Below are 121,896 nucleotides of genomic sequence, written 5' to 3'. Positions count from 1 at the left end.
ATAACAAGGTTTGCTAATGACCCCAAGTGTTACATACATCTTTCCCTCTCCTTTTAGGATGTTATTTCTCTATTAACACTACATGGGACAGCAAAATACAAACATGGAAGCGAGAAAAGATGCACAAAGTAGATCTTGGCCAACCTATCATCTTTTCTGCTTGCTGGAAATACCCAAGATATGATACAAGGTAACTTGTCAGCTCACAGATGCATCATCAGTCACATCTTATCATTCCAGCAGCATACACACCATTCCAGTAATTCAAAGTGCGTAGACATACAACTGATCACATATCTAAGTTTTAGAAATCATCTGAAAAGGAAGAAGTAGCACCAAGGGAATTGATCATCTTTATTATGCAACAAAAAGACAAATAGAAAAAACACTTTAATAGGAAAAAAACCAGAAGGTACAATTCAAACATGACATACTGAAACCATACATAATGCAATGTGAACATGAAAACATTAAGAAGCAATCTTCTAGTAAAGATTTCATGTTTTGAGCATTACCCATCACAAATACACCCGGTTTTGTGCATGTCTGAGTTTCAGTGAGAAAGATCATGACCAGCAGCAACATATTTAAATAGTTTAATCTTCATTAAACGCTTACCTAGTCAATGTATTGGATGCAATCTCTTCATATTAAAAGTACAAAATCTTAAGCAAGGCAGCACCTGCCAATACAGATTTTAAATAAAGAGAATAAACATTTTGAAAGGGTTTTTTGTATTGCATTAATACACATTTGTTGCTTTAAAAATGTGTATTAAAGTCTCTCAACATTTAAACATGACTAAAATACTCAGCAACTATGCATCAAGTGACAACTAATTATTGCTATAGAAAAAATTGTTTCCCAGAGTTTTAAAACAGATGTCATTTCACTTGCAATTCCCAAGATATATTCAAGTAATAGAAATAACTAGTTCCAGTGTCCATGAGGCATTCAGAATCTGTATTGGCTGTAGGCATTTATTGCCAGATCATATAAACATTTCATTGAATCTAGAAAAGTTAACTAAACTTACACGTAACTGTTAAACTCCTTAGGAAATGATGTATGCAGTAATAAATCACCATAATGTGTCTTTGTTTTATAAGGTAAAACTTCAGCATCAGGTACCTTGAAGTTCCTTTTTGTATGACAGCACTGTTTCATAGTTGGTTTTACAGAGCAAAAGTAGAAATCTGATTGTTTTTTCTGTTGTCTCAGTGAACCACTCCAAATCAGTATGTGGTCACATAAGCACTAGAGCAGACAAACAAGTGAGAATACACAGACAAGAGTACTGGGGCAAACAGGGTTGGAATACAAGTTCCAAGCGTGATCTGCTGTCAAAATACTGTAGTGAGACTGCAACAAAATTCAAGAAATGTTGTTATAAAAAGGACATACCCTTCTGGCAAGGTTTTTGAAATAGACAACTGTTTCTGAAATAGACAACTTTCTCTGTATTTTAGTCAGCAATGCCTTCAGTAATGTTTTGCACTCATTAAAAAAAAATAAGATAGAAAAGTCAAGTTACAATGTACAGTGGTTTAGTTCCAACACTCAATAAATTAGAACTTTCAGTTCTGAAACACATTACATTGTAAAATGAGGCATTTCATCCTTACCAGTTTTGGAATATGAAATATCCCAGCATTTAAAGAATAATAAAAACCTCTGTTTGGACAGGAACAGGGAGGCAGGGCACAAGAAGCAGATTGTACTTTGGCTGCACAACTGATATTACTACACATAAAACACCATCTAGACTAACAAAACTACTGGGGATGTTTTTCACCACATATGCAATGCTAATTAATAACAACAGCTTGACAATGGGTGACGGAAACACAGGATGTAGAGTCAGTCCTAACAAGTGTTATGTTCAGAACACTATTTAAAACTCCAAAACTTATGCTGTGCAGCCATCTTCCCCCTTCTCCCTTTTAGTATTGTATAAAAGATCTTAAAGTTTTTACAAACAGATTTTCCATTTAAATTCAAAATTGCATTATTACCATTTTCTCCAATTTTAACAGTGTTCTTGCTGGGAAGGTGGAAATCTAGAATAGGAACTCTTAAAATATGTTGGTAACTATTTTAGAGTATTTTTTTTCTTCTCAACTGTTTTTTGAAGCCTTTGGATGCAGGAGATGTACAAGTTTTAAAAAGCTTTACCAAAATAAAAGTGTTTTGGTAGGTGTGAAGCCAGTTTAGTTATTTAGCTACAGAGCCTTCCATGAAACAGGACAGACCAAAACTTCAATTCCAAATGCAAAACCAGAAGTTCTCAAAAAGCTTCAACAAAATCTGGTCACAGTCATAAGCCAAAAAAGTGCACCTTTTGCATGTCATCTTGAATTGCTCAGAAAATGTGTAATCTTCCTTAGGAGTTGGGAGTACAGTGAATACTCCTCATTCATCATATTAGTAAGCAAGCATCCTATTTTAGTTATGCTCCCAAAGAGGAAAAAATAGATGTAATTATTCCTAGGCAATGGCATCATTCTTTCTCAATGAAAGGTGAAAAAAGCCCTGCTCTGCATTGTTGAGCTATAGAAAAGAAATATTTTAATGTTTTAAGCTGTTGTTATTTTCAGTCACATAGCAACAGTAAAAAACAAATCACAACATCAAAATAAAATTAGTTCTTGGCAGGACAAATGCCTGTCCTTGGTGGGAAGAGGGAAAAAAAATAATTTATCATCTCATAAGATACCTTAGAAGATAGCTGAACTTGAAGAAACCCAACAGTGCAATAGAGCATCAGTGCATATCTTTCTAAAGATACTTTCAAAGTTGGTTTTGGTGAATTAGAACATCCTACGTTAATCATATGAACATGTAATTAACAGAGTAGTCAAAGTTAGAGAAAATCAGACAGGAGTGAGAAGTTCCAAAAATGTCGCTAATTCCACAGGGGCAGATCTCAGTAAATATGTCAAACTTGAGTTTCAGCAAAATCATTTATCAGAAGTCCTTATGAGTGTGAAAAGAAGCTTAGCCCAAAAAGTGGTTACTGAACGACATTTTTATTAATATACCCATCAGATTGCCAACAGAATAAAGTCATTTTTCTCTCAGATAATCAGTATGAAGATGAAAGGGGCTCTACTTTAAAAGTTCACATGACAGGATTCTTGAACTGCATTTTGGTATTGGGCCTCTTCATCAAGCTGAAGATTCTAAACAAAATGAAAACATCATCAAAATGGACAAATACTCAAGATGTAGCATAGTCATTAGTTTAATCATTCATCTGCTATGTTTTTACATAGGAAATGGCACCTAACTGAAGACTCTTTATGCTACTACATGATTGTTTATATTGCACAGAATCTTTTATTGAACCAAGTACCAAGAGACACATGAGACAGGAGAAGAATCAGTTGAGTGGGACATGGCTCATTAAGCAGAAGGGTCCATCTTCTCTCCCTGGCTCAATTACATTATGGAACAGCCAGCTCAGGAAAGCTGACTGTGTCATGCAATTCTTTTAACAGGGCTTCTAACCAGCCATAACATCCTCCATTAATAAAACCAAAATGGGATCCCCAGACAACAGTAATCATAAGATTGTTGAGAATATACTGCTTAAAATGAGAAAGCAAATACAGAACACAAAAAATCTGCTACTTTTGCAGAAATATTTTCCAGGTTGTTAACATGCCAGAGTAATGCATCTTTTAAGAGCAATTCTGGCAGTTTCCCCAAATCAGAATTTCTGTCACCAGTTTTATGTCATCAAACATGCACTCATGGTGAAGAGGCCAATCCCCTGTATCAAACCCTAGCTCTTCAGGCCCTTATCACAGCTCACTCAACTCAAAGGACAATATACATCATCTTTGCCATCCTGAACCAGGGAGGCTGCCTGTGATTCAAATACTATCCCTGTCCCACACAAAGCTCATGCAGCACACCCCAAACCCTGTTGAATTCTGTAGAAACTACCATAAACTCTCCAGCTCTCTGATCCCACATGCAGAACCCAAATGGTTGGCTTGACTTAGGAATCAGCCACTGTCTACATCTGTGTATGTAGTTCTGCATGTGCTTCAAGGTCATTTACTCAAAAGAAAGCCTGAAAAGAGGCAACCTGAACATTGATTAAATGACATCTCTTTTTCAGTCTCTCTCACGACACACAAGAAGAGAGGCTGCAGCAGCAATACCAGCTAGTCATGTTGCAGTTTGAGTCCTAAGAACATAATTAAGCAATTTCTGCATTAAAAGGTCAATGTCAACAAAACAGAGTAGCATCTATTTTATTCCCCCCAGAAACAGCAGTAATAAACTGTTCTATTAAACAGAGTAAAAGTAATAAATAGTTCAAATTTAGAACACTAAGTCAAAGACTTAATTCATCAGCTTGGAGCAGTGCAACTATTGACAACACCTATTACCAGTAGCACTTCATGTTGATGAAGAACAGACAGGTCTGCTTCTGAGTTCCACGCAAAACAGGAATACAGCACGTCCAGAGCACAAGTTTGGGACAAAATTTTATCTGGCATTTTGATTTTTAGAAAGAAGTTACCATTTATTTCTCCACACATCAAAGAAGAAAAAGCTTACCACGAATTCTCCGTAGTCAAACCGGTGCCTTAGATTTAGATGGCTAACAAGATTTCTAGTAACCTGGTTAGTATCTGCCCAAGGAAGAGATACACAAATAGGACAGATCTGAATTTGGAGGGGAAAGGGAAGAGACAGAATGAAAAAAAAAAAGTTATTGGCAATACAGAATGCATTAAAGACATGTTCTACAGGAATAACTAGTCTATTACTCATCCACTACCAAAATACAGTAAGACATTAACATCAAATCATACTTTTAAGTGTGCTTTTCCTCAACTGTGTAACATTCAAAAACTACATTTCAACTTGGTAGATTTCTAAAGTGTTTCTCTTAGGAGTGGAAGATAATCGTATCTGAGTCAATTTAGAAAAGAAAGTGATTATTGTATCCTACTTATTGTTTGGGAGAATTTTCATACAATTGAGATGATCAAGTAAGACAAAAGAAGTAGTAACACACCCAATACATATGAAAATACAGAAAATCAAACGGATTTTTCTCCTTCAGACCCTTTGGTTACCTAGATTACTTTTCAAGTAACTGTAGGTTTCACATGAAACAATAGTTACATTACAAATGGGATTCTTTAGGAACAGACCTGACCTACTAAATAAAGAAGCGTAAAGCGTCAGGCTCAAAAACTGAGCCTGTTTCACATCAAGATAAATGAGACAGCTAAGTCAGAAATGCCTTAGAACCAGCAGGCTGGACATGAAATGTTTTCACATCAAAGTCACTCCTCAATTTAAATGCACTGCATGAAGTATATTGTCTTTCTCAAACCACAGTGATTGTTAAAGATAGAGAGCAGCAACTGCACATTTAAAATTGTCCACATAATTATAATGAAAGTAGCTTAAGAAACATACATAAGCAACTCTACTTACCACAGGAACGATCTGATAAAGATGTCTATTATTACAGTGATCCAGCAAGCGCTGTCTGGTAAAATTGGCTTCCTGACACAGGGGGCATTTGAAGGTTGGGTGTCCACTGTAAACAAAAATACAGTATTAAACAGAAAAGAGAGTTTCAGAAGTAGTGTTAAGAAAGCATATGTTTTCCCTTGCTTTGATAACAACAAGAAATCCCCCAAAAAACCCCACACTCCCACTGACATACTAGCAGATCTAAAGGAGCCCCAGTGCTACTACCAAATTGCAATTCTGAAGTACATTTACAATTGGTATGCCTAAATGCACTCTTCTGAGACTTGGGCTTCTTTTGTTCCCACTGCAGCTACACCGTGGTTTTGCCGTCTTGTAACACCTTTTAGTGCAAATCCTTCAGGAAAGTACTAAAAAACCCAAATTCTAACATCTCTATACAAATGTACAAGAAACTACAGGATTCTATAAATACAGCTCCTAGTGTTTTTGTGTGGGTTGTGTTTTGTTTTTTGCATTAAAAAAGTTTGCACTGTGACTATTGGAATCTATTTTAATAACAACTACAGACAAGGAAGCAACCTACCTTGTTTCTCCTTGAAGTATTTGATTATTAGCCATCTCACCAGTATCAGATATTGCATCACTTCTGCTACTTTAAATGAAGAAAAAAAAAAAACAACCAAAAATTGAGATTATTTCACTCCACTATCAACATTTTTAAAAGTTTAACAGTAACGGACGTGGGGGGCAAATGTATTAAGTCCCATGAATTTCAAGGCAACATACACTGGCACATATCCTAATCCTCACAGCTTTTCCTTTGGATCAAGTTATGGTTCAGTATTTACAGAATCACCAAGGTTGAAAGAAACCTTCAAGATCATCTGTCCAACTGTCAACCCAGCACCATCATAATCACCCCTACTCCATATCCCCAAGTGCCACATCCAGACACTTCCTGAACACCTCCAGAACCAGTGACTCCACCGTCACCCTGGGCAATTTATTCCAATGCCTAACCACTCTCTCAGTAAAAAAAAAAAAATTCTACTATCTAATCTGAACTTCCCCTGGTGCAACTTAAGGCCATTCCACCTCGTTCTTTCACTTCAAGACATGGCAGAAAAGACTGACCCTCACCTCACTACAACCTCCTCTCAGGTAACTAGCAATGAGGTCTTCCCTGAGAAGACCTTCTTTTTCTCCAGGATAAACAACCCCAGCTCTCTCAGCCACTCTTCACAGGACTTGTGTTCCAGACCCTTCACCAGCTCCACTTCCCTTCTCTGAACTCACTCAAGGACTTCAATGTCCTTCTTGGACTGAGGGGCCCAGAACTGAACACAGGATTCGAGGTGTGGCCTCACCAGTGCTGAGTACAGGGGGACAATCCCTGCCCTGGTCCTGCTACCCCCACTAATTCTGATGCAGGCCAGGATGCCACTGGTCTTCTCAGCCACCTGGGCACACTGCGGGATCATGGCACAACCACAGTCAACCAACACCGCCAGGTCCTTTGTCATTATGCAGCTTTTCAGCCACTCTTCCCCCAGCCTGTGGCACTGCCTGGGGTTGTTGTGACCCCAGTGCAGGACCCAGCACTTCACCTTGTTGAACCTCGTATCACTGGCCTCAGCCCACTGATCCAGCCTGTCCAGATCCCTCTGCAGAGCCTTCCTGCACTCCAGCAGATCATCACTTCCACACAGCTTGGTGTTATCTGCAAACTCACTGAGGGAGCACTCAATCCCCTCATCCAAATCATCAATATAGGTGTTAAACAGGAGTGGCCCCAAACCGAACCCTGAGGAATACCACTGGTGACCAGGTGCTAACTGGATGCAATTCCATTCACCACCTCTCTCTGGGCCTGGCCATCCAGACAGTTTTTTCACCCAGTGAAGAGCACACCTGTCCAAGCCTTAGCTTCTCCAGAAGAATACAGTGGGAGATGGTGTCAAATGCTTTCCTGAAGTCTAGACAGACAACATCCATAGTCTTTCCCTCATCTACTAAGCAGGTCACTTTGTCATAGAAGATCAGTTTGGTCAACCAGGACCTGACTTTTGTACACCCCTGCCAGCTGGGCTTGATGCCCTAGTAGTCCTGCACATGCCACGGGATGGCACTCAGGATGATCTGCTCCATGACCTTCCCTGATACACTAAGGTCAGTCCAACAGGTCTGTAGTTCCCTGGATCATCGTTCTGATCCTTCTTGTAGATGGGCATTACATTTGTTAATTTCCAGTCAGGTGGGACCTCTCTGGATAATTTAATTACCATGGTGGCATACTACACAACTTTACAGGAAAGTGACATATAATACAACAAACATTTAGTCAACAAGAATGGTAATGCAGGTGACAGCCAAGTAATTCAAAAAACATTATGAACTATATGAATGTAAGACAGGTAGCACTTCCTAAGTTTTTTGACTAGGAAGGTGTAAATAGGCTTTTAACTGCCATGTATTCACACAAATAATTTGCAACTTTCAACTACGGCAAGGTAAGTTTTCTTTTGCTGAGCACAAAATAAGCTTTTTTCCTAAAGAAAGAGTGAAGCAGAACATTTTAGAAAGTAAATTTGACCATATATGCACCTCTAGCTAAGCCAGAAGAAACTGCACAGATGTGCTAAGAACATGAATATTTACAGTCACAAATATGGTAATGGTAAGTTTTTTATACTTCAGTGATATTATAATCACAGGTATTCTACTGTGGCATACTGCATAAATAGTGATATCAGAATATCCAGACACTTTGGTGAAACATTGCTGCAGCTAATTCCAGTAACAGCTTCAACTTTCAATAGACTGATGAGTTGAAAACCAGAGTAGTTCAGACTGCTAAAAATAGAAAATCAATGGCAAAATAAAATAAATAAAAGACGGAATACATATAATAGAGCTCTGTGAAATGAGCACATAAAAAGCTCTTCAAAAATAACCAAAAATCCCCAACCCCTACCATGAGTGAGAATATATGAAAAAAAAGGTTAACTTTACTAGCTGAAAACAAATGGCAAGTGTAATTTGATTTTATGGTGTGTAACATACTGGAGTTCCTTATATATTTTGTAAGAGAGCTGTTCAAAATAAATTCAATCAGAAAGCAAAAGCTTGCACAGTAATGTTTTGAAACAGGATACCCACTAAAACAAACTTAGGAAAGGGGAGGGGCAATAAAAATACACAGGAACTTCTCAAGAGGTAAACATTATGAAATATGTCACAAAGAAGGCTGCTCAAATGCTGTCAAGGCAAGGAAAGCAAGCTACAAATATTAAATACTTTTTAGGAGAGTCTCTAGAAGACATTTCAAAGCCATCATGCAGAAAGGTATTCTTCTGTCTGCTAAGAGTAAAGAAAAAGACCTGGAAAAACTCATATTTTGAAGCACAAAAATATGGACAATAATTATTGCACAAAGAAGGAATGCCCTGGAAAAAAACACTTCCCATGGGGTGAGGGGCAGGGGAAGGATGCACGGTTACACACAGAACACCCTGATTACCTGTTCCCTGTTGCATCTTGGGAAATCTGTAAGTTTGGAATAATTGAAGAGACACCATATTCATCCTGATACTTCTTACACGTTTTATAATGCTGTCTCATCCATGAAAATCTAACCTGAAAATAAAATGCCAAATTACTGAAATCATACTAAACAATCCAGGGACAGAAGGAAGAGAGAATTCTGCCAACAGAAAGCAATGCATGCAGAAATTACACAGACATCATATGCAGCAGAAACCAGAACTTGTGTCTCCCTTCTGAGCATGAACACTTTGTTCACCAACAGGACATCTCCGATTCCTCTCTCCTCAGAGCCAGTGTCACTCTGTGAGACTGAAGAACACTGCCACTCAAACTGCTGGACATCTGAGAGCTCTCTCAGGGATGAAAGATGCAAGTAAACACCGTTTAACTGAAACAAAGTCACTGGAACTACACCTCCCAGATCCAGGATCACTAGCTGATGAGCTATAACAGAGAGTGGCCATGAGGATGGGATAAGCACCACTGCTCCTTCAGTCTTCTCTGGCCTGCTGTTACCTCATGCAGAGAAACATTTTCTTTTTGCATTAGGTGTGTTCCTTTTCTCATTGAGAGGGGAGGGGAAAAAAAAAAAAGGTGAATGATCACCAACTTAAGGCTGCCTATTCACCTTTAATTCAAATTAAGAGAACGAGTTGCTTAGATTTGTCAGAAGACAGCTGTGTTGGACATGCCCTAAATCTGAATTTCAGGCCCGACAGCACTGTCAAGAAGGTGTTTGCAGGTCTAGAGGCTGAACAAAATCACATCTCACATGCCTGTGCCTAAATCCCATTATTCTGTTTGGTTCTTCCTTCCAGTTTACCAATTGCTATCAGTTTGTTTCTCCCCACTTTTCATCCTAATTAATCATGTGGAACAAAGCAAGCAGCTGAGGATTCTATTAGTGCTGATCTTCACACTGCCAGAAGTCCCAAGTGGAATGAAACCATCATAAAGACTACCTGGATTTTATGCACTTTGTTATAAACAAAAAGTGTGGCTGAAATCCTGCATCTGTTTATATCAAAAGAGGCATTACTCTTCGTTTCAGTGAGGCTCAAGATTTCACTCAGTGTTCCAAAAATAATGATCCCTTTAGAAAGGAAATGAAGGGAATGTAAAAAGACTGATGGGCAAGGAGGAAATTACATATGATTGATCATGCGGGCACTGCAAGTAATCATCTCACATTTTTTTGGTTTTAAATTAAATTTTATGGCAACTTGAAGCAGTTTCATTTCCACACTGAAAGTTTCTGAGGTTTTCCATATATCTGCAATTTTCATGTTCAGCTCCTTAACTTTCCTTTTGCCAGTTTTATAGCTATATCCAGTTTTTTTCCATCTTTTTGGGGAAAAGCTGGCACTCCACTTAAAATGCCTTTATTGACAATTCAAGATGCTCTTTCAGTCTACACCTGTTAGGTACAGTTAGCAGGCACTGCATGCCCAGTATATGCACAAGCCATACAAAGCTAACTGCTATAGGCTCTTCAGCTCCAAGATGAGAATGACACACAGTAAAGGCGTGTCTGGACAAAACCACGAGAAATTTATTCAACTTTTTTTTAAAGTTTTACTCTACCTGCTTCTCACAGCATCTACAGCCCCCAGAAGCTTTCTTCATACTGTTTTCAACATCTAGAGCCCTTTTGGGATACGTTCTTTCTTTTTTAGTCACGCTCCCCCGGCAGAGAGGACAGTGTGTTCCACTTTCTCTTATAGCTGTCAAGAAGCACTTCCTGCAAAACCTAAATTGAAAAGTTACCACAAACACATGTTAGGAAAACATACAGGGTTTCGTACTTTGTCCTTGAAGAGAGCTGGATGATTCTTAGGCAAAAAAAAAAAAAAAAAAAGAGATATCAGAGTAACAGTTTACCAAATACAAAGTTTCCTATTAAAAAGAAATATGAAATAATGGTGCTTACGATGAAGTATATGGAAATCAGGGGAGCTTGGCAATGCACTCTAGGTAAAACTCTTATTATTTATTGACTAGTATTACCTAGCTGCACACCAGATTGATCACTAATGAGATATTAAATGGTGCAGCAAGCACGTGATTTCGGACAGTCTTATCAGAGTAACTCCTTATTGTCCTTAATAGAGCCAAAACCACTAAAGCTTCATTCAGCACGCGTTTCCAGAGACCTCATTTCACCAGCTTTTGCAGCTCTCTTTCCTTACGCACCAGCTGCCAAAGCTATCTTGCTTTTCTACAAAGTAGCACGTTGTAATTAAACATCCCCCTGGAAAAAAAATGCTGAATAGATGAACTGAAAAGAGAGAACAACTCACACTACCGTCCTTGTTCGAAAAGGAACGGGGAAAACCATGAAGTTAAAAACCGCGAGTTAGGTCAGACAACACAGCCAAACTCCCCCACCGCCGCCCAGACACCCGGGGGTGGGGAGGGCTTCTCCTAAATGACCGGTCCTCGTCGGCTACAAAAGAGAGAGGCGAGGGCAGGCTGGGGCAGCAATGGGCTCGCACCCTCGCCGCCAGCGGCTCCAGGCCGAGGGTCCGGGCACCGGGAGCAGGGGGAGCAGAGGAGCGCAAGGCGGAGAGCCGGAGAAGGCGAGGAAAAGGCTTGGGAAGGGGCGGGGGGTCGGGATACCCACACGTGCTGGCAGTTGGCGGTCCTCACGGGCGTTTTGAACACCTCCTGGCACACCGGGCAGTAAAAATCATCCTCGCTGAAGCACGCCGGGGCCGCCGCGGCCCCCTCGGCCATGGCAACACGTAAGGGCCTCTCCGTCAGGATCGGGGACGACGAACAAGCCCCGCCCTGGCGGACTGAGGAGAGCCCGGCCCCGCTCCGCTCCCGGGGGGCGCCGCCGGGGGTCCGGGAGCGGATCGCTGGGGGCACCGGCGCCGGGTGGGATCCGGGGCGGGCTGCGGCGGGGCAGCGGAACGAGCCCGGCCTGCGCTCCGCCAGCCGCCCCTCGCGGCTCCTCCCGCCCGGCCCGGGGCGGCCCCCGTCCCGCGCTCTACCTGGCGCTGCCCGGGGAGGAGGGACCCGGCAGCTCCGGCCGCGCTCCCGGCGGCACCCGGGGGGGCAGGGGCGGGGCCGGGGTTTCCATGGCGATCGCCTCCCGGCCCGGCGAGGCTGCTACGACACGGCCCCCGCTCCGCCCTGTCCGTGAGGCTTCCCCGCTCCGCCCACCGCGCTGCGTCCTCCCCGCCGCCCGCGGCCCTTCGGGGGAACAACAGCGCTCACAAACCTGCACGGTGACAACAGCGCTCATGCTCCGGGTTATTTCTAGAGCGAACAGTGCAGTCCCCCTGTACGCGGCACCAGTCAGGCCGCACCTCCAATCCTGTGTTCAGTTCTGGGCCCCTCAGTCCGGGAAGGACACTGGGGTGCTGGAGCGAGTCCAGAGAAGGGCAGCAGAGCTGGTGAAGGGTCTGGAGCACAAGTCCTGTGAGGAGCGGCTGAGGGAGCTGGGGCTGTTTATCCTGGAGAAAAGGACGCTCAGGGGAGACCTTATCGCTGAGAAAAGGAGGCTCAGGGGTAACCTTATCTGAAAGGAGGGTGTGGCCAGGTGGGGATCGGCCTCTTCTCCCAGGTAACAAGTGACAGGACAAGAGGAATTAAACCTCAAACTGTGCAAGAGGAGGTTTAGGTCGGACATCAGAAGGAATTTCTTCAGGGTGATTAAACATTGGACTAGGCTTCCCAGGGAGGTAGTGGCATCAGCATTCCTGGGGGCATTTAAGGAAAGATGGGAGATGGCACTTAGTTCCATGGTCTAGATGACATGGTGGTTGGTCATAGGTTGGATTTGATGATCTCAGAGGTCTTCTCCAACCTAACTGATGCTGGAGTTCTGGGACTAGCACTAGTGGTGATTTTATGGAGTAGTTTTAGTGGTATTGCTGAGAGTTGGGGCAGGTTTTCAGCCTCCTGAATAATTCTGACCAAAAAAAAATCTTAATTCAGTGGTATGAGTGTGCACTTTTCTTCCAGAATAAGGACTTTCAAGAATATCAGTCTAGTGGTATAGTGATGCCAACAGATTTCTCCTGGTAGAGAAGACTTTAGACTTGTTAAGCAAATCTAGCACTGACCTCATCTGAACATGACTCTTGGCATATAAACAAAAACCAAAATAATGAAAATGCTTTAAAAAGAAACAGATTTGTGGAGAGTCTATCAATTATATTAATCTGTGAAGGTTGTAATCGTGATAAATCTAAGATTCAGACTAGGCCTGGTCTTTTTTGCTCAGAGATTATACAATGGTTTGGGTTGGAAGGGACCTTAAAGATCATCTAGTTCCACCCACCCTGCCCTGGGCAGGGACACCTTTCACTAGTCGAGGTTGCTCAGAACTCCATCCAAACCTGGCCTTGAACATTTCCAGGGATGGAGCATCTGCAACTTCTCTGGGCAACCTGTTCCAGTACCAGGACTGAGGGAAAATGGATCCTTCATCTTGTTTTCCCCTGTCTCCTTAACTGTAGCTGTCTGTACCATAGCTAGATGTTCAGAGGAGATCACTAGGAGGGGAGATTCCCCCTCTCTCTCTAGCCTGGGGTTAGACTTTTAGGAAAGAGAGAGTGCAAAACATTAAGAGCTGTGGTTCACATATGCTTTCAGATTCCAGCATTTCAAAACCAAATGAAAACCTAAATGCTTGAGACATCCATCAGAGCTGCTTCTTGTTGCTGCTAGTGATCAGCAGCAAGAGGCAATGCCCACAACACCATCTGGCCCCATGGTTTGGAGGGGAGAGGGAACTGCAGGGAGTGAAGCTGAAGCTAAGGTCTCCAGGTGAAGATGAGAGATGAACCATCCTGTGATTCTGTGAAGGATGCTGGCTGTGCTCTTGTTCAGTATCTGTCACAATTACTGTTACCTATTAATGTTAGTATCTTCCTAAGCTAAAGCAGAGACAGGAGAATAAAAGCCAATGACTGCCCTAAATACCTTCTTTTTAGACCACATGGAGACAAAATTTTCATGCCTAAGTACCAAGCTTTCTGAAACTCTAAAGAGAAGCACTTGCATAGCCTTGGGCCCAAAGTGAATTAAGTTGCCTGGGCTGGGATATTTGCTGCCCATGCTTCAGGTTGGGAGAAAATCCAGTGGAAAAGGCAGAACTCCCTGGGCAGGGATCTCCCAGGGGAAGACAGGCCTAGGATTTGAGGTGGTGTGGTAAGATGTGGCTGTACTAGCTCAGGAGGTTACTGCTGTCCTGCTCTCATCACTGGTGTTAAGGGTTATCTGAGCTGTTCAGAGGCTGGCAAAACCCCCAGCTATTTAAAGTGATTGATTATCTTCCATGAAATGAAGCAGGAAGCCAGACCAGTCAATCTGAGTAGGCATGATGGGTGATCAGCAGCAGCTGGTGGCAGGAACCTCATCAGTGCCGCAGGGACAGCCAGAAGAAGACACAGAACTTAAGTGGTAAATAGCCTGCAGAGGGCTTCTTGTATGTGTTTGTGTCAATGAGGCTGACACCACAGCTGTATATCAGCTTCAGGTGCCTAGCCGGGCCGTGGCAGTACATGAAAAGGAAGAACTACAGAAGCCTCGGTTCAGATGCTACACAACCACCATTGGGGTACAAGCAGCATGGCCTTCAGCCTCAGCACACGGGAAGCTGGTAGAGATGGGCTTCCAAGTCTTTTACTCTTCTTGTATGACTTCAGCAAAGTATGCCCTTACACCTCAGTTTCTCAATCTTTAAAAAGGGAGCAGGTTTTAATCACCAAATAAGGCTGTTAGGAAGTTTAATTACTGCAGGTAAAGAAGGTTATGTCTTTTGAAGGCAGGTGTTAAACAGAAGCAAAGATTTATTACTAAAGCAACATAGATCCATTTGAACTTTGTTCAGGAGACCGCAGTATTTATTGATTAGCAGCTTTGGCAGGGGGAGAAATTGTGCTGGTGACTTCAGGGAAGTAAACTACAGGAAGGTGTCTGTGAAGGCATTCATGCTCTTGTTAACGTTATTGTAAATCTTGATCTTTTAATAAAGCTGTGACCTTGGAGCTGACAACTGGTGCACCATGCAGCAATATAGAGCATGGCACCAGCCCTGTAAATCTTACGTGGTTTTTGCCATTCACATAAACAACATGTAAAGAGAAATCAGGCACCTGAAGTTTATGAAACACATTTGTTTGAAGGAGAGCATTTTAAATCAGACTTTTTAGATGAAATGAAACCAATGGCCCTTCCAAATTTTATTCCTTGTGATAAAATGTGTTTGTGAAATGAAATCTCAACAGTGAAAACTTTTAGAACTGCTCATAAACTTCTACTGTTCACAGAGGTAAACTGCCACTCAAAAGGCACATTTTAAATCACCTTTGCACGACTATTGTGCAACTTTGTACAAATACTTTTTGCATTACTATTATTCTGGTTGCTTTCTTGACAATGCTGGTGCAAGAACAGCACACCTACTTGCCAATATGAAAAATGCAGAGATTTGTTCTGTGGGAGCAGTCAAAGATGGATGTGAGCAGAAGGGGAAAGAGGCAAAGCTGTGTAACTGCAGAGGGGTCAGAAGGTGCCGTCTGTGAGGGGAAGGACATCTTTTTTGCTCTTTCCAAGTGTATCTCTGCAAACACTGGCAGCCACAGACAAAACTTAGGACAACAGTCCTACAGCTTATTTCATACATGTTAAAAGTTTCGTAGATGTCCAGGAAGCCATAAATCAAATAACTTTTTTACACTACTTTGCTCTGGCAGACTAGATGTTTTTTTACTTACTCAAATATTCCCACCATATCATGCCCTTTGGAGCAACACTGTCCATCTTTCTGACTGAGGAGTTTTCTTTCCTGAGGGCAGTTCTCAAAGAAAAGGAAAGCAGCTTTCCAGGGGTGTGACACATTGAACCTTTCTCTTCCCAAGAAGGAGACTTTCTGATTCCAAAATCTTAAGTCTAGAGGGCAGTTTCCTGGTTAACATGTTATTATGTGAGTACAGCTGCTTTAATCACTTTATATTCTTCAATGCATGAACATGAATTTTAATTTCTTACAGATCAAGTGCATCTTTGAAAGATAGTGTGTTACACCGTATGTGTAAAAAAATGGACATGCTTTTTTAAACTTACACAGTAAGAATAGAGGTTAGTTAAAAGATTCCATTCTCTTGAACAGGGTTCAATTTTTCTTATTATAAACAGAATATTCACTTTGTGCTGTCCTTTCAAAACAGCTTTCATTTAACCAACCTTGCTTATTTTAAGTCTCATCTTGTACTGTAAATGGAAACTTATGTGCAGCCCTTGGCAGTAGGTAGTACACCCAATACTGTTTTGAGGGGGGATTTGTTCCAATTTGTTTGGTCCCATTGCATCGGAAATGCTGTTGTTTGTCATCCACCTCCAGCATGGCACTGTCATCATCAATATACACAAGAATGGCCTGCTTCTGGAGCTGCAAACAAATAGGAGAGGCTGCTGTAAAAGCCAGTATATCTATATACTGTATACATTAAAGCATTAACACATATAAAGGTGCAAACTGTATATGCTCTGCATGAATGTTTCCTTTAATTTACTTGGGGTTCTGTCTCTTATATGATCGTGGTTAAAGTGGTGAAAACTAACCTGCAGTGTAAAAGGGAACAGAGTGTGTTTCCCCCATGCCACCCACTGCAGGAAATGGGAGCGCTGGGTGATTTGTCTACAGATCCTTGAGTCTGTAACCTCTCTAAAACACCTCTTCTGTGAGATGTGAGAGTCAGTCTAAAATGCCATGGCAAATAATGATCAGAGAAGTAAATTACATTTGTTGAGATCCAAGTTTACACCCTGTTGACCTCAAACCTACAGAGTCACAGTTAGACCTTGCAGCCTCCATGGACCTTCAGAATGAAGCCATTTATGTGAAGTTATCAAAACTCAGGAAAAAAAAATTAACCCTCCTGCTATGACAAATTCCTTTATAAGACCACATAAGCAGTTTTCAAATTATAACTTCAAAACCCAGACAAGAATACACTGGAAATGCTACACAAATCTGAATTAGGGCAATAGAAATAGCACATGCTGGATTTAAAATCGGGCAAGTCACTGAACCTAATAATGCTCTTTGACTTGGCTGTAAGTAACTGTTTTTTGTATCCATCATAAGACTTACTAGACATTTTCAGTGGTCCAACCAGCACTCACAATGATAGGAATGCTAAAATTTTAAATATTGTGTGCATACATGCTTGTCTGTGAGAGATGGGGAGGGGGGACAAATATAGGTACATTTGTCCTCTGCTGTCAAAAGCAATTAAACAATTAATATATTTTCTCTTTGTTTATTAATTCCTATCAGCAATGGTTGCTAGAATTAATCAGTTTAATGTGCAAATTCAGTAAAGTAATATGCTTATGTACATTACTGGTGCTGTCCCTTCTGATCTGTGGTGCATGAGACATGGCCCATTAGCTCACCCTCATCGACTTTGCACTGGCAGTAAGGAAAAGAGGATCTGGGAATAAGAGGTAGTATGTTTTTAGTGGATGCTGAGTAATTGATACATTTTTGGTACTACAAACCATAAAAGATGTATTGAGATTTCCTTGGCCAGACATCATAAGGATCTTTTTTTGCCATGCCAGACTGCAGCATGGGTGTGTAACAGGCACTCGATTTATGCTATTCTGGCAAGAGGTCAGCCTTGCTAATGGATACTGCACAGAACTGTGCCAGCATGTCAGGGTATCGATCCAGAAAAGCACTCAACTTATGTTATGGTTATCCATGACCTTAGAGAAGAACAGATGAAAATACTGAACACTACCACTGCAGGCATTTTCTAAAAGCATCATTTAATTGCTGTGATACTCTTGAAGCAGGCGTGACCAAACTACCAATTCTCAGGAGTGCTCACTGAGTATCGACACCTCTTAGCACAGGATTCCTACTCATTTTTCAGTGCAGAAAATGGTATTGTTGCATGGTGGAGAAAATTTTTCAGGTCAGTGCAATTTTCAAATGAGTGTGGACAAATGTTCAAGTTTTTCTGAGTATCAGAACAGTAACTGAAAAGGAGATAGGTCTGTCTTCAGCAGCCTGCATAATGTCTCACTTAGGAATTTACACAGCAAAGAGTATAGGGACTTTCAATTCATAAATAAAAACATTTCAGTAATGATATCAAAATTGCTTCTTATCATTAATGGACAAAACTAAAGGCCGTTGAACTTCAAGACCTGAGTAATTTTAGAATGGCTACACACTTAATTGAATTCTCTAACAGGTCCTGGTCTGAAAGAAAATGAAAGGAACAGAGAATTTCAAGTTTTGACAATAAACACACACATATTTTTTAAATATATATAGTCTTCCTATATACTATAAATATATTAATAAGAAGAGCTGCCAATCTTCATAATTCAAAATTATTTCAGAAGAACAAATTCTTAGGAGAGGGTCAATTACATTTAGATTATGATCAGTCTTATTCAACATTTTCAAGGAGTTTTATTTGAAAGTAAACATAATTCTCCCCCGAGATAAACAGCAAAAACTTTTCAAAATATGGCTGTTTATAGAAAACATGTGGAGCTAAATTCTATCAAAATACTAAATGCCAGTAAAATGTATTCTTTTGTAGTCATACACAAAAAATAGCATCCATCTTCAGTGCTATTTGAGTATTATAATTTAAAATGTTAGTAAAGGATTCATGTTGAATTACATGAAACAGAAACAAGTCCAATTAAAACAAAACAGAACAAAATGAACAAGGAATTCTTCTACCAAATTGAATTTACTATGCTGACATAATGAATTTTAAAATGCTTTTACAATGTCTTCAACACTGAGGTCCACCTTGTTACAGCATCTCCAAGCTTCTGTTTACATCCATATTTTTCTACGTATTTTTCCTAAGTTCTTAGATGAGGTCTCATTTTACTCAGACATACCTAAGCAGTGAGAAGCAGCAGCTTGTTATGTTTTATACCATAACTGCTTAATGCTAAATCATCACTCAATATTTTCTAGTTCAAACCTTATTACAACATTGTGGCTATACCTAGGGAAGCCACATATACCTAGTCCTTCAACTACTGGCTCAGTCCCTCAAGCATTTTACTACTGTCTCAGTATTGCACTAATCTGTTATATAATAAATAACATTCAACTTATAAAAGTGAAGTCCATTTGGGTGAAATATTTATTATTATATTGTGGTGAATTTATTTGTCCATTATATTGGCTCTTAATATTTTTTTAATTAAATCTGGAAGGCAAAAGGGAAAAAAATTTGTTTGGGGAGGGGGACCCTCCCAGATCACATCTGGCTTGGTTTTCATTATGAAAATCTAGATCAACTGTGCTAAAACCAAAAAATATTCCAATGTGATGGCCTGATTCTGACCTCAGTGAAGTCTTGAGCAAAACTTTCTTGTAGTTTCATTAAGGAAAAAATTTGGATTTGATATTGCTGCTGCTACTGGCTGTCTGATTTCCATGAACTCAGAACCTCCATATAACAGTGAAGTACTGTAATTCTGATGAAGCACAGTCATCATAGTATTTTCTATGTCCTTTATCCAGTCAAAGCCAATGTAGGGGGTCAAGAAGATTCAGGTTCCATAGGTTTAGATCTGAGCTTAATATTTGCAACGGCACTGACAGAGTGTTGTAGAGCTCTTTTAGATATGAGCTTGATGAATTACAAAAAATTATTCTTCCATCATTATGCTGGTGGAATTTCTGTTTATACTTGTCATTAAAAAGGGATCTTAGTAGTGTTAGTTCTCATGCATGGATACATCTCTGGAATTATTTAGCAGTTAGTTTTCAAGGCTGCAAACCCATGTGTTGCATTCTGTTCACTTTCAGTGTGTACTTTCTGTCTTGGCAATATCAGTGGCTGGAATTCCTTCAGAAGGAAGATAAGTGCAGCAGTAAGGACACATCCATGCCATATTCTTTAAACCTGCAGAAATACAGAAATGACAGAATCTACCCATAGAAAGAAACAAAACCAAATGCTTCAAAATAGGCTTTCAGTAAGGCAGGGTATATAAAAAAGAATAAACATTTTGCTCCACATGACATCCCTGGTGTAACATGCAGGATATTTGTTCTTAGAATATGTTGTTAAGATTGCACATATTGGTCCTGCATCCCTGCTTGCATCAAGCAGAACACTGAAAACAGACAAGCTGAGCCTCCTGGTAGCCCCAAAACGCATGTGTGTGTGAGGATTCACTGAGAGCAGAAGTGAGGAACTCATCCCCCATGGGCCAGGCAAAGCCTGCAGTCAATTATTTCAAAGCCTGACATCACAGCAAAGATTATTTCATTTTTGTAGTGTTGCTGCTACAATGTCACAAGTATGCACACAAACAGATTACTGAAAGTCTTCCTGAGCCCAGAAACTGAAGAATACTTCATGCTGCTCCTATAAGGGACAACCATTTGGGGGTTGTCCTGTGCAGGGCCAGGAGCTGGACTTCATGAGCCTTGTGGGTCCCTTCCAACTCAGGATATTCTGTGATTCTATAAACCATCCAGGTTGTTGAGACAAGGCAATTTCTCCAACAGGTGATGAAGTCAGGAGCTGGAAAGTTACATTCAGAGGTTTTAGGCAGCAGTTGCAGGGAAAGGGTCAGGCTGTTGTGTGGCAAGTTGTTCCTTGATTTAGCCATCTGGGGTCTGGCTTGGGTACAGGCATACCTACCTTTGGGAGTATTTTAGCCACTTCTCTGGTTTTAGGAATAACCACAGATTGAATTAGTGGTCACTGCAGTTGCTTTTGAAAGCTTTTTGTCAGCTTTTGTCAAATTTGTAAGAATCAACGGATGAATTTGGTGAATTTTCTTGCAGAGATATAGAAAAAACATTGCTGCCCTTTAACTGTCTGAGCACCATTGAAAATTCCTGATGCTAATGGGAGAGGAAAGAGCCTCTCATCACATTTGCTTACTGCTTTCCTCGTGTCGAGATAGGGATCTGAAACTCAAAATGACAGCCTGGGGGGCTGCATGGAAGGACAAAAGAAAGGATACACACTGACTGACTCACTGACAGCCCCTTTGGCTTTGGAAGAGCTAGAAGAAGCTGTTGTACCAGACTGCAACCTGCAGTTTATCACAGGCTTTTCCTCAGATACTTCTACTCAGTTGGCCATTTTAGAACAAATCCACCTGTTTTCCCCGTTGCTAAAATGCTAATCTTTGCACCAGAACTGCTAAGGCAGGAGTTCACATTGCCCCCACCAGCTCTGCTAAGTAGAAGGCAGCTCCGGCAGAGAGTGGGGTTGGATCCTGAGGCAAAACCTCAAACCACTGTAAAACAACCTGCCAAGCTTGCCAGAACACACTGCAACAGCATTTCTAACATACTTAACAGTCTGTGATCGATCTATAGGAGGATTTCAGATATAATCTCTTCTTTGGAAGCCATCATCATCTATTGCTCCACGGAGCCCTATAAAATACAATCAAAGCCTTAGTCAGACAAAAGGTGGTATTTTGCAGTTATTTCACAGAGGTATAAATGATTGCACAAGGTGCAAAGAGAGTACAGCAGAGACCCAACATGCTCCCCGTCCAAGGATAAACTCTGAATTGTTACACGCTGTTTGCCCTCAGGCAGGTTTTAACTTAGATCATTCCTGTACTTTAGACAGGGTTGAAAAGGTTTCTTTGTTTCCCTGAGGAACAGATGAGTCTTCTATAAATAACCCTGTACAAGGTTCACAAATGCTGTCTGAGAGCTTTCCCCTTTTAATGTAACAGAATATAAAATCAGATTACCTTTTGCCAGTTTGGTCACCCTCCCTCTAAAACTGTCAGTAGCAGGAAAAAGGATAAAGGATACAAGGATTGGTGAAGAAGGACTGCACTCATGCATTACATGCAAATTGTCTTTTGATGTTAGCCAGTGATTTCTTCACTTGACTATAAGAACATTTTGCAAAAATTTCAGGTTCAACCACAAAAACCCCTCCACCCTTAACCCAATTTATCACTTTGTTTGCTCAGACCAAACCTAAACCCATAAAACAAATAAACAAGCAAAACTTAACACAGTGCAGCTAGATTAAATAAAACCTAAGCATCACAGGATATTGACTCTGAACACTGCTAAAGCCCTACAATTTTTTCCCTTCCTGTCTAGCCTCCAAACAATTGCCACGAGTCTCTAGCCAGGGGCTGCCTAACACTTTCCAAATCCAACAAAAGCTAATACATTAGTCCATCTAGGAGATACTGAAGCTGCTCTAAACAGTTGCATTTTTAGACATGCAGGCATATATATGTGTGTCTCAGCTCAGGAGCACCTAATTTTCCATAATCTGTGACCTGGCATAAATAGTGAAAACAAGCCCCGCCAGATGAATAGTGGAAAAGACACAACTGCTTAGCCAGATCACTATTGGGATGGAACACTGCAAAGCTGACTAAGCTTCTGAGGCCAACGAATGATCCTGGAGAGAAAGGAGCTCAGAAACATGCAAGGGAACCTTTCATTGTTTTTCCTCATTTTTCTCCCCCTCTCTCCCAGTTATTCCTGAACACTGGCTTAAGTGACGCTTCTGCCTGCCATTATCAGCAGGAGGAGGCCTGTGCCAAGTGCCAGGCTTGGAGAGGGAGTAACTGTGGAGCACAGATGTAACTGACAAGGCATTTAAAATATTGGTAGGCAGAGGCAGAGTAGGTTATCTCAAAGCTGATGATTCAGTCATCGATTACTTTTAAAAACACATTTTCATTAGCACTGGATGATGCCTCTTCCTGGTCTTAAAATCAAGAGTCAAACATGGTTAGAAGGGAAAAAGGGATTTTACCTTGGTATTTATTTTAAGGATCCTTAGGTGCACCATGTCCAGGTCAAATGTACCCAAATGCACACCGCAATGCCCACCCCCAAAAGATCTGGTATAACATTATAGGTCTTACTAATTAGCATACCTATCAAAGATTCCCCAGTGAGAGGCTCGAGTGAGCCCCCTCCCTAAGGAGACTTCACCTGGAGGGTTCTATCTTAGTTTACAGAATGTGTTCTGGAGAGGACCTTGGGACCTGGGGCACACTGATCTCCTAACTACAAAGCTTCTAAAATGTTTCATCTCCTAGCTTGACAAACAAGTCCAAGAATGTAGGCAAATAGCACAAAGAATACAGAAGTTGTAAAAAGGTATAAAAGGGGTATAAAAGAAAAGGCAAAAAATCATAATGGCATCAGGAGATGGCATTTTCTCAGCTGTGGGCAGCTGTGGCCCACATTCCTTGTGCCAGCATGATGGACCATCACCTACTGCTGTCAGAGGAAATAGGGAAAGAATTAATGGCTAAAAATTATGAACAATGACAATAAATATTTCAGAGAAATTTATTTTGCTCTATTTGTAAAGGTTATGAAGGACTCTAATTTTTATCTGTTTTCAGCCTGTTTTTTCTTTACCCAGATGATAGCTGTGATGGGGATGTCTGTGGCAAATGACAAGACAGGGCAACAGAAGACATGAGACATGTCCTTGTGTTGACAAACAGGCACAAATGTAGGTTAATTTTAGTGGAAGTTAAGGTGCCCAAGGAGTGCTGAGCCGTGGAAACAAAGCTGTGATTTTTCTTGTCATATTCTCTCACATCATGCATCCCTGTGCATGGAGCTTCTCTGCCCACAGTGGAAATGAGTGCTGAAGCCAAGTGAAAATCATGGAAGGAGTTGAACATTTACAAACATCACACGGTGATCTTAATGCATCTGTCAAAGCAATCTACCAAAGCAACTGTTGGGTTGGTTTTGCCTGTGATGAAGAAAAAGAAAGGCAGATTCTTCTAGGTGTCCTCAGGCATGTGAACACTCGAAGAACAAAGATAGTGTTCCTGCTTATTTCTGCAAGTACTGAAAAATATATGATACATTCAGTAGTGCACATTAGTGATTTGGGATCTATCTACGTTCTTCTCATTTGGCTAAAAGTTGCATCTGCTCCATTAAACACAGTTGCAATAGGTTTCAATATCTTTTGGGCAGTGTATTTTTTATCATGACAGAATATTATTCTTTATTATTGAGAAAATTTGAATATAGAATCATAAAAAAACAAATATCTGGTGATTTATTAATATATTTTCCAGTATCCAATGTATTTTCTGCAGCTTGATATTTTTACAGAAGCAAAGTCAAGTATGACCCACTTTTGAGTAAGAAATAAAATGGGAAATGCAGTAGACTTGGCACCTCCAAGATGAAAGCATCAACACATTCAGTTATCTTTCAGTTTGCATCTGGCCTGCAGTAAAACTAGTAATCTCCAGTCAAAGTGATTTTCTTGGAAATTTCCATCACAGATTTGCTTTTGGAGAAGTTATCAGCATTTTCTGGGCCCAAACGCTGCCGTGATTATTATCTCATATAAACAGCCTTTACAGTCATGTTATTAACTTGCTAAATCAAACATGTAATGACAGCAGAAGGATAGCAATATTTCCTGTGCTTGCTATTTACTCCTATGCTACCCCACTGATGAATAATAAAAGCAGACCTAAGAAGAATTGTATGTCATCTTAGGTAAAACCCGAAAAAATCAGGATAACAGCATGCATTGTTATAGAAACTGCAACAAAGTATGTTCCAGCAGATGTGAAGTCTTGTCAGTCAGAATCAAATCAATGAATTTCCTCTGACAGCTACTGGTTTTCTTTAGTATCCAATAAATCATGAGGAAAATACTAATACCATGCCACTGGTTGAATTCTAATTTTGTCTATTAGTGCATTACATTTGGTGTCACTTGGTTAAGATTTAGATCTGAATTACACCCAAATTCAATTTCTTTGCATATGATTGCATTAATAATAAAATGTGATAAAAGGTCATTAGCCACTCTAAAATAATTAAGTGCAAAGATTATTAAAAAATCAATCAGGGACTAAATCTGTAGAGTTTTTCTTCTGGTAAATCACACACGCATTTAAAATCTGACTTGTAAGAATGAATAATAGATGGAAAACATTAAATCAGGAAGGTAAAAAGTAAAGAGTTTAAAAAAAAATACAAAAAACCCCATTAAGATGCCCAGCAAATAAGCTCTTGAGTGCCTGTCAGTAATATGTGAAAGTAGAAGTGGCATTGTTATTGTTGATGTGGAGAATGGAAGTCTCATGAAGACAGTGGTAAAACTGCGTTAGGGATTTCAGGGTTTACTGATGATGTTTTTCCAGTACTCAATAGATGGCACACACGGAAACCTGATTGTGCTGGGAATGGCTGGAATGCTCACACAGCTGGAAGACTCTGGTGGCCTGAAGACACAATGCTCACAACCAATTACACCAAATGAGGTCACACAGAGAACAGGCTCAGCCAAGCTCTGTTACATGTGCACGTGTTTATGGCTGAGTAGGCATTTACAGGAGTGTTTGCAGTTACTGAGATACACACATACAAAATAAATTGTCTACATATGCCTGATTTTAAGTTTCCTGTAAAAAAATAGCTAAGAAGTAAGAAAAACTGAGACTATATTAAAAGGAGAAAATTAACAATATTAATGAAAATTAGGGTGTGTATCAGAAGACTTCATTACATGGTGTTAAGCAATATTTTACATATTAAAATGAACAATTTTATTTAAAACTTTTTCTGGAAAAGGAAGGAAAGACAATAGTTAAAAATAGATAGCAAACATAAATATGCCAATAAAAATTATCACACAAATCCAAAGAAAATTCAAGCCTTTTAAAATGAGGGACAACAGAAGGAAATCTAAAATAAAAACAAAAGAAGGTAAAACTGCAGGTAAGATTTGGTGCTAGATTGATAGGAGAGTGCTAATGTTAGCTACAGTATTTGGTAAGGAGCAAAAGGATGTATTTACATCTGATCAGGGTACTGAATAATTTGCCAGGCCAACATGGAAATGTAAGTTTTAAACTGCATTAATAAAAACTCTAAAAATAAATAAATATTCTAAATGGAAGGAAGAGAGGACTGTCATGCAATAACCCCAGATGAACTGGCTGAAGAGTTTTCTGTCTTGCTGTTAATCATTGTTGATAATTCTGAGCATGCAATGGAAAGTCCTCCAATGCTGGACTCAAACAACATGGTTGACCCCATCAGTTATAAAATGTAAAAGATGAAGTACCATCAATAGAAGTATATTGGTACTCACTAATTTGGTTTTAGAAACAGGACTTGGCAAGCTGAATTCAGGTTGTACTCTGATGAGCTTCAATTATAATTGGGTTTTGTAACTGCTGATGTAATACACTTCTGTATGGTATTTAACTTAGTCTTTCATGGCCTTCAAACTAAGATAAATTAACATTATATAATAGAAATAAGATACTCGGGAAATAATGAATGCTGTATGACAGATCTTACAAAGTAGCATCAGAAACATACATACCTGACCTTACTGTAGGTAATAGTTTAATGAACATTCTGGAAACAAATATACAACCACCAAGCGACTGCATTTGCAGATGCTGAAAGCAGAGATGAAGGGATAAATCACGATGGCAACGGACATTGCACAGCGCAATCTGGATTCCACGATAAATTGGACCCATTCAGAGAAAGCGGATCCTAAAATGTCAAGTGCAATCTCATATATCCAGGGGAAAAAAATGTGTGCTATATTCTGGAAGATTAACTAGTGGCTGAACACAACCTGGCAGCAGGGTGGAGAAGCAGCGTGCACTTCCCGGGTAGCACTGCTATCAACGAAGGCAAATGACTTCTGATGGGAATAACAACAGGAAAGGCTGAAAAATAGGATATTTGTTGCATTAGATTCACTGATCTTAAATGCAGAGCAAGTGAAAGAAATTCTGCTAGTGCAACTTGAGTGATTTTTTTTTATTCAAGGCATAGCATATATCAGATAACCTGTGCCCACTGATAATCTGCACAAGGACAAGGGGTTACTCGAAGGGGATGAGAAACAGGGCAATGGTTCCCAAGCAGAGGATCTGGGATACATTCTTCTGGTGTAACCTGAGCATGCATATAATGAACACTGCTGTTAAACCACAGGGCATTTTCCCACCCACGCAGAAGCTGTGGTTTTACAGTTGAGGATACATGTTGAAGCACAACAAGGGATGTTTGTTGATCGACCTAAAAAGAGCACACCAAGTTGCCTTTCCTCTTTGTTCCCTTGTCCTAGTTGAAAATGCTAATATTGTAGAGGATTTCCTTGTATGAGTTTCCTGTCATTTATGCAAGTCAGAAAGAGGCAAGGATTTCCTACTCCCAGAAAGGAGACATTACAGCATGCACATATGTCAGGCAGCAGTGCTGTTGCCTTGAAACATGAATTTTAATTTCAGTGAGCTTATTTGCATCATGACCCTTCATCTATTTAACTGATTTTAATGACACTATTATATGAGAAAGTAATCTCTGACAATTATATTGTTTGGTGTAACTTTCTAAAACCTTAATGTCTTAACCTTCGTTAGAGTGAGTCATAAAATTAAGTAATTGGGTAAGGTCAATTGAAGTAGACACATGGTGCCTGGTGAAAGCATGTGTTGGCATGAAGCTGGTTTTATAAAATCATGGTGTAATTTCTAACTTCTGCTTGTACCTTGAGACAAGAAACTATAGTTCCCCCAGGGAAAACCCTTGTGAATAAGAAAAGATGGCTGAAAAGATAAGCCACGTAAATGCCGATATCTTCAATGGCTAGGATTTTAAGAGAAGGTTTAAAATCCTTTTGTTAATTTATAAAATCACTTCTTTCATGGCCAAGTGGCAGTACAGTGCCCAAAATTTACTTTTTGGTATCGACATATAGGAAAACTTTTGAAACTTCCTTTGGTATTTTGATTTCCCCATTCCTCAAATTTGCCTGCAGCTCTGATCCTATCTGTAGCTGTGGCTTCCATAAAGATTCATTGACCATCCCACTGCAGTCACAAGAACCTTCCCTCCTGCCTGTCCTTCACATATCCCCAGAGTATTGCTCTGTCATCCTCCTCTAACTGAGATTTGAGTCCAATGCTTTTTCCTTGCAGTATTGTCCTTCCAAGTCCAGCTCTGTTCATCCGTGTGTATTCTTCCCCCACCCATGCTTCTTTGCAAGTCAGCAACCCATGTCTGCTGGCTTAGCTTTCTAGATTTGTCTATTGTTTTGTCATGTAATATTGCCTGCCCAGTAGCACTCACTGCTTTCCTGATCAATCTGAAGTAGAAGTTATTTGCAATGAATAAATTATTTTTCTCCATATGAGAATGCATGTTTGTATGAACGTTAACTTTTTTTCTTTACCTACTCTGAAATTTTCTCTGAAGAAACTTCTCCTGGGAAGGAACCAGCAGGACTGAGTTGTTGCCCAGCTGAGGGATCCAGACAGTTTGATTGATCCACCAGGGTGAGCTTTTGGAAAGTGAACCAGAGTGAAAAGAGGCCCCGGGGAATCATGAATAGGAGGGGAAGGGGAAGCAAGCTATCACAAAAACTTTAAATTGCCTTACAAGGGCATAGCCACAGGGATCACACTCAGATTGGTGGCATTACACGTCTTTGCCAGTCTCAGCTCAGGAGCATATGATGACTTTGATGAAGTACAGTAGGTATAGAACTAACAGTTAATTTCTCTTTCTCAAGAAATGACCTAATTAATTTTTTTCCCCTTAAACTGGAACAGGAATTGAAATTTTGAAATCTCCTACCAGCTGGCATTTTGGGGATAGAAAAAGTCAGCTGAAATGCGAAATACCTTTCTGAATTAAATGGAATTACTAAATGCAAGTATTTAAGCAGGCTTTTTAGAAGTGGTTTGGACTTTACCTTGCCATGTCTGGTACAGGACACAAGACAGAAGAAAAAGAGATTATGTCCTCTGGTCAGGGCTTTCTAATTTGGAAGTCAGTATTGTCATGCTGAATCTATCACACTCCTTTCCTTCCTCCATTTCCTTTCTTCCCCAAACAGCAAAAATATAATTATCCATTCAATGCTAGCTCTTAGTAGGCAGGATGGTTCTCTCATGTGTTTGCACTGTGGTATCTGGAAGCTGCTGGAGTGGAGTGCTCTGATTTTTTATTCTCTTTCACCCCCATCTCCTCCCAAGCTGAGGTCTCTAGCTCTACAAAAAATACAGGAGCAATCATGTCCTGCACACTAAATCCAGTGACTCCTGGTATAATTCAGATCAGAATTAATTTCTTTGTGCTTCAAATTATAATGCAGCAATTGAGATGTTGAATAATATCATAAACTGAAATACAAATGATGGCTCCTAAGATAAACAGAAATGCCCAGTAGTGATTTTTAATGCTGATTTTATTCAGCAAGCACTATGGTTGAAAGATATATTAAAATAAGTAAAACTTATAGATTTTACATGCTGTTTGGGCAGTTTCATATTTCCCTAAACTTTCCAGGCACAGAGAATAAAAGCAATATGTAACTTTAACCTTTCCCAAGAGCATTTTTGATAATGCCATTAGTAAAAAAAGAATAAATCTCTTGAGTAGCATTTCTCATTTGCTTTTCTGCTCCTCTTCAATGACTTTTATTTTTTTTTTTGCCAAAAGTATTAATTTACAGTGACAGAGAGTCTAAACCAGGCACTTTCTAGGAATACAGTGAATTCTATTAATTAGAAGCCAAATAACAAAATATTTGTTTGGAAACACTACTTCTCACACCTTAAAGCATACAGTAAAAACAGTTTTAAAAATTTCTGTCTCTTCTGTGGTGTGATAGATTAATTGCATCTACTTGACTATTGCAACTAGTAAACTCTGGCAAGCTCAAAATGGCCTTACTATGCCTACCTATTGTTTCTAATGCATTGAAATACATTTTGCAGTGATGCTGATTCGAAGACAAATTTTCTTTAAATGACAAGGAAAAGTTTATTTAGACTTTTTTATTTGTTTGGTCTCTTAAATGTGGTAAAAGGAGTATGTTTGTGGAAAGACAGAGAGGTGATTCTAAATATAGGAAAGACAGGAAATCTCAAATTGATTTTATTCCCTGGAGTAATATCTGGTGAACAATGGAAAACTGATATTATCAACTCACAGCATTTTGTTATTATTATTATTGTATGACTTTGCACTATGTAGCACTTTATTTACATAACTAAAAACCTCAGAAAAAAATACTCTTTGTGAACCCGGAAAATACTGATTTCTGAGTGAGAATCTACTGTTTGGTTCATTTTCATCTTCTGTCTCCAAGAGGAATTACTTCAATATGTTGAAAACCAGAAGAGACAATTCAGTTGAATACAATGTGCCACAACTGTGTTTAAGGAAGAAGATGAAAAAAATGCAGTATTAAGATGTTTTGGCAAATTCTTTTGCATAAAGCACATTGTCATTTGACTTAAAATATACATAATTGAATAGCAATTTAATTTAGGGACTTTTTGTGTTGATTCACCTCAGGTGAACAGATGTAGTACGTTCATGACTACCTCATGAAAAGTTCTTAAATCACATATCCATTTCACAATGCATTTTCACGTCCCCGGCTGTCATTTCTCTAGTTATTGCTCCAGTGATGTTTTTTTCCCTTTATATTGCTTAAATTTAACATCACTGATAGCTAAACTCAGTGAAAGCAGAGTGGAATCTGAGGAACCAGATTTAATTAATCAGTTTTAATTAATACTTTCAGTTATTAGTCTACATTTTTGTGTATGTATACTGTAACCAGTGCTTGCCTTCCATCCACTGAAATGTACCTGCTTGCTTTGGATCCCAACCAAATCAAAGCTGCACACTATACACACATACTAAGTTGTAAATACTGCAGTATACACCTTGTAATAGGGAGACATTACGTGTAGGGCTTTGGCATGTGCAAAGATGAAACTGCTTTGGGGAAATCGGTGCAAATGTTGTCAACAAATGAAGGACCAGTCCGTTAGTCCTTTGTTAGTGTAGTGACTCAGTTTCAGCAAGTGGGGGGCAACAACCCCAGGAATTTCCCTGACAAAGGGACCCCCAGAATCAGGAAGATTATCTGTTTTAAAAAAAAATCAGCAGCAAGGAGGACTGATTTAAGGTAGAAACTCTGAGATAATTAGGAAGAAGGAAGTATGAGGGTGTGTGAGAAAGTGAGCACGAGAACTTCATTTTTTCTTACAAGGAGAGTGAGAATATCTGTATGTGTCCAAAGTTTTGTGGTGAATGGATCCAAGGGCTTTGTTGCTGAGTTTTCATCCACTTGTTTTACTTAATTTCTTCTTTTTTTCTACTTGTCTCTCTCTTTCGTTACAGCCAGGCCCTATATTCATATGAAAAACTTACATTGAGCTTTCTTAGATTTATATCTCTTCATAAAAAGAGGCTGGTAATTTCAAAGCCTTGGGGCAATACCGGCAAAGAATAGAGGATTGCTGCTAATCCTGGGCTAAGTCAGGGGAGTGGTAGACAGCTATGGGGAACAAACGAGAGGTTATAGAGAATTATTACCTTGGAATTCCCAGCCAGAGCAGGATCATCAGGAGCTACCAGCTCTTCCTAGCTCACTCTAAATACCAGGAGCTGTTCGCTGGAAGAGCTGTCTTACCATTCCTGGAAGGAGAATTGCATGACAACCCATTCCCATCCCATGCCATCAAGGGCATTGGGATCCTGAGTTGTCAGGGAGACTGTACCATTGATTCAGAAGAGCTGAAGGTTGACCTCTGCTACCACATTGAAGCATGGCTGGGCAAACCTTTCCCATTAATCCTTGCAGCTTCAGATCTGACCTTCTGCTTCAGCCAGCAGACTCTGTCCTGAGGATCGACTGGACCATGTTCCAGGCACTCTGGCCTTGGTACACACTTGAAGCCCCTGGAACAGTTCCTACTGCCTTGCTGTCTAAAATCTTTCAGAATTGTTTTTTTCATTGTCTTTTGGGAAAACACGTGTTGATTCAGCACAGGATGAGTTCCTCTTTCTTCTGTGCCCCTGTTGTTTTTCCTTTGTTTTGCAGGCTGCAGAAGGGCATTTCAAGAGCTTTTCCTGATCTATGGAAGGCAGTGAAACTCAGAGGGCTACTGATGCATGGCAGACTGCAGGAGCCACAGCCTCAGACACCACAGCCTCATTCAGGCAGCAATTCATCTTCCATACCAGTGACTGCTGACACAGATGACCACATTGTTCAGGAGGCTTGTGAAGATCATAAGCAAATCCAAAAGCTGAGAAATCAGGGTCCCAGATTAACCTTGAGGAGTTACCACACAACAGCTAACTGGTTGTAAATCTACATTGGTACCTAACTTGAAATCATTTGTGTATTGTTATGGTTTATTAAAAAACCCCTCAACCAACTAACTCTACTCCTCCAGTAGATAGCTTCTTGTGTGATTTCAGCTAAATCTAAAAAATTTCATTTCAAGTTACTCTGCAGAGGATTACTGTGAAAGACATTAATTCTGTAACTCAGAAATCTGAACTGACCATAAACTGAAATGTGCAGTTGAAGTTTGCAAGGACCTGGGAGTCCATGCTGTAAGCTTTCAAAGATATAGTTTAGCCTGTAACCACCATAGGGAAACAGCTACATCACATATTTAAATGATTGCAAATGAAAGCATTGGATTTAACCTGAGATTGCAGCTCTTGTAATTCTATATTCTTTTTCCTCTGTTTTAAACCTACACAGTAGTACAAATATTATTTTATTAACAGATGGAAAAAAAGCTTTCAAATAAACTTCCTCAGCAGTAGCTGACTTCAGCAGAAAGATCTAGTTTGGTTATCTGCATAAAGGAATCACAAAACTTACAAGTTCAGGAAGCTTCCAGCCCAAAGCAGGACTGGCAGCAGCACAGAAACAGCAAAGGGTGGAGGCTAAGCCGTTTCAACTCCAAATTTTACAGTCATGTTCTGGTTATTCTTAAAATTGAAGCAGTGAACATATTTTTCTGTCTCAGTGATGTTTATGCTCTGATCTATTCATGACTCTTTCTTACTATTTGTTTCCTTTTTCTATTCCCTGATTAGGCCTCCCTTGATCCCTTTCCATCCTATATGCTCTGACTTCTGTTTAGATACTGTTTCCTTTGATCCACTACTTTCTCTCTAATTACCAGTATTTTCAGTTAAATAATTCAGATGGTTAAAACATGGATTTATAACATTGTCTTATCCCTTTGTACTTCTGTCCACTGTCTGTCCCATCTATTTGTACACGGTCAGAATTTGAAAGCAAAACTGGCACACATTGCCCGACTTAGGATGCTACAAGTTATTAGCAATGATATGTTATATTCCTTCTAATGAATCTTCTGCCTTGTAAATAAAGATATTTGAATCCTAATTGAATTCCCCATTTTTTAGTAAAAGATCTGGGATACAACAGCCTTAGCTGCTGTGTTCATTGAAGATGAGGTTATTCATCCCTCCTCAGTACTCCAGGCAAGTCCAAGGTTGCATTAAAAGGTTCTCAGTCACTACCCCTGGAGGTGTTCAAGAAATGACTGGACATGGCACTTGGTGCTATGGTTTAGTTGACAAGGTGGTTTTCTGTCAAAGGCTGGACTTGATGATCTCAGAGGTCTTTTCCAACCTAAATGGTTCTGTGATTCTGTGGCCTTGTCTTGGGAGAGCAGTCCATGAGATGGCAGAGCAACATTAAACTAGCATGACAAAACCAGTCCTTGCGACAGTGTCATACTGGGAGAGATAATCAGAACAGAGAAATTCTAAGCACAAAGTTTTTATTACTGGGTAGAAAGTAAAGGCATACAACATATTTTCATTCACAGAGAATGAATTCTGAGCACACAAATATAAGTTTAGAATTGCTACAATAAAAAAAAACCTCCAACACAATGACAATTAAAATAAATGACTTGTCATTCTGTAGTGGCTACTGAAAATTGATGATAGCCACATGAAATTTGAATCTTTGCCAGAAACCTGAATCAAAAATTGAATCTCTGCCAGAAGGCCAGAATCATCTCTGTTGATGTTCAGAATTTTCAATCTCAAGTCATGTGTGCACAGGATTGGGACTTCTGATCCACTTCAGTCTACTAGATATAGCAGAGTACTGTATACTATATATAGTCTACTTGTGTAGTGTTTAGAAGTAATGGATTAAAAGGAATGGGAGAGAAGCACCATTCTCCCAAGGCATCCATATGGAGGTCCTAGCTTAAAGTATCTGTGAAAACATGACTTTGGAATAGCTTTGGGGAATTTCCAAATGTGGATAAGCCATAAATATTTGTGGAAGTTGGCCTTCCCCTTCCTCTAATAATCTATCAAAACCAAACCACTTTTTTCTGCAATATTTAATAACTTTTCGATAACATTTCCAGGACCCAGTCCTGAACAATGGCAACTTGTATGGCCTACTAGATTTTGTTTTCTTACTGTCTACATTAAAAACTACTTTTTCATTCTCAGAGGATGGGCTTTTTTTTGTGATGTTTACAAGCCCTGTCCCTGGCAGGGTGTTAAAAATCAGCCCTACTACCACACTCCTTTTTTGTAAAGAACATGTTCAAAATTACTTATTTCATCATGGATAATCACAGTTGTCTTGCTTCCACATCACTTCCTTACTCAGGTGACAAGTGCAAAAGGATTCTGGATGATAATCATGCTTTAACATGCAAATCTAAAAAAACAAATGGAGCTATTTCACCCCATTTGAATTTCATGCATACAACTGAGTAGTGACAGGTCTGCCAGAGAACACCCAAACAACTCCTTATTTTTAACAGAATTACAGAATCACAGAAGGGATTGGAAGGGACCAGAGTGGTTCATGTGGTCCAACCTCCCTGCCCAAGCAGGGTCATCCCGGAGCACATGGCACAGGATTGCATCCAGACAGTTCTTGAATATCTCCAGTGAGGGAGACTCCAAGCGTCTCTGGAAAAGCACACCAGATTCACCCACAAAGTAATGAAGTTCTTCCTCATGTTCATTGCCGTCTCCCATGCATCACTTAACCGTTCTGGGGGGGGTTGTGCGGGTTTTTTGGTGGTTTTATTTGGTTTTTTGGGGTATTTTTTCTGCTTTTATTGTTTATTGTTGTTGTTATGTTGTTGTTGTTCTTGTGGTGTTTTATTTCTTTCTTTCATTTTTTTTTTTAATTAAAACTGACAGAACTGCTTTCCTTTGGGGGAGGTTTTGGGGCCAAATGCCAGCCCTTCCTACCACAAACCAGCTTCCTGGTGCCAGGGAGTCCGCCAGGGCAGCCACCACCACACTGTGCAAAAGGATTTTGTTTAATATCATGCTTTTAATGGGCAAATCTCAAAAAGTGAAGCTATTTTGCCCAGCTTGAATGTCTTGCATACAACTGAGCACTGAGAGATCTGCCAGAGAACACCCCAGCAACTCTTTCTAACAGAATCTCAGAATTGTTAGGGTTGGAAGGGGCCTCTGGAGATCATGTAGTCCAACCCCCCTGCCAAGGCAGTGTCCCCTAGAGCAGGTGACACTGGAATGTGTCCAGGTGAGTGAATGTCTCCAGAGAGGGAGACTCCATGGCCTCCCTGGGCACCTGTTCCAGGGCCCTGCCGCCCTCAGAGTAAAGAAGTTCTTCCTTGTATCAAAGTGGAACTTTTGTTTTACTTTATGGCTAACCATTCAGGGGGTCTATGTGTGTAGTTTTATTCACGTGTGTGGGGTATTGTTTTGCTTTTTTGGGGGGTTATTTTGGCGTGCTTTATTCCCTTTTTTTTTAAATCTCCACCCTTTTTTTGTTGTTGTTTTGTTCCCCCCCTCCTTCCGTTTTGTTTTGGGGTAATTTTGGCGATTTTTTTTTTTTTTTGGGGGGGGGGTTAGTTTTGTTTTTAGTTTTCTAGTTTTGATTTGTTTTGTGGTTCCTTTGGCGCGCTTCTTTGTTGTTTTGGGGCTCTTCTTTTTCTTTTTTCCTGTTTTGTGGTCATTTTGACGCTTTTTATTGCTGTTTTTGGTCTTTTTGTTTGGGTTTTTTTTTTTAAAGCGAAACCGCCAGCGCTGTTTTTACTGGGGGCAGCTGTGGCGGCCACACCAGCTTCCCGCCGCCAGGAATGCCCCGCGGCATCCCACGGGCCCGCCGCCCGCTCCCGGGCCGCACCAACTGCCCGCTGCGGGAGGGGGGAAGCACACAACGTTCGTCCCGCCCCACCCCCCCCATCCCCCCGGCCGGCCACCGTCGCCTCCCCCTCCCCGGCACGGCACCGCCCCTTTCGTCCAATCACATGAGCGGGCGCGAGGGCCGCCGGGAGCGGGCGCTCCCCGAGGTGCTCGGCTGAGGCGCAACATGGCGGCGCTTGGCGGGCGCTGAGCGGGGCCGGGGCGGGAGCCGCGGGCAGACACCGGCCAGGGAAGAAGCGAGGGAAGAATCCGGAGAATTGCGGACAAAGGTAGCGGGGCCGTCTCGGGCGGCCCCGAGCGGCGGCGGCAGCAGCAACAGCAGCAATGGCCCAGTGCGTGCAGTCGGTGCAGGAGTTCATCCAGGACTCGTTCGTGCCCTTGGTGGCCGCGCTGTGCAGCGAGGAGGCGGAGCGGCTCACCCGCAGGAACAACCTCAGCTTCGCCGAGCTGGTCAGGCCCTTCTGCCGCCTCACTTCGGAAGGTCGGTGCCGGGAGCGGAGCGCGTTGTTTACACGGGGCGGGGGAGGCGGCGCCGCCGCTCCCTTCCGCCCGCGGCCTCCGGGGGCCGGGGGTCCCTCACGGCTGTGCCCGCTGGGCCGCGCCGGCGGGACGGGCCCGACACCCCTTCCCGGCGCCGTGGTGGCGGCCGCCCGGGTGGGTGTCACCTGGAGCCCTGGCAGGCTTGGCGGAGACACGCGTCTGCCGGGGTTGTCGCAGGTGACAGCTGTTAAGTCAGCTTAGTTTCATTCGGTCTGCGGAACCTGGGAAGTTTGGCTTCTCCCGGAGACATCCCATGGCTGAAGAGGAAGGTGTCTGTAAATTCAGCTCTTCCAGACGGATTTTTGTCTTCCATTAAAACCACTTTGCTGTTACCTCCCTAGTACTCGTGACTGATTCTTGTTGCAGACTCTACTGGATTTCACACTTGCGGTACCCAGGCATTGAAAGTACGGCCAGTCTTTCAGAAACATTAATTGTAATTTCAGTTGCAGGGCTTTCCTTTCACTCGCATGTAGCTTTATCCTGTATACTTTTTTTGCTGATGTTTCTGTGAATAAGAATCGAGCTGCTTATGTGGCATCAGTAAAATGACCACGTGAAGCATCAGGAAAACTGGAGATTGACCACTTAAGAGAAACAATAGGATTTTTTAGCTGCGGTTGCTCTAATTTACTATCCGGAATTGAGTTTTTTTTTGTTTTTAATTTAAGTAAGCTATGCGTTTCAAGCTGCTGCTCATTACACTAGTGTACAGGACAGCAGTTTGCAGAGAACTGCTTGTCAGAACAGTGATGCAGTGACATTTGTCAGATTTAGTTTCTGACAGACATGTAGCTCAGATTCAGCCTCTGCATGTCATATGCTGAGGAAAGAAAAAGAAGCTCGTACTGTCATTCTCGGCAGATTTTTGCATTTCTCTTTTAAAAAATGGCAACAGCTTAAAAGCTACCTTGTGTTAAAAATCTGCCATAATTCTGTGGTGAATCTTAGTACTATCAACTGTAACTTGTTTATAAGTGTTTTTTATTTTGTATAGCAACACTCATGAGTGAGAATGCAGCAGAGATCAAAATAATGCAGATGCTCACATCCTTAGAGTTCTGAAGTTAATTATCTCTTTCTTTTAGTGAAAAGCTCTCAAAATGCTTTTAGCAAACAAAACCAGGCAGACTATTCAAAATGAAGCATTCACTTTGAAGGATACTTAATGCTTGTGTTACTTAGTTGCAACTGTCTTGGTCCAATTATTGTGACACTTAAGGAACTTGCAAACCTGAATTATCCTCAGTGTTCCCCTAAGTGAAACTTCTACACTGGGTTTTTCTTGCTGCACTGCTCTGTGTGTATTCTGATCCAGCAGGCCACAGGCCTGACTCCAGTTCCTCACTTCAAGTGTGACTTCCTCTTCCTGCTCCGTGGAAAAAATGTTACTGCATGTTGTCTGTAAGTTCTTGTGTTGGAAACAGCATGTGTGAGGGTAAAGACAGAGAGGAAGAAAGGCATGATTAAATGATCCGATTGTGGTCCAGCAGAATGTGTGTGCATGACATACCTCCACAACTGTGTGTTGTACTGCTTATGGTTGTATTATGATTATTATTCTCATATTATGTATGATTGTGATATTATGGTGATCACTGTTCTGGGGTTCTGTGAGGAGCAGCGGCCATAAGCTGAAATACAAGAAGTTCTGCTTCAACATGATGAAGAACTTTCTGTTGTGGGTGGCAGAGCTCTGGAACAGGCTGCTCAGGGAGGTTGTGGAATTTCCCTCTCTGGAGACATTCCAAACCCACCTGGATGGTTCCTGTGTTACCTGCTCGGAGTGACCCTGCCTTGGCAGGGAGGTTTGGAGTAGATGATTTCCAGTGGTCCCTTTGAACCATAACAATTCTGTGATTCTCTAGTTCTGTTTTGGTGTCTTCATTTCTAAGCACAGTTTTTCTTATGGGAGTGTGAAATGCTGTTCATTTTAAATTAATCCATCTCTCTTTACTTAGTGGCTATTTCACTGGATTTGTAACATAAAATTGGTTTGATTGGTATTTCATCTCTTTAGAAGTAAGCTGTCCCTTACTTATGCAAAACTTTTAAGTACGTGCATTGCTTCCTGAATTCTTCTATAACTTGAAAAGCTCAGTCATGGATCTGCTACTGTATTTTTAGAGTCCTATTACAATACATATTTTTGTTGCAAATTAGGAATTACATGGCTTATGAACCAGCTGAAGGCTGCGTGTTCATCAGCCTTCTTGCTTAGAGAAACAGTGCAGTTCTGAAGTTAGTCTTGATACATGTTCAAAACAGTTCTGATAAACAGGAACTGAGGTCTCTACTGTGCACATATCAGTTGTCCTATATGTGTTAAGAGATATGAAGGACCAGAACACTGTTTGATTCTTCAGGTAGTGTAAAACCACACACTGCTGAGGTTGCTCAATCCAAGGAGGCCAGATTCTATCGAATTTCCTGTAGAACCCCACAAAGGTATGTAATGTAGATGTAGGGGGACCACCCTCTGCACAAATCAGTATTTAATCTACTCATCACTTTGGCCTATCAGTGGCTTGCTAATGTTGGTGTAGCCAAAAATACCCTTGCAGTATAGCAAACTGCGATGGTAGAACCTCCTGAGCACAGATGCAGAGTGCTCTGTTCTGTAATTTTTAGCCTCTTGACTTCTGTAAGTAAGTCACCTCCTGTTTGTGAAGGGGAAATATTTAAAAAAGTGAAAGGACAGCTTTACTATCCCCATAAATCTTGACTTTAGAGGAAAGCAAAACCAAAACCCTCTTCAAACTTTGAACTTCCTTTAATAAAGGAAATCAAAAGTATACTGAGGATTTTATACTTTCATATTTATTCTCAAAGTGGCTGTCTTGTGGCTGTTAGTAGCAATTGATGCCTGATATAACAAATGTACATATGTGTAGGTCGGTTTTCTTTAAAATAGGATCCTGTTTTTAAGAAACTTTAAAAACATTCTGTGGACTAGTACTGTCTTCGTGGGAGGGAAAATTACAGCGTACACATCAATTAGCAACTATCACTTTAAGCATTGGTTACTCTTAAACCAAAGTGTTTGACCTGAAAAAACAGGAAAAAAAAGAGGGAGACCTTCTGATAACTTTATCTGATTCTAAGCCTTAAATATGTGCAAGATGTAAGGAAGTATAATGGGAACACTGTGCTTTTTCGAGCTTAGTGTGATGTTAGGAATTCCTTGTTCATGTGTATCTTAGCATCTGATCATTTTCAATTTCTGATGAGAAAGCTTTTGTTCTAATATATGCTACTGCTGCCATTTTCAGCAAAGTGCTTTCTGAAATGATCTTACAAACACTTGTAGGAAATGTGTAACAGTAGATCTTTTTTATTGGGTATTAAGCACTTTTTGGGGTTCCAAGTATGTCTGTTTTTTCAGTCCTTCACAATAAACATATACCAGAGATGTCATCTGCGTTCTGTATGGAAATGTGGTTGCTCTTCATTATTATGGCTGTTATATTTTAGGACAGACAGCAAGGATGAGCTGTAGTGTTACAGCTGCACTGGTGAAGGCAAACTCGTTTCGTAGTTGTTTGTTCCTGCCACTTCCTTACATTCTATAATTTCAGTAATTATATGGTAGTAGGGTTGATAACTTACCTATGTGATAAGATGAAAAAAAACCCCACCCAAAACAACTTTTCAGGTTTCTGATAGAAATGCTGAACTGAAATAAGTTTAGCCAGCACAATTGCCCTTCCCTGTTTTGATATAGCCTTATGATGTACAAGTCCAATCTGAAACTTAGAGCTGAAAAAACATGCACATTTTTAGGTTGTTTTTGGCAGGACGAGTTTTCTAACTTGCTTTACTGTTTTCCCATGAGCTTGAGCGCTGGGTGAATATGTGATTGAGGAAGGTAGAACTATGCCAGTCAAGATTTGAACCACATTAGAAATCTGTTTTAACGTTTAAGATGGATTGTAAACACATCTAGTGTGATCTGACTTTAGCTGTGTACTTGTTACTTCTGAGGAGGCTTGTAGAAAAGGTGTGGAGTGCTTTCCAGGCTGGAGCAGATTGAATACTCAGTTTCAGACCTTTACGGTGTGAATTCTGTGGTTAGTTGAAAGATGAGGAAAACAAGATTATTCCTTTGTGCTGCCTTTTATATGCTGTACAGGAGTTTGTGAAAATAAAATGCAGAGGAGTCAAGGGCTGTACTGTGGGGCACGTGGTAGCCTCAGGTGGCTTAGGCAGCTGTAAGTCAGTGTGTCCTGCCTGCACTCACAATCTGGCTTGCTTGGTGGTGGTTGTGGTTTGAAATAGGGTAAAATTACTTGAAAAAATCACAGCAGGACCAGAATTGTAATGAGTGTTGAAAATGTCGTGAGTAGTTTTTTAAAAACAGATGGCTTGAGGGAGCAATTTTCACAAAGATTCTACAAAGGAAGCTATAGTACTAAAAATCATAGAATGTTTTAAGTTTAAAGGGATCTTAAAGAACATCTAGTTCCAGCTTCACCCTGCCATGGTTGGGGTCACCTTCCACTAGACCAGGTTGCTCACATCCCCATCCAGCCAGGCCTTGAACTGTTCAAGGATGTTGGGACATCCACAGCTTTTTTGGGCAACCTGTTCAATGCCTCACCATCCTCACAGTAAAGAACTTCTTCTTGGTCTAAATCTTCCCTCTTTCAGTTTTAAACCCTTCCTCTTTGTCCTGTCACTACATGCCCTTGTACCTCTTCAGCTCTCTTGCAAGCACCCTTTAGGTACTGGAAGGCTGCTCTAAGGTCTCCCCAAGCCTTCTCTTCTCCAGGATGAATAACCTCAACTCTCTCAGCCTGTCTTTTAGGATGCATTCATTTTGGATGAATGAGTACTAGGTTATCCCTGTCAAGTTTCTTAAATGCTGTTTATTTGTGTGCTGGGGGTTTCTTGGAAATGGGTGATTCCTTGAAACATGATGTGTCGTGTGAAATCCATATATGGTTCCTATAGCTTTTCCACAAAAGTTGATATGTTCCACAAGGAAGGGGGTGCATCAGTGTAGGACGTGCGCATGCTGTGTTAGATGGAGTGGATATTCTTGCAAGCTCTTACGCTGTTGTTTAATGCCTAGGTGAGCCTAATGTTGAGCATCAAGTAATTTTTAGTTATCACCCTCCCCCCCTCCATTTTTGGTAGTCAGGCATTATGGTCTGTGATCTAAAATTGATGATGGAGAAGTTTAACGGAGCAATCTTTAAAGAAAAAACGTGTTGGAAAAAGACTAATTTATGACAACTGTTTTAACTGTCTGTTATACTCCTCAACAAATCTTTTTTTTTTCTTTTTAGTTCACATGAGAGATCCTAATAATCAGCTTCATATCATTAAAAATTTGAAGATTGCTGTCAACAACATCATCACTCACCCACCTCAGCCCGGTGCCATTCGGAAACTTTTGCATGATGTTGTGTCTGTCAGTCAGCCTGCTGAAGGACTGGTAGCTAATGTGATCACAGCTGGAGATTATGATCTCAACATCAGTGGTATGTAATGATACTGTATTTTTCATAATGTAAATTGGAAATGGCTGTAAGGTTTCTAACCTTCATTTCAGCTTCATGGCATGTACTAAAATTATTCAGAGTTGATCAGTTTTGAATCATTGCTTTTACTGAAACTTTGGATTTATTGAATAGTTTTGGTTTTACATAATGCTGAAAGAGTGGTTGAGCTTCATTAATAATTTTAGTTTTCCTAATGTTGAAATTCTTCTGAACTTGTGTTAAATCATTATTTTAATGTAGCAATTACCAATGCTTTGGTTGTGTTATTTTTGTGTTACAAAACTGATATAGCGACTTGTTGCACTTGGCTGAGTAAATATCAGAGTTTATTTATAGTGTTGGTACTAAGGTACAGCTTTATCAAGTTAGTTATCCTGGCTTCCTTTAGTTTTTATGATAAAGTCATAAAACGTTTAAGGAAAAGATTTTGAGGAAAGGTGTGTGACTCCTTTGATTTGTTGTCTTTTATTTTTTTTTTCTTGTATGAAACTTGTCCTTCATATTTCACTGTCAAAATGACTAGAGTATTCTAAAAATGTTTTTTTCTCAGATCTCCAAGGGATGAGGCATTGTGAATACTGCTAAATGAGACCTCATCTTAGGAGCTGAGAAGATGAAACTCCTCCCAATTAAGACCCTAATCCATTAAAGCCTTTGAGCACATACTTAGTTCAAAGCATGTATACACTGCCCTATTTAAACATGTGTAATTTATTGTCTTTAAAGTTCAGCCTGCAGTGAAGAGTTTGGCTCTGCTGTAGCAAGAGACTGATAAAACTTCATGAGGATTACTAACTGATGTTGCTGTAGTAGATTTTTTTTTTATGTTGATGATGGAAAATTGGCATAATTCTTACATCTTTGATACCTAATTTACGAGGTACATCTTCAACTTGGTGTCAAGTGTTGGTAATAAAGGAAAAGACCTGAGCCTGGGAACCTCTTGTTTTTAAGATCTGTTGAAAACTCCACATCTTTTTCAGTTTCTGTGCCCTTGTTTATACGTCACATTGGTGAATTGCCATTTTGTTATGAAATTTTTTTCTGATGGAAAGTTTACTTCAGTTATAGAAAATAAAGCAAGCAGAATGGTTTCAGTGAAGAGACTTTTCCATAAGGTTTCTAATGGCCTCAGTTTAGAAGTGAGGTATTGAAAGAAGGGAAGAAAAATAGTGGCTATACTAGGCCTTGCTTTGTAGTTACAGAAGCAAATATGTCTCCTTTTGTTTCCATATTTGCTGCTGGAGCCTCGGATGTACAAATTACCATATTTAACTATCTTCTGTCTCTCTGATTAGGTTCTCATTTCCATTCAGACTGGCTGTATGCTTATTTGACAGGAGGAGAGATGTATAAGCTGTTTAAGATCACACAGAAAGACAAATTCATGTAGTAACTTTGTTGTTCAGTGGAACCCAGTTTCAGGGGTTTAGCCCAAAACACTGACAGTGTTCTTGGCGAAGGAACTTGTGTCCCCTTACAGTGTAAGAGGATATGAGGAAGTACCAAGTGGGGTTCCATTATGCTTAGACAACTATGAGTATTTACTAAGACATTTAGGGTTTTTTTTTCCAACTTTCTTAGAGCATTTTATTCAAACCAATGGATGCATTCATTCCTGACAGCAGAACATAATCATTTGTTATGTAAATGTGAAATACTCTCATCAGTTCTTTAATTTGTTCTTTTTTGGGACTGAATTAGTTTTATAGGATAATGATATTAAATTATATTTCCTTAATCTTTAATGATGATCAAGTGCAATCTGTTTTGAAGAAAGACACCAACATTGTTTAAGAAGCTGAGGTATGACTGTTTCTGGCACTGGGGTCGTGATCCTGCTCTTTTTTTGAGAAAAGTTTTGGAACTGCTGTGTTGTATTGATTTAGTTGTTTGTAATCCTTTTTTGTTACAAGTGTTGTTTAATATTCTTATAGTTCCATGGTCTAGTGCTGAGAGATTTGTTTGGTTGCTGAATAGCTACTTATGTTCAGCCATGCCTGCTTCTCCCATGTACTGGTGCATGTAGAAAGTGAAGAAAAATGATCCCACTAAAGATTTAAATTATTTGAGAGAAGAAAAAAATTTTTCAGCCAGATCAGTTCCCTGGCTATGTTTGTTCAGGGCTGTGTGATATAAATGCTGGCACGCGGCATTGGAGGAATATGATTGAGATGAAGGAGAATGTTGGGGCAACACTTTTCAGCAGCTAATGTATTCAGCTACTTTTAACTAGTACTATAGGCTGGGAAATCTCACAAGTTACTGCCTTAGGTTTAGAGTATCTTCCAACTAGTAAAATAGAGATAACATCTAGATACAAGTTAAATCGTTGCTACTTGATAGAATTTCCATTTTTGTTTGAGCGTAGCATTGGGGCTGAACTGGAAATTAATATTGATTTCCATTAAAGTACACTGTCAAATGTTAAGGAGCCTGAAATATTCCTGATTAAGGTTGGCTGGAGTCAAATCTCTTCAGTGCTCCTCATGGGCTTGCTTGGTGTAGATTTTTTCTACTTCACACTACCAGAGTGTAAAAGCCAAGAGTGTGTTTGTATCTGACCCTTTTTAGTATAATAATATCATGTTTTTTCTATCAGATCGCTCAGTTAAAGCTAGTGTTCCTTGGTACAGTAATTGGAAAGAGACACTGATGGAACTGAACACATCCACGTTTTATTCAGGTATTTTTTTGTGGTTGGTGCCGATTTGCCAAATTGCCCTTTACTCCTTTTCCATGTGCCCCATCCACCTTTCCTTACCATCTGCTACAACTGTTTAGCACTTTTCTGGACATAGATGTGTGTTCCTTCATTTTTTCCCCCTAACTGAAAAATCGGTGGTGGTGGTGATTTTAATTTTTCTTTTAATCACGTTTCTACTCTTTTTAATCAAAATCATTTGGTCTTTCCATACAATCAATAAGGGTGGTGGTGGTAAATTACTTGATGCTGTAAAAACCCTGGATTGTTTGATCCCATGGAACTGTGTACTGTCACTGTGCTGTATTTCAAATGTCCTTTCTGCTTCTCTAGAGAACTTCCTTCTCAGGGGATAGTAACACTTTTTAAGTTGGAACTCAAGTGCTGACTGTACTTAGAGCACAGTGTCTCTGCTAAATTGACATTCTTTCTGGAGTATGGTCCTTAAAAAAAAGAAAAAGCTTTCTCATGCATTTTTATGTAGTTTATGAGACTTATTGCTGACTTACTGCTACCAAATCATGTTGGTTATTGACCTCTCAAGGCTCTGTGTCGTAGTCTGTAAGAGCCAGGTTTTGATGTTTTTCAGTTTTATATATTAATATAGTTTATGCCTTCGGTTAATAATAGCTGTCCTTTCAGTAGGATCTGTTCAGATCCTGCTAAATGTCTAAAGAGCACAAAACTTCACGAAGTAGACTTTCCATTTTTAAGCTGTTTCGTACAAATATTACTTAAAATTTTTTTTTTTCCTTAACAAGTTCTGAACACATTAACAAGTTTGCCAAAACTTCAGTTCTATTCCATCATACTGGAAATGTTTTACTGGAAAAATGCAAAACACAGATCTGGGTACCTAAATGACAGTGTTGGTATGCACTGCTGTAACATGTTATGAGATGTTACATTTGTGAAATGGTTTTCAAATACTGCTTTTATTTTGAATACGGTGTGTGTTTATCAAGTATCTACGATAAGTGATTACAGCCCTGTAAATGCTCAAGTGAATCCTGTTAATGTTGTGGTTGTATAGAGGGAATCCAGTTGCCTTTGAGGCCGCTTCCAAGCTTTTTAACAGGCCCATTAAAAAAAAAGGGTGGGGGAACCAATCCACAAAACAAAGTAGTACTTCCCTGTTTGTAATTGTCAGATTTTAAAAAACACATGATTTTTTTCCTTTTGCCTGTGATTCAGCTGTAAAACAGAAGTGAAAATTTGAAGACAGTGCTTGAAACTACAGTGTGGTTGAAAATTCTGCTTTAGGTTGTTAAAAAGTGTTTACTTTGAACTTGAGTTACTGCATGGCTTGTTATATTTGTGAAAAATGTGTGAGTCACTTTCTTATGGCTTGTTTTTAATAATAACAAGCTGTGTTTTCCTTAATTTAAATAGTTTGCATGTTTACATGCAGGACTCAGTAAAGCCAAGAGCTTTTTATATCCTAGATGAGTACTCAGAGAGCAGTTTCTAGAAAGGCTGTAATCAAAAGCTCAAAGTTTTGTCTCCTGTTAGGCTTTTTTTTTAATGAGATGTGCAGACTGCTAGACTGAGTTTGTGTGACTATATCTGACTTCTGTGTGTCTGAAGCCAATCTAAGATGTCTTGACAATGTAGGATTAAGCAAAACACATTAAATGAATGCCCTAGAAGATAGTTCCAACATAAAATTGAACCTGTTTCCTAAAGTTAGCTTAAGAAACCAAGGTGGTGGTTTGGCTTGGTTTTTTTGAGGGGGTGCATGAGAGCTTTGCAAAGTGTTAGAAATTTTTATGGGACTAAAGTCCCAGTGTGGATTTTTTAGGGTCATATAAGGAAAATACCTTCAGATTTTCTTACTATTTTTTTTTATCCACTAGTTACTGTTCACTAGTTTGCAGGTGAGTTGACTCTGGATTCCAGTTACTTCAGTGTGAAATCAGGTTATTGAAAGTGGATTGATTTTGCTCTGGAGTCTGTTTCCCACTCAAGGGAAAGGAGTTGGAGAATTAAGATGGCATAAAACAGGTTTAAAAGAAGAAATAGTAATTCATTGTTTGACCCATAGTTGGAGTGGAAAGAAATGGACAATATTAGGTTCACATATTTTTTTTGATGTCCCAGACATCCTTTGTTTCCCTTGATTTGTTATGGTTAGGAAAATGAAATCCCTATTGTAAAAGGGTGTTGAACATGGCAGGTTAAAATTTTAAGGCATTAATGGCACAGCTTGTATCTGAGGTTTTACCTTCTTGGATCTTTGCTGGCTGAACTGTTTATTTTAGCTAGCCATGGGAAAGCAACTGCTGTCAAGCCAAGTCAACACTTAGAGAAAACAGGCAGGATAGAGTTTTGGTAATCCTTAGCTCCTCTCCATACTCAAAAATGAATTTTGTTTCTTGGTTAATTCCTACATCCCTAGCCTGGAAATTCAATGACTGTTAGAAGAATTTATTTCTTTCTTTGCCAAGTGTGTGGGTGTTTAAAGGAGTGGTAAAGAGTAGTTGGTTTAACAAGGACCGAATACATGTGAGCCTACAGTGGTGAGGAATGTGATGCTTAAGATGCCGTTCAGTTTCACAGGATTTGATTCAAGTGTTACTGTTTCTCTTACTTGTGTAGTAAATACTAAAATACTTTCACCTTGGACTGTTTCCCCTTCTTTCCCCTGCCATGCAAACCTTGTCAGAGTTTGCAGGCTTCACTTTAGGTGTAGTCATTCATACTTCCTTTTCATTAATGGGTAAACAAGTTTCACTTAATAGTCTAATTTTTCCTATTTTATTGTGTATTTCAGCTACTACTCCGTGGTTTGAGTCTTACAGAGAGTGCTTTCTTCAGTCCATGCCTGCATCAGATCATGAATTCTTAAACCACTATGTTGCATGTATCCTTTGAGTGTTACAGACCGCTCCAGGGAAGGCTCTTACAAAATGTAATGTAGGAGACACTAAAATTTTGCTGTAACTCTTTCTCAATTATGATTGGAAGCCTGTATATTTTTTCACTGTCTGACTACACAGACTGATTTCATAAGGGCATCAGGGTTTTCTTTGTGGTTGTTTGGCCTGAGTTTTTTTGTGCTGTTGGTATTGGGGTTTTTTCCCCTTTTCCACACACTCCTTTGGTGTCAAAGTGAGCTCAAAGCCAATACCTGTAAACAAAACTCCATCATCCTAAGACACTTTGTGCTGTAGCTTTTTAGGTATCTCTTGACTGTCCCTTATCTGCAACAGAGGAATGTATGTTTGGGATGCATCTGCTGCTTTTTAATAGCTTTTTGTAAGCAGATGGAGTGGTGGAGGTTGGGAAGAGGATGTTTTGGAAATTTGGTAAACTTCGAGCTATGCTGGACAGAAAGAAGTCTGGAAAGACTGGAACAATGCCTGAATGTTTTCACTTTTTTTTTTTTTTTAACCAAAGCTTAGGCCCAATTTGCTTGTCTACAGGGAAATTGAAAATAATCACTGTTTCATGATGTAGCTGGTGTTTAGCTTTACAGTAATTATGATGCTGCAGGTTTCATGACACTGTTCCTAATTCTGTACTGAACCTTATAATTTCAGTATGATGGAAAAGTATGTTAATGGCCACACTTGTGCAGAATTAACTTCACAAAATACTGATTCTGACTTCTGAATTTACTAATGTTTAAAGTATAACTTTGCTTTCTGGCTTCTCTGAATTAACGTCTTTTGATTTGGTGAGTAGATGTAGCAGAGCAGAATGTTCCTTATTAATAACTGTGTAGTTGCATTGAGGTAAAAATCTGAACACTTCCACTTTTTACTCAGGTGCTGTGACATTGCTGTGTTTATGAAATGCTGGTTATCACTGTTGTTCAGGTGAAAACTTAAAGCCCCAAGCCTCCTTGGAAGTTGAAAGCTAAAATACAGTGGGGATGAATTTCAGCTACATGTTTGCTATGTGAACATCTGGTCTCTATCTGAAATCTTAAATGAGCTATCACATAGCAGCTTAAACTTGGATTCACTGTCGGAATTGGAGCAAACTCCTGTTGCATGTCCTTTTACAGATGTTAGTTAACTGATTGTTTTTTATTGAGACTAAGGCCAAATTCTAATTGCACATACTTTTGTGATAGCATGTTTTATGTGCTTAAGTATTGTACTCATCCATTCTATTTTATAGACTTCCTATTTTATTCTGTGCACAGTGGTTGTCCCTGTGTTCTTTGGGTATATGTCCTTAGTAATGAATTCAGGTATGCTGGTAGTTTCTTCTAGTGAACCTGACCCTGTGGAGCAGTTCCTGAAGCTGTCACAAGAGCAACATCGGATTCAGCACAGTAGTGAATACTCGTATCCTAAATGGTTTATACCAAACACACTCAAATATTATGTGTTACTGCATGATGTAAGCACAGGAGAAGAACAGAGGTGGGTCATCTGTCTTCAGTGAGCTTACAGATGAGCGAGCTCTTTGACCAAAATGTTTGCATTGATAAATTCTGTTGAGATTAGACATGCAACAGGATCCATTAGCCAGTATGCTATTATCAAGGCAGATATTTGAAAGTATTATTTTTAGATCATCTTCTTGTGTTCATGTAAAATGAAATGAATCAGTCCCAGCTTTTGGGGTAGATGCTTTCTTTGCTAGCTTGCTAAACTAATTGTCAAAGATTCTCAGTTTTACTCTTGCATAACAGATTGCTTTAAAAATAGGAGAATTTTCCTTTTAAGCACTATGAATAATAGTCTAAAATAGCTTGTTGCACTACACACTTTAAAGTTAGTTTGATATCAAGATAGGATAAATGTTGTTGTACTGTTTCAGAGCTGACTCCATTTATGAAGAGATGAAACAGAGGTATGGAACTCAGGGTTGCTATTTGCTGAAAATAAATTCTCGAGTGTCTAACAGAGGAGCAGATGAACAGATACCAGATCCTTGGAGTCAGTACCTTCAGAAAAACACTATCCAGAACCAGGTATTACAGTATTCTAAAAACAGTTTTTAAGGTCCATATTTTTTGGTTGCATTAAGTTTTGCCTTAGTGTTATATATGTGTTTCTACAGAATGAGCTAATAGGCAGTCAGGATACTTCTGACACAGCTATGACTTTTTGTGAGGGCATAAGATGAGTCTTCAGTAGGAACTGTCCTCTATGCTACTTAAGTTGACAGTAAGGAGCACTGAAATACTGGACTGTCTGAAGTAGACTGACTGTAGCACAGAAATAATACTTATGCCTTAAGAGCTGTAAGAGGAAGTAACCTCAGAAGTGTCCTGTTTATAGTAACTTTCGACCTTCATTTTTGTCTTCGTTACTCTTAATTTTTTTTTTTTTCCCTGGGTTTTCTGTACTTCACTAGATAGTGTGGGTGTGTTGCTTTGTTGGGAGTATGTGTGGTTTTTATGATAACTTTTTGTGTGTAGTCTGGTCATCTGCTAAGATTGCAAATGATAGTGTGTTTTGAGTTTGCCATAAATATCTGTATTTTTGGCTTTAGAACCAAAAATACTCTTTTTTGAGTTTGCTTTTGACTGACCTGCAGTTATAGCTCCTTATGATTAAAAGGTTTGTGGAATCGTATTTCTTTACCAAATGTAGCTGGTACTGGAAAGTCAAAACATTTCATATTCTATAATCTGAGGACCAGTGAGTTATAGCCCACCATAAACTAAAAATACATTTTTCTATTTATCCCACGTCAACTGTGCAATATAGATTTTTATGTGTGTGTGAGCTTACTCAGGATCTGCTTTAGGGAATATATTTTTGTTGCTGTAGGCATTGCTGTGTAAGAGTTGGAGTTGCTTTGGTTGACAGGGGAGTTAGTTGAGCAAGTCAGAAAGTATTTGCTTCATTTGGTGAATATAACCTTCGTCTTTTAAATGAGACAGTTTCTTAAAGCCTCAGAAACTACTTAGAGAAGTTAATATATATGAACAAACATGCTGCTGCAGTAATTCAGTTAACTTACTGAAGTTGACAGCTACTGTTTACTGACTTTTGTATGTGGTTGAGTATCTTAAAGTTCTGACTTTTTTCCCCCCTTTTTGTGGCAGGATTGCTATGAAGATTATACTGTTGTTTCAAACAAGAATACTGATCACTTGATATCAGACGGCATAGACAGTGAAATTAAAGGTATCTTTGTAACTTTATGAAAACCTTGATGTTATAGCATTTACACAACTGGTTGTCTAGTGTCTTGGACAGTAATTAATTAGATGATTTGTTAGGGAGCTCAGAGTAATAGTTTTCTGAATGCTCTAAGTGTCCTCAAAGTAAAATGCTGTGGTACTGACCCTACTGGATTGGTGGCATCTCCTTAATGAGATGGCTAATGATGTACCGGGCTCATATTTTGTAAGATTAAACATACTGCCTGCAAACTCTGGTAATTAGTAAAAATTACATATGATTAAACGGTCAATTTTCATAACAATGAAAGTTTTGGTTTGTATCCTCTGCTATAACTTGGAAGCTGAGGTTTTGGAGCTTTTTTTGTCCTTGGTTTTGGTATTAAATCTGTAAATGTCAGGGAAGTGCTTAGTTTGTAAGCTGTTTGGAAGCACTTGCCTTGGAACTCAGCTTGTGGATGGGAGAGGATAGTAAAAGAAATTGAGTGGAAATTAATGCACCCTTAAAAATAATTCAGATAACAGTGTAGGATTCAGATGAGAGGCATTATCAAATAGGGAAAAGGTGAGGTACCCTGCATTGTCTGGCCTGTCTCAGCCCAGATTCTTCATATCTCACCTGAAAGGCGTTTGGAGACCTAGCATGTGTGGGACAGCCTACAGTTGCCATCTTTCTAAGGCCTTGCAGACCAGATGTAGTCTGGAAGCTGCTAATTGAACTTTACAAACTCAGCTTTACTTTTCATGAGTGAAATCCGTTAAGGATTTGCTTTCACGATTCAGCTTTGCTCGGTGCCAGATAGGGCAAGCTGATTTTCTTATTATAAATAAGAGAATTGCTTAAGTCTTAGAATGAAGCAGTGTCTCAGTCTATTTCAGAGAGCTAAATGCAATAGTAGTCAGCAGCCCTTCTCACTGAACGAAGAGGACTTCAGAGGAAATTGTTTTCCATGTTGACTGCTTGGAAGGACATGGAAAATTATGTTTGTTTTGTTGTTTAGGTTTTTTTTTTTAACCTTACTGCATAAGCAGAAAAAAAGGATAATGGACCCAATGGAGCCATTGTAGTAATTGCTGCATTTCCAACTTTCATGAATGCTTTATTTTGATTTTAATGTTTCTATAGTTTTCCTTCAGTGTTGATATTAGTCAGCATACTGGAAGATTTTTTTGCACTGTAGTTGAGAACCAAAACCGTACATATTTAGCCATGTTGTAATTCTTGAGATTCCCTGAACTTTCTGTGAATTTCAGGAATGATGCAATACTCAGTGCTGTGCTGCTGCCTGCTCAGCATTGATCTATAGTGCAGAACAGTTGGTGAATTGCTTTGCTTTACAGAGTTCTGAGTAAGGAAAGCTTTGAAGTAGGTTAATAAAAATGACCTTTAAAACCCAAAATGTTTAAGTAACTTTATACTTACTGGAGTTTTTGTTTCAATCTTTCAACAGATGGCTTATCAAATAACTTTAAGACTCACCCCCTTCAACTGGATCATCCCAGTGGCAGTTTGGATAGCACTGATTACATGAAGGCTTCTACATCGCTGCAAGACTCGAAGAAGTCAAATTCTGGGACGCCTCATGGTGCTTGTTTAACTCTCACAGATCATGATCGAATTAGGCAGTTCATACAGGAATTCACATTTCGGGGACTTTTGCCACACATAGAGAAAACAATTCGACAGCTCAATGATCAGGTCAGTTTACTCTTAAAAATATTTTGTGCTATAAGGAAAAATGGTTGGGGTACAAATCCAGTTATCCAAACATCTGTTTTGACAGTATTACTTCCTTCTGTTTCTAATGATTCAACGGTCTTGCTGAAAACTGTAAGTAGATTTAAGAGAAATAACTGAAGTTCTCATTATTGCTCAATTTGTTGTCTAAAAAAACGAGTACTAATTTGTATCAGCAGCTCCAGTGCAAAGTGGCTTCTTGGTGAAAGCCTGTCTGAACTGTTTCCAGGAAAATCTGTTCTTGACCTTAAAATCTTAATATTCTGTTCTCTTGGATGATTCTGGCATGGGGATCAACATGGACTTTGTGTTTCAACATCAGAATACACAGATAAATTTAAGAAATGTATTTAATCGATAATCATCTGCAAAAAAAGCTGCATCCTTTAGTTGCTACTTGATAGGGAAAAAATGCAGGGACACCCTGAATCGTGTAACTCTGATCTTAGCAGTTTTTGCAGGGAATATGCTTCTCTCAAACTAGGATTTTTTGGAAGTGTGATTAATATCGCATCCATGCTAAGTCAAGTGCGTACATTAAGTTATTTGCATCACAGTTCTTTTACAAGTGTTTCACTCTTATATGCCCTTAAACAACTGCAGAGATGGATTGACTTACATTAGGGCAATCAAATTACTGTATTTAGCGTTAAGTCTTGGACTCAAATATCAGTCTGTTATCTGACTTCTGATTTTATTTTGATTGGATTGTCTATTCAAGTTACAGTTTTAAGTATAAGGGCTTTTCACACTAAGGATCATGTCCTGTAAGGAATGCTCACTCCTTGAATTTACTTCTGGGAGTTTGTATGTGCTGACCATATTTACATTTAGTAAGTTTTATGAAGAAACATTTAAAAGAAGTGGTTACATAAAGTGTAGCAAACAGGAATGTAGGATAAGCTCCTAGTTCTGGTAGGAAAAGGGAGATGTTCTGCTTTTAAAAATTACCTTTTAAGAGTGATATAGTTTGCCTTATAGGATGGGAGTGGTAGTTCCCTGCAGAAGTTTCCTTCTAAGTGGAAATTATCTGAAAGAATAAAGTTGTGTAACTTTGCTTGGAGGTGTGGCTCATACCTTTGACACTTGAAATTGATGTTCATGGTGCGATAATGCTTTATGTGGGTGGTGACAGAGAGAAGGTTCTTTCTTGTAGTATGCACTTAGTCTAGATTTTAAGTTGGACTGCTACCGCAAATTAGATATTCTAATTATTTAGAATTTAGTTTTCAAACAGATGTATCAAATATTCAAGTTCTTAAGGTGGATATTTCTCCAGTTTACAGAAAGAATATGAACCTCAACTGTCTGAGATGAAATACATACATGAATTGCAACTTCTATCTCAGTGTCAGAGACTAATTCTAAAGAAGTGTGATCTTAGTTATTTTGCTCCTTTTATTTACTTCTGTTTTATGGAAGAAAAAACAATTTACGAAGCCATAATGAAGCTTGGCTTTTTATATTAGTTTAAGTTAGATCTTTTGCAATGTAGTGCTCTAATTCCATGTCTTTCTCCAGTTAATATCCAGGAAAGGCTTGAGCCGGTCACTGTTTTCTGCTACTAAAAAGTGGTTTAGTGGCAGCAAGGTTCCAGAGAAGAGTATAAATGAACTCAAGAACACTTCTGGTTTGCTGTAAGTAATCTCAGTCCTTATTTTTAAATCTAAACTGTAAATGTACCTTTTTTAGGTGGGGAGGGAAAGCCTGTGTTCATTTGATGGTGGTGTTCTGCAGTGTGAACTAAACCAGAGTGTTGTGAATGACTTTAATTAGAAAAAATCATGAAAAGTACTTTGCCTAAATATGCACAATAAAGGAGAAGCAGAACTTAAAGAAAAAGGGGATAAAATAAACTGTTTGCAGAGTCATCTGCCTGCTCTATTTTCAGCAAAGCTTTCTAAGTTAATAAGAGCACAAGTTTTTAACAGTAATAGTAATAAAAAGAAGCTATGGTTTGCCACGAGGGATTCTTTTGAGATTTGTACAAGTTTTTTCTCTTGTCATTATAGCCAGACCCCATCTATAGGTGTTTTTGCTTATGTAACTATGCAATTTACTCCAGTAGAGTGTTGAGTATATTGCTTTTGCAATATGTTCAAGAGCTAAAGTAAGGGGAATTTCATACTTAGTGCACCTGCATCTTAGTATACACTAAAACCAGGTTCTAAGTGTTACCAAAATACTAATTCTGTATGCTTTTGGTAGTTTCCCTCTGTGAATTAGGATGTATAATCATGAAAATCACTCTCCAACTCTCTTTACCACAGAAGTCTAAATAATTTTTGGTCATTATCTAGTCAAGGGTAATGCCCTTGACACGCACCTGCAGCTTCAAATATCTATGTTGGGTGTCTTTGGATTCATAATCAGAATGTTGCTAATTCCAGCTTTTTGTTTTGAACTCGTAAGTGTAATTTACTTCCTACAACATTTGAAATACAAGTGTTTGTGAAAATGTATTTGATTATTACTGAAGTGATTCATATATATATTGGATTAACTAAACGTTAGATTGATGCTTGCAGAGGACAGGAACTTGCGCAGTGTTTTGGCATAAAGCATAGTTTTTTAGTGGACTTTCAAAAAAAATGGGGAGAAATAACTTACAGTCAAAGTCTTTTTTTTTTTTCCTTCTCATACAGCTGTGCTTAGCTCTAATGATTAATCTGACTGAGCAGTTTCAGTGGTAGTTATAAACTCTATTCAGTATTTCTTGGCTAAGAGGAATGCTTGCTTTGAGTGTTACTGGAATGGTGAATCTTGTTAATCAGAAAGTAGGATGTGAAACCAAGCTACCAGTGGCAGAAAGGAAGCGGCTTCACTTTCCTTAGCTGTTTTTGGGCAAGGCTGAAGCAATGCAGGTTTTATTACTACTCTGTGAATAGATATTAAGGTGAGAGAGGATGACTTTGAATTTAAATGTTTGTATTTATAGGTATCCACCAGAAGCACCAGAGCTTCAAATCCGGAAAATGGCAGACTTGTGCTTTTTGGTGCAACACTATGAACTTGCATATAGCTGTTACCATACAGCAAAGAAAGACTTCTTAAATGATCAGGCAATGCTTTATGCAGCTGGAGCACTGGTTGGTACTTCACATAACATGAACATTCTGTGAATTTTTTCTAATAATCTCTAATATTTGTCTGAAGGTAACAAAATGCAGTCTCTCTCCTCCACCTCCAAGTTTGTAAGGATCTCCCCAAATTTGCTGCATATCTTTAAGAAACTCTGAAGTGTTGTAAAATCTGTTTTCTGCTGTTATATGAAGGGAATAAAGGTGTGAATAAAAACTGGAGAGTTAATTCTTAAAGTATGGAAAGGAGAAAACCTGGAATGCAACCTCCAGAAAAATGGATCTTTAAACTGATAACTCAAAGCCAGATATAAAATAGCTTTATAGTATCTCTTCTAGGCTTTGGCAGAATACTTATTTGCCAGAAAGTCAAGACACTGTCACTATAAATATGGTATTGTACCTATTTTGGGGGGACTTAAGACTTGAAGGCTATACTTTGAGTATATTACTACTGAATTCCACTCTAAACACATACTCATTCATTATTTCCTCCTAAGAATTTATTTATGACTAAAGTAATTTTCAACAAGATAAATGGGAGTACTGGGGAAAATGAGTAATTTGATCAATTTTTAGAAGATATGTTTTGTAAACTTTGGTTAACTTGCTAAAATTTGAAACTCTGCTTCACAGAGCTGTGGAGGCATTATTGTACACCTTTGCATCTTGATTAAAACTTCTACATAAATGTGTGTTTTTACAGTTCAGACAGTTGCTCTGCATTTAGATAATCTGAATAATCAGAAAAATATTAAGAAATCTTAATTTCCAAATGAATAGAAGCAGTCTTAATTATGAATATGTTGCAATATGCTAGTCTTAGTCTTTACTTTCTGCAGATATTTTCAATCCATGAGAAAAGTAAAATTTCAGACTGCGTGTTTACTAGAGTTTCCTTGGAAGCTGATAGTGTGATTTCATTTAGTCAAAACTCAAAAAACAGTCCTCATGTTAAAATACATGGTAGTCCTACTTTATCAGGAAGATTGCTCCTGCAATAGGAAATTCTTCTGGATTTGTAAAACAGTACTGAATCAATGCTTCTGCACGATGTTGGGGGTACTGTCAACTGCAAAGACTTCTGTGTGTAACTCTCTGGCTGCTGTGTGGCTAATTATAAGCAGAGCCATAAATCGGCTGTTGTATTAAACCTTTTATCAGTTATAGTGTGTTGGAAGCTTTTATATGCCAGTAACCAATTAGATGAAGATCTTTAATCTAGTAGCTGTTGAAACGTGTTCCTCAGCCTTTTGAGGTTTATGATTTGTTGAAAAAACTACAGTGACAGTACTGAATTTCTCTTGTAGGAAATGGCAGCAGTATCAGCTTTTCTTCAACCTGGAGCTCCTAGGCCATATCCTGCTCATTATATGGAGACAGCAATTCAGACCTATCGAGATATCTGCAAGTATGTTGTTTACTTTTGTACTGATCCAATGAAAGTTGAAAGATCTGTTGGCTTAACTTTCTTGCCCTGCACAGTGATAGTGCCAGATGATTACAGAGTGATGGTATAACTCTTTAAACAGTAAGATAAACTAACATATCTAGGATAGCATGAAAGGACATCTGGGCTGTTCTTAACAGAGTGCTTATTGGACTTGTGTACTGAATTCACATGGTGGATTTTTAGGTAGTGGGGTGGCTGCAAGGAAGGTTTCTGTGAGAAGACAGCAGGAGCTGCCTGTGGCAGAATCAGTTTTCACTCAGTTCCAAAATGGACATGCTGCTGCCCAAGCTGGGTATGTTGGTGCTGGTGTTTGGTGGATTTTTAGGTAGTGGGGTGGCTGCAAGGAAGGTTTCTGTGAGAAGACAGCAGGAGCTGCCTGTGGCAGAATCAGTTTTCACTCAGTTCCAAAATGGACATGCTGCTGCCCAAGCTGGGTATGTTGGTGCTGGTGTTACCTCTGAGACAATACATTTAAGAAATGGTAAAAATACCATTTACAGCAGCAGCTGTGAGAAGGGAGTGAGAAAATGAGAGAAACAGCTGTGCTGATACCAAGGTCAGGAGAAGGCAGTGCTTTGCTGCAGCCTGTGGTGAAGACCATGCTGAAGCAGATTTTCCCCTTGCAGCCCACAGAGGTACATGGGGAAGCAGGGATCTACCCTGCAGCCCTGTCCCAGTGGCAGAGCAAGTGGACATACCCTGAAGGTGGCTGTATAGAGCCTATGCCACAGCAAGTTGCTGTCAGGAACTGTGACCTGTGAGGAAACCACACTGGTTCCTGAAGGACTCTACAAAAAGGATACATGTTGGAGTAGTTCTTGAAGAACTGTATCTGTGGGAGGGACCCCACACTGAAACAGGGGAGGAGGATGTGGAGGAAGAAGCAGCGTAGGAGAAATGTTATGAAGTGATTGCAACTCCTTTTCCCCATTTCCCTGCCCTGCTTGCAGGGAGGAGAAGGTAGAGGAGTTGGGAGTGAACTTGAGCCTAGGAAGGAGGATTTGTCAAGAGAAGGTGTTTTATTTCTGTTTTTTTTTTTTTTTTTATCACTGTGCTATTCAGTTATTAACTGCCAATAAATTAATTTAATCTTCACCCAAACAAGTCTGTTTTGCCCATAACTAACTGCTGAGTGATCTCCCTGTCCCTTTCTCAGCACGTGAGGTTTTTAGTCTGATCTTCTTCCCCTGTGTTGCTGAGCAGGGGGTGTGATACAGCAGCTTGGTGGGCACCTGGTACCCAGGTACAACTTCCCAGTACAACCTGCTTCTAACTCTTGGACTTCTTGTTCATCAGATCATTTTAGTTGGTATTTTTATAGATACAGTACTGTTCTCAAAAATGCTGTCCAGCTTTGACTTTTATAAAGCTCATGTTATAGTGGGATAGGGTACTTAATGTGTCAATCTGTATGTGGTTGTTTCGTGGGGAGTGAACTTTCATGTATTTTGCTTTAAGAAGGATAAGCAACAGAACCTGAGTCTGATGCTGTGTGTAGAAAATCAGTAAAATTTGAATTGAAAAGTTTTCTGAGATTTATTTTGATAAATATTTATTAATACATGTATGTTTTTACTTTAGGAACATGGTGCTGGCTGAACGCTGTGTGCTGCTTAGTGCTGAAATCTTAAAAAGTCAAAGCAAATATTCAGAGGCAGCTGCTCTTCTGATTCGTTTAACCAGTGAGGTAAAACTCAGTAGCTTTTTCCATTTCTGCCCTCTCTGTATTTGTTTTCTTACCCAAACACTTCTAGGTTACCTTCTGATTCTTCTCCTACAATATTTTCTTGCCAAAGGTAGCAAATGAGCAGGTATAGAGCAGGAAATGAAGAAAACTGTTTACACTGTAAGTGAAGGAGCTAGTACGGTTATTATTTTTCTAGTCAAATGGTTTGCTTGACTTCCTTAACCATGCAAAATATGTTATCTTTGGCTTTGTAACTAATTTTCTTTGACATCTGATTAGCTCTTGGATGGTGTAGCTTAAGAACTCATGTGTTAAAAGTATTAGCATGGCTTGCCAGAACCATAATGGATGCTATCCCATATATAATCAGAAGTTCTCTATAGTTTAAGCAACTAAGGCATTACTGTAGCTCAGCTCATATGAATCGTTAGAGCCTTACTGTGTAAGTGAAACCCTACACTTCTGTGATATTAGTTGGTGGAAATTAAGCATGGAATCAGCTTCTAACCCAGAAATTGTCTTGCTTGAAAAGGAGTGAAGGAAAGTGTAATACCAGTAATAGTGTAGCATCTCCTTTGTAGCTTGGAGAGAAGTGTAACTGGTAGTTCTGACTTTGTTGTCAGCTGCACCAAATGTGGTGCTTCTGAGACTTTTCCTGGGACAGATTAAGCATGGAATAAATCTGTTTAGTTCTGTAATTTTCTTTCTCAAGTGTTTCTGTAGCTTCATTCTTGCCCTTTCAACTTAAGCTTGCTACCAGTGCTTACGAGAGCAGCCTAAGATATTTAACCAAGGGATTTAAATACCATTAGCTCTGCACAGTTGTTTTATAACTTGAAATTGCACATAGTATGCCTGTGGTGCATTTTGGTTGTTGCAAGGAGAATCTTCATAGGATACTGCATTGGTGTCTAAGAGTATATTTGTAGTCAAGATATATACTTGAACATCACTGATAGCATGGAGTCCAGTTGTGGTAAAATCAAGTAGATTCTGTTCTTATTGGTTAAAGTAATATAGCTGAGTCTTGGAAGGAGAAGAAAAGAGTGTAATAGAAAGAAATTGTACATTATTAAGAAATCAATAGGTTCAAAAGGCTCATGTGATAAAAGTTCACCAAGTTTCATTGCTCCCTCTATTTTTCTGTCATCCTGTTAGAGGTCTTGTTTTTTGGTTCTAGCCTTAATATCTGCAGGGGGAGGGAGGGGAAAGGTAGGAGAGTGCTTCAGAGGTAATGGTGTTTGAAACCGTAGCCTGAGTAACTGAAAAAGCAGAAAATATTTCTTTTGTTATTCATACTGAAACATGTTCATATATTCTTCACTAGAAGAAATAAGAACATGATGGTATTGAACACTATTGAAAAATACTTTTAGTCTTATTTTTATATGTTCACATACGTATATAATGTTTGCATATAAAAGAATCTTTGGCTTCACAGAACTCTTACAACTTACTGTCCCTCTTACCATTAAAACAAGACCACTGTTGCCTTTTATGTTTTTATTCAACTCAGGCTAATTCTTCTTTTTTCCTTTTAAACAGGATTCAGATCTTCGCAGTGCACTCCTGTTGGAGCAGGCAGCCCATTGTTTTATAAACATGAGAAGTCCCATGGTTAGAAAGTTTGCATTTCATATGATATTGGCTGGCCACAGGTTTAGTAAAGCAGGCCAGGTAAGTATTATCTTTCCACATGGAAAATATGCCTGGTATTTGATACTTTGGAAAAACATGTTAAGTGTGTCATTAGTCCGGAAAAAGATTCTTGGCTTCCAACACTTCTGTGTTAGTCAGCAGTATTCTGTTCTGTAATCTTCTGAAAATGACTTCTGCATTGATAGCCTTAGCCTTTTACTTCTGTTTTTGAAGTAATGCTGAAGATTGCTGACTTGTGGCTAAAGTGATGTGTGTTTTCATTTCTGAGTCTCATTCTATGCACAGTAACATACAAGGCTTTTCTGGGCAAAGGTTATTTTTACTCTTGAGGTAAGAGTGACTTGTGGGAGGGAATTATTTGTTAAACTCAGTTTATTAGAATAATAGCATAATTTAAATACTTGTTTTTCCTGGTGCCTTAAATACATGCTCTTTGTTGGAGGTGCAGGTGCATGAACAGTTACTGCACAACAAACCAAAGCATCTCTGTGGCTGTTAGACTTAAGCAACAGTTAAACCAATACAGATCAGATTGTTTTTACTCCCATTCACATTCCTTTCCAGGCAGCTCTAAGTGTGGTAGATAAACGTCATTGGACAGAACTTCTGTGCTTTGTTTTTGCATTAGTTGCAGGATACATTCTGTAAAGATAGCTTGTGCTTGATTCCTGCTGAGCTTGTTATTGCAAGACAATAATACAGGAGAACCAAGGCATCGAAATTCTGTTTAGAACAAAGCCCCGTGGTCTTGGCTGGGGATTTTCTCCCACCCTACCCAATCTCAGTCTCACTGTCCTGGTAAGGACTAAAAAATGTATTTTTGCATTGTTGGCTTCTGTGATGTGAAGAATAGTAGGAGTATTTCTCCCCCTCCTTGGTTTTCTTCATTCAGTAGTATTCTTGTCTGTTGTTATGACTGGATAGTACTGATAGGGAGCTATTGATCAATTTTTCATTTATTTATTCTTTTATATCTTGTTCCTTTCTCTGGGAAAGTGAATGCATTTTGTAAAGTTTTGACTTTGTGTAACAGCTCTCTTTGTTGTTTGTGTCTGATATTTGTAGGGATTTTGGTTTCCAATAAATACTTTTTCAGTGTTATAGGCAATGTAGCATTTTTTTTTTTTTCCATATCCTTAGAGGTACCAAAATATAAAATGCTACTGAAGAGAAATCAGCCAGGCTGTTTAGCTGCAGACCATAATACCATATTTTAAAGTGTCACTAGTATGTGCCAATGTTAAGGATTTACTGCTTGTACTCTGCTGTCATGACTGTACCAGTGTGAACATATATTAGGTTTTTCCCTCCCCCCTCATTACTGCTGTAAGTAAGGGAATGCTGTTGCCATTTTTTAGAAGCTGAGCCTTAGCTGTACAGTGAATGTTTATACAGCTGTTCAATACCTAGACTTGGGATTGAATGCCTGGGTCCTGATGTATATACAGGAAAGGAACTGTGGAGCTGATTGGCATCAGACCATCTATCCCCCAGTGGCTGATCTGATTGGTAGTTTTTCTTGTATGTACTGTAGGACTATGTTTTGTTGGTTTGCTTGGCATGGATTTTTGTCCCAGGTATGTCTACTGAACAACAGTTGGCTGAAATTGTCACACTGAAAGTTCAGTTTGAGTGGAATGAAACATGTTAAATCCAGTCTATGTCCTGAAGCTTGGCAGCAGAGCTCTGTAGACTTTAGCAGTCAGTCCTAAAGGAACCTCACTGTTCTAAAAGTAGTCTTTTCTTTTTATTTGCTTTTTTAACTTACTGCCTGTTACTCTAGTCTTTAGAAAATGTGAACTTCATCTGGAGGCTGGGCTCTGTACTGTAGGAACAAACACTTCTGTGCTTAGGTTAGTATTGACCAGATTCTGTGAGACACAGTTCTGAAACATTACACTTTGCATAGTGGTGGGAGATGGTAAAAACTACTTTTCTGACTTACTGTTCAGTCTTCCTAATGTTATCATTACAGTCAGTGTATAATGGGATTATTTGAGAAATGAACCTTTCTCTTGCAGAAGAAACATGCCTTACGTTGCTACTGTCAAGCAATGCAGGTTTACAAGGGGAAAGGCTGGTCTCTCGCAGAAGACCACATTAACTTCACCATTGGTCGTCAGTCCTTTACGCTTCGTCAGCTGGACAATGCCGTGTCTGCCTTCAGGCATATTTTGATCAATGACAGTAAACAGCCTCCAGCTCAACAAGGAGCTTTTTTAAGAGAATATCTTTATGTCTATAAGGTAAATTACTTCCTTGTCTCTGTTTCTTGAGTAATAAGTGATTTTATTACCACTAATTTCCTGTTAAATCATTAAATGATTTCCTGTTTTATCTGCTTTGTTCCAGGGTTGTTTTTTTTTTTTTTTAATCTAGTTGATGTGTTCAATTTTTTACTTCAGACTTCAAAAAACCCACATATGCTGCATCTCATATGTGTAGTACTTTCACAGATGGGTATTATTATGGGTTTTTAGTACAGTAATGTAATAGATGTGTTTTGATTACAATAAAGTGAAGTCTTCTTTTTGGGGGTCATGGCTGAATTGTAGTTGTGATAAGTTTTATCGCTTTTTAGAGGAAATGGATCTGTTCTGTTTTGATGAATTTATAATGATTTGGGGGGCTTTTGATAATACATCTTTAATAAAGACAAGGTAGCTCTGTCACCATCCATGTAGTGAATTTCATTCTTTAATAAGGATAAAATTTGATGAATCAAAGTGACTCACTGAGTTGTGTTTAAGTTCATGAGTGATTCTGGATTGAAGTATACCGTAGGTATTATGGGGTGTTTAGTGCTGATATTGCCACACAATATGCAGGCATGTAGCTACTGTCTTTTAAAGCTTATGAACAGAATTTCTGTGGTGTTTAAGTTATGGCAGACCTTACTCAAAGGCTGGTGTTTGAGTCCACAGCTCAGCTTGGTGAGAGTCTCGTTTAATGGTGGTGGGATAGTGAATATAGTTTATCAAATTCTGAGTTAGAGAGTCAAGCTTTGCATCGAATAAAGCTTGTAATAGCAACACAGCCACAGTAGTGATTAGATTTCAGGGCTAAAATAATTATTCTCCTTTGCCCATAAAGATTTCACTATCTTTAAACTCCTGTTGAAGAAAAAAAATCTATGTCAAAGAGTTAATTGAAATTATTTATTCCATCTTAAAAGTACTCCCTGTTCAAACACTGAGTGTTTTTAACTTGGCTTCCTTATCATTCAGCCATTGATAGGTAATGTACATGACGCTCTTGTTTTCTTTGCTCCAGAATGCAACTCAGCTGTCACCTGATGGTCCCTTACCACAGCTTCCTTTACCATATATTAACAGCTCAGCAACTCGTGTTTTCTTTGGGCATGATCGACGACCAGCAGAAGGTTAGAAAATGATATGTAAACAGTTTCAAGTCCCTTTTTTAAGGAACCAAAATACGTGCAAGAGTTGGTGCCATTTAAAAAAACTCTGTCGTTATGGAAAACTAAAATGACTGGGTAACTTAAAAATATTTTAAAAGAAAAGCTTGAGCTTAGTATCTACTTGCTGGATGTTTTCAGACTTACTGTGTAAATATGAAATCTGTGTATGTGGTTGTGCTGACTGCCACTGTTTTTCATACCTGGAAAGCTTCAATGCAAGTTTGTAATGAACTTCATGAAAGGGGTTATTATTGCTGGAGCAAATACTGGACACTAGTGGCAATGCTAGAAATTAGCTTACAGTTAACTTCCTCTTGGATGAAATGTTTGAAACACTCTGATTCCTGAGTGTAAAGAAGGCTGAATGGAAATTCTTATATAAACCAGGGCTATACTGCAGGGTTGTAGTCTGTTATAGAATAAAAATGATCTGTAGCCTGAGTATACCATGTAGCATGCTAAAATCTTGGAATGCCATGCTATCCAAATTGAACTATACTCAAATTATTCTCAGTGTTGTGTTCCATGTGTGTATTTCAAAATGTCTTGCAATTCACTCTTCTAAATCAATTGTAGCATAAAAATACTAGTGACCTAGAACTTAAAGTATCTTAAGAATAGTTACCAAACTGCCAGTGCAGCCCTCTGATGCAGTTGTTGCACGTTGCTGTTCTCGCTTTCTAAGACTGCCTCTCTCTCTCCAGGTGAAAAGCAGGCAGCCACGCATGTAAGCCTGGATCAGGAGTATGACTCGGAATCCTCACAACAGTGGAGGGAACTCGAGGAGCAGGTTGTGTCTGTGATAAATAAAGGAACAATACCTTCAAACTTTCAACCAACACAGTTCTGTTTAAATCGCTACTCAGATAACTCCAAATTTCCACTTGCTGTGATAGAAGGTAAAGTTAAGATTTTTACACTTCAGAAATAAACTGAGTTAGATAAATTTGTATAATATTTCCCCTTATTATAGATTTGAACTGACATTCTTGTGCAAGTTGTTTGTACATAAATACTCTGAGATAGGTGAGCCTTCAGACTGTGATGGGGAAAGCCTGTTGTCATTATTTTCTTGCACTTTTTTAATAGAACCAATAACTGTAGAAGTGTCCTTCCGAAACCCTCTGAAAGTTCCACTGCTTTTGACTGACCTTTCATTGCTGTGGAAGTTTCAACCTAAAGAGTTCGGTGCAAAGCATGATGGTGAAACAAAAGAGCAGGTAAGGAAAGCTTCATCCTTTTCCACCCCAAACAGCTGCAGGCATGGAAAGAAAAAGACAAGAAAAGAAGCAGCTACAGAAATTCTTTTCATTTTCAAAATTCCGTAGTATGAAGACATTTAAGTATAAACATTAAACGTGAAGGTTTAAGTGTAAACTAAGAAAAAAGACAAGAAAAAAAGTAGCTACTGAAATTCTTTTTTCATTTTAGCTAGATTTCCCTGGATCTGTAGGGTACAAAGCAGCCAAGTTAACAAACAAATTGTAACGTGTATCGTAAAGCTGAATGCAAAACAAAACACTTCCAAGATTTCATTGTATGTGTGCTACATCTATTTTGAGTCACACTAGACTTAACCTGCAAATATGAGTGTCAATAGGTAGATTATCAAATACTCTTTTCTATTTGAGCTACTGTACATTTGAGTACATAGTGAAATGTGTGTTCTGAGAAATGGTGCTCGTATAACATAGGAACATCCTGGTATCTTGATTAGAAGAAAAATTAAAATTTATTGTATTAAAAATTAATGTTTTGAATACTTTAGATGAGCTATTGTACTACCGTTTAACTTAATGCTTCAATTAATGCTGCCGAAAGCTCTAATGGACTGTTCTCACATGTATGTTTTAAAGGTTTTAGTATGTTCTACTATGAACATACTAAAACTATGAATATTACAGGAAATTCATAAATAATTTGTTTCCCTGGCCAAAACATTTGGAACACAGTGATCTCTAAAGGTGCTGCAAGTATTTACCAGAGTTATAAACATGGTTCCACATAGTTTAAGTCTCAAGGCTTACCCTACACTTTCCGTTTTGTCCTGATCTGAACTGCTACTTTAATGGTGTGATGAATACTTCTGTGAACATCAGTGAAACTGACTGGGAATGGTTCCAATTTATAGTCCTAAATTTTAAATTTCTCTAAAGTAAATGTTTACTGAGCTCTCAAGCTGCTTTTTTAATTCATAAATGCTTAGAAGCTGGGCATGCAGCACTTTCTTGTCCTAACTGTTTGGAAATTTGTATGATTTTTTTTCCCTTGAACACTTTAGGAAGGGTATTGGAAATATTATTTATGCCACTTTTTCTGCTTGGGAGTAATAGTATCTAAAGAGCTGTTTCTTCTTTTCAGGGTACGTGTGATGAAGATATGGTAGGAACTGAAGCAATAGCAGAATTTTTAATTAATAGTGAGGAGACAAAAGTGGTAAGTACTATACTTTGTTTTAAAAATAGTTTTTTCAGTGTTGAACTTTAGTGTGCATTTCAAACTTGTTATGATTTGAACTTAATGCTAAACTAACAGAATACATGACTGAATCAGAGGTTCCAGTACCTCATATATCTTATCACTGTGCTTAAATGTGACAGGACCAGAGGCAGTGGGCACAAGAGGGTCCACCTGAACATCAGGAAACACTTATTTATAACTTTATTTATAACACTTACTTATTTTGGAAACGTGATGGCGTTTGAGCACTTGGCACAGGCTGTCCAGAGAGTTTGTGGAGTATCCATCTTTGGAGATGTTAAGAGCCCTTTGGATGTGGTCCTGGGCAGCTGGCTCTAAATGGCCCTGCTTGAGCAGGCAAGTTGGGCACGATGACCTCCAGAAGTCTATGAAGTTCATTCCAGCTTCAATCATTCTGTGATCCTGCTCCTGTTAATCACAGTAGAAGTTAGCTTTAAGGATTTTTTCCTAACATAATGAACATTTCTCAGCTGTGAACTGGTTTGGTAAATTCTGTGTATATGAAATGTTGAATCTAGTAAATTATCTGTATTTACTGTTGCAGTTACATCTGACACACCTATAAAGTAAATGTAGCTGTGAGTGTGTTTAGCAATTGGACATTTAAATGTAATAGTACTTCTTTCTAGTAGCAACAACAACAAAAATTTAACATATCTCCACAGGCAAGACTAAAGCTCTTTCCCCATCAAACAGGGGAGCTACATATTCTGGGAGTCGTTTATAATCTTGGCACTGTTCAAGGTGCTGTGTCATTAGATGGGATAGATCCTTCTATTGGATTACAGACAGGTAAGTGTATTATTATCTTAAATTGTGTGTTTCTGGAAGGAGGAGACATGGCTTCTGCAGAGTAGAACTAAATTCTAGTGTTTGACTACCATGATGCAAGGCCTTCCATCAGGTAGGGACATAGAAATAAGAGAACTGAAACAGGAAAAGAAAAAATTGGCTCTTTTAGGAATCCCATGAAGCATGGGATCCATGGAAGCATGCCAGATCCATACTTTATTGCTTCTTTTAAATCTGTTGAAATTTTGAAACCTGTAAAAAATCAAAATGTAAATATTCCATCTATGCCATGATGAATCTATAAGAACTCTCATTGACTCTCTTGCCATTCATTTTTCTTCTGCATCCTTTTGCTTTGTTAACTTTCAACTTTTGTCTAAATGTTGCACTGAAGTTCTTTTTATAGATTCCCAAATTTAAATTTGGCTGATACAGTTTTTTTAGCATCTTGAATTTCCTTTACATTAATCTATAAATGGACAATTAATTGCATGCTACTTGATCTGTTTTGTTGAATCATTCATCTGAAACTGTCTCTCACATGGAGACTTTAGTTGTTGGATGAAATGGAGATTAAAACATGTGAAAGTGTCTGAAAGAAATAGAAGCTTGTTTATCTAGAGGCTGGAAACCTTTTGAATAAAAACGATTTGGAGAGTGGTCGCTGTCTTTAAAGGAAATAATCCTTTAAGTGACTTTTCCAGCCTGGCAAAAACTGGGAAAGGAAATGAATGCATCAACTTCATGCACTGTCTGCCACTTCCCTTCCAGTTGTAGTCAAACTATTGAAGGGCAGAGTAAGTCCACAGCAGTGGATAACTGGCTGTTGGAACTTGAACTAGCCATGTGTTATGTGACTGTAAGCTTTGAACAGTTCTTTGTTAGTGAGGCTGCTTAACCAATGAACACTGCATGTGCCCAGTTACAAAAATCAAAATGACTTTTGAGATTGGATTGGGAGCTTTGGATCATTTCTTAGAGGCAAAGTTAGGAATTAAAAAACACAACTAAACAAAAGTTTTAAAAATTTTTTTTCAGGAAAGTTTGTTTCCAATGGGTTATCTGTACGAGGACGACAAGATTTAGAAATCCAAGGACCTCGACTTAATAACACAAAAGAGGAAAAAACCTCGATTAAATATGGACCTGATCGACGTTTAGATCCCATTATTACGGAAGAAATGCCTTTGTTGGAGGTGTGTAGCTACTTCCTGTTGGCAGTTTTGAGAAAATAGCTGAATGCAGTTTGTAAATGTAATTCTAACAATGAAGGCTTGGATTTTGTTAATGCCTAAATCTTTCCAGGTAATTTGTGATCAGTGACAAACTTGCATGGGTTTTTTCCAGTTGAAACTTGAAGCCTCAAAATTAGTATCCTTTTGAAGCTGCTGTATTCCCTTTAGAATTTTAGTTGGCAACAGCTTTGGTAGCCAGATTTTAAGGTGAACAGGGAACAGGCAAAGAAGCTTTTTTCAGTTTGCTTGCCATTCATCTAGAGTAGTTATTCCTGCTGGTTAATTAAAACATAGTGCTTTTCTCTTCTAGGGTTATTAAAATGGTCTTGCTAAGTGGTTAACAACAGGCCCCTATAGAGTGGGATAGATCAGCTAGAAGGGACTGCAGTGATCATCCAGTCCAGCTGCCTCACCCAGTTACAATATGTTAATGGCTTTGTCCAGATGCCTCTTGAACAGTGACAGGCTTGGGGCATCGACCTCCTCTCTAGGAAGCCTATTCCACTGTTTGACCACCCTTAATGTCCAGTCTAAACCTCCCCTGGAGCAGCTTTGAGCCATTGCCATGTGTTCGATCACTAGATTTCAGGACAAAGAGATCTGCACCTCCTTCTTCACCTCCCCTCAGGAAGCTCTAGGCAGCAGTATAGTTTGTGTTAATGATTGTTTTCTTGAGCATTCCCAACTTAGCTCAGTGTTGAGGTTTTAATTTTTCCTTTTCTCTCCCATATAGGTGTTCTTTATAAATTTTCCTACTGGGCTTCTCTGTGGAGAAATCAGAAAAGCATACGTAGAATTTGTGAATGTAAGCAAGTGTCCTCTTACTGCACTGAAGGTCGTGTCCAAGCATCCAGAATTTTTCACTTTTGGTGGGAATACTGCTGTTCTAACACCACTAAGTCCTTCAGCCTCTGAGAACTGTAGTGCTTACAAGACTGTTGTGACAGATCCTACCTCTGTGCGAACAGCACTGCTGTCTTCAGCTTCTTCTGCAGACTTTGGGATTGGCACGGGAGGTTCACCTGAAGTAATACAGGTTCCGCTTCCTGATGCTGTTCTTCTTCCTGGGGCTTCAGTGCAGCTGCCAATGTGGTTACGGGGACCAGACGAAGAAGGTGTTCATGAAATTAACTTCTTGTTTTACTATGAAAGTATTAAAAAACACTCAAAAATGTGGTAAGTTTTTCTAATCTACCTTTTCTGTCATACTTATTAGATACATTATAAACATTGTAATGGTAGAAGTAAATATTACTGAATTTCTCTCAATCACTGTGATGATGTGAAAATGGCCTGTTATCTGCTATTCTTAAGCAATATTTTTCTACTATATGATCTAATTTCCATATGAAATAGTATAGCCTTCACTGCTTTTATTGAAGTAGTAAATATTAAATTATTAAATAATTTAATAAAAGGAGGGCTAATGGAATTCTGTTAATACAAACTTAGTTCATATTTATTCCTCTGGAACCACATCTTTCTGAGGCATAGGGTGAAAAATCGTAACCTAATTTCTTTCTACATTTTATAAAACAAAATCTTGTCTACCTTGAATAAAAGATTTTGCTCTTAGTTAAAATTTGGTTAGTAATTGTATTGTGATGAAATTTCTTCTCTTTGGAGGGGTTAAATACCAAGTTTGACTTGCACGCTTTGTATAGTTTCTTTTTGGACCATCTTGAGGGAGTGCTCAGGCAAGTTTGACACAAAAAGCTAAAAAAGCCCCAAGAAATTCATTCACCACTTCCTGTGGGCAGGCAGGTTTTCAGGAAAGGAGGGCTCCATCATGTGTAATGATTACTTGGGAAGATGTGTCATCAGGCCCTGCTTTTTCCTTCTCCCTAGTTTTATTGCTGAGCATGACACCGTATGGAATATCCCTTTGGTCAGCTTGGGGGCAGTTGTCCCAGTGTGTCCGGTCCCACCCTTTTGTGCAACCCCAGCCTGCTTGCTGGTGGGGTGGGGTGAGGAGCAGAAAAGGCCTTGATCCTGCGCTCGCCCTGCTCAGCAATAACAAAAACATTCCTGTGTAAATACTATTTCTAGCACAAATCCAAAACATGGCTACTTACCAGCTACTGTGAAGAAAATTGACTGTCCCAGCCTAAACCCTGACGCTTGATGTCTGTACCAGGGTTACTTCAGATAAGCTCTAGTAAGATGGACTGAATATCTCCTTGTGGCTGAAGCTTGTTTTCCAGGCTAGTTCTGAGAGAAAAACAAAGTTCATGTACCGTGAGACTGGTTTGCAGTGTAAACCAAAGCAGAGTAAGTTGAAGAAGGTTGAGAGTGGATCAGTAGCATATTCTCAAAACTGAAGTCATGCAAATGCACTGTTGATTCAGATTTTTCCATAGCTTCTGAAATACCGAAGTTAGCATTTCATTTGGCTCTAAGCTAGTCTGCAGGAATAGGGAACTTGTCCCCCTACAACTCATAGCATTCAGAAACGGAGGTGTTTGAGAGATGGAAGAGGGTTGTTTGAGAAATGTACTTACTTCCTATGGTATGTAACTTTTATGGGGAACTTAAGGGAGCTGCTCTGGTTTAGCAGTGCTCTTTGTTGACTGAGCATAACTTTTAAGTGTTCAAAAAATGGTGTAATTTGTGCCACTTGAAAGCTATACGGGCATCCGTATATCTGAATATTAACTGCAAAACTTTAAAGTTTCTTCTCCAGTTGTGACATTGTGAAGTAGAGTTTAGGAAGCCACTGATTTTTTTCCCTCCCAGAAACAAGTGTTGCATGATGTTTCAACATATTTAGTAGGTAATGCATATCAAACTGTAACATGCTTCTAAAATGTTTCCAAGTGGAAGCTACAGTAACTAAAAGCTTCCGCATGGGAAAACCTCATGTGTTTTGATGGTGTCTAAGAATGGAATAGTACTTATCTTTAGAAAAACAGGAAGATAACTTTCACAAAGGGTCTGCTGTCCCCTGGAAAAAGGCAGGGTAGCGGTGGTTTGGTTCTCTTTTTTTTTAATTATCTTTCCAGGTGAATTTATTGAATGCGGTGGTATCCTAGTGCTTTTTAGTAAATATTTATGGCAAGAGATGAGATTAACTAGTGGTCTTGCTATGGTTTATTTACTCAAAAACTATTTTCCAAGGCATTTCGTGTAATTAAATAGCTTAATGATATCTGTGTGCCAGAATGTGTCTGTTTGCTTTCACTGCCAGTTGTCTTCCATCTGAAATAGTTCTGATGTATTTTTCCTCACAGCAACACGTGAACCTTTTTCTCCAATGTTTCACAATGGCTAAGAGACTGTGTGTTTAAAGAGCACCTACCCATGCAGCAAGATGGTTAAAAATAAAGTAGTTTTGATAGGGCATCTTCAGTGAAAAGCCTATCTTTGGTGGTTGAAACAAATAAATTGTCTAATGGTCCTAATACTGACAAACATAAAAGCTAAATTTCTTGATGTCATGGTCTGGACAGTCCTGGTTGTTAAAAATGTTGTCTTTTTTTTTCTTTTTTTTCTTTTCTTTTCTCCCCCTTCCTCCCTTTCCTAGTCATAGAGTATTAAGGCACACTGCAGTTATTTGTACCAGCCGGTCTCTGCACATTCGGGCTACTGTCTGCAGAAGTAATGCACTTGGGGATGAAGAAGGCAGAGGGGACAACATGTTGCTGTTTGTGGATGTAGAAAATATCAATACTGTAAGTTCTTATTTTTAATAATAATAATACTGTCCTGAGGCTCAGCAGATGTGAGTCACCACTGGAACCAACACTCAAGTAAAAGGTTTTTCTACAGTAACTTTGCAAACACTAAATAAACCTTGCATATTTGTTCATTCCAATTGCTGTTGGAAAGAGTATTAATGTTAAGTTATACCTCAACTCTCTGGAAGTCTCCTATACTAATCATATTGCAAGACTATAGTTCAGAGTGTTTTTAGGAAGATTTATTCCAAATTGATGAATGTTCTTGATCACAACTTCAAAGATTGTCTCATTCAGAACTACCTGTGTCCTCTGCAACCTTTCAGTGAAAACACTAGTAGAATTAGTGGTAATGTCAAAGTCAAAATTTAAGCTCCAATTTGAAAGAAGTTTCTGTGTTTACATTTATCACCAAGCTATAAAGACATTTTTGCTAATATAATCCAAATACAGATATGTCTGTTGTGATCTTTTGAATTACTAAAGCAGATGAAAATACTCAGTTTTTCATACCATGCTAATTTAAATTTACTTATTTTTTTGGTAAAGCTGCTCCCATTTTTTCAGTCACAAAGCAAGGTAACTGAATTGTCTGTTCATAGAATTCATAGACACTTAGTTGGTAATGGAACTGCTGAGCTGATTTGTCATTTTCTTTTAAAGGTGTGTACATTTTGGTTTTTTTCTTCATTTACTGAATATTGTCCACTCCTTTAGGGAGGGAGGAATGCTTTTATAAAGGACTTACCAAGTTAACCATATGAGGCTTAGTTTTCCACTACTACCTCACTCTTTACAAGAAAGGAAGCCAACTCCAAAAGCAACTTTTTATTGTGTCTGTATGTAAACCCAAAATAAATAGATCTTGAGTTTCTAGGATTTATGACATAACAATGCTCCTGAAGTAATCCTAGAAACTTAAGTAGCTTTGTGGACAGTGTTCTGCATTGGAGTTAAAAAGCCTTGTTTTTGTTAAAGTTGTTGTTAATCTAAAATACTAGCTTGTGGATCTTTTTCTGAGGGATCCTTATTTCCTCTTTGTGTGGCTTTGTTTACTGGAATTGGAAGTTGCTGTGATCTGGGACTGTTGCTTTACTTTACAGTGGGTCTTCAATCTCTCCTTGACTCTTAAGTATTGTGTGTTATGAATGGTGTGAATAATGAGTTAAATTAAGATTCTAACAGTGCCACCTTGCTGTGAACACTTGCTGTGCAATGTAGCACATCACATCACAATTGTGATTGGTTTTCTTTGACATAACTTTTGTCTCTTCCTTAGAGTGAGACGGGTGTTAAGGAATTTCATATAGTGCAAGTTTCAAGCAATAGCAAGCACTGGAAGCTTCAAAAATCTGTTAACATCTCTGGAGACAAAGGTGTGTATTTTTATGACCAAAATGATGGCAAGTCTAGCTTCTGCCTGATAAAAACAGTTTAAAGAATCTTACAAGGAGCTGAATTTGGCTTTCAGAATAATTAATGCCCAAAAACTTGGTCCATTTCAAACATACTAAAGCCCTTCTTTTGTCTGTGTTTCAAGAAACATATATTTACAGTTAACTTTTTCAGACTTAATTAATTTTAAAAACAAGCTTAATTTACAGCTACATTATTTCTGTGATGTAGTGAAATCTATGTCTGGGGTGGCTGATAACTTTCCTCACAAGGAATACGGTTGTGTTGTGTTGTGTGCAGTTGCTATGCCTGATTAACTGTGCTTGTTGTGTGTCATCAGTGTGTTTCCTATTTGTAAATGTTCAAGACTGACTTTTGTCTAAGGGATCCTGATTATGCTGAGGGTGGAAAACAAATCTTGCCTCCTTTTTTTTCAGATACTAAACTCGCTAGCAGAGAGAGAGCAAAGTTATGTTTTAAAGCAGTGAGATGCAAAAACTCAGAAGGTAGGTTCTTTCCTGAATGTAGTAACTTTTTGAGACAAATACTCTTTTGGATACTGTGTGCTGAAGTTGTGACTTCTCATGATGCTAAAATGGTGCTTTCTCTTTTTATCCCTTAGAAAATTACACATTTGCAGATATTGCCTTTGGAAATGAGCAGGTAGGTGAATAGGTACAACTGCATATTTTGTCTTGTGCAAGGTGTCCCTCATGTGAAAGGACAAAGAGGTGGTAAGGTAACCTAGGCTAGCATATAGTCAGGAATATTAGGATCCCAGCTCCACAGTTAAACTACTTTGGGATCACATTGCAATGCTAGCTTTTTTTCCTAATGCCTTTCCTCCTTTTCAGCTCTTTGGAGTAGTTACTTTTAAATATATCCCAGCCCTCTAGTTTTCTGGTAGAGGTCTGCAGATATCAGATTCTTTTTCGTAATTACACTTGTACTAAGACAGGTTAAAAATTCTAATTACAGCTTACTTGAAAAACTGGAAAACTAATGGATGTTGGTCCCAGAATTTCAAAACTACTACAGGGGGTTGCAGTCAGTTCAAGAAATCTGTTTGATTTTTCTAGAAGTTTAGGATTTTAGACTACCACACTCTTCTAATACTTCTAAACATACAGGTATTGAATAATCCTTTCAGCAAATGATCTTTGTACAGCAAATACTTTTCCAAAACCTGAGGAAAGTAGGCTACTTGCATTAGGTGAGAAATCTGCATAGTGGATTTAGTCAGCTGAATGTCAGGTTGTTTATTTTATGCTGAGCATACATCTTTCCTGTATGTATTCAGCTTTTAAAAGCCAAAGAAAACCTATTCACTACCATTTCATTTCATAAGCATATAAACTGAAGTTAGGTGTAAAAATTTGAGGTAGATGGTCCTTTGCATTTTTAGAGTTGGAATTTGAGCTGCAGGAACTTTACCTTTCCTTGAGAACAATTTATTACAGTGGGGAGATGGGGAGGGGTCCTCCCTTCTGAGAAGTTGCTCCAAAAGCAGATTGTCTCCCTACCAGTGTTCTGCTAGTGCAATAATTAGCAGCTCTGCAACAGCATATTCTGGAAAAGCTAGCATTTTTGAAAGTGAGGGATTGGGAAGCTAAAGTTGCTTGCTTATCCTGTTGTCTCCAACAGGACACAGTATCATTGCTGTTGCTCTTAAAAACCAGTCTCCTTACCAGGCTTTTGGTGTTGGAGGAGCTTGGCACACATGATGACAAACAGCACAGTACTTCTGTTTGTGCCACGTATCTATGGGGATGTGCTGTGCAGTCTGTATCTGTGCTATTTGCTAGCAAAGTGTATGTTCCTAACTTAGATAAATAATTCTAGTTAAGCTGAGGAAAATATTAATAAGCAAAAATGATTTTCGTATTACTTAGTTGGATGCTTCAGCTCTCTCTAAGAGACTTGATATATCACAGTAGGCTGCTTTGTGATAATAATCAGAGCTCCTATTTCCAAGTCTGTATTTGTAGTTCTAAACTAGCAAGTTGTAGCTCTTGTTTTCCCTATATTACCTTTGACAGCCCTTTAGATAGGGGTGATCTCTAACAGGCCAAGCATGGAAACCAAGGTGTCTGGCATCCTGTAGCTTTACAAAGGGAAGCAAAGCAGGATAATGGAACTGAAATGCTACAGTGATGAGCTCTGTTAGAGCAACTTGTGTCAGCTCGCATCCTGTTCTGAACACTTTGTTCCTTTTTTTCTCTTGTAGATAGTAAGTTCAGCCAGTCCTTGTGGAGACTTCTTTTTCCAAAGCTTATCCTCTGAATTTAAAAAAACACATGTGCAATCTCATACTCATGCATCTCAAAGGGCAGTGAAACAATCGTTTGATGAAACAGTCAGGTTGATACAAAGATGCAGTGAAGTGGATTTGAACATTGTGGTATTGTGGAAGGTATGTATGGTTGTGGCCTTTGTGGTAATTTGGACATGAAACATTACAGCTAGAAAACAGTTTAATGTGGCATCCTGAACTTTCGGGCATATGCACATGAAATACAAATTTTTTTTTTTTGGGAACAATCAAATGAACTATAATGATGCAAGAAGCAAAGATAGTTTTAGTATCTATTACTGTAATAAGTGTCCTTAAATGGTTTTACGTTAACTCTGGATGCACCCAGTTCTTGTAAGTTCTCTTTTAAAAAAGAAAATTATGAAATCTTAAACTAAGAGGTTTGTTAATGCTCTTATAGAACTTTGAGTGACCCAGTCTGCTTTGAAGAAAAGGGCCTCATTTACCAGGATGCAGATATTATGAAGTGGAAATTGGCATAAATATGTCATGCTAGCCTCTAAGTTTCGATAAGTACAGCATGTTCCACTTCAGTTAGGGGGCAGTCAGCAATTCTATATTATGAATCTTATGATAGTTTCTGGTCTGCAGATGTCTTTGTATTATATTCTGTAGGCATATGTTGTGGAAGACAGCAAGCAGCTTATTTTGGAGGGCCAGCATCATGTTGCCCTTAACACAATTGGGAAGGAGGCCTTTTCATTTCCTCAGAAGCAGGTAATCTACTGTGAAGTTTTCTTTTACAATTGCTTCTTTCTCTAAATGGACTTAATAAATTCTCTAGTATATAAGTGGAAGCTTTTGTATAATCTTAACATCAGATACATGTTATTACTAAATAATTCAGGCTGACTGACTCCAGCTTTGCTTAGTCTTCTGTATTGAACTAGCCAGGCTCAGTTGAAACATGAGAAAAGCAATATGCAAGTAAGTATATTGATGAGCAGTTGTTTGCAGTGAACTGTTCTGTGGTATTTCAGTTAGAACTAGAAACTTGTTAATGATGCTAAAGGTAATGATTATTTCATAACAAAGTTAATAGTAAGATGGTGAAGTTTATAGTTGTTTTGCTTGATGAAAGAAAACAGCATCTGTAAGAAACTGGTGGCTGTCTTCTGGTACATGAATTGGTAACAACTATGGAAGTTACAGCTAAGATTCTGTGAAAACATCTATACTAAATTCAGTTTAGTGTGCAGAATAAGAGGAATCTTGTGCTTGTTTAGAGTTCTGCTGAGCAGCACATTGCTGTTCCTTCTTGTTTTGGTGCCATTCTTACATTTTTACCAATATTGCAAACATAATATATAGCTTTTAGCGAGCTCTTAAAGTTGCAGGAAAGAATACTATGTATTAATTTTGTCAAGAAAACAATACAGGACAAATGTCTTCCTATAAATACCATGATATAATGCAAGTAGTGAATTACTCTGAACCTGTGCATTTTGGCTTTGGTTCGTAAGCCTTTAAGTGTTTGTACATTGCTAAGATAATTTTTTCCATTTAGTTCTTTGTGCTGTGAAATAAATGGGAATTTGCACACATGGGCTCTAGCTATGCTGAGCAGTGCAAGAGGCTGTATTAGTCTAATAACAACTGCCCCCTGATTTTCCTGTCTTAGTGTGTATGTAGAAGAGTAGATCACACTGTAGACATCTAAGGTTAGGAGAGAAAATACTGTGAACTTCTGATCTTACTAAGTTCTGTATCTCACAAATGGATAGGAAGAGAAAATAGAAATGAATCGCATCTGCATCCTAAAATAAATCACTGAATATGGTGCGGATAGAAATTTGCATTTCTTGTTGACTGGAATTCTATTTATTTACACCATGTGCAATTTCAAACCAAAGAAATTAATCCTTCCACCAGCAACAAGGAGGATCCATATGTACCCTCAATTTTTTTCAAGGACTATATGCTACTATATTAGCATTCTCTGTCTAAAATCTGTTTCTCATCAGGTTTTGTTGCAACTGTCTTCATATAGATTCTATATTGATTATTGTATTCACTTTCTTCAGCATGAGGAACACACTTCCTTTGAAGCATTCTGTACCTTAGTTGGAAGCAAAAAAGTATCTGCATTGTCGTGCAGTTGAAATCTGGTGTAAGAGTAATTGGTGGTTGGGGTTTTTTTCAACAAACATGTAAATTATGTATCCTCATGATAACCAAAGCCCAGAGTTAGCATAGATTTTAAGAACCTGTAATCTCAGGACTTCTAAGAATTGAGAAGTTTCATATGCTCATGTACTACTTTTTTTTTTAATTGGGTCTTAATACTGTGAGGAGAGCAGATAAACTGCTCTGAGGTAGGAGGTGAGGTGTGATAATTGATTTGAGACTTTGCAGCAGTTTACTTTATTCAGTCCACGTTTCAGAGTTAAAAGAATCGCTAAAATAGAATTAAATTAGACTAGATAGAGAAAATAATATATTTATTCTCTTAAGAATTGCATGTTGTCTTTGAATTATCTTGCTTTTGCATTCAAATAACACAAGCAATGAAAAGCTGGGAGAGGAGTGGTGGTAGAAAATCCCAACCCCAAACTTCTGATTTAATATTTTCAGTATATAGTGTTATCTTTTAAGTCTGTATTTATTCTCTTAAGTCATGAACAGGGTTGGAAACTCTACTCTAGACTGTTCCTGATTTGCCTTGTGCTGACAGTATTGCAGTTGGTTGTTTTCTGAGGACTCGACAGCAGAGGGAGATGGAGGTGCATGCTTTCTACCAACACGTCTGGGTTACCAGTTCATAAATGATACAGGGCTGCTCTGATATGGGGAAAAAAAAATGAATTGCAGATTCTGAACAGGGTGTCACCAAGGATGCAAGAGTTCACTCTGCATTTATGCTGAGTTTTATTTGTTACTCCTCTACAGTGACTTCCTTCTTGACTTCTTTTCCTTAATGCCGTTGTATCCAGCAAAGCAATTTTTGTGTCTGGCAGACACAGACAGCTATCCCCAACCCAAGAACAGTCTCACAGTAGACATGGAGGAAACATGAACAAAGTTTCTCTCTGCCCCCCCCCCCCTTTATTTCTTTTAGTCCTGTGAGAAATGACTCAAATCTTAGCCAATTAATCAAATAACCCTGTTGAACACATTGAGATCGCTTACTTTATATTTTAGTTAAATTCTCTGTACTGGTCGGTTTCTGCTGCATTGTCAGTTACAGTTACAGTCAGATTAACTCTTTACCAGCTTCTAAAGGTGTACTTTGGATTTACAGAAGCTTCTATTACTGTTCAGGGAAACAAAGCTTCAGTAAAGCATTGTAGTGAAGAACAGGAGGTTGATATTCTTTAGCACTCTTATGTTTAAATGGTTCCAGCAGTTGCTGGTAGATTGGTAGTTGGGTGAACTGATAAAAAGTCATCCTAATTATGTGTGTAAGGTATTAGACTGCTGACTGAGCCACTGTGATGGGTGGTTACTTCTGCTTGGTTCCTTGTGGGACATCTAATGCACAGCAGGGAGGTGGAACAGGCAACAGGGTGCAATTATTCCTGTATCGCAGTAGCATAACTTGCTGTAGTATTTGATAAAATCAAGATAAAACCTCTGGTTACAGTGGGGCTTGGGGAAAGGCTAAAATGTTTTTCTGGGTAAAATTTCTATGTGAACCCACATATTAAAAGCGTGAGTAATAGGAAAATTCTATACAAGATCTTTGATGCTCAAATGCATGTGCTCCCTTTTCTTCCCACGTTTGTTCAAAACAGAAATAGGAATACTAACCTTTTTTCATTCCAACCACTACACTAACTGTGGCTTTAAAGCTGGTTTTCTGTCACTGAATACAAATGTTTCTTATTGTTGTTTACAGTAGAGGTTTTTTTGTATAACAAAATAGCACTACTTTTGAGCATAGGCTACTGAACACAGTAGGCCTACCAGGAGAGGTGATGAACTACTTACACCTTTATGTTCTAGAGGTTTGGAGTCATAACATGTAGTATGCTGAAGGAACACTTACAAAATATTGACTTCATCAATGCATTTATTTGTTTCATATAGAAATCTCTTTGGATATTACAGAAAACATTTGTCATCTTATCCTTCCTTTCATATTTGTATTTTTGAAAAAAATGTCCTTTGGCTAAATGTAGGGGAAAAATGCTAAATATAGTTTGTTGCCTTGAATCAGAAGGTGCCACATGTTAATAGTTGTGTTAATAGTCACAGACAATATTATATGAAGAAAACATCACATAAGGTGTTAGTAAAGTGAATCGCTTCAAATAGATCTATTTCAGGCCAAGTAATAAAAACCTCACTTAAATAATCAGCTGAGTATTTGTAAATCATGGCTGATTTTTTTGGACTATGATAGTGCTGTAGGTTTTGTTTCTTTTCTGAAATGTTCTTTCTGGAACTAGGTAGTTTTAACTGAAGGTCACCTTAAGATTGCACCTGAAATACAGCTATTCTGTCTATTCTTCTTGACCTCTCTACCTTAAATTAGTGAAAGGACAAAAACTTGAAATGCATTAAACATCCAGTCACAGTCAGGGCTCTTGATTAATATTATTTCTTATTGCTCTCTCCCCTGTTTTTCTAATCTGGTGAATTCAATCCAAAAGATTCCAAAGGAAAAGTGCAGTGTAATATGGTGGGATGGAAGTAATAGTGTGGTACCTAGGGCATTTGCCACACTTCTGGTTTGCCAAGATTTCACACCAATGGAAGGTGAAAAGCAGCCTAGAGGTTTGTCATTTGAATGTTGGCATATTGGGAGTAGCATCCATCCTGTTCAGGTGTGCTTCATGACTGCACTTGATGTTCTTCTTGGGTGCACACTTTGTCCTGTGGATTAGACCAGCACTAGCATAAAGTAAAATCCATAAAATGTGAAAAGGATGGATGCAGGCTTTCTGGCAGTATTTCACTTCAGAGAGGATAATTTTTGGTAACTCTGCTTCTTAAAATACATGCAGCTAGTGAGTCAGCAACAGTTTGGTTGGAAGCAGGAATTCTTGAAATGTAGAAGAGGGTAGGGTTTAAGTAACTGTTTTTCCTAACTATTACTGGAAGTGACATCTTTTGCTACTTCAGGATTTTTTTTACAGAATACATGGGAGGAGATGCTTGAATAAAACAGAGATTATTGGAATATATTTAAGACTTTCCTTAAACGACCTCAGTAGGGAAAAAGCAAAGTTCTTAAGGGTAAATCAACATAAAGAGCTGAAATAAACGTTTTTCACTCTGTTGTATCAATTAATGTAGCAGATACAGTACCAGTTTGGGAGGACTGGCTTATATTATTGTCATGAATTAAATATTCCAAATAGTTGCAACATTTGATCTGCTGCTTTACTCATTATGGACTTCAGAGATGATGGTATCTGTTTTCAAATGTATTATTCTTGGTGTCAGTAAAGTACTATTCCTGGAGTTGTCATTTCTGTAGTTGAGAGCTAGCGTGAGTATAGATGAGTCACATGTTGAAGAAAGCAACTTAAAACTGTGGTTTTAAAATGGAAGTTCTCAGGTCTAAAATGGGAAAGGGAGAAAAGCACATCACTTTGATGTCTCACTCTTATTCTACTGCTTTCATATATTCTGCTTTTACTTCTGCTTAGCTTCATTCAGGAGTTTGCTGTTTAGGTTTTCCTCCATGCTGTGCATATTGGTTCCTCCTATTTGCCTGAGCATGTCAGTAATTCTCTTGGCTATGTGTGACTCGCAGTTTATGGCGCAAATATGCTGATTTTCCATACCACTTGGAAATCAAATTGCGGTGCTTACCTTCTTCTGGTGTGCTTAAGAGCACATTGACCCAGCCTTCAAGATTATTGTTTAGGAAACTGAAAACTTTAGGTTGTGTAATATTAGGTATAAAAATCTTTTAAAGTGACTGTATGTGAAGATACCATCACTTCTGTCCATCTGATGGAAAGGAAGAACTTTTCAATTTGAAAATGCATTCGGAGATATTAAAGAATGTATTATGGGTAGATCTGTCTATTACATCTATTAAAAGATGCTTTGAATGGTTTAAATGTTGCCTTTTCAACTTTTAGCTAAGTATAATTGCAGGAGAGATTTGAAACCTGTGTAACCATTTCAGAAGTGTATATAGGGATGATCTGTAGCTATTTCAAAGTAGCAAAATATCATACTATAAAGGTTGGGACTTTTTTGTAACACAAATAAGTGAAGATGTTGAGATTATTCTACTGGAAACAGCAATCTTGTGTTTGAGTATTTGTTTGAAGCTGGCCTTTGTAAATGGCTTTGGGCAACAGGAAGCTTTCTAAAAATGGAAAACAACTTTCCAAGCACCAGTTGTGCAGTTTGTAGCTCTTGGAACCTAACTGAGGGAGCACTGTCATTCTGGTGCTACTGCCTGTTGTGTATTTTTAGTCAAAACCCAAAAAGCTTTAAAATGCAGGTATAAAATGTAAAACAATGACAAAAACACACCCCCCCTCTTCCAATCCCTTACAAAGTCTCTTCCAGTCAAGTCTCTCTACCAGTTTGTATGGATGAGACACTCAAATTACACCATAACTGTTTTTTTTTTAAAGGTACAATCCTAACCATTGATGTGGCTTTCTTGTATGCAGTTTATGCTGGCTACTGGAGCCTGTGACGCTTCTGGCGGCTTTGCAAAGAACCACACTGGGTCAGCAAGCAGATTTTAGGCGTCAGAATTTATCTTTTTTCCTTTTAAAAGGCAATCCTCCACTTGGGCTGATAATCTAGGAGTTCAGCAACAAAATATCACCTGTTTAGTTCTTGATTTGTCTTTTGCTTTGTTTCTAAGTATAAGGCTGTTACTGCTTGGTGTATATTCTTGAAGGGAGGCTACAGGTGCCAAGTAGAATATGGGCTTTTGGTTTGGGTTTTTTTAAGCCTTGATCCAATATCACAAGCTCCAGAGTAGGGCAGAAGTTTAATGCATCCTTAAACTAAGCATTTATTAGCTATCTCTAGGTAGCTTTCTGTTCTGTATGCACATATTGGCTACCATTTTGAAGTGCTTAATTCTTTCCTGAACCATTCGTTAGATAAGAGAATCATGGGCTAAATGTCATATCTTAGCCTTTGTTCTAGGTACGCAGTCACAAAAAGCCTAGAGTTTGAGCAGCTGAACTTGGAGAGACAGACATCTTTTCTGACTCTGACACCCAGAGGCTGGCTGGAATTAAGATTTAGCTCTGCTGGTAAATGATTAATTTTGCTGCTTTCCAGTCCTTCAACAGAGGTGTAATATTAGAACTAAAGGTTCTGCAGTCTGCACTTTCACCAGTAAATGTTCCTGCTGCATTTCATGATGTTCTTGTCTACTTGTAGAGGTAAATATTCGTATTTGTCTTTTGTAGGGTTTTAAAAAAATACTCGTGAATTCTGATTGGGAGGACTTGGAACAGGTAATTGACTCTAGGGCAAACTACAGTGTGTAGGATATTGCTGTGTGGTTGAAGGCAGCCTTGAAAATTGGTTGGACTATTATTTGAGGGGAGAGAATAATTTAAATGAAAGTCTGTAATAATCTGTGCTGTGTTTCATGCTGTCAGTTTGCACTGTTAGGGTAAGATAGAAACACCAAATTCATTCAACACTTAAAATATATTTTATTGTTACTGTGGAATATCTCTTTTTCTTCTCAAATTACTTTTTGAGGAAACTACATTTCCTTTTGAAGGAAAGACTTGCAAGCCTGTTAAAACATTTGGTGTCTTCCTGGTATTATCAGCACAGTGACTAAGGTGTTCATACATGTTTCTGAATGCCCAGTGTGTTTGATTTTTAAGTCAGGTTTCATTGCCTGTAGTGTTTCTTTTCAACTTAGAAGGTACAATCTATCACCTTTTAATGAAAAGTATTAACTTTATTACACTGTAGCAACTTACTGGTGGCTTTTTAAAAATCTTTTTTCATGTTTTTAGTAGGCAGTCACATTTACTGCTGCAATTTCTTTTTTTCTTTTGAAGATGAATTTTCTGCAGAATAGGTTCATAAGTAAATACTAAAGAACAGCCCCTGCCTGAATAAATCCTGTCACAAACCAGATTAGATGATGTTGGACAGAAATGCTGCACCAAATGCAGGCTGGCTGCAGCTTTCTGTATCACTTAATTTCTTCTGCTACAGAAACTCATTCCATCCAAAGGGTTAGGGGGAATCCCAAGTAGTGTGTCAGTGCTTGTCTTGGGCTTTCAGCTGGGGACAAAGGTAACTTTCATATTTGCAAGTGCTTGTTAAGCAATTTCAAAGATACTCTGTTATTAAATCCTTCTGTCAGTGTTAACATGTTCCTATAAATTTCTGTTTGCTTTACTTTGGATCTGTTCTGGGAAACTTGTGCATTGACTTTGCTGTTTTGAACTTCCTAGGGCAGGTGATGAATTTTTTTGTTGTTATGTACAGCTGCTGAACAGGGAACAGAGTAAATGCTCTCCCTTTTCCCTAGAAGCCAAGCCCAAGCACTAGCAAACCACTGCAACAATAGTGTGCTTTTGTGAAGCTTGCACAGATAGTGTTTTCACAAGCAACTGTGAAATCTGTCTCAAAATAAGGTGGTAGATAAATTGTGTCAGTTCCTCATCCAACATGCTTAAATACAAACCACGTTGGAAAAAAATGTGAGCTTCATGATGCTGCAGACTTGTTTCCCTTATGAGCTCTAGTTCATAATGGAAAACTGTAACTGGATTTCTTGTACCTTATGTTACTGTTTTGAATGTTATTCTGAATTTCTTTCAGGAGCTACCAGAAACAGTTCTCTTAAAGTTTTTTCGACCAGAAAACACACCAGTACCTGCAAGACCAACACCAGAGCAGCTTTCTAATCTTATTAAGACAAGTCTTCATTATCCAGAGTCTTTCAATCATTCTTTTCATCAAAAAAGGTTAGTGGAACATTACCTTTAGAAACTTTAGAAATATTGTTAATTGGGCATAAATCCTTTTGAGAGATGCTATGTGGTTTATGATATAAAAGTCTGGTATGCAAGTGTGAAATCTTGTTCAATTTTTAAACTCACTGCTTCAGAATTTTACAGGTGAAATGAAAGTTTCATGTAAAAAAAAAAAAAAAACAGGCTGTAATAACATAGCTCACAGTTGTAACATTAACAAGTAACTTTATCAAACTTACTGAAAAAAAAATAGTCTGCTCCCTTTGTGTTTATTTTTGTTGTCAGAGTATACACTGTGATTTCTTTGAGAAGCCAGACAGAAAGAAAGATGTACTTTTAGGTCAAAGGAACTGTTATGTCTACAGCATCTCACTTGCCAAGATTAGCTGCACGTGGTTCTGACTTATGTCAGAAGGAAAGATGGTAACAGTTCAGATCACTGGGGCTTGTCTCCTGGAAGAATATCAGAATTAACCTCTGTTAAAAAGTCTGCTGCTAGAGTGAATTAGCTGGAGCCTGTAAAATCCACGAGTCTTTCAAAATTGGAATGATATGAACAAAGCCCCCTGGCTTAAGTTCTGAACATTAAATGAGTTGTACTTGAAACACGAAGATACCTATTTAGGCTTGAGTTGTTTTATCTGAAAACTCTCCTGTGTTACAGTTTTTTATAGCAGGTTAATGTAAGTTGTCAAAAGAAAGGGATTTGTTGCTAAAATCTAACATCTAAATGTTTTATAAGGTGCTATATATTAATTACAGTGATAAAGCATGCATTATCCCTGTAAGACATTCACCTCTTACTGGGTATAGTTGCTAATTGTTCTTTTCTTACAATTCAAGTTTAGGATATTTAAACTGTTAAGCAATGGCAAGGAATTCCAGTGACACAAATCACTTACTGAATACACACAGCTGTTTCAGCTGCAGTAGTTTGTGTTCCTGCCTGTCAGTATCTTGGGGTCTTTCTTGCTGCAGCATTATTTATAGAAACAATAATAGTAATTGTGAACAAAAAGTACCAATTAACTGTATTAGTTTTATTGGGGATAAAGGCCTACATTAAATCCAGATGTGCATATGCTGTCTGTTCTGTTTGGGCACTGCTCAGGCTATAAGTTAAGGCCCAATGCCAGCAACTCCTCTACAGGAGGCAGTGCAGAAGAAAAGTATCCCGTCAAAATGTGCCAACCAGAAATTCAGAAAGTAGCACACTGGACCATGTTTTTCCATTCTGAAATGTCTCTTGTCACACAAGCAGAGTTCCTGTAAACTGAGGTAGTAGTTGTGCTTTCGCTGTCCTTTCTCAGCTCGATGAAAGGAGATGGTAACTTCACTTGGCCCAAATGAGCCAATGCTGTTCACCTTAATTGCCAACTTTTATTACAAGTAGCTCTAGCCAGTGTAAGTGATTATGTTGCTGCTTACACTGTCTTGACTCTGGCATAATTGACAACTACATATAAATTCCATGTTACTGGAATTCATTTTAACTATTTAAGGGTATAATTAAGACTATCCAAAATAAGATTTTTTTTTTCCTTTAATACGGAACTGTTTCTCTTCGCAGCCTCTGTCTGGTACCTGTCACTCTCCTACTTTCCAATTGTTCCCAGGCTGTTGTGGATGTGATGATTGATTTGCGGCATAAACCAACAAGGTAGTGTGCAAATGTTAATCAAGCAATATTTAAGAACCCTTCCTAGCTTGGGGAGTCTCGTAATGTTTTAACTATATTGAATATCTAGAATAGGATTTTTTTAACAGTGGCTTCTTTGAAAGAATGGGGGTTGATAAAGGGGTTCATATAGTTAACTGTGAGTCTTCAGTCTCAACTTTGCTAAGATAGGGCCTTTAATTATGACTCTTGAATAGTTAAAACTCTGCAGATCTTTTCCAGAAAAAGGGAAGTGCTTTTCAACTGAAATAGGAGCTTCATCAACCTTTATTAAACATAAGTTGTTGGGTTTTCATTTTTAAAACAGAGTAATTTGTAGACAACAACTTCCTCCTGCAATTTGGCTAATTGTAAAATTTCGTAGAACCTTGGATATTTTTAAGACTTCCTCTAAGTTTAGCAGCTGATTCTTATAACTGCCTTTTTGCTTAGAACTTTGGTAGTATGTGTGAAAATGTAGCATTGAGGAAGTGTTTATGAATTGCTTCTAAAGATTTTACTGAAGATTTTTTGTGGGATAGAGAATTCAGTACCATGATATCTATACCATTGTAATTCTGCCACTTCAGTTAAAACAAGGCAACGTTAACTCATGGGTAAAGCAGGTGACAGCTCCCCTTCCTCCCCTTCTGCCCTCTTAGATATAATACTACCTGGTCTGTTTGCCACCAGGGAGGGGAGAAAGATTGTGAAGACACTGAGGGGGACTTAGTCATGGGGGAGCATGGGCTTCTTGCCAACAGTCCATGGAGGGCAAGTAAGATATTAAAAGCCCAGAGCCTAATAAACAGGCTCAGAAATGGAAGACAGAAAATATAAGTGTGGTTTACTTTGCAGGTACAATTAGGAAGCCATTCACTGATGGGTTGTTTTTTCACAAGATGGTCATGTTTTGTTACATTGTGAGATGTGTCTTCGGAAGGATGGTGTACTCATGTACCTTGAAACTACTTAAAAATAAAGAAAACCCCTACACACCCTCTCCTAATGTATTAGTGCAATGTCTCTAAAGCAGTGTATATCCATGTTGTCTATTCCTGTGTGACAGGCAGTCTAATTTAACTCTAGTTCATGGGATAAGCCTAAGAATGCCTTAAATAGGAATTCCTTAAACTCTGACAGTTCAGATCTTGTTACTACATCTAGTGTTAGTGTTACATGCCAGTTATATAGAAAGCTGAGAAAACACTGAATTCTTCATTATGTATATATGTGTAATTAATATCCTGTGTGTAGTGTACAGTACATTAGGAACCAAAGAAATGCTTTAAAGATTTGTAATGATTCATCTGAGTTAAGGGAGAGCCACTCTCAGGAGTTTTAAGTAAGTCAGAGAACATAAAAAATATTTGGTAAGACCCAGAGTTAAATTGAGCTGATGGATGGACATAAGCATCCCTAAATTTACCCAAGGGTATCCTACGTATCCTGAATCTGCAAATATTTTTGGGAACAGGTGTGTGTGGATATGGATGTAGTAGGAAAGAAGACAGACACATGTGATCCCCTCCCCCCCTTTTTTTTTTGAAGTTGCATTTAGTATCTTGATAAAATGTTAAGTGGCGTTCTGTCTGTAGCTATGATGGCAACTGTTAATCCTTGCAAAGTCTAGCTTTATCTTGCTAGATAAACCTAAAACTCTTAAAGATAAGGAGGGTGTGGAGAACAAAGACAGCAGTATGCATCTGGGAAAGACAGTGATTTAAGGGTAGTGATTGTAGGCAAGCAGTCAAAAAGACTCAGCAGCTTCCAAGACATCAAAGACAAATTGCAGTGGGCACTCATCCAAAGAGAGCAAGAAAAGTAATGCAAGTTCCCAGCTCCTGACTTCTGAAAAAAAGTTTTTTAGAAAGTATAAATCTTTGTAAGGGCCTGGTGAGGGATACACAGTGCATTCTGAAATCTTGAGAGAACTTGAAGTTGGAGGGAGTCCTGTGAATCGGTAATACATGCTTCAAGTGCAGAGAATTAACATTTTTATCTTTTTTTTTTTTTTTTCCAGCTCTGAAGCACTAGAAATACATGGATCTTTTACATGGCTTGGGCAAACACAGTACAAGCTTCAACTTAAAGGCCAGGAGGTCTATAGCTTGCAGCTCAAGGCTTGCTTCGTTCATACAGGTGTCTATAACCTTGGAACCCCCAGAGTATTTGCCAAGCTCGTGGACCAAGTTACTTTGTTTGAAACAAGTCAGCAGAACTCCATGCCTGCACTGATTATTATCAATAATATCTGACCACTTCCTGAAAAAAAAAAGGCACTAAAAGACAAAATAAATGGGATTCTTTTCTTAAATTGCTGGTTGACATTTTGCTGCAGTTTTTTTGAAATAGCACCTCAAACATCTAACTTGTTACTAAAGATCGTGTAGAAAAGAAAATAGCAAAATATTCAGATGACTTGTCAGTTTGTTTCTCGATGCAATGCACGTTGGACTGAAAATACGTTCATCCTTTTATAATGTATTCTCTGGTAATTAAGATACTCATAACATAAAACACTCTAACTCCAGGTCTGAACATACTTGTATGTCCAATGCCCTGTCAAAAATGCAGCTTGACTGCTGTTACAACTTCCAGCATGGTGTGTTTAATATTTGTGGCTGTATTAGGATATGGTTCAGGAAGAAAACCTCATTGGCTTTTTCCTGTCTGAAGCCATTAGTCATGGTAAATCCCAACCTTACTGTGAAGTTCAATAAGGTCTCTCAAATCCACTTCTGATTCTTAGTTCTTTGGTTTAAAATTTTGTTCTCATATTTATGGAAACTGGTGACTTTTCAAGGTTTACATAGAAGTCCACCTAGAGTGTTTAAAAAAATAATTTCTTGAACCAGTTTGAGTATTTTCTCATTCATCTCAAAACAGAATGCACTATTTCACAACCATGAGATTGTCATTTAAATTGTCACTTACTTTATTATGTAACTATAACAACTGATCTGTTTAAAAAAAATCTACTCAAGATTTTCAAGAAATGTATTATATTTATAACAAATGTACTGTAAATAGAATAAAGCATACATCATATTCACTGTATGGAGTGGTGGCCTTTTTGCTTCCTTTTGTATACAGCTGTAGCAATCCACAGGTGCTGCTGCTATCATAGGACACCATTGGTGTATGAAACAGTGCACCTACCTTCTGATGCATTTTATTCTTTCTAGGTAAGATTTCCAGTTTTACTTGTATTTGGTACTACTGTGTATGACTGTCTCCAGGACTTTAGACTTCCTGAAAGTCTTGGAACCCATTCACAGCACATGACCTTTCACAGTCAAACTTAATAGGACTGTGGATCATGTTGATAAATCAGTAGAATACTGAAATATTCTCTAAAATGAATATGTTGCTTCGGGGCTTGAGTTCTTTTCTGAGGTTGTATAGCTCAAAAGAATAATCTAAAAGATTCTCAGCATTGTAGCCTTAAGCTGTGTCATCATTGCTTTTTCTGTCTCACACCCATTTAGGGAAAGAGAAGGCATATTTGGTGCCACAATGTTCTCAGTCACAGTTGGTGTCTATTTTAAGACAGCCTGTCCAAAGCAGGTTATCAAGAGCATCATGCTTAGACACGGCAAATGAAAAGAAGAGAGACCCTGTAGAGGGAACTGGGCTTGTCTGATGGAGGCTGGAAATTGTACAAATGGCAATTCACAGTGAGATCTGGCCATGGAGCAGTGGCTGGCAGGTAAAAGGCAGGTGAAGATTTGAGAATCTCTGAATGACAGAGCAGTGAGATGAGATGATGCAGGACAAAGCAGCTCCTGGACTCTAGACCAAATGTGTGAGCTCTGACGCTCACCTGCACATCGCTGAGCAGTCTGTGATTGATCAGTCTGAGACCCAGCAAGAGCTCTGGGTGTTAGGGGGAGGAGGGTCCTTGGCAACCTGCATTTGTGGATTTCAAATATAACAGTGGAGCATTTCCTTTCTTGGAATTGCAGTAACAGTGGTTAGCTGGAGACAAGCTCTTGTCTCTCCTGGTGTGTCATGAGAAATTCTAAGTGTGTCTTTGGGAGTTCTAAAAAAGAAAATTTTACTATATGATTGCTTAGGAGAGGGGCTAGCATGGTGGTAGAGCTAAGCCTGCCTCCTTAGTGGATTCTCACATGGGAAACTCTGTCCACTCTGTGGGCTCCCAGTGATGATGAAAAACCTGAGATTAGGTGAATTTTCCATCCCTTCCATACCTCACGGCATCCTTTGCTAGGGGAATTCAGGTGGTTGTAGGCTGGTTTGCCAAAAATTGCTGAAATGCTGCATTGATGGATTGCTATTTTGTGCAATGCAAATCTGGAGTGATAAAAGGCTTTAAAAAGTCAGTCATTGTCTGTGAATCCTGTAGGAGATGACTACGATAACATAGCAAGTTCTTGTACTTTTATTGTCTCAAGCAGCAATCCCCATCTTCTTCCTCAAAAATAGTAGAAATCATTCTAAATGGAGTATTCCTCTTAGATTTTTAGTATTGTGTACTTGTCCTGGCTGAAACTAAGACAGTACTTTATTCTAAAAATTTTTTGAAGGAATGGTTATGCTGATAAAGCATAACCATTTTTGGTTATTTTGGTGGAGTTTGGTTATTTTGGTGGAGTTTTCTGAACTTGTTGCCTCATCCTGTAACCTGAACTTTTCTGTATTTCAGAACAGGAAAAGCTATCATAACTTTAAATTAATACTTAAATTACTTATGACAGAAACTCACTTTGTCTCTATCTGAAACAACATTATTAAAATCCTGTCTAAATATTGAGTAATGGAATAATGACTTAACTAGCAATGAATACCTAAAAGTTTGTAGCAAAAACAGCGTTAATTGCTTAACTTGTGAACAAAGTGGCCATTTACTTACTCTTGTGGTTGGTGTAATTTTAATTAATTATTGCTGTCTTACTAGAAAAGTGTAAGTTTAAAAGTTCAAATTACATAAGAAGTCCATCCATACCATGGTTTAAGACAGGTAATATTCTCCTGATACTCAGCATGCATGAAAACCTCTGCTCTCTGCAGGAGTTGGTTACAGCTCCAGGTTTGGAAGTTTGAAGATAACTGGTCTTTGTCACACAGCCTGGCTTGATACCAATTAATACAAAATCCACTGAAGTCCCCTTAACTTAAAAACAGTTTCCTGAAGTTTAAAAGCTGCCAGGTTTCTGAAATCATTCGCTTGTCCTGGGAAGACTGTCTGTACAGTGAAACAAGTAGGACTAGACACACAGGGTCAGTGAAAAATTTAGAATGAAAGATGATGCGAAAGAAAAATAAAATCATCTTTTTTATTTCAAAATAATAAAACATTAACTTTCTAAGTAGAAAAAGGACGTTGAACCAGTTTCTCCATTGCATTTTAATAACAAGAATTTTTTCCTAAATAAAAGGGAATTTCTCTTATTAGATTCCCAGAGACGTCCAAAATTTCCACTCAATTTAATTTTCATCCCATTTTCTTACAGTGATAAATGAAATAAGGGAGTATGTAAAAAGTCAAAAGTAAAATCAGAAGCACTGACTCTGATGCCCAAAAATGTTGGTAGTTTTTGGGAAAAGCACCACAGACATGCACTGGGAAGGTTATGGATAAGTTGCAATAACTATAAAGATGTACCCACTACAATGGCTTTAAAGATAATGGACCATTGTAGAGAGGGAAAATGAACTTATTACTATCTCTAGCAAGAACCTGATACTTGATGGAGGACAGATTCAGCAACTCTTTATATCCTTTTGGTAAAATCAAAAAATAGCAGAGGGGGGAAATAATGTAGGGAGAGGTCAGTTCTGCATTTAGAAACTTAAAATAGAAGGTTTGGAGATCTGTTTCTCCCCCACTGAGTCCTTACACAGCCAAATGGTGCTCCTTTTTATCCCTCGTGTCAGAGGTCATTGATAATTATTACTGACTCTCAGGATCCAAGACTTGAAGCTAACAAAGGAAATTAGCACCAATTCACTTCCAGTTTTGACTGTAACTGGTTTTTGTTCAGATGCAAATGCTCTAGCGACCTGTGCCTTGAAACATCAGCTTTTCCCCCTAAAAACTTTAATCTTAGGTTTTTTACTAAATAACTTTGGACTCCTTCTGGAGTTATATTTCTTCCCTCTGGACAGGGGAGGTACCTAAGCTATTCAGTACAATTTCACGATTTTTTGGAAAAGTTCTTAGTATTAGGAAATTCTACTGTTTCTTGAAGCATAAACTAGCTACACTTAAATTTCACTTTTGTGACAGGATTTTGCTAAGTCCACCAGCAGAATAGAGAGGTTCAAAGTAACTGTTCTTTGGCAGTCACTCAAAGTGTGTGCTGCTCCAGAAGAAATGCATAAGGTTCCAATATAAAACCAGAAGAATTTCATGTTTGGATTCACTATCATAGTTCCTGTTCAGCAGAAATTGATACCCATGGCCAGTGTGGGTCCCACTGCATAGGCTGTATTTTGAGCTGTTACCAAATTTCTTTCCCTGTGTAACAGAGGCATACATGTATAAATTGTTTGTTAAGATAAGAAGATAATATAGTTAAGTTGGGAGAAAAATTCTGTCAAAGTGCTAGATTGAGTGGAAAATGCCTATGCCTTGGGAAGAAGGATAGTGTATAAATAGAATAATGAAAATTAAAAAAAAAAAAAAAGTTTTCATTATTTAAACCTGAGGTCACAATAACCACCCAATGTAAAGAATCTTGGTAATATACCAAAGCTTTCTTACTGATCTAAAGTTAAACTTTCCCTTCTCTGACTAAACTACAGAATCAACATTTTCATTATTCTTCAGCTGTAAAGTGTAAGTACAGCTGCCTTACAGAAAAGCCATCACCCTGCCGGTGAGAGTGCCTGGAGGAGAATGGAACCATGTGCAATGACAGCCAAAGTTGGAGTAATGGGGACAGAACTTTTAATTTAAAAGATTGTCTTCTAATTCAGAATCTACTGTGACACAGAGCTGACTATACCAAAAGTGTCACCCAGCCCAGGTGTATCGGAAGTCAGGTCTCTGAATGAATGCAGTAGAGACTCCTGGATGTTTTTCACTTACTATGCTCTTGCTCCAGTGAGATAAGGGATTATTTCTGAGATACTAAAATATAAAGATGTCTGCAGTAATGGAAATCCACTGAGGGAACTTCAGTCTTTCTTCATTTGCACATTGCCTTTTCTTCAGTCCCTTAAAATCTTAATGTTTGCTGTCTTTTCAAAATTACTCTTGAATATGTTCATGGGAAAAATGACTCTTACAGAGTAAAAGCTAGGCTGGAACAGCAGATGATAATTTTTTCAACACTTCTATTTTTAAAACCATGAATGTGGGTTAAACACTGACTGTTTCCTGATCCTATTTAACTCAAGATTTATTTACTACTCATTTCTAGTTTACAGGAGTAAATCATTAATTTGTAAAATGTCACTTGGTTAATGAGTTCTGCTAATTGCTTGGTGGTAGCTGAAGAAGGGGAAAAAATGAACGCAGTTTTAAAACTGTTGCCTTCAGACTGTAGCAGTGTATAAATCAATTCAGCTGATGCTTGCAAGTGTTATTCCTCTGGGTTTTCCTCTTTGTAAGTTAGAATAGATGTGGTGTTCTCCTCCTGATTATTATGGCATAGTTCCTTACCCTGTTTCCTGCAAGATGAAGAAAATTCTGTTTAAGAAAAGAAACAAGAAAACAAGACTGTAACTATAGATTTTTACTTACTGAGGGAAATAACTTAGTGATAATCTTTAAACAGCTGCCCCATGATCCCCAGCTACTCTGAAGCCCTAGGATGAAGGAGGTCTGTATGTTGAGGAGTTTGTAGAGAAAGAACCCTTCCTGAACAAGAAAAGAAATATTTCCTGAAATTCATAGGCAAAATATTTCTTCCTATCCTTATGAAGACAAGATCATTGATATACCCAGGTTTCCCCACTTCTCAGTGCAGATGCTGTGGTTGGGGGCATGCCAGAGGGAGGGACAAAAGTGTGCTCAAGACATGGGCTCCACTTCTTACAGTTGCTGACACCAGGGTTGTGGTTGCATTTAGTTTTAGTGGCAGCTAAATCCTAAGCTCTTGGACCCAGGAGATGCTTTGAAAATATCTGATTTTTGTAGTATGCACTGGCAGCTCTCATGATGTTGGGGAAATACTTGAAAACATGATTCAGTTGTACCAAAAGTTCTGCAGCCACAAGACAAGTTTAAAAAACAAACAAACAAACAAGACCAAAAAAAACCTCAACCAAAAAAACTTCTATAAAAATCCCTCCTGATTGTAATGCCATGGGCAACTGAAGGGAGCTGCTGGAGCGAGGAAAGGACAGTGGCAGTTCAGAGCACTTGTGGCTCTGCTTGGGAGGAGCAGTGGGAGGCCTATGAGGGAAGACTATCCCAAAAGGTTTTCCTGCTGTGACAGAACTGATTGAACACGTCAGTCAGGTTAAGAGGACAAGGCTCAGGAATCACAGCTAATAATGTTTTTCATTTTAACGTCTGTCTTCAGGGATCACAGCTTTTATTCTCCAGACCATAGAGGGGAGATGTCACTGCCTTAAAGGTTCATGTTGTCTTCCTGGCTGCTTTTCAAATCCACTCTCTTCATCTGTAGGTCAAATGAGTGCTAAACATTCTGGATGAATTGTATCCTCAGATGCACTAAAAACACTACTAAATTTATTTATTCTGCTATAGATGCATATTAGGGTAGAATATTTCATTAACTTACTGAAATGCCACTTCAAAAAATATATATATTTTAGAGTAATATCCAGAAATGTTTCAATAACAGATCAGTATAAGATTGCAAGGAGATAGGGAATAATTTATTGTTGCTTGTCACCACATTTTTTCCTATCAGATAAGATTTTTTTTCACTCTGCAAGCCAGAGTTCAGCAAATATGAGTGGGTGTTGAACATACTCCTCAGAAAAGTTTTCTTTTGTCCAAAGCAATATTGTAGTTTTGCTCAGTCTTTTATGCAACTGGTTCCGGGCTAGAATTTCTCAGAAGGCTTGGTAGATATTTTCAGCATTTTACAGTATAATTTCTGAGTGTATGAAACTTGACATTGATGAAGGTTGACATGAAAATGCATTCATTTCCTTAGCATGGAGAAATTCCAATTACAAGCAGGGTATTTAAATCCCTTTCAGTGGAGGTCTCTGCACAGTGGTATGCCTCTGTTACACAAGACTAACAACAGTGTGTGCATTGGGATGACAGTGGAAGGGCAGACATGTAGTGGAAACCTTCTTCACTGTGCTACCATCCTCTTCCTCACTTTGGCTGCAGTAAGTATTGGTGGAAATGAGAAGCAGTTGTGAAGGAGCAGCTTTGTGGTGTCTTTTTTTTTTTTTTTTCCCCTGAATGGAATTTTTACAATGAAAACTTGTGCATTTAAGTGTGTTGGTTTGAAACTAACATCCTTTCTCCGTGAGCTGATGCTCTGCCTGAGCTGTCAGTGCTCTGTATCTCAGTGCAAGTGAGGAGGGCATGACAGGGAGGTTCCAGCCTTGTGGAATCCCTGCAGTGCCAGGCAGCTCTGGAAAAAGCATACGGAAGCAAGAGCTCAAGCAGCTGCTCTTTAGCTGATCACATGAACAATCCCAGGGTGAGCTGTGAGACCAACACACCTGCATGAGCATCCTCAGGGGCAGATGAGACAGCAGTTCAGAAACTCCTGCTTGCTAAAAGAGTTTAGAAGGAACTTAGCAACTAAAAGCAAGTTGCTAAATTCTACCACTTTGGTGGTAAATGACATGAGGACTGATTGTTTATTGGGGCAGTTTACCAAATAGAATTGTCTGCTGCGAGTAGAGTTGGTCCTGCTCATTATGAATGCCCTGCATCAATTATCTTAGTAAAAATCCAGTGTGCTGCTGTAGACAGTCAAGTTTGTTAAACAGGTCATTATTCCTGTCAGGGGTGTTTAGTCATGTGTGGCTGCTTATCGTTCTACAGTCAGGTCTGGTGTTCCTTATACAGCACCTGTATGATGGATGCATTGATCAATGCAGCATTTCCAAAGACACAGAAATAAGAAATGCCAGCACTGATAGCACTGGCTCCTGACTGAGGAGAAAAAGTCAATGTCTTCATTTCAAAATGCTGCTTTTACAAGTTAATAGTACAAAACCAACTGTTTGACACACGACTGTTGTTTGACATTGGAAACCACTGATTAATAGAGTGTCTGTGGCTATGAAATTAATTGAAGTTTGCCAAATTTCTTTAGGAGCAAAGACAAAAATCCCCAAGCCCATATTCTAAATCCAAAACATAGTTACTAAAAAAATGAACTCTATCCCAGATGAAAGCACTGAAAGCTGAAAGGACAGTCACTAGTCAACTAAAAAGGGTCAGAGGGAGAAAAAAATCCAAATAAATACTTAATCCATGTTAAATTTATTCTGTCCTGATACTGGAGCTGAGACAAAGTGATAGGGTAAATGAGAACTCAGCAGTTGTTGCACCTGAGGTCAAGAGAAGAGAAGGAAGAGGGTGGAAAATGGTATCTGAAAAGTTATGTAGGTTTGCTGTTTGAAATTGCTTGTTCTCAGTTCATTATGGATGATGGAATGGAAGAAGGAAAGATACAACCATCATTCCTCAGCTCGGGTGGGAAAAGAAGATAAGCATAAAGGCCTTAGCCTCCTTCTCCCTCAGGTTCCTGTAGAAATATCAGGAAAGACCAGTAGGGGCAGACATCTGGTGGCTGTTTCGGGCAAACCCAAGGAATATGCTGGTAGAGCTTTTCAGAAGCTAATCCACTTGTCTACGTCTGACTTGTGTCCTATAATAGAAAGCTTTTCTAAAGGGTTTGTTTTATTTATTTTGTTTGTTTGTTTGTTTGTTTTCTGAGATTAAACCTCTATTATCTTTTATGCAGCTTTAAAGAATATTAGGCTGGAGGTCAGAAGGCTTCAACGGATAATCATAGACCTCTCTGAAATTGCTGCTTATGACAAGTGTCTTCTGCAAAAGCAAAATGAAACTGGCAAAACAAACCTAAAAATTACAGAAGGAGTATCTGTATTGTATCCCAGATAGAAATCTGAGGCAGGAAGTTTTGGGGCAGAACTTCAATATGGGAAGGGGCAGTTTAAGAACCAGGGGAGGTAGTGACTTTCAGGAATCCTGGTATTCTCTCTTTGTACTCCATCCAAGTATTGCTTCACTTTAATCATCAGTGCAAATCAATCTAAATTCCCTGACTACTGATTTTTCAGGTCAAAAATGACAATAAGGTTATACTGCTTCCTAAGAAACCCACTTTCTTTAAAAGTGTTACTTTTTTGGAGGGAAGAGAATGTTTCAGTACATATTGTTACTTCACCTCATATTCCATGAATTCAGAGACTGGTGATATCTTGGAGGCTTGTTGTCAAAGTCAGAACAGTTTCCAGGTGGGTATTAGCTTTGAAAACAAGATTTAAATTTTCTAGGAAATGTGCTTGTATTGGGAATTGTATAATATGCCATAATTTTGCTTGTAACATCAACAGTCTATGTGGCTTCTTGCTTTGCTGAACTGGAATAAATCAAAGGCATATCTCAATGGAGGGAAAATAGAAAATGGCAAGAAGGCTTTGGTTTGCATTCTCCTCTGTTTTGTTATCATACTTTGATAGGAATAAAATGTGAACTTTAAGGAAAATAATTACTTTTTTTTTGGTTACAAAAATCACTATAAGAATGGTTTTAAGTAGAGGTGCTTTTTTTAATTGGAGTTTTTTCTTTTTAATTTTTTGGAAAATGATAAAATATGACTATTTAGAAGCAAGACTTTCAACTCAGTGCTGGTGAGTCATGGCTTAGAGGAGACTCAGAAATGATGCTGTGTGGTTGGTAGTGTTGCTGAAATGCCACCCTCCACCCTCTGCCTCAGCACCATGTACTGCTCTTTTGGGGGCAGTTTCTATTTTCAGAGACATTTTGGGTTCAGCTTCTGATGAATGTGTGACAAGCCCATCTGTGTTTCTTGCCAGATGTGGGTGTGGATGTGTCTGTGCTACTCTTACTTCTTTCTTGTGTTTGACCCGGTGGCCTCCAATGGCCCCAGGGAAGGATAGAAGAGGTTGGCTCCAGTAGCCCCTGGATGCTTGTGGAGTCCTGGGTCCCTGCAGACACCGTGGAGCAGCCCTGGTTCCTCTGCACTGGCCTCGATGTGACATGAGCCCCAGAGCCCAGTGTGGCAACAGGGAGAGCCTAAGTCTGAATCAAGTTTGATTTAGAGCTGCCCTGGTTAAGCTGATAAGCTGCCCCTTCACCACTCCGTATGCAGAAGTAGATTTTGAGGGATGGGCTTTTAACTGGTGAGAACACACCAGATTTTATGGCGGAGATAAAGGGTTTGGGTTGGGTTTTGGGTTTGGGGATTTTTAATCTCAGCGCTGTGGAATTCAGGGTGAAGATTTCTCCCAGCTGACAGGAACAGCTACAGCTCTGAGTGTGTCACATCGTGTGTCACAGCTAGGGGACCCGGGGGCGGGGTTCGGCGTGCGAGGCTCCGGGATGCTCCGGTGCCGGGCGGGGGCTGCCCGGCTCCCCAGCCCGCAGGGCGCGGCCGGGGGGAACCGCGCGTCGGGCGGCAGCGCTCGCAGGGCTCGGGCGCTTGCGAGGGGCTGCAGGGCGCAGGGACCGGCTCCCCGTAAGGCTCTGTAGGAACCCAGAGCGCCGAGAAGATTTCTCTGCCTGTTTTTAAGGGTTTTTACCCCCCTGGACAACACTGGTATAGCTTTAAACCTTGGAAAAAATTACCGACAGTTAGACAACAACTAGAAAATACAGTGGTGTGAATTAGGTGATAGACTACTATGTAAGACTGTCATATGGTGAAAAATTTAGAGCTTTTAGGCTTCTCTTTATGGTAAATAGATAAGAGTAAGAAATATCAAAATGGAGGACTGTTGTTGTTCTCTAGACCGTCTTCTCCTTCTTCTACCACTCCATATTTTGCAGTAAAAGTAGTTTGGATTGATTGGATAGAAAATTCCACAGTTCCTGGTCGTGTTACTGAATAATTGGTAAGAAAGTAAAAATAATGTACGTTTTTAGTAACTATTGGTTAAAATGTCTTTAAAAGGCTGTGTAAATCTTGATAATTAATCTTTCTCACTCTCACTCCTACTTTGCCTCTTTCCATGCTGTACCTGGGTCACGTTAGTGGCTCAGTTCCTCTGATAAGACTTAATAAACAACTATCTGTAGTTTCAATTGAAACTACAGAAGACGTCTCACTTTATCCTTTAAACTCCTTGCAAGGACTTTCAGCAAATTCTCTCCCATGAGGAGAGACTCAATTTATGGCACAATAAAGTGTCAGGCTCCATTCCCTTCCTCATTCTGCCCGTGGACGCCTCACAAACCTGCGGATGGATGGCAGCTGCACAGCCCAAGCAGCGCATCCTTTCGCCGGCACTTTGCAGGGATGGGACGTTCAATGCGGACGGCGCCAGAGCCAGAAGGACTCCGGCTGTCGGAGCACTCCTTGGGAGTGTGCAGGTAAGCGGCGGAAAGGAGAGGAGCCCTGAGCTGGCCTGGAGTGCTCATACTCACCCTTCCTTGTCCTCTGTCACCTGCCTGGGGCAGCTCTGACAGGTGCTCCTGCTGCAGAGGTGTCCTGGGACATTTGCTGATGCATCATGAGAGGTGTTCTGTCTGTGATGCGGTTATGGAAGTTGCGGAGCTTTTGAACAGATGTCTTACCGATCTTCTCCATTCGTGACTTGTTTGTTCCGTGTTGCCTCATTGCCATGGCTGGAATGTCAGTTCTGGGATTCAGGGAATTACAGGAAAACTGTAGATTCACTAGTAGGCTAGTATCCATTGAGCTAAAAGCTTGAATGCTTCCAAAACATTAGGCAAATAATGGAAATTTGGAATTTACCCTCATAAAAACTCATGATCAAAAAAACCTAAATTATTCTCAGGGTGGCCACACTGCATGAGTTTAGGGCTCCTGAGATTAGTAGAAGGGTCAATATAATTTATTATTCTTACAGTGGTTTTGCATAGAGGTATTTTTAATGTATTGTTGCCTGTGACAGTGCAGAAAATTATTTCTCTGAGTCTTTGAATATTTGTTAGAGAAGCTGAGATGTGATTAGTGAAGGTACAGGAGATGGATTTGTTCTTAGTTTTTTTAGCACCTCATAAACTGGTTGTACTTTAACCTGAAACAAAAAAATAGTTCTTAGCTATTAAACATCTCAGCTGTGAGTTTCCAACTTGCTTTTTGTCAATGGTAAACATAAATTCAATTCAGACAAGTTCATATGAAGAGAAATTTAAACACCAGGAAGTGTGGTTTTATTCCCACGTGATAATAGAAAACTGGATTTGACATTTTTCTGCCTTTCATTTTTTCACTAATAGTCAGTCTTGTGGTGAAAGGGTAACGTCACTTTTTAGAGCAATGTGTACTAACCTTTTCCTACACAGGGAGGCAAGATCTGTTGTGTGAGAGCAGGAAATGTCAGCAGTGGTGTCCAACTGCTCACACATTTGGGCAGGTTTTCTCAGAGCTCCAAACCAGGTTATAGACAGGGAGTCAACTCAAAGTGTCCAACCACCACCAGAGGGTTTCAAAGCCTTTCACTGCCACATGTAGGCTGTGCATGGCCTCAGACAGGTTCAGGATGCTGCAAGGATGTTCTATGAGCAGTATTTTCCCCTTAGGTTAGGGAATTGCAAATTATTAATTAGGAGAGAAACCAGCCTGCAAGGCAGAGCATGAAAGCAAACCACTATATAAATTTAGCTGAAGTGGTTAACATGTCTGTTGAGGAGACAAAACTCAAAGTTAAAGTATTCCACTCTTTTCCTCACCATCGTCCTCTTCCCCCAAAGCTGAGAAAGTAATTCTTCAGGGAATAGATATCACAGAGAATTTTGAGTTAAAAAGGACCCACAAGGATCATCAAAGTGCAACTCCTGGCCCTGCACAGGACAGCCCCAAGAATCACACCACGTGCCTGAGAGCATCGTGTGGAAATACCTGGGAGGAGATATAATCCAGGTGACATTAATTTTGCTGCAAATGTATTACATGGATTAATATAGGTCTGTGTCAGGTTCCTTTAGTGACCCGTAATGTTTCTGCACCTGCATGTTTATGGCACCACACCTAGAATCACTGAAGTTTCAAAAGCCTCTCAGAACTCCAAAAACTCTCACTTATGAGAAAAACCTTGAAGCAGCTTCCCAAGCATCCTGAAAGGCCTCAGGGCTTACAGAAATATCATGTGAGCCATAAGAAATGTTCCTTTGAGTCACAAAGAATTAGACTCCATACAGAAAGGATTCTTCAGGCAGTGAATGACTAAGCCTGATGCCATGAAGATGATCTGGGGGCTCTGTTACAGCTGTCCTGGTGGAAGGTCATGGAAGGAGAGTTCTTTATAATTTTTTCCTGTGACATGATGTAAGTTCTATAATGTCAAGACACTACAGCCAATAAAAATGTTTACAAAGGAATATGAGGGAAAAGGCTGAAGAGATGTGTCATCTTCAAATATGACTTTAAAATACAAAAGGGTGCCAATTGGAAAAAAATGCAAAATATATTTGGTGGGCAAGAAGGTAGAGTAAGGGACAGCTAAGCAAAACAGTTGAGGACAATGATAAATGCAAAAATGATGCAGTTGGGTGAAAGGATTGTACCTGTCCTTTTAAGAAGTTGGACAAAGTAAATGAGAAGAGAGAAATCCTTGAATACTTAAGTAAAGAGCTTGAGGGAGAAAACTGAATATCTTAAGTATTCAGTGTAGAGCAAAGTCATTTGAAGGGCTGATGGATTTTGTGTGAGAGCAGTTGTTACTCAGCTACAGGCAGGGAGTTCCACAATATATTGGTACTATCTGTGGCTGTAGTCTCTGCATCCCCTAAACTAAGTAGCAGGATGAGAAAAGGCACAGTGAATATCAAAGGCATAGAAAAGAATTTCTACAAGAAGAAGGAATTTGTTGGTAACTGCACTCCACTATTTTATGTCTACCATTACTTTCTGTGGGCAAAATGCCAGCATAACGAAGCGTCTAGAGAGAACCATAATTTATGATCTGCTGGTTTGAGTTTGTAGACCACTGAGCTGCGCCTGCTTCCTAATTAATTTGTTCCTTCTGCAGGTGTTTCCAAGTGATGCCTCTCATGATTGCACAGAGACTGTACCAGATCCCTGGTGAGAGAGGTGGGGTTTCCTTGTGGCGCTTCCTGCTAGAAACTGATCGGGATGGGGGGGGGTTCAGTCGGGCCCGGCTGGAGATGGACGGATGGAGACGAGAGATCTCTATAAGCAGATCTTGGGGTGCACGCTGTTTATTGCAAGGGGCGTGGGTACCAGGGCACTGCTTAGAGCTGCCAGCTGCAGCTCCAAGCAGGCCCAAGGTGTAAGAGGGAGAGAGAGAGAGAGTGAGGGAGAGAGAGAGAGAGTGAGAGAGAGTGAGCGAGAGAGCTAAGAGCAAGAGCAAGAGACTAAGAGCAAGAGCCTAAGGCTAAGAGCAAGAGAGCTAGAGAGTTACAAGTGTAAGGTCCTTGTTACAATACAATAAATCATCTTCTGTACTGAATATTCTAATTCTCATTAGCCAATCTAATACAAGGTACAAATCCTATAGCATTTACATACAGCCTATAAGAGTTCTTACATTACCATAGAGTGTTACATTTTAACTTCTAAAAACTACTCCTTGGACCCCTTCTGCTGAGCTAGTAGGGTCTGCTCTGACCCTTGGACCTGTCTGCAAGCAGAGGGTATTGTTCAATCAGGAGGGGATTACCTTCAGCCGGCTATACCATTGTTTTCCAGTTGTTCAGTAACTAAGACTTTATATCTCAAAGGTGGCCTTCATTTCGATGTCGCTCACAGTTTTCATATTCCCAAAATCTTTTGTTAGGCAATCATATTTATAAGGCTTTCCTGTTTCATCTTCCCCAACACTTCCCATCTCCAAACTTCAGGAACTTCCCCTGAGGCAGAACAGCAGTGTTCAGAGGTAGCTGGGCTACTACCTCTGTAGTGTGTGCACTGCTAGTAAAAGGGGTAATTTGGATGCTGGCATGCCTCCTTTTTTTTTTTCCAATTTGTCTAAAGAACAGAAAACTGTGAAGTTGAGTTTTGCCTCACTGGTACTATTGCCACAGAGTAACTCTTGATGGCTATAGAAGGAAAAAACAGCCCAACAGGGCCAGTGAGTTAATTGTTCATTTAGACAGGGATTTAAACCAAACCAAACCAAGCCCAAACCCCAAACCCTTGCTGTTCAGAGAAAAAGGACTTGTTTGATGGGGCCATAGGCACCTGTTCTGTCTGTTCCCTGAGCTCTCTGGAGTGTTTATCTGTCAGCAGAGTAACTGCTGGGAGGGATGGCAATGGGATCAGGCCATGAGGTACTAACATTTATAACCCCTGTGTTTTTAATGATCTCTGTTATACACAGGGGAAAAAAACTTCTGATGCAAGAGTGGAAAATCTAAAAAACTACCAATTTCCAAAGCCACCAGTGACTGCAGAAGGATTCCAGTTTCTATAAACAGAATAAAAAAGTGAGCAGAACTTCTTCCAAATTTGTGCCTGGTTAAGGAGCCACAGATACCTGCCTATGGATTGTGGAGGTCATGGCAACAACTGTAGACTGAAGGAAGAAGTCTGGAGTGCAGAAAAGCTATGGGTTGGTAGCCCAAAGAAAATGCTACCTAAAAGGAAAGCTGAAAAATATTGAAAAAGGAGTTTAGCTCAGAGGAGGAAGAAGAGGGATGGGACTATAACAGCATTTTATCTTTTATTCAAGGCTGTTGCAAAGAGGAAGGGGATAATTTATTTTGTGTAGCCGTCCTGGATAGATCAGGAAGACATTAGGACAAACTTTATAACAGTAACATATTTCTGAGCCTAATAGAACACCAACACTGCCATAAGGGGACCATACAGGCTCCTTCATGTGACATTCTTAAAAATGCTCCACAAAAGTATCTATCAGGAAGAGCAAACTAGAGCTGGCCATGCTTTGTCACTCTGCAGGTGAGATCCGCATTGAACAACCAGAAATTAGGACTGTTTCTACAAAACCAAGCAATGCCAAACCTTAAGGTTTCGCGTGTGGAATGGGGCAGGTGGTGACCTTCCAACTAAAATAAGTGTTCACTGCATTGCCCACAGGTTTTAGTTGAGAGTGCAGAAAGATCTTAGTTGCCTGAGCACATGCTGGTCTCGTCCCATGCTTTTCTGTTTATCTGTTTTCTGTAAAGTGAAAGCTCTTTACCTTTGTTTCTGATCCGTGCCAACACTTCATGGAGTGCTCTTAGGGCTCAAAGCCCTTCTGGCTCTTTTGAAAAGCTTTCTTACACAGAAGTGAGGGAAGAGCAGAACAGATGCTTAAAAATGGCTGTCAGGTGAAGATATCCTCTTTGGGAGATACAAGCACATGATATTTATATGTGTGTATGTCTATATAAATAGAAACACACGGTAAAGCTGTATTCTCTATTGTGAAAGAATAGCTTTATTTTAGCTTCACTTTAGAACACCTTAAAAAGAAATGAAGAAGGAAGTGGGAAACCAGTGTGAGTTTCTTCCAGTCCTTGGGAACTGACCCTGATAACCATGACATTTCAAAAATAGAGTGTGACCTGTCTCTAACATCTGCCAGCTCACTTGGCACTCACAGTTGTGTCAGAGCAGAGGCCACAGGCTTGTGTGCGTTCAGTTTGTGTAAATGTTCCTTAACCTGGTCCTCCTCCATGGAGGGCAAGTTTTCCTGTATTCAGACTTTTCCTGCAGGACAGAGCCTCAGAGGAGGAGTCAGTTGCAGGCTGATGATTCGCTGCATGCGAGCTGGAGGCTAATTTGAGTTGATAAGCTTTGGCTCTTTATGTCAGTTCTTTGAAAGAAACATGGGATGTGCTGGATCACCTCTCCTGTGGGATGCTGATAAACAGAGACAGCCCGGCTGCCCTGGCAACTGGGCTGGGGGGCACATGGTCTGCCTCTAATCAGACACAGAAGAACAGCAAGTGAGACCTGAGAATCTGCAACATTCAACATTATCTGAAAGGACTGAGCTGTGGAAAGCAAACTTTGGGTTTTTTCCTCTCTCTTGTATCTCAGCTACCAAGTTACTGACCTGGGGATCTGGTCTCAGGTGCAGCACAGCACTGGAGCACAGCTTCCCCTGCAGAGAAGCCAAGGGGCTGTGAATGTGTGAGATCCTAAGACAGGGTATAAGAGACTGGGGGAGCAGGCACTGGTGTGAGAGAATTTCATGCCAAGAGATTTTGTCTTTTTGCTTGAGATGCTTCTTCTCCAGCTGAGAGGTACGTCTGGGTTGCGTAAGAACTGCTGTCAGAGCTGACCAAAGCTTTCTAACTAAACAAGAAACACTTCTTTGGAACAGATTTTTTTTTTTTTTTTTCCATTAAAAGTTGATGTTCTGGCCAGCTCTTATGCAGTTATACTAAGGGTTTCTGTGTCAGAATGAATTGAAGCTTAAGAGGGTATTACGTGACCGGACTTGTAAATCTTCTGGGTTACAAATAGGGGCTATTACGACATTGGGAAGCATTTGGTCAGACTTTAATATCTATCTTCCCAAACCAAAAAGTTTTGCTGTTTACAGAGGAATGTAAGAATGAATGGGGGGAATCATCAACACATGTCATGATACTGTAGGTGTGACACCTCTTGGAAATGGGTAACAACTGAAACAAGTCTGGCAGTGTTTGTGTTTCAGAGGATTGCTCATAGCTGAACGATGCTGGCATTTTCTATGTCATGTAATGTTGAAGACTGAGGTTTTTGCCTTTTGCCTATCAGATTTAAATATGGGAATGTTGTAAATAAGTATTAGGGCTGTCAGGAACAGTTGTTGTTCGTAGCAATCAGGATTCATGCATGGCACATATGCTTTCTGGCATCCTTCAAACCCCAATATCAAATTCTCACTGATAGCCAAGATATTTCATGACTGAAATATGCTATTTTTCTTCAAAAATCCAGCCTTCTCTCAGGGATAGAACCTTTATACAACTGGGATTTTCTAAGCAGCTACAGGTTGTGATCCTGACTGTCATAGGAAGAAAAATCATTTTGTGCTGTTTTCCCTTGGCCAAATGGGAGATAGGGGCTCTGGACTTGATGGTGTCAGTGTCCCATGGCAGTGGGACCAAGATTTTTTGCCTACATATTCAGCCTGGATAATGCTTCTGAGATCTGAAGATTACTTCTGAGCAAGAGGATTCCCTGGTAAAACAGATGCTTGATGTTGATCCTGTAGGCCTTTTACTTTCTTATTTCTTGGTACAAGGTTCTAGGAAAGAGCAGTGCTGTGGAGGGGAATAGGCATTATGCTGTCCCATCTCCTGGACCAAGTGGGGGGACTGAAAGGTTTTTCCTTCTTGTTCTCTTCCATTTGAACTGCTCGGTTCTGAAGAAATCTGCTTTTTTATCATCTGCCTAGCTGGAGGAAGCCACAGACCAGGCAATTGTAAGTTACAGTGTGTTTTCTCTTGCTTCCAAAGAGGAGTGATACAGCTCCTTGGTTGGCAGTATAGGTGAGCTGGAAGGTCATGCCCAGCTCCCCAGGAGAAGGCAATTTTAGTTCTCTTTCAGAGAAACAATTTCAGAGTTATGGTCTCCTATCCTTCAGGAATGAGGTCTCCACTTGAAGACCTCCCTCTGCACGTTGCTGGGTATTCTCTTTTCCTGGTTAACAGTTGTTTACTCCCCTTTTCTGTTTGGGCTCTTTCCCCCAAGGAGTCATTCCAAACACTCACAGGTATTTGGAGCCATAAAAAATTCCTGGAAAATATTTTAGCTTTTGTCCTTTGTTGTGTGGCAAAACCCAACAACTGTGCAAATTTCTTGAACAGAACTGTGGTGTTAAAATAATTTTAGCATCCCTTTGGTGTGAGTCAAAAAATCATGTCTAGTCTCACCACATAGCTCTGCAAGTCTTGGTATCTATCTGCTTTCTGTTGATGCACTGAAGAAATGTCTTTTTGATGAGTCATATTCCCAGAAAAACTTTCCCCTTTCCTTCAAGCTTGACCAGTAGGTCAGTTTAGAACAGTAATATTTCCTGAAGGTTGTTCATAAACTTTGGCTTTAAACTCTTCCTTTGACCCAGACTCAAGGTCCCAGTCTGAGAAACATGCAGCTTTTTCTAGCTGCTAAAAAAATTCTCTCACGATTTCTAATGTAAGGTACTTCAAAGTGTTTTGAGATATGGAAATCTTACCCCTTCCAACTTAGAAAAACAACAGCTACAAGTCTTCCCTGTTGTGCTTTAATTTTTCAAGGAAGAAGTTGAAACAAGAGTGAGGAGATATTTCCCATTCATTATCCATTGTCAGTTTATCACTGGCAACTGGGATAATTATGGAAAAAAGCAACATTTCTGGAGAAATAATTTGGATCCGTTCAGAGCTAATTCTAATCTGAAAGGACTAAAATCCTTCCATATGTCTGTCAAAAGTTCATCTGCATCAGAGAGCAGGGAGCGAGGAGCAGTGTCAGTCTGTAAAGCACCAGAGAGCACGAGTGGCTGATCTTTGTGGTGTCAGTGTCAAATCACGTGCTTACAGAAAGGGTCTTTTTGGTTCAGAGTTGGCAAACATGGCTTGTTCTGGAGCCCATCATTCCAGTATCACATTTGCTCCTTGTTAGTGTTTTTCCCCTTCAGTCATCACCCCCTCCTTGTTCATTTTCTAGCTGGTCTGGTGTACTTGATCACATCGCTTTGGCAGCCTAGGATGTAAATTTGAAGGGATGCAACTTCTTCCTCACAAGAGAGGAACTGGCAGTATGACACCAGAGAAGAGATTCCCTCATCTGTTGCAGACCTTAATTTGTAAGGCATGCTTTTTCACCTTCTATGAGGATGTACGTGGTCATGTGCATATCGGAGTGAGGTGAAGCTGGGCGTTGTAAACTCTGAAGCACAAGAGATATGACATTTTCATGAAGAAAGCAGCAGCTGTGTTATTAACTGGTGGCTTGGAGGACATTTTCAGGCCAGGTATCTTTTTTCATTTGGCAATTAACATCTAATACCAGCTGTATTTGTACAGAAATCCTAGTTGAGAGTGATCCATTAGTAGTAGATTGACAGCTCTCTTAAAGTGCCATCTGTGATTCTTAGAGGGTGCTGTGACAGTACCAGAATAACTTCAGAAGAGCTTGCAGCACAGAGAGAGAATGAGAAATTCCTGGTGTATTTATCCTACTCACAACAAAAAAGGGAATTGAAGCAATAGATTCCTGCAGGGATAGCAAGGCATCTTATTTCCACCTCTTTCTTATCCTTACCTCTGGCATTTAGCCCTTTTCTCAGAACTAACTTCTTCTCACTGAACTTCCTGGCCTCAAGGAGGTTCCTATGACAGCACCTGATCCTGACACTGAACTTTATTGCTAAATTCTTGTTGAGGGGGAAAACTGCCTTCTCTTGGCTTTTCCTACAGGCCACAAACTCTATTCTTACTTTGATGTAGGGTTCCATTAAATCTACAGTGTGAAAGAAAATTGTATTTCGAGTCACTCATTATCAGGTTTTGTTTTGGCAAGGATTCTCAAAACCAAATAAGGGCTCTTAAATAGGACTTTTTAAAAAGTCAAAATGAGGAAAATAGCTGCTTCCCAAAGGCATTGTAGCAAACAACTAAATGGAAAGCAGAAAATCTGTCTGTCCTTTTCCACCTTACAAATGAGATGGGAAATAGAGTACTTGAGAACCTTCAGAGATTTATATAAAATATAGAGTCCCATTACTGTTTCAGTTATCGAAACAAGTAGAACAAAAGTACAAATACTCTGCCAATTACACTGGATAAATTGGAAGTCTTGGTAAGAATATTCAGCTAACTAAAGAAACCAGAACTACATGATGAAAATGTTTTCTCATTTGCTGGAAGTCTACTTTCCCCTCTCCTCCTGGCCAAAACTACAGTATGAATCCAGTGAATAAAACCAGCAGTGATAACCAGCCAAAACAGGGGACTTTTGGCTGCTCTGAGGAGTATCTGCCATGCTCAGCTCTGCACCTTTGGGCCCACCTTAGTCTCTGTTCTTGCATTCTGCTTTTATTTTCAGAATTCCTGAGAGAATTGCTACTGAAAACAATGTAATGTGATATGTGATACAGAAATAGGGGAAATAAAGCTGAAGAATGCCTTTTTGAGGAGATATTAGAAGTTAAGGGGAGTGCTGTAATGAGGTGTTCTCAAGGTACTCAAATCCCCTTCCAGTACTTCACTTCCCTTGCTGTCAGCACTGCTGGCAGAGCGAGCGTGGTTCTCTCTTGGAATGTCTGAAAGCACCAGCTTGAAATTTAATTCAGCACATTTTTTAGAACCTTTCCACCTTTCATACCTTTTTAAAAGCAGATACAGAATTCTTATGTGAAAACAATTTTTACATTAATTTTCCTTTGTTTGATTTTAAACCTTTTTTATGTAATCCACTCAGAGATGTTGACTTCTAATGTGCAAAATTAATCACTGTACTCAGCTCTAAAACTATCGCAAATATCTCCAAATGGGAAGTTCTTGGAAACTGCTTAGGTGGCAGTTTTCTGAAGATTTAGCAGCTTGGGAGTTCAAGATTAAAATGGCTTTACTGGTCCTGAGAAAGTGAAATTTAAGATAAAAATTTACTGTAAAAGAATCAGAAGAAATATTTTGAATGCTCAGAAAAATGAGGATTTTCAAACACTGCAAGTAAGAACAATTGGAAATGACTGCTCATGGGATTCTCAAAATGTTGTTTAATGGAGGTTTTCTGAGTTTATTTTTATCAACAAGGATGTGGTTTTATTTACTTGATCTTTAAAATTCCTATATCTAGTTTTATTTTCTTATTTTGATATCACACAGAAGGCTGACACTGTAATTCTTACGCTGTTTTTACACAAGCTCCGGTGCTAGAAATATGACAGAGAGCAGCTGAGTAGAGTAGCCTCTAGGGACTAGAGTTTCCATAACAGAAAGAATTAAATAAGCTACAACAACCTCGAAGTGATTTTCATTTAGAGGGGCAAGTGAAAACTGTGGTACAACACACACACTGTCAGAGGCACAAAAACCCATCACCTCAGCATGTCTGGGTGAGAGCTTTTTAGCTATTCAGAAAAGAGAGGGCCACACTTATCACAGACAAATTAAGAATAGGGTTGGATGCTTTTTGGATGTGGGACACTGCATTTATGGGGAATACCAGTGCTGTTTTGTCATGTTTGAAGGACTCTTTTAAAGCATGGAATGTGTGGCTTTAGTGCTCCTCTGCGAGTCCATCCAGCGCTGGGAAAACTCTTCTTTTCTCAGCATGGAATTTCATTCTCCAAAATTCATTCCAAAGACAACAAGGATAAAACCCAAGAAAGTCTTTCTCTGACAAGTGAGCAGACTACTTTGGAAAACCAGGAGCACAAATGGTTTCCCAGTACCCATGACGAGCTGAAGAACTGCATATTCTAGGGTAGAATGTCTTTCCTTTAACAAACAGGAGGTTTTATTCTGCTAGGAGAGAGAGAACACTGGAAACAGAGTACTAACATCTGAAGTGAGCTCAGCCTTTCCTCGTGAGCAGCTTGCCTTGGGACAGAGGCAGATGAATGTCCTGTCACTGTCTTTGTTGCTGTCTCTTGAGGGCAGCCCCATGCTGCAGCACTGGCCACCAGGAAAGAGCTGGAGCTGAGGCTTTTGATGTGAAGCATTGCTGCTGCATGCAGGAACAAACATTGGTAAAATTAAAATGTAATGAATGTTATTAGTCTTATGCACAAGGCTTAAATTCTCCCTGAGTGAACACCTGGTGAATGAACATGCAGCTTCTTTGGTTTCATTGGAGGTGTCCTGGATTACAGAAACTGAGAAGATTTTGTGTAGAAACAAGTGATGGGCTACAGTGAGAATAAGCAGCTTATAGGAATCTGTAGGGAAGATGGCAAGCTGAGTCTAGATACTCTCTCTTATTACACTGAAAGAAAGAAATGCAGCTACAAGGTCACTATTTAATGTTGGTACACAGCAGTGAGCTAAAATGCAGTGGATTTAAGTGCTGTGTGAACTGGGAGCTTTAGCTGTTTGCTGAAATAACTTAAATTCACCAGGTGCCTTTTTTTTCACATACCCCATGTTTCCCTCAAGTCAAACATGTAAAGTTGTGCTGCCACTTCATTGGGAGGTGCTGTCAGTGGAGCAAGAGCCAGCTGCAGTACACAGTGATCAAGCAGGAAACAAGAGATTCCCCTTTGCAAAAAAAACCTCAATGGAAGTAAAGAGAAAGTGAGAAATTACCAACAGTGGAAATGTATTATCTCAAACAAGGGCCTGAGAATATATCTGGAGGATTTTGCTGAGCTTTCATCATCATATTTTTGTGGTAATTTCCATTTGCCAAGAACAGCTTCAGATAATCTCTCTAATACTCGTTAAGACAATACATCTGTGAGAGGAGAAAAAAAAACAAACAAATAAAAGGATTGGCCTTTTCTAGACTTTTTCCTTTTTTTCTGATTGTGGTAGAAGAAAGTTTCACCTGAGGTCTTTGCCCTTAAATTGTGTGATGTGACAAACCTTGTATGTGGGAGACTTTACTTATCTGGGTATGGCACTAGCAGATATATTGACATTTTTTCACATGTCTGTGTCCTCACTTTGCTCCTGCTCTCACATGCATGGTCAGTGAGGTCTCAGGGGGGTGTCACAGGTCTGGCCCCAGAGCAGGAAAGCAAGCGGTAACACTGGCATTTTTCGGAGTTGTGCCATTGTGTATTTCAGACCAACATGAAGACAGCTGACAGAAGCTCTTTCTTGTTACTGTAACTCTATTCATAACAGATTTTTCTAGGAAAAGCTGAGCAATATCCCTCTTGTCTTAACTTTATAGTAGCACCTGTATTTATGTTCAAAGCTGACACTCAGGATACCTGAAATACAGACTCTCTTAAATTTAATAATCCCCTTCCTGAAATTTGAGAGAGTTCAATCTGTTGTAGTTTAAGGAGACATTAAGTAATGTCCAAGCTTTATATTCTTAGCTAAAGTCAGAATATCACCTGAGCACTTAAAATGGGACTTAAACTTTTACAAGTCTGACTAAGCCCAGAAATATGACTATGGAAGCTCTTGCTTGGAGGCTGCCTGTGCTTTGAGACTCCATGAAAATGCCTCTGGAAGCATAAAGGTTTCCCAAGTTCTTGCAGTTTTCTTTAATTTGTCTTGCCCTGCACATTAAGTGGCTGTCACTTTCCTAAAACTTATTAACATAACCACACCGTAGCTCAATTTAATCCCACTTTAATCTGTTTATTAGCAATTTAATATTTCTACTAAAAATTAACAATGAAACACAGTTAACATTACGATTAATCTACTTCCCATGTTAAAAGGTCTGTCTGCAGTGGTTTTTTCTGTGCTGTTTTAGAATGACAATTGCAAGACCTTTAAAAAATGTAATGGGAGCTGTGTAGTGCTATTGGTGCACGTGAATTTGCAAGGTTGGATAACTGATATTGCTTTTATTGTTATATAGTTCCATAAAAATCAATTAGAATACATACAGAGGACATAATTGTTTTCATGTGACCTCTTCACTGATGCATGGGTTTGACAGCTTCTGGAGAAAACATGCTCTGAGCATAATAGATAAGACAGATAAATATTATAAATGTGAGCAGACATGTAGAAAATTGCCTCTTCTCCAGGAGTTCCTTGGGATTAAGCTGTTTCAGAAACAGAGCTTAGTTCTCTGTAGACATTTCAAGATATCTCATCAAATATTTGTCCAAGTACCATCTCTGAATTGTCTGCAGTACATTCAATACAAATCATGAGGGCTTTGGTCTGGGGGATTGTGTTCAGTTTTTGTTCTAATTCAGACTTTGAGTATGACCTTGGACAAAACTCTTGGTATTCAACTTGTATTTCTTTGTGCCTGTAATCTGAGATACCTCAGAAGTACACAACTTCAAACACTGAAGAATCATTTGGCTGAAAAGGAAAAGAATAATTCACATCTCTCTTCTAATATTGTTTACTGGACAAACTGATTTTGTTAATTTTTGGAATGCAATGATTTCCAGAGAAAAAAATGCTGACCTGCACACCATGGAGGTTAACTGGTCTTAAATTGTTTTTTTTACAATGCATGGACATAGTGATTGTGACTTTTTAATCCTCATTACATATTTTTTTTTAAATTACTAGAAATTTTACCACAAACATTAATGGAGGGTGTCACACTGCTCTGAAACTGGAAGCATTATATATGTCCTGGTACAGGCAGTCTTGAAAGCTGTGGCTAATTACAGGTGGGAAAATCTATGAGCATAAAAGGAAATATAATATAAAGCAAATTGGATAAAGGTTCCTCTTCACAGAATACCCTCAACTTAGGATACAAGATGCTAAATCTCAGTAATTCATTACAATGAGTAGATCTACCCTTGATGTAAAAGAAGAATTATACCTGTTTAAGGCCTTTTAAATATGCTGTCCCCTTTAAACAGATGCTTTATTTGTAAAGCAAAGCAGTGCTGTGATTTGCTGCAGGCATTTCAAAGCCATTTCGGGATTAGTGGTCAGTGTGCTGTTTCTAAGTGCATGTGAAGGGCAAGAATCTGCATGAACACACAAATAGTCTTAATGCCAAACTTGCACTATTGACTTTATAATATTTATTGCTTCAGGGTGGAGTAAATAAGGTTTTTGGCAAGGGTACGAGAGGACTGATAAAGAACATGTTGAATGTGTGTTACAGTCAAGGCTTGCTAGGGAAGAACACATTTCATCTGGGCAGAATATGAAACTGAGATTCCCTTATTTTAACACAGATGATCACACTTATGATTGACTTTTATTTTTGAGTAGCAGAAACATTTATAACAGAAAATCTTGAAAGAAGTGCTTCCAGATCCCTATTTGAGCATTGTTTAGATGAAAAAAACCTCTTCTATTATGCTTCAGACCTTTCAGGAAGGCTGCCTTCATTTTTATGTGTTCTCATTTGACTAGTTCATTTATAATGATCATTGCTGCATATATAAAACCCTAGGCTTTCCAGGTGTGCAGGTCCTACAAAGTTGCCAGGCATCTTGGGCAGAAGTACACTTTCATATTTTTTTTAAATCTGGAAAAGGTTTACAGAGGTAAAGGAGGACAGATCAAGAGTGTGAGACAGCCTCTAGTCATCCCAAGCTCATCAGACTTCGGTTACAGCCTGATCGATACCATTTTAATCCCTTTCATCCTAGTGCAGGAATAATAGTATCAGTTGTTCTCATCTGTTTCTTTTCAGACTTTTCCATAATTGAATATTTTGCAAGACACAATTGCAATATGACTTAGCTTTACAGGCCAGCAAACTACCAGCCTGTGGAATGTTTAGCTGGCTAGTTTCATGATTTCTATGCACAGTGAAACTCTTCAAGATGGGAAATTATGGCAAATATTTCCCTTACTGATGAGAACTTGAGTAATGTCAAACTACCAAGCCCAGACTACCAGTTGTAGTCACAATTAAATTTGGGAATCATTCTTGCATTGCTGGGTGCTTAGCCTGTTGGCTTCTCCCTCTTGCATATTTCTGTCCCCAGGCCTTGGTATGGTGCTTCTGGTGAGGTTATTCTCAGCAAACCTTGCACAGAGTTTCTGGCAGAGCCTGCAGTTTTCTGGTAGAGGCTTCTTGCAGGGTTTTGAAGAAAGAGCTAGATGAGCTTGCCGGAGATTGGTCCATTGGATTTGTGAGCCTTACAGTCTTCAAGGACACAGAGCCTGAGTTTGGGTCCATTGGGGTCCAATTCCAAGAGAAATTCAGTAAGCAGAAGGAACAGATGACTTATATGAGCCTGTCTTCAAGTTGTGAGCCACTGTAGGGGACAGGCATCGTTTCGGTAAGAGGGTGGTGGATGAGCTGAATGATTTGAGATGATACAGAGCTGTATCAGGGGACAAGAGCCTCCATCATGCCCCATGCCAGCTGAAATAGTTGGCAGAGAGGAGGAGAATCCTCTGCCTGGCACAGACTTTACTGAAGTGATTGCACTTCTCAGGAACTCTGGAGAAGTACTGTTTCTCTAGAGCACTCTGTTTATTGGACCTTGCTCTGGGGTCTAGAAGGACACCAAATAAAAGAAATGGTGGCCTATTAGCGTTGCTTTCTATGTTTTGATGAAAAAGGGGCTTCAAAAAGGAAACTGAAACCCCCAGTATTACAGTAAAAGTATCAAGCTATGGAATTGTGCTATGTTTATGTTCTCCTGCTGTCATCGTGATTTGTATCAGTGAGAAGACTTTGTTCGTGGCTTTCATAATTGCACTGGGTGCTCCTTGATTTCTGAAAGTAGAAAGACCAGAAAAAACACCTTCAGACACACTCCATAGGTGCAGACCCCCATGAGGAAATTTGGCCCTAAAACTACCACTAGAATTCCTCTCCTGAGGGAACTTAGATCTTCCTCACTCATGCACTTTAGGTGGCCCTAGGGAAGGACAAGTGGAGTTGAAGTATTTAATCCACTGGGATGCATATAATGATCCCATCCACATGACAGCCAAGGCAGTCAGTGATGCAGGGTGGGTGGATTACACTGAAGATACATAGTTGATACAAACATTCTCAACGAAAGGCTTATGCTGCACTAGAGCATTGTTTCTGCTTAGATCTACAGGCAGTCTGTATTGGTTCCTGACCACATGAGAAGGAACACGCCCATTTATGTGTACTTTTTGTAAGATATGCATTATCATACATATATATCACTGCAAAAACAATAGGCAGCTACCAAAATATTTGGGGCAGTAGCAATTAGATAGCATTAAAAATATTTTGCCATATTTTAGCAAGACAGTTCAAGAGGAATTGTCTTCACCTTGTACAAATCAGCACCACTAAACTGAGCAGATACAGTGAGCTCTAAATATGTACACAAGAATAAATGAACAAAATAATGCCACATTGTTTAAAAAAAATGCTGCCAAAGGTCTGTTCCAAGGTTTTAAGGGAAGAGAAATGACTGGAAAGTGGCTCATTGAATTGCTTTGGAGTAGACACCAATATGATTCAAGGAGTTTTTTTTCTGAACCATAATATTGTGATAGTATTTTACTGTTTTCACTCTTCTCACTATATTGTGCTTTCTTGAATGAAGGGAGGAGTAAAATCCATGACATGAACTCTCAAAGCTTAGCCTGTGATTTTCTAATTTATTTTACTTCTTCCTCTATTTTAGCAAAGCATTGATTCACTGGCTTGTTGTTCTGGAGAAGAAAACAAAGTAGAGTTTGTAATAGTCCCTTGAGGCATAAAAAATCAGTGGAATTAATTTGCTGCTTATAAACATTCATTTGGACTAAGTCTTACAGAATTTGAAAATAGATGCACTTAGCCTGTCAGAAACAATTTGTAGGCAAAACTTTCTATTCTCAGCAGAAAAGTCTCACCCTTAGCAATTCCTTTAGAAATGGAAGGAAAGACAAAAATATAGTTTTATTGGCTTTGTCATACCCTTATCTAATTACTTTCTGAGAGCACATTTCTTCTTTGTAGCCTCCAGGAACTCGGAATCCTTTAAGGCTCTGCTGCAATAAGCATATCACATAAATAAATTGAGAACAGTTAAGCATCCCCTGCAAATATTCTTTCTGTTTTACAGACAAGAATTAATTTGGCTGCCGAGATAAGCAAAAGGTTCTACAGAAGAGACAATATATGATTTACAGGAAGGACAGCATGCAGTCCTCTTGATTTAGATTAAACAATCGCAGGAATCACAGGAAGGCATGATTCTTATAACTCATTTATGCTCCAGGCTTCTTATTCAACAACTCTTAGCAATATATTTCTTAAGAAGCAGAAAATTTACTTATAACTTTCTATTGCAAACTTACTTTATTACTATAGTGAATTACCCCTTATTGATTTTTTTTTTTTTTTAGCAAAAGCCTCTGCGTGCTGACAAGGTTCTCTGTTGTATGTAGGGATACTCTGAGCCAAGACATGAAAGATGCTGAATACATCTAAGTTCTACTTCCCTGCCTGTTCCTGGTGTTGGCCTTAGGTGTGTGGGATGGACTGTCTCTGATAGCATGCAGTTTTACCTCATCTGTGCCTACAGGCTACAATCATTCTGCACTTCTCCAAAAAACCATAGGAGCACAGGGTTTTACAAGTCCATGACCTAATTTAAAAGTATCTTTCTTGAACTTGACCAAAACCTCTCCTTTCCTTGTCTTCTGTACATTGCTCATTCTTCTGATATTCCTGATAATCCTGCCAATCTTAAGCAATAATGTTAGAGTCTCCATAAAGGTATTTAACAATCAGTTGAAAGTGTAGGTTTTTAAAAGGGTCTATGATTTAGATGATTCACGTATCTTCTTTAATATAGTGAATACACTGATACACCAAACAGTTATCCAAGTCCTAAGAGAGTTCATTATTTTAAAGGTGGAATGTAGTGAAAATATGTTACAAAACCCTCACAATATAGTCTCAAAATTTTTGCTTATTTCTGGACAACATAGCTCTTCTGCAGATGAAATTTTTAAACACAGAAGTCAGCTGTTACATTAAAGCTGCTGCATTTGGAGACCTAATGTTCTTCAGGCTGCCTGACGATCTGCAACTTGTACTAATTTAGTGGAATTTGCAGCTAATTGACATACTTGTAGCTGTCAAGTCTGAAATTGTAAGCAGGTGCTAAAATAGTGACATATGTGCTGAGACGTAGGTACCAAGGACAGAGTGATCTCAAGCATCTACATGGTTTCCATTAAGACTTCCAGAAATTAAATGCTACATGACAGAGACATAGATAATTCAGTATTTATAGATTTTATATTTAAAAAGCAAGTCCGCTATGTACTTATTGTACTCGCAGCTAAACATGACATCTAATAGAAGCTTGCAGTTATAGCACCATGCTGGGCTGTGACAAGGTAAGAAAGTGATGTCCAATATTTCAACATTCACAGCTGAAGCTCCATTTGCTATTTGAAATGCTGGTGATATAAACCAGTCTTGAATCCTTGGGGCAGCCTAGCATCGCAGGTATAAGATACATACCTGTTGCCTTGCGTTTTAAAGTAAATGAAATGTATTTTGTTGAGGAAATAAATGTCACTGGAATGCAAAGAAGCTTGTATTCTTAGTTGCTTTAGGGGTATAGACACAGAAAACTGGGAATGCAAATAACTAGGAAACTAATGGCAGCAGATAAAAGACTACAAATCTGAGGACCTGTAGCTGGAAGTGCTGGTAATTTCTGCTCCAGCCCCTTTTCTAATATGGCTGGAGTGCTGGGAGTGTTCCAGGGGATAACTTTTATTTGTCAACTGCTCCTGGCTAAGTAGCACATTCAGGAGAAAGATTTATGTCTGTGTAATTTAAGCAGGAAAATGAGTGGTAACACCACAGTTTTTCTAGCAAGAGAACTTCTAGTGCCAGGCAGCCTATTTATCTGTTGCCACCTCTATCATGACAGTACCCTGTCCTCTCTTCAGGCCTGCAGTGCTGTTCTGGTGTGGGCTGATACTAAAAGAATGGTGATGAAAGATTAATTGACTTTTCACATGCTGATGCTTTTATACTATGCTTAACAGAATCTTAGTGTGTTCTTGTGATCGTCACCCTTAATTCCACTGCTCAGTCTTTGAGATGCCAAATCTGTTTGCTTTACTTGGACAATAAAAATAAAAAATACTGCACAATATTTTGCCCAATCAGACTTCTGGCTTCTGATTAAATCTAGAGTGGCAGGCTGCAGTTTGGGCTGAAATTTTTATTTTGAAAGCTCCTATGATTTACTTGTGGTGCAGGAGGCCGACCACATCCAGGGCTGCATCAGAAGCAGCGTGGCCAACAGGTCAAGGGAGGTAATTCTCCCCCTCTACTCCACTCTCATGAGGCCGTACCTTGAGTACTGCATCCAACAGTTCTGGATTTCATGTTATCTAATGCAACCAGTCCATCCTGCCAAGATAATTCCTTAGGACACCAAAATGCATGATGCTAGGGGTGACACCCACTGATGTCACTTCTGCAGTAAGCATGCTTTGCAGGTGTTCATAATGGCCAGAACAAACTGGACCCAATCTGTGGGGTCTGTTCTGAGAAAAAAAGAGGACATGGATGACCAGTTCATAGGAGAACTACCTAGAAGGCTTTAAAAATCCTTTCAGACAAAATGAGTGGCTAAAACCCGCCTGCAACAAAACTCTGAAATAATGCTTTGCACCAGTTATTAAATATATAGACAAATAGATTTTTTGTAATGCATGTGCTTTCTTTCTTCATGTAATTTCTCTTAATTATAATGAGTAATGTTTTACAATGGGTAGTTTAATGCAAATTACTTTGTTGAATGTATTAAGGGAAAGATGAGAGCTAAAAATGAGGAGAATGGCTGGTGCATCTTGTGCTAATTCCTGTATGGCAGAAGTGAGAATCTGGAAATATGTTTGTAGGTGTTGGTAGTTCTCCTTAGGACAGGAGATTTTACTTGGAAACAGATTGGAAGTGAAGAATACTTTACCTGGTGTTCCGGTTTGGCCAAATTTAGAAATATATCCTCTGAGAGAAGGCACAACCACCCCTCCCCCTCCAGGTTCGGGGAAAAAATAAATTTTCCTCGAAGGAAAGTGAAGAAGATAAAACTATTTATTTAACAAACACACGGGAAAGGAAAATAATGTTAAATGGTAAAATCTTTCTCTGTAGAGGAAAAACCTGGGAAAGCGTTAGAGTCCTCCCTTTGGTCTCCTCGGAGCTGGGGCTTGGCCCAGGGCCAGGCCCTCTGTGCCCAGTGGAAAGTCCTCCCAATGTGCTCTGATGTTACAGCAATCAAGCAGTCCAGTAGAAAAGGGAGAAAATCTGAAATTTCAGAGAAGGAAAAGCAAAGTCCAACTCTCAGTCTCTCTCTCTCTCTCTCTCTGGAGAACAAGAAACTGGAACAACTGGCCAAAAGCTGACTGGAAAGCCGCAAGCCGGGTGCTTCCTCGCTCCCCTGCCGCGGCTGGGAAAAGAAACTTGCTCTCTTTATGTGACCTTGAACAAGCTGCAAACTGCTTTGAAAAAGTTTTGCTCAGTTTTTCCTTCCCCCTCTCAGGCTCAGTTTAGAGGCATAGAAAGGCACAAAAATTAATTTCTGGGCATAGGCAGCGATATGGGATACACATCATAAGGTCACCCCAAGACAACTGGTGGGTCATGGAAAAACATGGGTAGTTTCAGAATTAGAATTGTTGAATGCATCAAGCATGGTTGATGTGGTGTGTTTCTAGTCCTAATTTTTATAAGCTTGATGGACAGATTGAAAAATCTGGACTGGACAAGCAAAAATAAACATATGCATGATGAGAGATGTGTGAGAAAAAGGCATTTTTTCTTTTTTTTTTAACATGTTGAGAAAGAAGCCCAGAAGATAAGGAGCTACTGTGTATGTTGCAAATACCTATAGCTGGATAGTCATGGAGCCAACTAAAGTTTGTTGGTAAGAACACACTGTGAAGAAAACAGGATGTGGCTGGAGAAGAGGGCCACATGGAGGTCAGGCAGCACTTTTCTGGGATGAATGGCCTTGTTCTGTCTCCTGGAGATAAGCACAACACAGTACAGCACAAGTGCAGGAATGAGGTTGAGAAGTGGGCATGGGCTGTCAGTCAAAGGTCAATCCAGTAGGAGAGGTTCAAGACTGCCAAAAATCCCCCAAAGTCCCCTGAGCCATTTCCAAAAACGTCTACAAGAATGGATTGTGCATGACTACTAAGTGGCATAAGAAAGTAAGAAACCTAGCTCCAGGGTGGGAGAAACCTGTCTATAAAAAAGTAACCCCACGACATCTGGGCATGCGTGCACCCCTGGACACCCCATCAGCTGGATCGATGCCGAAGCCAGGATTGGTCATTCCTTCATTCATTCATTCATTCATTCATTCATTCATTCATTCATTCATTCATTCTCTCTCTCTCAAATCAAATTTGTCAGTTTTTGCAGACCCTCTGACTTCTGTTGTTCCTTTTCAATGATGGGCATCTATGAATCTTGGGTGTTCTTTTCCTCTTAAGGATGGGATACCGCAATACTCCAGAGAATGTTGCATGTACAATTACAGGATATATATGGATAATTTGAGAATACATGTACACAATGGCATATATGCTTTTGTGTGGGGAAATGAGTCATCTTCTGTTGAAAACACGTGAAGTTCCACAAATGAGACATTTAAAAGTTAGAAATAGAAGTCAGATAATGATATTCCTGTTATAATAATTTTTTTAGTAAACAAATTGTTTCATGATTTTCAATTAGTTTTAAAAACGTACGATTTGATAAAATCTTTCACTATCAGTCAGTATCTTTTCCAAGCATACTAAAGAAACTTACTGGAATCCTAAGAGGGAAGCTGTGAAAGATTTTAACATGCACATAGTTTCCACTTCTTTCATGGAAACAAGTAACATGACTTTTTTCTGGTAGGCTTGACAGCAAGGTACTGCTGCCTCTTTGTGCCTGGGTGACTGGCTGAGTGTCACTGCATCAGGATGTTCTTACCAGTAGTTCAGTCCTGTAAAGCATCATTTA

The 121,896-nt window shown here is 39.1% G+C and overlaps 2 protein-coding genes across 7 annotated transcripts; one reads left to right on the top strand and one right to left on the bottom strand.

Moving 5' to 3' along the window:
- Positions 1-339: 339 nt before the first annotated feature.
- RNF138 (ring finger protein 138) lies at positions 340-12,093 on the bottom strand. 3 transcript variants are annotated; one of them, XM_069004669.1, is made up of 7 exons: positions 11,639-12,093; positions 10,600-10,765; positions 8,990-9,105; positions 6,053-6,118; positions 5,467-5,572; positions 4,576-4,683; positions 340-3,182 (listed from the first exon to the last, which is right to left on the bottom strand). In XM_069004669.1, the coding sequence occupies exons 1-7, from the start codon at positions 11,749-11,751 to the stop codon at positions 3,114-3,116; spliced, it is 744 nt and encodes a 247-aa protein (XP_068860770.1). In that variant the 5' UTR covers positions 11,752-12,093; the 3' UTR covers positions 340-3,113. The 3 variants fall into 3 exon arrangements, with proteins under 3 accessions (XP_068860770.1, XP_068860772.1, XP_068860771.1); XM_069004671.1 differs by having other exon boundaries at positions 6,053-6,121; positions 11,639-12,075; XM_069004670.1 differs by lacking the exon at positions 11,639-12,093 and adding an exon at positions 11,316-11,582 and having other exon boundaries at positions 6,053-6,121.
- A 24,040-nt stretch (positions 12,094-36,133) lies between these two features.
- On the top strand, positions 36,134-89,386 carry TRAPPC8 (trafficking protein particle complex subunit 8). Of its 4 annotated transcripts, XM_069004664.1 has the most exons (31): positions 36,134-36,494; positions 41,845-42,039; positions 44,663-44,746; positions 47,538-47,627; positions 48,966-49,140; positions 49,541-49,694; positions 50,778-50,859; positions 52,307-52,554; positions 54,115-54,230; positions 55,532-55,682; positions 56,984-57,084; positions 58,708-58,813; positions 60,359-60,490; positions 62,494-62,718; positions 63,746-63,854; positions 64,598-64,792; positions 64,983-65,113; positions 66,255-66,329; positions 67,040-67,166; positions 68,205-68,362; positions 69,135-69,577; positions 71,925-72,072; positions 73,358-73,454; positions 73,911-73,979; positions 74,096-74,136; positions 75,701-75,886; positions 76,403-76,504; positions 83,131-83,178; positions 84,515-84,660; positions 86,240-86,329; positions 88,350-89,386. In XM_069004664.1, exons 1-31 carry the CDS (start codon positions 36,338-36,340, stop codon positions 88,582-88,584), a joined length of 4,416 nt encoding a protein of 1,471 aa, XP_068860765.1. In that variant the 5' UTR covers positions 36,134-36,337; the 3' UTR covers positions 88,585-89,386. The 4 variants fall into 4 exon arrangements, with proteins under 4 accessions (XP_068860765.1, XP_068860767.1, XP_068860766.1 ...); XM_069004666.1 differs by lacking the exon at positions 44,663-44,746 and having other exon boundaries at positions 36,135-36,494; XM_069004665.1 differs by lacking the exon at positions 83,131-83,178 and having other exon boundaries at positions 36,135-36,494.
- The last annotated feature ends 32,510 nt before the right edge of the window (positions 89,387-121,896 follow it).

The sequence above is a fragment of the Aphelocoma coerulescens genome, chromosome 2 (assembly GCF_041296385.1).
Source record: "Aphelocoma coerulescens isolate FSJ_1873_10779 chromosome 2, UR_Acoe_1.0, whole genome shotgun sequence".
In the NCBI taxonomy this organism is placed as follows: Eukaryota; Metazoa; Chordata; class Aves; order Passeriformes; family Corvidae; genus Aphelocoma; species Aphelocoma coerulescens.
The sequence above is the reverse complement of the archived record's forward strand: the minus strand, read 5'-3'. Positions and strand labels throughout refer to the sequence as shown.

What these genes read in the sequence shown, in the direction of transcription:
- RNF138 (XM_069004671.1), bottom strand. Translation starts at nt 11,751, where the DNA reads ATGGCCGAGGGGGCCGCGGCGGCCCCGGCGTGCTTCAGCGAGGATGAT. An exon ending in GTAGATGCTGTGAGAAGCAG is followed by an intron (nt 9,106 to 10,599) that starts GTAGAGTAAAAC and finishes TTTTATTTTCAG; the next exon opens with GTTAGATTTTCATGGATGAG. An exon ending in TTTATCAGATCGTTCCTGTG is followed by an intron (nt 4,684 to 5,466) that starts GTAAGTAGAGTT and finishes CTCCAAATTCAG; the next exon opens with ATCTGTCCTATTTGTGTATC.
- TRAPPC8 (XM_069004664.1), top strand. Translation starts at nt 36,338, where the DNA reads ATGGCCCAGTGCGTGCAGTCGGTGCAGGAGTTCATCCAGGACTCGTTC. An exon ending in TTTATGCAGCTGGAGCACTG is followed by an intron (nt 55,683 to 56,983) that starts GTTGGTACTTCA and finishes TTTCTCTTGTAG; the next exon opens with GAAATGGCAGCAGTATCAGC. An exon ending in TTGCGGCATAAACCAACAAG is followed by an intron (nt 86,330 to 88,349) that starts GTAGTGTGCAAA and finishes TTTTTTTTCCAG; the next exon opens with CTCTGAAGCACTAGAAATAC.